Here is a 143,723-nt window from a genome sequence, read left to right as displayed (position 1 = left end):
GTTCTATGTCAATAGCTATGGGGTCTACACATGCTGGACTTTCCTGCACCATCCTGATAGCAGGTTTGCTGTTCCGTTGTTCTTCTTGATCCTCTAAATGTCTAGGAAATTCCTTTTCTTCATGGAACGAAGCTAAACTATGTCTATCAGGTGGCTTTGGAGCTCAAGAATAGTCCTTAGACTCCCAGCCAAACTATGTACTCAGTTATTTGGATTGGAAATTGTGGTTAGTATGTTACAGTGCCCGTGAACAGGGACCTATTAGGATGAGTCACAAAACAGTATGTACCAAGGGCTAATATAGGGGTCTCAACTGGCTCTGGGGAGCAAGGAAGGGGCTTTCCATTGCCCAGTGAGGCAACACATAGCTGACTTGACTGCAAGAAATGGAGTGGTAGGTGTTTTGCATAGAACAGTGTACATAATCCTAATCTCAACATCATCCCCTTTTACAGAAGAGAAAGCTGAAGTTTAGCAACATTGGATGAGTTGCCCAGGGCCATAGGTGGTAGGCTAAGAAATGGTCCCCAAAGATATTAGGTCCTAGTCCCTGGAACCATTAATATTACCTTATATGGCAACAGAATCTTTGCAGATGTGATTGAGTTAAGGATCTTGAGATGGGGAAATTATCCTGGCTTTTCAGGATGGGCCCTAAATGCAATCACATTTGTTTTTATAAGAAAGAGGCAGAGGGATATTTGACCGCTTTTCTCCACTCCCACAGTCCCTCCCTTCCCGCGCCCCCCCCTCCCCGACCCACATACACACAGGAGCAAAGAGACATTTGAAGATGCTGGACTTGAAGACTGGAAAGCTGCTAGCCACCAGAGGCTGAAAGAGGCAAGGAACAGATTCTCCCCTAGAACTTCTGGAGGCAGCATGGCCCTGCTGACACCCTGGTTTCACTCCAATGATACTGACCTCACACTTCCGGCCTCTAGACCTGTGAAAGAATACATTTGTGTTGTTTTAAGCTCCCAAGTCTCGTAATTTGTTACAGCAGACACAGGAAACCAATACACCACAGGAAGCCAGAAGCGAGCCCAGGTCTGTCTGGCCCCAATGGCTTTACTGTTTCCTCTACACCATGGAGCCGCACAGGAGAAAATGAATGCTACTTCCTATGGTCTGTGCTAATGCAGGTAGAGTGGGCATGGGGAGCCCACATAGGACATGTGTGCTTTTTGTTTTATCGTGGTCATGCAGATTGGCTTTGTAAGTTCTTCTTAGTTCAGGCTTCTGAGTAACTAAACCTAGGTAGGCCCCATGGGCCAACAGTGTCCGGAACATGAGGCGAGATGGTACGCAGGACCTACCCAGTAAGAGAAATGTGCCATAGATAAACCTCAGAGGGGATAATCACACTGATACAAAAGTCATATTGTCAAGCAGACTGATAGATTCTAAGCAGCAGAAGTTGCTAGGTTAGCTTGCCACTCTGGCATAGATTCGGCCCGCAGAAATACATCGAGTCCAAATGGATTGTGACAGTTTATTAGTTACATAGACAGCAAAAGCAAGATCAGCAATGGTGTCATCTCCCGCATCCCTTGTCCTATGGATGATGCTGAAACAAAAGAGGTCAGATGACACACAACACGAGTGATGGGCACCTGTTGATAAGGAGCCGAGACCACGCTTGCAGCTATGCTGGTTTCCGGCCTGCAGCTGCACCCTACGGGGAGCTGGGCAAGGTGGAAAGCCCCACCTCGCAGAACCAGGGAGGCAGATGAGAAAAGGTCTATGACAGCCTCCCTCAAGGTAGGGAACCCACCCAAAAGCCCACTGCCATAGAGTCGATTTCGACTCATAGTGACCCCATCAGGTTTCTGAGGCTATAGATCTACGGAAACAGACTGCCACATCTTTCTCCCACAGAGCCACCGGTGGTTTCGAATTGTTGAGCTTTTGGTTAGCGGGTGACCGCTTTAACCGCTGCACCACCAGGGCCCCTTTGAAGATAGAGAGGTAGGTGAGAAATGGCCTTGTGGCAGCTCCTTAAAGGCCCGCTGTCGGCCCACGTTCTGGGAGGATCACAGCTGTTCTATCAAGGCTTGAGTCAGCTGTGCTTAAGACAGGGTTTCAGAGTGGTTATTTCCAGTTTCAACTCCTGCTGAGAATTTGCATTTCCACCCCAGATATACTGAATCAGAATCTACAGTTTAACAAGATCCCCAGGTGATTCTTATGTGTGATAAATTTTGAGACCCACTGCTCTACTAGTGGTTCTCAGAACTGGTCCCTAACCTGCAGCATTAGTGTTACCTGGGAACTGTTAGAAATGCACATTCTGAGCAGAGGTTCCAACCAGAATGAAGCCCTGGCTTAAGACAATGCCTTGTCTCCATGGCCTAGTGGATACATGCAAGGTTGTCAGGGTGCCAGCATAGAGCAGATCCCTTACAAATATGAGTGCTTCCAGGGACCCCCTGGAAGTCTCCAGGGATGAGGTGGGTGGTATACTGCGAAGAACTTTGGGCAGGGAGGCAGGAGTCCTGAGTTCTAGATCTGGCCTTGCCAGTGACTTACTTGTGACTTGGGTGAGTCCCTCCTCCTCTCTGGGCTTCTGTGAAGAGAAGGGGTTTGCCTAAGTTACCTCCAATGGCTGGGGAGGCTGTCATAATCTTTGACTCTAGAACACCACCTGGTACATAATAGAGGCTCAAACAAGGGTTACTGAATTAACTGTAAGAGAGTGATCAGTGGAAGGATGGGGGAAATGGTATGCAGTGGGGTCTCCCCTTTGTTGGAGGTGAGATGGGAAGAGAGGCAGATCCTGGGATGGGCTGACTTGTCTAGAAGCCCAGTGGTTTTCTGGAGGCCCTTGGGAAGGATTAGAGACTTTCCTTATGGACACTATCAATTACAGAGGAGCCGAGTCTTTTCTAGGGGTTAATTTCCAAACTCAACGTGAAAGGCCCAAATCACAGAAAGTCAAAATTGCTCTTGACAGTTTTCAGAAGAAGCCATGTTGGAGACCCTCTGGTTCTCAATGAGGCCAACAAAACATTTGTCCTTCAGCCACCTCTTCCTAAGGTGACCATGAGGGAAGGCCATAGTGTCTGTATACATCATTGTAACTAACACACCCAAAAAGCTATAGAGTATCACCACCACCCTAGAAAGATTTCTATTGTCCCTTTCCAGTCAACCTCTCCCCAAGAGGCTAACACTATTCTGATTTCTGTCCTTGTAGATAAGTTCTGTAACAGTGCTGCTCAGTAGAACTTTCTGTGATGATGGAAATGTTCCATTTCTGCACTACCCAGTACATAGTCACTAGCTAAGTGCCCCTGGGTGGTGAAATGGCTAATGCACTCATCTGCTAACCAAAAGGTTGGAGGTTCAAGTCCACCAAGAGGTAGCTTGGAAGAAAGGCCTGGAGATCTACTTCAGAAAAATCAGCCACTGAAAACTATATAGAGCCCAGTTCTACTCTGATACACATGGGATGCTTCTATGAGTCAGAACAGACTTGACAGTAACTGGCTTAGCCACATGTGGCTAGTGCCACTGAGGAAACGAATTTTTAAATCTGTTTTTTTTTTTTTTACATTTTTGTGCCATTTTTATTCTTTTTAAAAAATTTTTTATTGTGCTTTAAGTGAAAGTTTACAAATCAAGTCAGTCTCTCACACAAAAACTTACATACACCTTGCTACATACTCCCAATTGCTCTCTGCCTAATGAGACAGCGTGTTCCCTCCTTCCACTCTCTTTTCGTGTCCATTTGGACAGCTTCTAACCCCCTCTACCTTCTCATCTCCCCTCCAGGCAGGAGATGCCAACATAGTCTCAAGTGTCCACCTGATCCAAGAAGCTCACTCCTCAGCAGCATCCCTCTCCATCCCATTGTCCAGTCCAATCCCTGTCTGAAGAGTTGGCTTTGGGAATGGATCCTATTCTGGGCCAACAGAAGGTCTGGGGGCCATGACCACCGGGGTCCTTCTAGTCTCAGACCATTAAGTGTGGTCTTTTTACAAGAATTTGGGGTCTGCATCCCACACTCTCCTGCTCCCTTAGGGGTGCTCTGTTGTGTTCCATGTTAGGGCAGTCATCAGTTGTAGCCAGGCACCCTCTAGTTCTTCTGGTCTCAGGCTGATGTAGTCTCTGGTTTATGTGGCCTTTTCTGTCTCTTGGGCTTGTAATTACCTTGTGTCTTTGGTATTCTTCATTCTCCTTTGGTCCGGGTGGGTTGAGACCAACTGATGCATCTTAGATGGCCGCTTGCTAATGTTTAAGACTCCGGATACTACTCTCCAAAATGGATGCAGTAATTCTGTTTAATTTTAATTAATGTAAATTTAGATAGCCGCATGTGGCCAGGGGCTACCATATAGGACGAGTGCAGCTCTAGGACTTCATAAGGAGTCCCTGAGTAGTGCAAAAGTTTAAGCACTTGACTACCAGCTGAAAGATTGGGGTTCAAACCCACCCAGCGGTGCCTTAGAAGATAGGCCTGGAGATTTGCCCATCTTGAAAATCCTATAGAGCAGTTCTATTCTGCATACATGGGGTCGCTATGAGTTGCAATTGACTCAGTGGCAACCAACAATGACAAGAACTTTATATAAATGGAATCATAAGTCTATACGGTTTTGCATCTGTTTTCTGTGGCTCAACATGTTTTTGAGATTCGTTCACATTGGTGTGTGCCTCAGTAGTTACTTCCTTTTTACTGCTGAGTAGTATTCCATTCTGTCTTTCCCTCTCTGCTTTTTGTATGAGTTGGGTCCTTGTAGATGAACTGTGCACATGGTGCAGTTCATCTACAGACCTTGGCTTCTGCCTGCCTTCTTGTTCTCTTTGACTAGAGGTGGCGTGTAGTGGTAGAGCCAGGCCTCCTCTTGCTCTGAATTCTGCACTCTGCAAGCCTTGCTATGTAGGTGTGCAGATAAGATGTCTCATTGTCCTTGGCATCTAACAGGGAACTTGGGTAGGGCACCAACATTCCCTGAATTCCCATGAGGCATCCAAGCCCCGGGCACGTTCTCTCCATTATGTTAGACTCCTCCAGCATCCCAGACCTTCTTAACCCCAGCTCCTTAGTGCGGGACTAGGGCTCACTCTCAGGGCTCCTTCTCTGTTATTCTCCAGGGACGTTCCCTCCCAAAGGCCAGGAACTAAAATAACCATGCTCAAAAAGTGTGACAGACCAAGGATGTAAAAGACCTATACAAAGAAAACTACAAAGCTCTACTACAAGAAATTCAAAAGGACATACTTAAGTGGAAAAACATACCTTGCTCATGGATAGGAAGACTTAACATAGTAAAAATGTCTATTCTACCAAAAGCCATCTATACATATAATGCACTTCCGATCCAAAATCCATTGTCATATTTTAAGGGGATAGAGAAACAAATCACCAATTTCATATGGAAGGGAAAGAAGCCCCGGATAAGCAAAGCATTAATGAAAAAGAAGAAGAAAGTGGGAGGCCTCACTCTACCTGATTTCAGAACCTATTATACAGCCACAGTAGTCAAAACAGCCTGGTACTGGTACAACAACAGGCACATAGACCAATGGAACAGAATTGAGAGCCCAGATATAGATCCATCCACGTATGAGCAGCTGATATTTGAAAAAGGCCCAGTGTCAGTTAATTGGGGAAAAGATAGTCTTTTTAACAAATGGTGCTGGCATAACTGGGTATCCATTTGCAAAAGAATGAAACAGGACCCATACCTCACACCATGCACAAAAACTAACTCCAAGTGGATCAAAGACCTCAACATAAAGACTAAAATGATAAAGATCATGGAAGAAAAAATAGGGACAACCCTAGGAGCCCTAATACAAGGCATAAACAGAATACAAACATTACCAAAAATGATGAAGAGAAACCAGATAACTGGGAGCTTCTAAAAATCAAACACCTATGCTCATCTAAAGACTTCACCAAAAGAGTAAAAAGACCACCTACAGACTACGAAAGAATATTCAGCTATGACATCTCAGACCAGCACCTGATCTCTAAAATCTACATGATTCTGTCAAAACTAAACCACAAAAAGACAAACAACCCAATCAAGAAGTGGGCAAAGGATATGAACACACATTTCACTAAAGAAGATATTCAGGCAGCTAACAGATACATGAGAAAATGCTCTCGATCATTAGCCATTAGAGAAATGCAAATTAAAACTACGATGAGATTCCATCTCACTCCAACAAGGCTGGCATTAATCCAAAAAACACAAAATAATAAATGTTGGAGAGGCTGTGGAGAGATTGGAACTCTTATACACTGCTGGTGGGAATGTAAAATGGTACAACCACTTTGGAAATCTCTCTGGCGTTATCTTAAACAGTTAGAAATTGAACTACCATACAATCCAGAAATCCCACTCCTCGGAATATACCCTAGAGATACAAGAGCCTTCACACAAACAGATATATGCACACCCATGTTTATTGCAGCTCTGTTTACAATAGCAAAAAGCTGGAAGCAACCAAGGTGTCCGTCAATGGATGAATGGGTAAATAAATTGTGGTATATTCACACAATGGAATACTACGCATCGATAAAGAACAGTGACGAATCTGTGAAACATTTCATAACATGGAGGAACCTGGAAGGCATTATGCTGAGCGAAATTAGTCAGAGGGAAAAGGACAAATATTGTATAAGACCACTATTATAAGATCTTGAGAAATAGTAAAAACTGAGAAGAACACATACTTTTGCGGTTACGAAGGGGGGAGGGAGGGAGGGAGGGAGAGGGTTTTTTATGGATTAATCAGTAGATAAGAACTGCTTTGGGTGAAGGGAAAGACAACACTCAATACATGGAAGGTCAGCTCAATTGGACTGGACCAAAAGCAAAGAAGTTTCTGGGATAAAATGAATGCTTCAAAGGTCAGCGGAGCAGGGGCGGGGGTCTGGGGAACATGGTTTGAGGGGACTTCTAAATCAATTGGCAAAATAATTCTATTATGAAAACACTCTGCATCCCACTTTGAAATGTGGCATCTGGGGTCTTAAATGCTAACAAGCGGCCATCTAAGATGCATCAATTGGTCTCAACCCACCTGGAGCAAAGGAAAATGAAGAACACCAAGGTCACACGACAACTAAGAGCCCAAGAGACAGAAAGGGCCACATGAACCAGAGACCTACATCACCCTGAGACCAGAAGAACTAGTTGGTGCCCGGCCACAATCGATGACTGCCCTGACAGGGAGCACAGCAGAGGACCCCTGAGAGAGCAGGAGATCAGTGGGATACAGACCCCAAATTCTCATAAAAAGACCAAAATTAGTGGTCTGACTGAGACTAGAGGAATCCCGGCGGCCATGGTCCCCAGACCCTCTGTCGGCACAGGACAGGAACCATCCCCGAAGACAACTCATCAGACATGAAAGGGACTGGTCAGCGGGTGGGAGAGAGATGCTGATGAAGAGTGAGCTAATTATATCAGGTGGACACTTGAGATTGTGTTGGCAACTCTTGTCTGGAGGGGGAATGGGAGGATAGAGAGAGAGGGAAGCCGGCAAAATTGTCAGGAAAGGAGAGACTGAAAGGGCTGACTCAAGAGGGGGAGAGCAAGTGGGAGTAGGGAGTGAGATGTATGTAAACTTACATGTGACAGACTGATTGGATTTGTAAACGTTCACTTGAAGCTTAATAAAAGTTATTAAAAAAAAGTGTGACAGTTTCACTTAAAGCACAATAAAAATTATTAAAAAAAAAGTGTGACAGTGAGGTGGAAGAAGGGATATTATTCAAGTTCAAGGGCTCAGGAACTAAATGGTTAAAGTCATGATGAAGGTAGGCTGAAATAGACTCACAATATCATCGCTCAAACAAAGCAAAAGTTTATTTCTTCTCACAGAACATCCCAGAACAGATGCTCCAGTGGAGGCGGGGGCGGGCAGGGGGCTCTGCTCTGCAGTGGTCATTCAGGGATTCAGGCTACCTTGGGGTCTGTCATCCTTAGCACATGACTGCCAAGGTCATTGTTGTCACTTTAACTCAAGGGAAGGGGGAGAACGCATGGAGTGACATGGGAAGTTTTACTGACCAGGTCTGGAAGTGGCACCAATCACTCCCCCCGAGAGGATTTAGTCACGTGGCCACAGCCAATTGCAAGGGAGGCTGGGAAGTGCATCCAGCAAGGAGAGGGGAGTGAATTTTGTGGCTGGTTAGTGGCCTCTGCTTTATCAGATATGTTTGAGAGCCTCCTCAAAAATAACATTACATTTGTAGGGAACTTCAAAATTCTGCAAAAGACCTTTATCTCTAAATCTCGCTTCCTGAATCAGAGTCAGAGGTGAAACAGAAAAATGAAAGCAGAGGCAGAGAGAGAGAGAGAGAGAGAGAGAGAGAGAGGGAGGGAGGGAGGGAGGGAGGGAGAGGGAGAGGGAGAGGGAGAGGGGGGAGAGAGAGAGAGAGAGAACAGGTTTCCTATAATCTCGTAATTCATCTAGATTCATCTACAGGGAGAGAATGCCTTAACCAAGAACAGAAGTGTTTGGTTTGCTAGATAGGTTTTGTGCCAGATGCTGCCATCTGCCTACCCCAAATCCTTCCCTCCTTCTTTCTCACTAACAGAACTGGATTTTGTGCAGAGCAGTGAAGCACTGGTTAAACACACACACACACACACACACACACACACACCCTTGTGCAAGCTCCCTTGCAGCTAGGAGTGGTCATGTGAACAGCTCTGGCCAATAAGATGCAAGCAGAAGTCTCCTGACTGGGCTTCTGGGAAAGTTAATGTATTCCTGCTAAAAAAGAGAATAGACTTAGCTGGCATCCTGCTCAACCTTTCACTTTTTGCCCTCTGCCCTAGAGTGCAGGAGTAACCTTGCATTCGTGAATATGAATGTCACATGCTAGGAAGTTGGAAGGTGCCTGAATCCTTGATGACTTCTGTTTTCACTGCACCAACCTTGGAGTGCCTCCCTCTAGACTTGTGTAAGAAAAATAAACCCTCTGTTTAGTTTTGCCATGTACTCAGATTTCTGTTATATACAGCCAACTGGAATTCTAACTGATGCAAGTTTCTTATTCAAAATTAAACATTGGTGCCTGGTTTATACATCAGTCTCTGCTAAGTTTGTTTATTATGAGTCTGCCCCCCACAGGTGGTTCCCTTTCAAAGCAGCAACAATTGGTTTCTGAGCTACCAAAGTTGAGCAGTCATAGATTCTTGAACATGCATTTGTTACCTTGTGTGGGGGGATCTCTCAGGGGCGCCCAGCCAAATTTCCCAGGTGACACCACCGCCTTAAACACTCATGGTGGGGCTGGTCTTGGAGGCTTCTGTCAAAAATGTAACTGCTTCAGGTAGCAAGAAGGTGGTTTATAACATCTGTTTGGATCAGCCCAAGACAAACAGAACTACTTCCTGCCCCACGCCACGCCACACACATGGCAGCCTCTCTAAGTCTCTGCATCCTCACAGGACCTGGAGATCCAAGGCTGGACTTCCCAACACCATGGTCCCAGGGGAGACCCTGCATGGGAATTTCTTCCTTCAGGTCTGCTCTGGCTGGGCTCCTCAGAGAATGGGGCAGTCCGTCTGTTCACAATTAGGGTCTGAGGCAAACGTCATGCTTGTGTTCTTGGTTCCTTCAGCTCCGCCCTGTCCTCAAGGTTTTGGCAAATGGAACTCTGGCTTCATTTGGGGAAACAAGAACCTGGCATCACGGCTGCTGGCAGAGCAAGTCCCTGGAGAAAAAGAGGCTAAGAGGAGGGCCGACCCCAAGGTCTGCGGCCGGCTCCCTCATAGGCAGTGGCATCCCACTTGGATGGGCTGGAGAGCCTTCTTTTCCAAACTGAGGGCTTTTTCCACACCAAACTTGTTCCCTCCCCAGGGCCTTTGCACTCGCTGTTGCTCCTGCCCAGAACACTCTTCCCCCAGATCTTGGCGTGGCTGGTTTCTCATCATTCAAGCCTCAATTCTGATATCATCTCCTCAGAGAGGTTTTCCTGACCACCTTGTCTAAAGTAGTGTCCCAGCCTCCCACCCCACCTAGTTACTCTTACCGTGTTTCACATTTTCTTAGCACTTATCACTCTTTGATACTTTCCTGCATATACAGTGAAACTTGTGAGAGCCGGAACTCGCTGGCACCGCCTTATTTTTCCGGCTCTCACAAGTTTTTCATCTTTGACAGGGTGCAGTCTTACCACCTTCCTATTGCTTGTTTTAGTGGAAAATATTTGAGTTTTCCTTCTCTGACAGGTTTCTGCCTTACACAGATTCTGGCTTTTGCAGATTTTACTGTATCATTGTTTATATTCAGGCTCCTCCGCCAGGATGAAACCTCTAAGGGCACCTGGCTCTTTGCTTTGTTCACCTGCTGTATCCCAAGGACAGTGCTCAGCACATAGTAGATGCTCAGTAAATACAGCTGTGTTGACATGGATTAGATTCTGCTCTTAAAACTGGCTACAGTGGGATGCTCCTTTGATTTTCCCTGTCTCGCCTGGCCACCCCAACTGGTTGTTCTTGCTTGCTGCCCACTTGGAGAGAAGAATCTGCCCTGTGTGACATGCTTTGGTCCCGGGATCTGGGACCCTGTAAGGAGGAGACAGTGTGCTCCCTCTTCAAGGTATGGAATGATGGGGAAAAGACATTCCCAGAAGCACTGGGGCAGGCAGTGCTTTGTCTCCCATGGAGCTTGTGCTGACCTTGCCCATTCGGAAGCCTCGAGCCCTTCTCAGAAGCCCACTAGCTCTTCGGCCACCACACACATGGGTCAGTCTGGAAGGGCCCTGTGGGAGCAATCAGTTCCACCCATTTTATATTCAGGGAAATTGTGGCAGGGAGAGGAAAAGGGGCCTTGCCCAAGGTCACATAGTGAGTTAGTGACAGAAGTGGGAGCAGCAACTGGTCTCTTGGGTCTGAGTCCAGAAGACTGGGCGGGATGGTGGGCAGGGACAGGGGTTTGGTGCGTTCTCATTGGCCTAGGCAGCGCATCCCATCCCCAGCCAACCCTCAGGCCCCAGGACTCACTTGGCCTCCTCCATCTTAGACTTGAGCTCCCTCCTGCACTCCTCATTGATGAGTAGAAGCAGAAGACGCTCAGGCCGACGAGAAGCAAGCTGATTAGCATGGGCGCCAGGAGCATCTGCAGTGTGAGAAGCATGGCAGGATTCGGCCTGCAGTCCCCTGGATGGTACCCAGCAAAGCTGAGGGGCACAAGTAGGCATGGCTTGGCCTGGAGCCAGGGAGGCTTTGGTCCTGGCAGACACCCCTCCCTGCCGGGGCCCTGCCCTGAGGCAACCTGGGGCCTTTGGACATGTGCAAGGGTACCTTGGGCAGCCAGGTCTGAGGCTCATATTCATGCTGTCTAGACACCCTCCACCACATTCCCAACCTCCTGAGTCTCCCATCTCACTAAATGACCCACCAGGAGTGCAGGTAGACCCCCAAAACCCAGACTTCCCCATCCTCACATGCAGCCCATCGCTAAGTTACTGTTGGCTCAACACACAGAACACATGCCCATCCCTCCCTCCTTCCACCGTCATTTCTTGGGCTGGTGCTCAGCCCTCCCACACGCCCTTCTCCACCAGCGTCCCCAGGGAGCTGTGAGAAACCCACACCAGGTCATGCCTTTCCTCTGCTTCAAACCCTCTAGTGGCCACCCACCGATCTTCGAATAAAATCCAAACTCCCCAGTGGCTTGCGAGGCCGTCTGGGACCTGGCCTCTGCCTTCTCCTGACCTCATCTTCCACCCCGTCCCCTCGCCCTGGCCTCTCCATGGCTCCTGGACTCTCTCATCTTGTTCGCTTTGCTGTGGCCTCTGCCCGCAACATTATTCCCCCAGATCCGGTACAGCTCAGTTCTTCTCATCATTTAGTCTCGGCTCAAATGTCTCCTTCCCAGCGAGGCCTTCCCTGACCACCCTGGCTAAAGGCTCCCCCGCCCCCACAACTGCCCTCGGGCCTCACTCTGAGTCATCTTAAAAACCACTGCCAGCTGCCTTTGAGTCTGTTCCGACTCAGGGCAACTCCATGTGTGTCGGAGCAGAACTGTGCCCCGCAGGGCTCTCAGTGCTGGGTTTTTCACATGTAGATCACCAGGACTTTTTTTTTGACGTGTTTCTGGGTGGACTTGAACCTCCAACCTTTTGGTTCGTAGTTGAGTGCTTAACCATTTGCACCATCCAGGGACTCCTCCTACTACTTGTTAGGTGTTGGTGAGTCGATTTTGACTCAAAGCAACCCAACGTGACGGAGGAGAACTGCCCCATAGGGGTTTCTAGGCTGTAATTTTTTTTTTTAAATAATTTTTATTGTGCTTTAAGTGAAAGTTTACAGATCAAGTCACTCTCTCACATATAAACTTATATACACCTTCCTACATACTCCCACTTACTCTCCCCCTAATGAGTCAGCCTGCTCCCTCCTTCCAGTCTCTCCTTTCATGACCGTTTTGCCAGTTTCTAACCCCCTCTATCCTCCCGTCTCCCCTCCAGACAGGAGATGCCAACATAGTCTCAAGTGTCCACCTGATACAGGTAGCTCACTCCTCATCAGCATCTCTCTCCAACCCATTGTCCAGTCCCTTCCATGTCTGATGAGTTGGCTTCGGTAATGGTTCCTATCCTGGGGCAACAGAACGTCTGGGGACCATGACCGCTGGGATTCTTCTACTCTTAGTCAGACCATTAAGTCTGGTCTTTTTATGAGAATTTGGGGTCTGCACCCCACTGTTCTCCTGTTCCCTCAGGGGTTCTCTGTTGTGCTTCCCGTCAGGGCAGTCATCGGTTGTGGCCAAGCACCATCTAGTTCTTCTGGTCTCAGGATGATGTAGTCCCTATTTCGTGTAGCCCTTTCTGTCTCTTGGGCTCATAATTACCTTGTGTCCTTGGTGTTCTTCATTCTCCTTTGATCCAGGTGGGTTGAGACTCATTAATACATCTTAGATGGCTGCTTGCTAGCGTTTAAGACCCCAGACGCCAACCTCCAAAGTGGGGTGCAGAATGTTTTTTAATAGAATTTATTTCGGCAATTGACTTAGATGTCCCCTGAAGCCATAGTCCCCAAACCCACACCCCTGCTCCGCTGACCTTCGAAGCATTCAGTTTATTCCGGAAACTTCTTTGCTTTTGGTCCAGTCCAGTTGTGCTGACCTCCCCTGTCTTGAGCGTTGTCCTTCCCTTCGCCTAAAGTAGTTCTTATCTACTAACTAATCAGTAAATACCCCTCTCCCACCCTCCTTCCCTCCCCTGCCTCATAACCACAAAAGAATGTGTTCTTCTCAGTTTAAACTATTTCTCAAGATCTTATAATAGTTGTCTTATACAATATTTGTCCTTTTGCAACTGACTAATTTCACTCAGCATAATGCCTTCCAGGTTCCTCCAGGTTATGAAATATTTCACAGATTCGTCACTGTTCTTTATCGATCCGTAGTATTCCATTGTGTGAATGTACCATAATTTATTTATCCATTCATCCGTTGATGGACACCTTGAGTGCTTCCATCTTTTTGCTATTGTAAACAGTGCTGCAATAAACATGGGTGTGCATATACCTGTTTGTGTAAAGGCTCTTAATTCTCTAGGATATATTCCAAGGAGTGGGATTTCTGGGTCGTATGGTAGTTCTATTTCTAGCTTTTTAAGGAAACGCCAGGCCTATTTCCAAAGTGGTTGTACCATTTTACATTCCCACCAGCAGTGTATAAGTATTCCAATCTCTCCACAGCCTCTCCAACATTTATTATTTTGTGTTTTTTGGGTTAATGCCAGCCTTGTTGGAGTGAGATGGAATCTCATCGTAGTTTTAATTTGCATTTCTTAATGGCTAATGATCAAAAGCATTTCCTCATGTATCTGTTAGTCGCCTGAATGTCTTCTTTAGTGAAGTGCCTGTTCATATCCCTTGCTCAATTTTTAATTGGATTGTTTTTCTTTTTGTGGTTGAGCTTTAGCAGAATCATGCAGCTTTTAGAGATCAGGCGCTGGTTGGAGGTGCCATAGCTGAAAAATTTTTTCCAGTCTGTAGGTGGTCTTTTTACTCTTTTGGTGACGTCTTTAGATGAGCATAGGTGTTTGATTTTTAGGAGCTCCCAGTTATCTGGTTTCTCTTTGTTATTTTTAGTAATGCTTTGTATTCTGCTTATGCCTTGTATTAGGGCTCCTAATGTTGTCCCTATTTTTTCTTCCATGATCTTTATCATTTTAGGCTTTATATTTAGGTCTTTGATCCATTTGGAGTTAGCTTTTGTGCATGGTGTGAAGTATGGGTCCTGTTTCATTTTTTTGCAGATGGATATCCAGTTATGCCAGCACCATTTGTTAAAAAGACTATCTTTTCCCCAATTAACTGACACTGGGCCTTTGTCAAATATCAGCTGCTCATATGTGGATGGATTTATATCTGGGTTCTCAATTCTGTTCCATTGGTCTATGTGTCTGTTGTTGTATCAGTACCAGGCTGTTTTGACTACTGTGGCTGTATAATATGTTCTAAAATCAGGTAGAGTGAGGCCTCCCACTTTCTTCTTCTTTTTCAGTAACACTTTACTTATCCGGGGCTTCTTTCCCTTCCATATGAAGTTGGTGATTTGTTTCTCCATCACATTAAAAAATGTCTTTGGAATTTGGATTGGAAGTGCATTGTATATATAGATGGCTTTTGGTAGAATAGACATTTTTAATATGTTAAGTCTTCCTATCCATGAGCAAGGTATGTTTTTCTACTTATGTAGCTCCCTTTTAGTTTCTTGCAGTAGTATCTTGTAGTTTTCTTTGTATAGGTCTTTTACATCTTTGATAAGATTTATTCCTAAGTATTTTATCTTTTGGGGGGCTACCGTGAATGGTATTGATTTGGTTATTTCCTCTTCGATGTTCTTTTTGTTGATGTAGAGGAATCCAACTGATTTTTGTATGTTTATCTTGTAACCTGAAACTCTGCCGAACTCTTCTGTTTCAGTAGTTTTCTTGAGGATTCCTTAGGGTTTTCTGTGTATAAGATCATGTCGTCTGCAAATAGACATAATTTTACTTCTTCCTTGCCTATCCGGATGCCCTTTATTTCTTTGTCTAGCTCTAGGCTGTAATCTTAATGGGAGCAGTTCACAGGGTCTTTCTCCAGTGGAGCCACTGAATGGGTTCGTATGGACAGCCTTTCAGTTAGCAGTTGAGCGCTTAACCATTTGCACCACCCAAGGACTCCTCCTAGCTCTTATCAAAAAACAAAACAAAAAACCATTGCCCTAGAGTTGATATAGACCCTATAGGACAGAGTAGAACTGCCACATAGGATACCCGAGGCTGTAAATCTTTATGGAAGCCTTGGTGTGGCTGGTGGGTTTGAACTGCCGACGTTTTGGTTAGCAGCCGAGTGCTTAACCACTGCACCACCAGGGCTCCTTCTAGCACTTACAGTTCATACTCATTTAAATTTTTTGGTTTTGGTGGTCTTCCCCAACTAGAACATGAGCTCTATGAGAGCAGGGACCTAATTTCTTGTGCTCACCGTTGTATGCCTTTCGGCTTTCACTGTGTTCAGCACACAGCAGATGCTCAATAATTTCCTGTGGGTTGAATTAGTGAATAACCCACCTGTAAAGCACCCATTACTCCCTCTAGACATGCCCATGTCAGGGAAATGCAGAACAGGCTGGGGGTGGTACTGATGTTCCCCCAGCCCCCTCCAAGCCAGTTTTCATAGGCCTGTCTGGTGAGAGTAAAGCCACTTTCCATTCTGACTTCACTGTGATGATGATGATGGGGTATGAGGTGAAGGGTATCCAGAATGGGGAGCACCACCTGTCTGGTACCCACATAACTGACAGAGGTGACATCCCACACCAAAAATTTACCAGAGGGTCCTTCAAGTTCTTAAGAGCTTGCCCCTTCTTGTTCAAATGGAAATTTACTTCTGGCCCCAGTAAACCCCTTCTCTCCCTACTCTTCCTACAGGTGTGTGCACCTGGCATGGGAGAAGGCGAAGGCTCCGCGAAACCGGACGGAAACAGGACGGAAACCGGAAGTAGATGCAAACGAACTGTAAGCCGGTGGTGGGGATCCCGAGGGACAAATCAGACTTGAAGAAGCTGTAGAAGTAGAAAAAGGCTTCCAGGTTGAGGCAGTTGGGGCTCTTGAGCCGGAAGTCATCCACACCTTCAGGCAGCGCGGACCTGCAGAGACGGGCCCCGCCCGGAAGACAGCAGCTGGAGGCTGAGACTCCGCCCCCGGGGGAAGGGGCGGGGCAGGGCCCACCTGCAAGGCCCACCTCCAGCAGTTGGCTCAGCAGGAAGGGAGGAAGAAGACAGAAAGGAGGAAGAAGCTCAGCTGGGGAGAAAAGAGCATTGCTCTCTAATGCAGCACTGCCCGATTCACTGTGTGACGGATAGCCAGGCCCTCAAGCTTTCTGAGCCCCAGTTTTCTCGTCTACAAAATGGGATGATAGACTTCCCCCATGCAGGCTGTGGGAAGATGGAGTGACCCTGTGCGGGTGAAAGCACAAAGGAAAGGTGGCGGCTTCCAGCAGATGTAATGTGAGGACCCTCATCCTACCCTGCACCAGACAGTAGAGCATTTGTAGATGAGGCAATTGAGGCCTGGAGAGGGGGAGAGACTTTCCCAAGGAGACCATGGTTTTCACCAAATCCTTGAGGCTGAGCATGTATCCACCCGCCTAGTGCCTCTGTCATGGTTTGAGTTGTGCCCTCCCGCCCCGCCCGAATATCTGTCAACTTAGCTGGGCTGTGAGTCCCAGTATTGTGTGATTGTCCACTATTTTATGTGATTTCCCTGTGTGTTGTAAATCTTATCACTATGATGAAATGAGGTGGATTAGTGGCAGTTATACTGATGAGATATACAAGATTAGGTAGTGTCTTAAGCCAATGACTTTGAGATATGAAAGGGAGAAGCAAGCAGAGAGACAGGGGGACATCCTGGCACCAAGAAAGCAGTGCTGAGAGCAGAGCATGTCCTTTGGACCTGAGGTTCCTGCACTGAAGTTCTCCCAGACCAAGGGAAGATCGATGACAAGGACCTTCCTTCAGGGCCAACAGAGAGAGAAAGACTTGCCCTGAAGGTGATGCCCTGAATTTGGACTTGTAGCCTACTAGACTGTAAGGGAATAAATTTCTTTGTTAAAGCCATCCACCTGTATTTCTGTTACAGAAGCACTAGATGACTAAGACAGCCTCCCTTACAGCTGTGGCCATGTGATGAAGTTTTGACAATGTACTACAAGCAGAAGTGATAGAAGCCACTCCTGGTCCTCAGCCTTAAGATATTTGGCTAGTGTCTTCCACCATCTCCTCCTCCTGCTGGCTGGAACTGCCACATGGCAGCCCAGCTTTGACAGTGGGAAAGACAACAGTACTCTAGCGGATGGCAGACCCACCCCGCCAGCCTGGGTCCCTAGATGATCTCATAGAATAGAGCCCATCTACTTGCCCTGAACTGTTATGTGAGAGAAAGATAATGCTCTATCTTGTTTAAACCATTTCATTTGGGGTCTATCCTCCACCCTAAATAATACAGTCACAGAGCAAGTTGGTGACAAAGGTGAAAATAGGACTCAGGCTTCCCAACTTCCAGGCTATCCTCTCACCAAGCACAAGGGGTAGTGGAATGGATGGGAAACTGGAGCAAGCGTGACAAAGCCTTCTTCAGTGGCTGCAGCTGAAATGCCTTCCCCTCTTGCCCAGAGGCTTTTTCTGTTGCCTGAGGTCTACAATGGCCTCCTTTCTGGTCTCCTTGCCTCCAGCCTCTCCTGTGCTCAGTACCACTCTCTACATCATAGAGTGGTATTTCTGATGCCAGCATGGCCTCTGGACAAACACCTTACCCAACGGACATTCCCTTCCTCCCGTCCCTACCTGGCAGAGCCTATCTCTCAGGAAAGAGGCTAAAATGCTAGTTATGTATTCTCCCAGTCTCCCTTAGAGCAATGAGTGGCCATGGAACCAGGTGTAGCCAATGGGACCTGAGGGAAAGTCTCCCACCCCAAATCCTGCAGGAATCCAAACTCTTCCTCCCCAGTGGGAGCCTCCTCTCTCTTCTCTCCTACCTGGGAGAGGAGAGATCCCACCTACCAAGATAGCAGGAAGACCACCGCTGCACTGCAGCCCACCAGGATCATTGTCAGGGCAAAGACCAGGAAATTTCTTTTTGCTTGGACAAGCATGATGAGGGCTGGAATCATGATCTGGACAACGAGGGATAGGGGAGGAAGGAGACTGATGCACTGGAAGCATCCCAAAGGGATATCTGGGCTGGGGTGCCAGTGAGGGAGAGTGAGGCACTGGGAGCCCTAAGTGGCCCCTTGGGGTGGGGTGTTGGAGGGAGGGGAACCTGATCCTTTCACTTGCTTTGACACCAGTCCTTCCTAGAAGTAGAATTGACTTGATGGCAATGGGTTTCTATTTTGGCATATCTATACTCCACCACGAGTCTGTCAGTTTGTCGTACTATAGGGGCTTGCATGTTGCTGTGATGCAGGAAGCTATGCCACCAGTATTCAGATACCAGTAGGGTCACCCATGGAGGACAGGTTTCAGCTGAGCTTCCAGACTAAGACAGACTAGGAAGAAGGACCCAGCAATCTACTTCTGAAAAGCATTAGCCAGTGAAAACCTTACGAATAGCAGTGGAACATTGTCTGATATAGTACTGGAAGATGAGCCCCCCAGGTTGGAAGGCACTCAGAAGATGACCGGGAAAGAGCTGCCTCCTCAAAGTAGAGTTGACCTTAATGATGTGGATGGAGTAAACCTTTTGGGACTTTCATTCGCTGATGTGGCATGACTCAAAATGAGAAGAAACAGGTGCAAACATCCACTAATAGTCGGAACCTGGAATGTACGAAGTATGAATCTAGGAAAATTAGAAATGGTCAAAAATGAAATGGAACGCATAAACATCAATATCCTAGGCATTAGTGGGCTGAAATGGACTGGTATTGGCCATTTTGAATCAGACAATCATATAGTCTACTATGCTGGGAATGACAACTTGAAGAGGAATGGTGTTGCATTCATCATCAAAAAGAACATTTCAAGATCTGTCCTGAAGTACAACGCTGTCAGTGATTGTATATTATCAATATGCCTACAAGGAAGACCAGTTAATACAACTATTATTCAAATATATGCACCAACCACTAGGGCCAAAGATGAAGAAATAGAAGATTTTTATCAGCTGCTGCAGTCTGAAATTGATTGAACATTCAGTCAAGATGCATTGATAATTACTGGTGATTTAATGTGAAACTTGGAAACGAAGAAGGATCAGTAGTTGGAAAATATGGCCTTGGTGATAGAAACAATGCTGGAGATCGAATGATAGAATTTTGCAGGACCAATGATTTCTTCACTGCAAATACCTTCTTTCACCAACATAAACGGCGACTATACACACGTACCTCGCCAGATGGAACACACAGAAATCAAATTGACTACATCTGTGGTAAGAGACAATGGAAAAGCTCAATATCATCAGTCAGAACAAGGCCAGGGGCTGACTGTGGAATAGACCATCAACTGCTCATATGCAAGTTCAAGCTGAAACTGAAAAAAATCAGAGCAAGTCCACGAGAGCCAAAATATGACCTTGAGTCTATCCCACCTGAATTTAGAGACCATCTGAAGAATAGATTTGATGCATTGAACACTGGTGACCGAAGACCAGATGAGTTGTGGAATGACATCAAGGACATCATACATGCAGAAAGCAAGAGGTCATTGAAAAGACAGGAAAGAAAGAAAAGACCAAGATGGATGTCAGAGGAGCCTCTGAAACTTGCTCTGGAACGTCGAGCAGCTAAAGCAAAAGGAAGAACTGATGAAGTCAAGGAACCGAACAGAAGATTTCAAAGGGCACTTTGAGAAGACAAAGTAAAGTATTATAATGACATGTGCAAAGAGCTGGAGATAGAAAATCAAAAGGGAAGAACGCGCTTGGTGTTTCTCAAGCTGAAAGAACTGAAGAAAAAATTCAAGCCTCAAGTTGCAATAGTGAAGGATTCTATGGAGAAAATATTAAATGACACAGGAAGCATCAAAAGAAGATGGAAGGAATACACAGAGTCATTATACCAAAAAGAATTAGTCGACATTCAACCATTTCAAGAGGTGGCATATGATCAGGAACCGATGGTACTGAAGGAAGAAGTCCAAGCTGCTCTGAAGGCATTAGCGAAAAACAAGGCTCCAGGAATTGATGGAATATCAGTTGAGATGTTTCAACAAACAGATGCAGTGCTGGAAGTGCTCACTCGTGTATGCCAAGAAATATGGAAGACAGCTTCCTGGCCAACTGACTGGAAGAGATCCATATTTATGCCGATTCCCAAGAAAGGTGATCCAACCGAATGTGGGAATAATAGAAAAATATCATTAATATCACACGCAAGCAAAATTTTGCTGAAGATCATTCAAAAATGGCTGCAGCAGTATATTGACAGAGAACTGCCAGAAATTCAGGCTGGTTTCAGAAGAGGACGTGGAACCAGGGATATCATTGCTGATGTCAGATGGATCCTGGCTGAAAGCAGAGACTACCAGAAGGATGTTTACCTGTGTTTCCAAAATTTGTTATGATCCACACATGCAAAGGCATTCCACTGTGTGGATCATAACAAATTATGGATAACATTGTGAAGAATGGGAATCCCAGAACACTTAATTGTGCTCATGAGGAACCTTTACATAGATCAAGAGGCAGTTGTTCGGACAGAACAAGGGGATACTGATTGGTTTAAAGTCAGGAAAAGTGTGCGCCAGGGTTGTATTCTTTCAGCATATCTATTCAATCTGTACGCTGAGCAAATAATCCGAGAAGCTGGACTATATGAAGGAGAACGGGGCATCGGGATTGGAGGAAGACTCATTAACAACCTGCGTTATGCAGGTGACACAACCTTACTTGCTTAAAGTGAAGAGGACTTGAAGCACTTACTAATGAAGATCAAAGACCACAGCCTTCAGTATGGACTGCACCTCAACATCAAGAAAACAAAAATCCTCACAACTGGACCAATGAGCAACATCATGATAAAGGGAGAGAAGATTGAAGTTGTCAAGGATTTCATTTTACTTGGATCCACAATCAACAGCCATGGAAGCAGCAGTCAAGAAACCAGAAGATGCATTGCATTGGGTAAATCTGCTGCAAAGCACCCCTTTAAAGCGTTGAAGAGCGAAGACATCACCCTGAAGACTAAGGTGCGCCTGACCGAAAAAAAAAAAAAAATTTTCAATCGCATCATATGCGTGTGAAAGCTGGGCAATGAATAAGAAAGCCCGAAGAAGAACTGATGGCTTTGAACTGTGGTGTTGGTGAAGGATATTGAATATACCATGGACTGCCAAAAGAAGGAACAGACCTGTCTTAGAAGAAGTGCAGCCAGAATGCTCCTTAGAGGCAAGGATGGCGAGATTGCGTCTTACATACTTTGGACATGTTGTCAGGAGGGACCAGTCCCTGGACAGGGACATCATGCTTGGCAGAGTACAAGGTCAGCGGAAAAGAGGAAGACCCTCAACGAGGTGGATTGACACAGTGGCTACAACAATGGGCTCAAGCGTAACAACGATTGTGGGGATGGCGCAGGACGGGGCAGTGTTTCGTTCTGTTGTGCACAGGGTCGCTATGAGTCGGAACCGACTGGACGGCACCTGACAGCAGCAACAGCAGCGTATCTATACTACTTATAACTCTATTTATCTAGGAGTCCCTGGGTGTTTGAAACAGTTAAGCGCTTGACTATTAAATAAAAAAATGGGCAGTTCAAACCCACCCAGAGGTGCCTCAGAAGAAAGTCCTGGCGATCTGCTCCTAGAAGGGCCCCGCCCTGAAAACCCCACAGAGCGCAGGTCTGCCGTGCGGCGTCCCGCGAGTCGGGAGTGCTGGGCCGGGCAGTGGCGCGCGCGTTCACCCGCTGCCCGTGTGGGTTACGGCGTTAATGTGAACGCGGTATTGCTTTCCTAACAGAGGCCCCCAGAGGAGAGGCTGGGAACGTTTTCCCTGCTATGAGAAAAGTGCGACAGTGACCTTGCTTCTCCACTGGGCTCCACAGTGGCCGTGGGACCGTGACGTTGGTCAAGGTGTTGCGGACGAGATTAGGACAGAGGGGAAGGAAACACGGCTGTCCATTAAAACCCCAGCAGACGGGACGTCTTGGGGGCTTGGAGGGCAACGAAGAGAACAGTTTCTTCTTTTAAAGAATTTTCAGTATTTCCAATTTTTACCTTATTTTATGATTTTTTTTTATGCTTAGGAGGAAAGCCATCTCAAAATAGTTGTTGGTGCTGTTTTGACATCTGACAGTTACTTGGGGCCATCTTCAGGTGGGTTGGCAGATAAAAGCTATACTAAGATACTGTTTTCCACATGTCAGATGGCAAAAACCCGAAAGGTTGATAATACCCTCCGTTGGTGAGGCTGAGGGGAGAGAGGCAGTTTCATAAATTACTGGCAGACCCATAAATTGGTGCAGTCCTAGGGTATCAAGAGGTTTAAAAGAGCTAGTCCTGGGAGAGCACTTAGGATAGTGCCTGGCCCAGGGCATGGGCTGTTTGATGGTTAAGGTTGTGTGTCAACTTATCTCAGCCATGATTCTCAGTGGTTTGGCAGTTATGAAATGATGTAATTTGGCAGTTAAATAATGATGTAATCAACTCCATTGAGCAGCCAATTAGTTGAAAGGGAGTTTCCTTGGGGGTATGGTCTGCTTCCAGTATATAAATGGATATTCCAGCAAGGCTCTTCCTCTGGATCTTGCATTCGGCTCATCATCATCTGACCTCCAATTACTGGGACTTGAGCTAGCAGCTTACCTGCTAATCTTGGGATCCGTTGCCCTCTGCAGACTGTGAACCAGCCACCTGCTATCTGAACTGCCGATCTTGGGTTCATCAGCTGCGGTAGCTACATGAGTCAGGAGAAGCCTCCGGCCTGATGCCTGACCCACGGACTTGAGTCTTGCCAGCCTCTACAACCATGTGAGCTATTTCCTTGATGTAAATCTCTCTCTCTAAATGCTTCACTGGTTTTGCTTCTCTAGAGAACTCAGCCTAAGACAGGCTGTTAGCCAGACTGTTGCGGTTGCTATTGTATTATTATCTAACAGGTGGGAGCAGTGATGCTGAACAAGCAGTTAGTTGCTCTGTTAATAGATGGTGGGGCCAGGACTTGATCCCAGTTTATCTGACTCCAAATCTAGGCTGTTTCCAGTGAAAGGGTTGAGGTTCTTGACTTTGCACATGCCCTGGGCAGGTTTAAATTTTTCTCATGAATCCTTCTCGCAGATGAGAGGGGACCATCAGGAACAAGCCCTATAACACGCCCTGGTCCTGGCCATGGAGGAGGAATGGGGAGGCTAGCCCACATGAAAGGAGCACTCACCAAGAAGCCCACAAACACAGCAGTTTCTTCCCGAACTTGACCAGGAACCACTGCTAGAGAGGGATAGGGAGGGAGGCCACATCTAGAAAGGAAAGAAGGACAGATGTGGGGTCTGGGTGTCCTGGGGAAGCAGCTCTGTCAAGACCTGGGTGTGCACCCCTGCTCTTCTGCAGACATCCTGGGTGGCCTTGGCCATGATGTCTACCAAGCCTCAGCCCCCCAGTGCACACTGGTAACTGGGGAAACCAGGCTTCCCTCCTTGTTGCAAGGTTTAGATTTCAGGCAAGTAAACCAAAAACCAAACCAAACCAAACCCGCTGCTATTGAGTTGATTTGGACTCATGGCAACCCTATAGGACAGAGTAGAACTGCCCTATAGGGTTTCCAAGGAGCAGCTGGTGGATGCGAATTCCCAACCTTTTGGTTAGCAGACGAATGCCTAACCAGCGTGCCGCCAGGGCTGCTCAAGCTTGTAAAGGACTAGGTTATTTTCTGGCTTCCACCATGCCCTTTCAGCCCATTCTTTTCATGGCAGCCAAGGGGGCCCTTTGGAAACACAAGTTGGATCATGTTGCTCCTTTGCTCGAAGCTTCAGGGGCTCCCCTTTCACTCACAGTAAAGGCCAATGTCCTTGCCATCACCCACAAGACCTGTAGTATGTCTTCCCTGCCTACTTTCACACCAGGCACATTCCCACCTCAGGGCCTTTGCATCGCCTGTTCCCGTTGTGTAGAGGCTCTTCCCCTATATACACACGACTCAGGCAATGCATATTTACCGGGTGCCCTCTGCATGCCAGGCACTGTTCTAGGCTCTGGGGATGGAGAAGATACAGTCCCTGTCTTCATTAAGTTTCTGGAGTGAGAAAGAAAATAAACACGCATATATATATAATAGGCGTATGTCAAGTAATGATGGGTCTAGGAGAAAAATAAGGAAGAGTAAAGGAAAGTGAGGGATTAAGGGTATCACTTTAGCTAGGGTGGTCAAGGAAGGCCTCTCCAAGGAGATGACTGTTGAGCAGTGACCTGAATGAAGTTGAGGAAGACTGCCCTGCAATGATCTCTTGGAAAACCATTTGTAGCAGAGGGAACAGCAGGTGCAAATGCCCTGAAGTGCTAGCTTACTGGGTTAATTCAAGGGGGAGCCAGAAGGCCATTGTGGCTGAAGAGTGGGGCCAGGGGGTGGGCAGGTAGGGTGGGAATGGATGCGTAAGTGAAGTCTTGTGGTGAGGCCTTTGGTTTTCATTCTAATGTGATGGGAACCACGGTTGGGTTTGAGCCAGAGAGAGCCAAGATTTGATTTGGTTTTTAAAATAGCTCCCCATCCCTTGGCCCTACTCTCCAGCTACACTGGCCTTCTGGCTGCCCCAGGAAGATGCATCTGCTGTTCCCTCTGCCATGAGTGGTTTCTCAACTTCTTTCAGGTGGCTACTAATAGCCATCTCTCCACCCTAGTTCTCCCCAAGCATAAGCTTCTGGGTCAGCTCTCCTGGCCAGGCTGTGGCCTCCCGGAGCACTGAGAACAGTGCTGAGCATGGTGGCAGCAGGTAGGAGTGTTAAGGAAAGAGTGCAGGATCTGGACTGGAGTCCCCATTGCCTATGTGCTACTGTGTGATGTGAGGAAGGTGGCCTTACCTCCCTGAGTGTCAGTTTCCTCATCGCTAAAATGGGAACAACAGGCACTCTCATGCATCGTTTGTGGGAATATATATTTTTTTATATCACAGTTCTTCCAACTCTCATCCTGGTCTTGTCTTGAGACCTTTGCTCATGCTGTTCTCTCTGCTCACAACATGGCTCCCTCCTGCTTTCCTCTGGGTAACTCCAACTCACCCTTCCGACTGATTTAAAACATCACCTCTTCCAGGCAGCCCTCCCCGACTGCCCAGACAAGCCCTCTGGCATCACCCTTGCCATAGCACTCTGGGAAACCCCGGTGGCATAATGGTTAAGAGCTACAGCGGCTAAGCAAAAAGTTGGCAGTTCGAATCCACCAGGCGCTCCTTGGAATCTCTATGGGGCAGTTCTACTCTGTCCTATAGGATCGCTATGAGTTGGAATCGACTCAATGGCCACGGATTTGGTTTTGGTATAGCACTTTGTGCCACCTCCCTTCCATTGCCATCAGTTCTTATATTTGGCCTGTACAGAACGTGAGTTCCATCTGAGCTTCAGTGTCCAGAGATTTTATTGAGGCTTTATTATATAGGCATGATTGATGGAACTCCATCTCTAGCCCTATCCCTCCCCACCCCCAGAGGTCAGGTTGATATCATATGGCCCAAATCCCCCACCCTAAATCACATAGTTGGTCTTTCTGATGTGATCAGCACCCCCCACCAGGAAATTATCAAGTGTAAAGGTCCCAACCTGAGTCATCTCATTAGCACAAACGATCAGGTGAGATCCTAAGGGCCTACCATAAATAACAAAGATACTGTTATTACTCAGGAAATGTCCAAGGAGCCAGGACAAAGACCAGACTTCTCTTCGGGCAAGTTCAAAATTCCTTACTACATGGATGTTCATCCACATTGTAGCATTCCTTTTTTTTTTTATTTTATTTTATTTTTATTGTACTTTAGATGAAGGTTTACAGAACAAACTAGTTTCTCATCAAACAGTACACCCATTGTTCTATGACATTGGTTAATAACCTCACATTCAACACTTTCCCTTCTCAAACTTGGGTTCCCTATTACCAGCTTTCCTGTTCCCTCCTGCCTTCCAGTCCCTGCCCACGGCTGGTGCGCCTCTTTAGTCTTGTTTTGTTCTGTGGGTCTGTTCAATCTTTGGCTGAAGGGTGAACCTCAAGAGTGACCTCATTACTGAGCTATAAGGGTGTCCGGGGGCCATACTCAGGGTTTCTCCAGTCTCTGTCAGGTCTTTCTTTTTCAGTTAGTTTGTTCTTTCTTTTTGAGTTAGAATTTTGTTCTACAGTTTTCTCCAGCTCTGTCCAGGACCCTCTATTGTGATCCCTGTCAGAACAATCAGTGGTGGTAGCTGGGCACCATCTAGTTTTACTGGGCTCAGTGTGGTGGAGGCCATGGTAGATGTGTACCATTAGTCCTTTGGACTTATCTTTCCCTTGTATCTTCAGTTTTCTTCATTCTTCCTTGCTCCTGAAGGGGTGAGACCAGTAGAGTATCCTAGATGGCCGCTCATAGGCTTTTAAGACCCCAGACGCTACTCACCAAAGTAGAACGTAGAACACATTCTTTGTAAACTATGTTATGCCAGTTGAGCTAGAGGTTCCCTGAAAGCACGGTCCCCACAGCCCTCGGCCCAGCAGTTTGGTCCCTCAGGGAGTTTGGATGTGTCTGTGGAGCCTCCGTGATCTTGCCTTGTACAAGTTGTGCTGGCTTCTCCAGTATTGTGCACTGTCTTACCTTTCACCAAAGTTACCATTTATCTATTGTCTATTAAGTGTTTTTCCATCCCCACTCCACCCCTCCTTCATAACCATCAAGGATTGTTTTTTTTTTTTGTATGTAAACCTTTTCATGAGTTTTTGCAGCAGTGGCCTCACACAATACTTGTCCTTTTGTGATTGACTTATTTCACTCAGCATAATGTCCTCCAGATTCATCCGTGTTATGAGATGCTTCACAGATTAATCATTGTTCTTTATCATTGCGTAATGCTCCATTGTGTGTATGTACTGCCGTTTGTTTATCCATTCATCTGTTGATGGACATCTAGGTTGTTTCCATCTTTTCGCTACTGTGAACAAAGCTGCAATGAACATGTGTGTCTATTTGTGTGATGACTCCTATTTCTCTAGGATATATTCCTAGGAGTGGGATTGCTGGATCATATGATATTTCTATTTCTAGCTTTCTAAGGGAGCATCATATCGTTTTCCAAAATGGTTGTGTCATTTTGTATTTTGCAGCAGTGCATAAGAGTTTCGATCTCCCGCAGCCTCTCCAACATTTGTTATTTCCTGTTTTATCGATTCCTGCCAGTAATACCAGGGTAAGATGCTATCTCTTTGTGGTTTTGGTTTGCCTTTCTCTGATGGCTAGAAATTGTGAGCATTTCCTCATGTGTCTGTTGGCCACTTGAATGTCTTCTTTGGTAAAGTGTCTGTTCATTTCCTTTGCCTGTTTTTTAATTGGAGTTTCTTTTTGTTGCAGAGGTGTTAGGTTTTCTTGTAGATTTTAGGGAGTAGATCTTTGTCTGATTTGTAATAGCCAAATATTTTTTCCCAGTCTGGAAGTTCTGTTTTTACTCTTTTGGTGAAGTTTTTTGATGAGCATCGTGTTTAATTTTTGGAAGATCCCAGTTATGTAGCTTATCCTCTGGAGCTTGTGTGTTGTTGATTGTGGTTTGTATCCTGTTAATGCTGTGTATTAGGGCCTCTAGTGTTGATCCTGTTTTTTCTTCCATGAAATTCATGGCTTTTGGCATTATATTTAGGTCTTTGATCCATTTTAAGTTAGTTTTTATATATGGTGTGAGGTATGGGTCCTGTTTCATTTTTTTGCAGATGGACATCCAGTTTTGCCAGCACCGTTTGTTAAAAAGAATGTCTTTTCCCCATTTGATGGACTTTGGGCCCTTGTCGAAGATCAGGTGACCATAGGTGGATGGATTCACACCTGGGTTCTCAATTCTGTTCCATTGGTCAATGTATCCATCATACAAGTACCAGGCTATTTTGAGTACTGTAGCTGTGTAGTAGGTTCTGAGGTCAGATGGTGGGAGTCCTCCTATTCTATTCTTCCTCTTAAATAGTGTAGCATTCCTTTTCATGGCTGAATAATAGTCTGTTTAAGGTCCCTGGGTGGCACAAACGGTTTACACTTGACTAAAGGCCTGGCTATCCGCTTGCATAAAGATTCCAGCCAAGAAAACCCTATGGAGCAGTTAGTTCTACTCTGTAATGCATGGGGTTGCCATGAGTTGGAATTGACTCCACAGCACAGTGTTCTGTGTTTTTTGTTTGTATGCATCTCCAGGGATCAGCCCCCAGAGAAGAACATCATGCTTGGTGTCATGAATTGAATTGTGTCCCTCAAAAACATCTCTCAACTTGGCTGGGCCATGATTCCCAGTATTGTGTGACTGTCTACCATTTTGTCATCTGATGTGATTTTCCTATGTGTTGTAAATCCTATGCCTATGATGTTGATGAGATGGGAATAGCAGCAGTTATGTTAATGAGGCAGGACTCATTCTACAAGATTGGGTAGTGTCTTGAGCCAAATTCTTTTGAGATATAAAAAAGAAAAGCGAGCAGAGAGATGGGGGATCTCATACCACCAAGAAACATGAGCCAGGAGAATAGCATGTCCTTTGGACCGCAGTTCCCTGTACTGAGAGGCTCCTCGACCAGGGAAGATTGATGACAAGGGTCCTCCCCCAGAGCTGACAGAGAGAGAAAGCCTTCCCCTGGAGCTGACTCCCTGAATTTGGACTTGTAGCCTACTACACTGTGAGAGAATAAATCTGTCTTTGTTAAAGCCATCCAGCTGTGGTATTGTCTGTTATAGCAGACTGAATAAGACACTTGGTAAAGTAGAGGGTTAGTGAAAAAGAAGAAGATCCTCAACAAGATGGATTGACACAGTTGCTGCAACAATGGGTTCAAGCGTAACAACAATCATGAGGATGGTACAGGACCGGGCATTGTTTTGTTCTGTTGTACATAGGGTCGCTATCAGTCGGAAGTGACTCAATGGCACCTAACAACAACAACAACACTGTTAAAAATAATCAAAACTCAAGGAAATTGAAACACAAATTTTATTCAGAGCAGTTATTCTATATGCATATATGGAGACAATTCTGACTCAAAGGAAAAAAAAAAGCAAATGGCTGGAAGCAGGCTAGTTACCATCAGGCTCATAAAGAGAAGAGGACGGAGAAGAATAGATCAACAATTGGCCAGTATTAACATGATTGACTGAAACGTGCCCTCCCCCTTTTACTGAGATCGACAGGTATCAGGTCACAAGGTGGTTTCTGGCCTGGCTGCTAAAAATTTGGTTTTGTGGATAAGAAAAAAAACCTTAAAATCAAAGTAAGATGTCTGATATTAATTTTTCTCTTTGACAGGGAAGCAAACTTGACAGTATATACCACAATTTATTTATCCATTCGTCTGTTGATGGACATTTGGGTTGGTTCTACCTCTTGGCTCTTTTGAATAACGCTGCTATAAACTCACGCACAAGTTTCTGCATGGACGTAGGTTTTCATTCTCTTGGGTATGTATCAACGAGTGGAGTTGCTGAGTTACATGGTAATTCTATGTTTAACCTTTTGAGGAACTGACAAACTTTTCCATACTGGCTGAACCATTTTACATTCCCACCAGCAATTAAAGAGGGTTCCTATTTCTCTATAGCCTTGACAACACTTGTCATTCCTTTTTTTTTTTTTTTTTAAATTAAAGTTGTCCCAGTGGGTATGAGGAGCCCTGATGGCACAGTGGTTAAGAGTTACAGGCTGCTAACCAAAAGATCTGCAGTTTGAATTCACCAGGTGCTCCTTGGAAACCTCGTGGAGCAATTCTACTTTGTCCTATAGGGTCATTGTGAGTTGGAATTGATTCGACAGCAATGGTTTTTTTTTTTTTGTTATAGGGCGATTGATCATTATTCTCATGAAGCATCAAACTCTTCAAGAATATGATGTTTTGAAACTTTAATAAATAAAATAATCAAAAAAATATGTTCTTGTTTGGGCCATTCTATCAGTGAAGGTAAAAGAGCTAAGAGGACTCAAAACCCATTCCAAAGATGAAGAAAATTGACTGTACAAGGCAATGAATCCCAGGCATCTCCAAAAGACAGTAAAGAGAAACCCAACCTAATAGGGAAGAATAACATACTCACCAGGAAAACCAATGCTATCTAAAGGAAGAAAGAAATGACCCAATAGGCATGTTTTCCTTTGAGAGCATGAATGGCAATACTCATCAATTCCTTATACAACTGGTCATGACATTCATCCAAATTCTAGTCGTTACTGACTTTAGGGTAATACTCACACTCTTTATTCTGTACAGCCAATCTTTGGTGATTTGGTAAAAAGTATATCATCTTACCTGCTACAGGTCTCAGGTATATGAACAAATAATATTTCTTTAGGATCTTGCTGTCGTCACTGATTTTCTATCTTGTTTTCTGTATTTTGGGTAAATGCTACGACCAGAATCATAAAAATGAACATAATGAAGATGAAGCCAGCATACATCAAAACCCGAAAGAGTCTAAGCTGTACACAAAGTGTTATTCAACACTTCGTGGACAAGTAATGTTTTGGGAGGCAATATGCAGAGTGGTTACGAGTATAAGATCTGAAACGTTCTCTGGTCAAATTTATGATAAAATTTGGCACATACTGGCTGTGTGGCTGTAGGCAAGTGGCTTAACCTCTTTAACCTTCATCTGTAAAATGGAGTTAAAAATAGTACCTCCCTTGTAGGGTTGATCTCAGAGGATTTAGCTTAGCATGAAGTACAGGAAAAAAAAAACAAACAAAAAAAACCCAAACCTGTTGCCGTCGAAACCTGATTCCAACTCATAGCTACTCTATAGGACAGAACGGAACTGCCCCATAGGGTTTCCAAGGCTTTACAGAAGCAGTCTGTCACATCTTTCTCCCACGGAGTGGCTGGTGGAGTCAAACGTCTGATTTTCCGGTTAGCGGCTGAGCGCTTAACCACTGTGCCACCAGGGTTCCTTGAAGTATAGAAAAAGCCCGTGGCTGTGGAGTCAATTTCAACTCATAGTGACCCTATAGGACAGAGTAGAGCTGCCCCATATTTTCCAAGGAGCAGCTGGTGGATTTGAACCGCGGACCGTTTGGTTAGCAGCCAAGCTCTTAACCACTGCACACCAGGACTCCGAGGCACGGAAAAGTACTCAAGAAACAGTGGCTCTTATTAACACAAAAGGAGTCCCTGGGAGGTGCAAATGGTTAAGCAAGAGGTTACTAACTGAAAGTTCCATGGTTTGAATTCACCCAGGGGCGCTTTAGAAGAAAGGCCTGGCGATCTACTTCTGAAAGATCACAGCCATCGAAAGCACAATGGAACATAGTTTTACTCAAACACATGGAGTCTCCATGAGTCGGAATCCACTTGACAGCAATTTTTTTTTTTTTTTTTTTAAACACAAAACTACACTGAGAATCCATTCCTCAATTACCTGTTTGGCAAACGACCTCGGCGCCCTCTGCTGGCAATCCTGTGGTGAAACAGTCCCTTGCGCTCATGGCTGATGGGAGAATTGGTTCAATCCTCCTAGCCCGCATTTCCACAACCAAGAATTTACCATATATATATATATATATATATATATATATATATATATATATATATATATATATATATATGGAAACCCTGGTGGCGTAGTGGTTAAGTGCTACGGCTGCTAACCAAAGGCTCGGCAGTTCAAATCCACCAGGCGCTCCTTGAAAACTCTACAGGGCAGTTTTACTCTGTCCTATAGGGTCGCTATGAGTCGGAATCGACTTGAGGGCACTGGGTTTGGTTTTATATATATATATACGTTTGCATATACAAGCTGACTCATTGCAGCACTGAGTGTAATAGAAAAACATTGAGGACACCCACATGTCCTTCATGACAAACAATCTTCATAATCTACAGGTAAGTGAAAAAAAATGCAGACTGTGTGGTGAGCAGGCTGCCATTCAAGAGTAAGAATCATTGCAGGTTGATTAAATAAGCTGCCAGGGATGGCAAAGTCATGGCTAATTTATGTGTCCCTAAGAAAGAAAGCCCACTGCTGATTAAACCTGTAGAATGCTTCAAATTTTATATTTATCGAGAGAGCTCATTTAGACTTAGACATGAATTTATATCCTCAATTTTAGGCATAGATAAAAAAGGAAAACATAAGTGAAATAAATTTGTTGAGCAATTCAGTGACAACTACCTCAGGACTACCTGATTATATGATGCGTTCCGATTTTAGAGGTGTTAAAATGTCAAAAGAAATGCATGTCTTAGAATGTCGTGTGCCATCAAGTCGATGACACATAGCGACACTACATGACAGAATACAACTGCCCCATAGGGTTTCCTAGGCTGTAATCTTTACAGAAGTAGATTGCCAGGTCTTTTCTCCCTTGGAGCAGCTCATGGGTTTGAACTACTGACCTTTTTGGTTAACAGCCGAGCACTTAACCACTGTACCACCAGGGCTCCTTGTGTCTTAGAATAGACATATAGTATTTGCTAGTATTTAGGCATTCTGGACAGATATCCAACAAACAAATAGAGAGGAAGGGAGAGGAGTTGGGCAAACAGGAGATGGTGTAAACCTAAAAAAACCCAAACCTGTTGCCGTTGGGTCGATTCCAACTCATAGAGATCCTATAATACAGAGTAGAACTGCCTCATAGGGTTTCCAAGGAGCAACTGGTGGATTCGAACTGCTGACCTTTTGGTTAGGAGCCAAACTCTTAGCCACTCCACCACCAGGGCTCCAGCATAGAAGAGACCCCAAAAAAACAAAACCCACTGCCGTCGAAGTCAATTCCAACTCATAGAAACACTATAGGACAGAGTAGAACTGCCCCATTGAGTTTCCGAGGAGCACCTAGTGGATTTGAACTGCTGACCTTTTGGTTAGCAACTGTAGCACTTAACCACCACACCACCAGGGTTTCCAGCAGTAGAAGGGAGATACTAAACTTTTTGAACCACAGGAATATCCATCCATCCATCCATCCATCCCCTTGCCTTCAAGTAGATTCTGACTCATGGCGACCTCATGTGTTACAGAGTAGAACTGCTTCACAGGGCTTTCCTGACTGTAATCGTTACAGAAGCAGATTGCCAAACTTTCTTCTGAAGTTTTCAAACCACTGGGTGGGTCTGAACTGACAATCTTTAGGTTAGTAGTTGAGTGCAAGCTGTTTGCACTACCCAGGGACCTTTCATGTGAATATATTAACTATTTAAAAAATTCAGTCCATTCCCGGGTGTTACGGACTCAGCTGTGTTTCCCCCAAAATGTGTGCTGGGATTTTAACCCCTGTATGTGTGAATATAATCTCATATGAGAATAGGGTTTTCTTTATTATGTTAATGAGGCCATATGAGTATGGGTGTGTCCTAAACCTAATCACTTCTGAATTATAAAAAGAGCAGATTAGACAGCAAAGCAAGCACATACAGGAGAGGACAGACACTATCTAAAGACAACAGAGGGAGATGAAGCTATACGCCCAGGACCTCCAAGGATCACCAGCTACTAGAAGCTGAAATAGACCAGAAAGCGCCCGCCCAGAGCCACCTGCTGAATTTGGACTTCCAGCCTCCTGAACTGTGAGAAAATAAATTTCTGCTCTTTAAAGCTACTCACTTGTACTGTTTCTGTTGTGGCAGCACTAGGTAACTAAGACACCGGCTCGTAGTCAACTTCATGTAAAGGTACGGTGACCCTCCTCCTTCAGAGCTGGGGCTACAGGATAGGCGAGGGGGCAGGGCCTGCTGGCTGGTGCCCTGTGGCCGGGCAGATGCTCACACTCCTCCCTTGGGTGCTCTTGTGGTCCTTCTGCCCATTGCGGAAGCTCTCCCTGTACTTCCTTGAGGGTCTCGGGCTGGCTGCTCGCATCTCCTCTCACAGTCCCCAGATCTGAGGCCTATCCTCATGCATGTCCTTCTGCCCCACCAGGCACTAATCAGAGATCAGGACTGAGAAGGTCCAGTCTGGCTGCCTCAAGAGACACTGTGCCTCTTTTGGCCCCACAGGCTCCAGGGCTGCAGGCTCCCCAGTGCAACAAGCTCTTGGCTCCAGCAACTCTTACTCGTGAGATTGTTCAGGTATGAGGTGGATGCCTGGCACTCTCATAATCCCCAAACTCTCCCCAGGTCTCCCTGAGGCCTCACTTCCTAGACTAGAGGGGAAAGAAAGCACAATTCCCGCCTCCCCTGTGGAACCAAAGCCCTACAACAACGTTCTTGAAAGAAAATGCTTTTTGAGTCTCAAGCTCGATCCTTGGTGGGAGAGAGGGGCCGTAAATCACGGAGCTGGCTTTTAACCAACCACTTCTTTTGCGAGCCCTGTGTGTGGGCCGGCAGCTCACTTTTTACTATTTGCAGGAAACCCTGGTGGTGTAGTGGTTAAGTGCTACAGCTGCCAACCAAGAGGTCAGCAGTTCAAATCCACCAGATGCTCCTCGTGTTGAATAAAGGGCCTAACGACGGCAATGGGCAGTTCTACTCTGTCCTATAGGGTTGCTATAAGTTGGAATCGATTCAATGGCAATGGGTTTGGTTTTGGTTTACTGTTTGCAAGGCACTAAAAAATGTGAATGATAAAAGCACCTGCCTTGCGGAAGTGTTGAGAGTTAATGAGGTTGTGTTGAATAAAGGGCCTAACGGTGCCTAGCACATGGTCAGGGCTCAATAAACTGCAGCTCTTCCCATTTATAAAGTTCCTACTGTGTCAGGGCCTCATAGACACGAACTTTCATCTTCACATTGTGTGAGGTAGGGACTACTATTATCCTTCTATGGATGAGGGAGCCGAGGCTCACAGGTTAGGTGTCTTGTCCAGGGTCATAGGTGGTAGAAAGTGAACCTAAGTTCAAAATCAGATCTGCCTACTCCTTGTCTTGACACGGCCCCTAGGCTGGTCCTTCAGGAAGGGAAAACCTAATCCCCTTGTCAAAGAACCAACCCTTAAGCATCCTTCACAACCCAGCTCGAGGGCGCCCTCCTCTGTGAAGGCTGCCTGATTTTCCCTGCCCCACCCCCCCATCTGTCCCAGTTGTGCCCGTCACCTGCATCCTTGGGCCTGCCTTTTTCGTAGCAGTAGAGACTGGTGGTCACGGGCTTTGGAGTCGGGCAGCCAGGGATTCAAATCCTAGTTTGGCATTTTACTTGGTATGTGACCTTAGGCAAGTCCCTTCATGTTAAACCTATGTCTTCCTCTGTAAACCATGGTACCATTGGGTTGTTGTCAGACTAAAGGAGGTAAGGCATGCCCAAGGCCTGACCCAGAGTTAATGCCCATTAGAACGATGCCCCCTTGTGGCTGAATGAGAACCTGCACTTGGAGGGAGGGAGGGACCACAGTTACCACATGGGGAGAAGATTAATTAAGCATTATTGTCTGTTATCCTTTAGGTGGGGAGGTCTAATTTCCATTCCTCAGGTCCATTCAACCAGTTGTTATTTGTTCAGGACCAACTATGTGTCAGGCATGGTGCCAGGTGCTCAGGATACAAAAGTGAAGAAAACAAAAACCCTTGCCCTAAAGGAGTTTATAATCTAGTGGAGGATAAAGGAAATAAACAGAGTGTATCATGTATCAGGAGAGAAGTGAAGAAAATACAGCAGGGCAAAGAGACCGTGGTGGGCGTGGCCAGGTCACACGGGGCTCTTCAGGCCTTAGTGAGGAGTTTGGATTGTGTTCCGGGGTCACAGGAAGCTATGAGGGCAGTAAGGGAAGGGGGTGACAGGATGTGCCTAACACTGCAACAACAGCCCCCTGCCCCTGTGTGAACAGGCTGTCAGGGAAAGTGCAGAAGCAGGGGGCCAATGAGGAGCTTGCTGCTGTGGGGGAAGGGAGAGATGAAGCTGGGCCAGGGAGAGCGCGGGGACGGATGATACTCGGCAGGACTTGGGATGTATGTGGAGCTGATGGACTGGTCATGGGTGTGACAGAAGAGGCCACTGAAGCCTAGAGAGGTGAGTCGCGCTGCCAGGGTCTTGCTCCACTGGGACCCAGGTCAGACTTCAGAGAAAAACAATGCTTTCTACTCTGCCTCCCCGGCCTGGCCTGAGGGGAGCCTGTGAACCTGGAAGGGTGGGGCAGGGTGGAACAGGCAGTCACAGCCACAGCCAAGAGATGCAGGACAAAACCCCACTCTAAAGGCCTTCTGCTTTCAGTTGGCCCTGGGAGAGAAGGCCTGAGTCAGCAGCAACCTCTGGAAATACTTGTGGTTAGGATGGAGAGGAGGGAAGCCTCCTTTCTGCACTAGCAGCCCCCCCGAATCAGCTTCAGGTCAGCTTTAGAGTTCCTGGCAGGGGAGGGCACTTTGGCAATGCCATCCAAGGCCACGGAAATGCGCCCAGCTTGTCTGACCGGCCTGCTTCCCCCCAAGGCGTCTCCTGAGGAAGTAGTTCAGTGTGCATACAACCGTGCCCACAGGGTTGGATGGCATGGTGTGGTTTTACAAGACCAAACAGAAACATCGATGTCCCACAATACTCATTTAAACAACCCTGGCTTTAATTGAGCTTGTTAGAAATGGCATCATGACAGCCAGCTTGCCTTTTCACTCAGTGATGAATCCTGGACACCTTTCCATCAGGACACGTCCCACGCACTGCAAGTCATCCTTGGCCCCGGCCCATTTAATGCCAGGAGGGTCCTTCACTAGCCAACCAATTTGGGGATGATCCCAAGTGCCCTCACACGTATCCAAAATGCCTCAATTAAGAACTGCCCTGAGCTCAGAAGTCCTAGGGCCTGTGGCTGTTGAGTGTATCTTTTTCTTGTCTCTTTTTTTAACCCTGTAAAAGCCTATCTGGGCGGATGAGTTTTTCCATCTAAACGGCTACCTCGAACGGAAACCCGGGGCAGAAACCTCCTTACTCAACCTGGAACCAGACGGGTCTGACCTCTGGCTCTGTGACTAGCAAACCCTCTGACCTTGGGCCAGACACCTAGCCAGTCTGGACTGTGGCAGCTGCACCAGCGGTGGGGCAGTGATACCAGCTGCCCTGCTCACCTCCCAGGACTGGGTGGAGATCCAATGACAGCCTTTTGTGAATGAATTGTGCTAGATGGTGCAGAAGAGGTAGGTGTTTTTACGCTATCTTCTGGTGTGTACTAATGAATGTAAGCAGAAAACCTGAGAATGGGGTGGGACCTGGTGTCTGAACACAAGACCACTGAGCAGACTTTGGAAGCAGACAGGCAGCACCTGACCTCTCTGCCTTGCCCTGGGCTTGAGGCTCTGCACTCTAAGATGGGACAGTTGTGAACAGGTGGCTACTGTTACCAAATTCCTTCAGGGCAACCCATTAGAAAGTACAGACCACCACTGTCCTCATACTGTTTTTTAACAATCAAGGAGACAATTGACAAGTTTTCCAGACCTGCACTAGGTTCCATGGTTACCTCCACCTGCGGGAGGAAACACTGCTGGAGATGCCACAGGCCTGGTGGGCCCCTGCCAGCTTGGGACCAGAGGCACCAAGCCAAGCCCCTTTCTCAGGATGGGTCTGGGTGGAGAAGTGCTAGTTCTTGGGTCATCGCTGGAGATGAAGCCAGAAAGAGAAAGTGATTGGTGACTGCTTGGAAAGAGGGACCAGGCACGTTTATGACCCAAAACCAAGAGATTCTCAGTCAGTGTCAATTATTAGTCTGAGGTGCATTCAATGAGGGGGGGGGGGCGTTAAAAAGGGTTCCATCCAGGACCCCAAGGTTCTTTCCCCCCAGTACCTACAAAGGAAGCAACCTTGCTGGGGGTGAAGGGTCTTTAAGAGATAGGACTACTACCTATGTTGTTGCAAGTTAGAACTCACGGCAGAGGACAATTGTGAAGCAGAAACTGCACCCCAAAGCCATGTGTTACGTTATACTCACCCTCCAAATCTGCTGAGCGGAAGCCTCTTTGGTAAACAGCAGCCACAGTAAAAGGCTCTGTGTGCTTGCAGCACAGGGAGGCCACCCCTTCCTCAACATCTGACCCCCCATACACCATTAGCAAATGTCTCAGTGGCATTTTGGTTCTGTTGCTTTTTCAGGCAGGGAACTGTGACTCTGAACTTGTTTGGGCGGCATAAGCTGTTTCTCACCTGCCTCCCAGGTACGTTGGAGGACTTCTGCACGTGGAGTCAATGAAGCAACAATAGAGCAGCTGAGGAACCCTAAGGTCGGGGCACAGCCCGGCTGAGGGAGGAAAAGGCTGGGGCAGGCAGTGGACAGTAGAATCTCAACCGGCCGGAGCCTGAGGAGCACAGGATGAAAGGAGCTCAGGGAAGTACTTTCACCCGAAGGCTTCAGTGTCCAGGTCTGACCACATTCCAGGGCACTCTTGCTTATGGGGACAGATTTGTTCTCACAGGGTTGAGGGACTGCAAGGCCTCTTTCCCAAAGTCCCTCCTTCCTGTAAAGGGGGAAGTCTTTTACGTAGTCGTCTTTGCGGTGGCAATGGGGCATATTGGCAGATGGGTGTTGTGTGCCACAGCAATTTTTATGCAGAGAGAATGAAAGGTAGTCTCCTCCCCTAGCCCCTGGTCCTTCCTTTCATCATTTATCTGCTTTAAGATAATATGATCTTAAAGCACCCAAGCCTACTTCAGTAAGAGAGTTTCCACATAACATGTTGGTGATAAAGTCCTTCAATTTTTTTGGTTGTTTTTATTTTTTTCTTTAAAGTCCACTGATCGTCACAAAAACCCAGAAAATGCAACTAAGGAGAAATCAAATGTCCAACTGAGACCTAAGAACCCAGAGCTACGGAGGGAGACGTGGCACTGGACTGCTGGGTGTGCACGAGGGGTGGGAGGGATGACTCCACTGGGGCCTGGCTGAGGGCTGTGGGGAGACACAGGACGGAGCGAGGCAGCTGGCAGCCGGTTATGTTAACCGCTGCACGATGACAGCGTTGAGCAGGTTGGCTTCCTTCAGGGTCTGGCTCTCATCAGCCAGCTCTTTGTTTGGGAAGGTAGTCATGAGGACAAAACTGGTGGCAGCCATGGCCGGTCGGGCGTCCACGATGAAGAGCCGGATGTCGCTGATCCTGGGGCAGAGGGGGTGAGTGGGGAGGCAGGTGAGCAGAGTCTTCTCCACTGTCCACCCCACCCACTCCCCTTGAGCCCCACCTCCCCTTTCTTCTCCACAGAGCAGCCAAAGCCATCATTTGGAAACACACTTTGGATCATGTCACTGCCCTACTTAAAACCATTCCTCGTTCTTCTCATTCCCCTTGGGGTCAATACAACATCCTGACTGTGGCCCCAAGGCCTGACTGATTTTACACCAGCCTCCTTCCCTTGTTCTCTTCCCCTCCTTTCAGTTCTCTCAGGCCAGGCTCCCCTCCCACATTTGGGTCCCTCTTTCTAGAGGCTCCTTTGCTGGATCCCCTCTCATAATCTTCATCACAATGCGGCCTTGGCTTGAAGGCCACCTCTCGGGCAGCCTCCCCTAAGTCCCTGGACTACGTCCCTGGGCCTTCCTTCCATGGTACTGATCAAGTCTGTCTCCTCCTGTAGACCATGAAATCCCACAGGGCACATCATAGGAGGCCCTCAAATTATTTGTCATGAGAGTTAATGAAGGGCAGCAACTCCTGAGCACCAGGAATCCCTCCTCCAGACATTGCTTGTGTCCTGCACCTAGGGATCATGAGAACAGAGTTACCTGGAAACTGATACCCTTTTTCCTTAGAGCACTTAAATAGAGGTTTTGATGCGATCTAAAATTTGGCATATCTAAGGGCCTGGACATCTGAGATGCAGCCTGAGACTTTTAGCAAGCAAACTCCTTTTACCCAGCGGGTGAGCACTCTGGGGAAGCTACGCACCCTGGGGTATAAGCAGGAGTTGTGCTGAAATGCTGGCTTTAAAGAGGGAGATGAAACTGAGGTCACGGTGAGACAGGCTAATCCCCTTAAACACTGAGAACCTGAAGTGTAATGAGTGTTCCTAATAAAAAGACACTGTCTGAACAAAGGCTCCATGTGCTCCAGGCTCACACCCGAGGCTGACCAACTTTACCCTACCGTGAACCCTGTCAATTCTCAACGACTGTCAGACACTTCACATGCCTCCCATGGGTTCTGGTTTAGTTGGCCCAACACTTGTGAAACGTAGATACCCCTGTTCTAGAGAAAACTAAAACCCCAACCAATTGCCGTCGATTCTGAGTCATGGTGACCCCGTATCTGTTGTGCTCCACAGTGTTTTCAAGGCTGTGACCTTTTGGAAGCAGACTGCCAGGCCTTTCTTCAAGGCCCCTTTAGGTGGGTTCAAACTGCCAACCTTTCAGTTAGTAGTTGAGTGCTTAACCATTTGTACCACTCAGGGACTCTTGTTCTAGAGAAAGAAGCTGCCAAATATATTTTACCAGCAACAGTCTCTGGCACCTCCTCCGCTAGTCTCATCTCTCTGTGCCTCAGTTTCTTCACCTTTAAAATGGGGCGGGGGGGGGATGAGAGATGACAGTTCGCCTTGTCCAGGTGCTCTGATTTAGCACAGCAGGTATTTCCAGAATTCTCAAAGACCAGATCTCGAAGAGACTTAATAGCCTGGTGGTTTTCAGAGGCCCCTTAGCAGCGGGGGATGCCAGGTGGGTGAGGTGCTAGGACTGTGCCCCGCTTCCACCAACCACAGCAGTTCTAATTTTATCTGTTCTACATTTGGGCTTTAGCATGAGATTTCCTTTGAACAAAAAGTCTGATGGCTAAAAAAAACTGGAGACCACTGCCTGAATCCAATCCCCTAGTTTTGCAGATGAGGAGACCACAGGAGGGAGGCGAGCAGTCACTGGGCACACTAATAGGAGAGTGGGGGCAGGACCAAAGGCTTCCGAACCGCAGTCCCTCCCGTCCTACTGCCTTCTCTGGGGATGGCACAGAGTACCTGCTGTATTTACCGGGAAGAACATCTCTCTGCTTCCCGTGTGTTTACAGGAGTCTTTGAGTACATTCCTAGAATAAGCTAGGCCAGACAATGCAAGGTACCTGTGACTGTGGTTAAATTTCTGCACCAGCCTCCCGCCGTCGGCGAGCCGTATCTGGATGTTAGTGGTAGGCTCTGACTCGTTGATGGAGATGGAGGAGCTGGCTTTGGCTTCGTTTTCTGCCTGCTGGGCTGGAGAGCTGGCATTCAACACTTGGGGGGCAGTGCTGAGGAGAGAGGACGATGTCAGGACCCGAAAGAAACCTGCCCCAGCAGGAAAGGAATCCCCTTCTCAGATTCTGGCACTGTGTTTGGTGCTGCTGCTACAGTGACTGAGACACACAGAACCCCTGCTTCATGGAATTTATGGGTCCAGAAGAATTCACCCCAAACCCTGAAGCATCTGACATCACTGCCAGCTCCCTCACTCCTACCTGACTGACCCCCGGTGAGTTACTGGATCTCCTCCTTTCTCCGTGTCCTCACCTGAACAAGGATGTGAAAGAAGGAAGGCAGTGTGCAGGAGAGCTTGGGCAGGGGGAGTGGGAAGGGGGCATTCCAAAGGAAAGCAGTTGAGGCAGACTTGATGCAGCTTGGCGTGAGTGACTGGGCATCTGTCAGGGAGGAGCCTGATGTCTTCCTGTGATGGAATTTTCAGGCCGGCATCCCCTAGTGCAATGTCACTTGTGCGTCTCACATACTCATGCACCAACGATCAGGAAGGGGCCAAGATTTCCAGAAGGTCATTTAAGCGTCAGGCACCACAGGGATTAATTGTATGAAGATGAACAGGACGTGGTGTATGCTACAGGGTCCTGAGCTCAGATCTTAGACCTGGATGAACGAGGGTTTGAATTCACCTGCTACATGGCTTTGGCAAGTTACTGACGCTCCGTTAGTTTCAAACAAGGGTAATAACAAGGATTTTTAACAAGGGTGAGGGCCACCCGCCTTGTTCAATTTTTGTGAGGACTAAAGGGGAGAGTTATATGAAACATTTAGGGTGGCTGAGAAATGCAAGTGCACCTAGAACCCCAAACTCTCCACGACTTGAGTGCCTTCTTCCCTGTCCTCTGAACCCCCATCTGGCAAACTCTCAGCCTCTCTCTTAGCAGATGGCCTGGCCTAGACGTCCACTGAGAAGAGAAGCCATTAGATAAGCACTCAGTCTCCCCCACAAAGCCTCTATCAGTACCTACACCTACCCCTTTTCCCTCTGATCCTAACAACCTAAAAAGGGCACCCTCAGCAAATCCAACTAAAGGTGTCTTCCCAAGTGTGCTTCACGGGACCCTGGTTCTTTCAGATGGCTCCAGGAAGATGTGGGAAATGCCTTGCATTCCGCCAGCAGCATCAAAGGCCACTAGCATATTAAATGTCTTGCAGATCCCATAGTTAAGACAAACTTACCTGACCACCAAACCCTCTTTTCATGTTACACTTGTTAACTTCCTGTAGAAAGAGTATTTCATGGAACTCAGTTTGGGAAACAATGTCCCGGAGCATATAATTCACAAAGAATAACTGAGAAGTGAACTTTTTTTCTGCGAATGTGAAAAATACGGGCTTAGAGAATTAGAGGAGGACACTGGCCACACTTCTTACTAAGAGAGCGGGTGCATCTATGTACGTGGGACTCAAATGTGGGCCATGGCAGAGGGATAAATTACACCACCACAGGTCTCAGGAGTTGCCTGGGAACAGTGGAAGGTTAAATGTTACAGCCATAAATGCTGGACTGGACAATGGGTTGGAGAAGGATGCTGGTGAGGAGTGAACTTCTTAGATCAGGTGGACACTTGAGACTATGTTGGCATCTCCTCCCTGGAGGGGAGATGAGAGGGTAGAGGGGGTTAGAAGCTGGCAAAATGGACACAAAAAGAGTGGAAGGAGGGAGTGGGCTACCTCATTAGGGGGAGAGCAATTGGGAGTATGTAGCAAGCTGAATATAAATTTTTGTGTGAGAGACTGACTTGATTTGTAAACTTTCACTTAAAGCACAATAAAAAGTTAAAAAAAAAATCCATAAATGCCTAAAATCTACTATATACCAGTTTTGTTCATTAGTTTTATGAATGTTAGGCCGGTTCTACAATTAGACCATAGGCAGCCTGTCCCTTAACTGTTTATAACAACTCCAAATGGCTATTTGCTGGCTAGAGAGGAGCTATCACATTTTTTAGTCAGTTCTCAAATGACAAAGAAGCTATTATTCCAAAGTAGACGAAATCTTCTGTTCAGCCAAGGTGACGGGTAGGAAGGGGAGGAGAAAAACAGGAATGGCACTTACACCCACTCTGTACTGGCCTGTCTAAGGGGTCTTTACTCCCCACAGCCTTAGTGCTCATCACAACCAGCCCTCGAGGTGGGGATTATCTCCCTTTTACAGAGACACATGCTGTGGAGCAGTTTTTAAAACTTACACAACGAACAGGACTTCTCCCTCCACATTCTGTGTGTTCATACCAGCCAAGACGTTACCAAGTTTACTTTCTATGGTTTACTCTAGGAAAATAGCAGTTATATTGAAAATGCTTTCTCAAATTACTCTCCTCCCGCTGGGGAATCTGATCAACTCCTCACTTATGAGCTGCAAATTATTGAACGTCCTGGCACCTTAACTTCCTTTTCTGTAAAATGGGGACACTTGCTCCACCACCTCCCAGTCTTGTAGGGTAGGTGGTTCATTAAGTGGTAGCCCTTATTATTGAGGGTCAATTGACGCTGGAGAATCAACACCTGTTTTGGAGTTGCACAGACCTGTGATCTGGTCCCAACTTGACCACTAAACTGAGTAAGCCATGAGGATGCCCCCTGGTGGAAGTCCTCCATACAAGGCAGCAAGCGATGTTTCTGGCCTCCGGCACAGAGCTGGCTGGTGCCTACGGAGGAAAGCCTGATGTACCTAACTCAGCTGAGTTGCCTCCGACACACCCACTACCTAGCCAGACCCTGTGCTGAGTGCTTCAACTCACCCTGTCCTCATGAGGTAGGGACTTGTCACGTTCGTGTGACAGATAAGGAAACTGAGGCTTGGTGGGGTTATGCAATGTGCAAGATCCTAGGGTTGATCTGAGGTGGAGCCAGGATATAATTTGAGCTGTGTGGCTCTAGGTTCTGTACTCTCAACACCTGCCACACTCTCCTGCCAGGCCCTGCAGTCAGGCAGACCTAGGCCTGGATTTCAGATCTGCCCGAAGTGGAAGCCTTACCCCAAGACTCAGTTTCCTCATCAATAAAATGGAGCTGAGTTGAGAAACAACAGTTAATGAGTTGAGAAAGTAACTAAATTTGCACTGCAGCCAGCATATCCTACAAGTGCAAACAAATGTTTGTGGTTATGCAAGGACATCGGAATGCGGCGCAGCATGGCAGGTAAGAGTTCAGACTACTGGGGACCGCTGCACTGACCTAGCGGTGGCCCAATCTCACCAAGTCTCAGAGCCCTCACTTACAGGGGGGAATCAAAACAGGATTACTGCAAGATGCTTACGAGCACGGCACCTAGCTAATAGGAAGCGCGCAAAAAGCAGGCGGCTATCACTCTTCAAGGTTCTATCACCTAAACTCTGGAGCAAATCACTTGGAAATGCTACCGTCTATGCATGGGCTGAAAGCAGGTCACCAAAAGGCACTGGCAGTCTGTGCTGTCCTTGAGGAGGATGGGGTGTGGAGAAGGAGCAGACATTTACAGGCTGCAATACCAAGCCTCATGATTCTTATTTTAAGCAAGGTGCTCAAAAGAGCATCGTTCCAAACTGCTCCGATCACTTGAAAACTAACAGCTGAGCCATTCTTTTCAAAAAGTGGCCGGTCCATCTGCAGCAGCGAAGGCATTCACCCAAGGACAAGAATGGTCAGATTAAACATGAGAAGACATCTACAAACCCATGAGTTCCTTTAGTGTCTCCCGTTAACACTGCGTAACAAGTCATGGGGAAACTCCGTCTCACTCAGATCAGGAGCCTGGTTCCTCGACTGCTTGTTTCCTCTGTAACTGGAATGAATTGGGCACTGAGGCACTTTCTTGCCACATATTACAAACCCTGAGTCTCTGCGACCTCCCTCGCAACAACGGCCATCCCAGAAAGCACAGGGGGCAGCCAACGCTCATCTCTAGCAGCAGTGATGCTCTGAGTGAACTCCTGCTGGTTTCCTACTAAAAATCAGATACACGGAGTCCTTCTCAAGCCCTTGAATTAGCTCCCACCCAAACAAATGAAAAACTTAAAATAGCAAAAAAAGTTTAATACAACTTAAAGAATTGTCTCAAAATCTTTGAACTGAGAACAATCTATTAACTAGTTTTCCTGATAATTTGGTGAGGGAGGAACACAGATGACTGATTTTTGAAGCAAACACCCCTGTCCAGCGTGATCTTAAGTTTGTTACTGAGAAAATTTTCTTAAACCTCTCACTTCTGATCATTTTGGTTGCCCACACCACAAAACAATGGAAAAGGTAGCAAAGTTTATGGGAAAAATTAACAAAGCTGTCCATGAAAGAGCAGATAAAATTCCACCTCACTTAGCTGTGTAAAACTTTTTAGTTCAGATTTCAAAAGAGCAAGAACTGAAATAAAATGGAAGTGGAACTGGCGATGTACAATTATTTCGCTGACAAACACCATACCTGGTTGTCAAGCTCTAGCTCAACTTGGGGCCCTTATCCTCCACACTAATAAGTATTTACTCCCAACCTGCTCAAACTGACTTCTTCAAAAATATTTTAATTTTTGAGATGTGAAGTCCTGCACATATAATACAGTTGGACCTTCCAACCGTAGACGCATTTCCTGTGAGTATTATGAAATTAAACCCAAACTATATAGTATTTTGATGCAAAATTGATACAACCTTTTGGGTTGACAATATCTTAAAAATATAAAGACCTTTTGAGCCAGCACTGTTACTTTTAGGCTATGTCCTAGATTAAGGGGTACACAAAGATTTAATTACAGAGATATTCACTGCAATGTCGATCATAATACTGGTGGCTGCCTAAATGTTTAGCAGTGGGAACAGGTTAAACAACAGTATATCCGTAAGACAGAAAATTACGTAAGCAGTAGAGGGAGAACTGTGGAAGATGTGTACTGATACAGAACGACAGCCATACGTGCTGATTAGGGAGGTGATGAAACAGCATATTGAAAACACGTGCGCTGGTGCGCGCATACATAATACACGTAAACAAGTCAAAAAGAATACACCCCAGATACTAACTGGATACTTCTAGATGTCAGGATTAGGGATAGTTTTTATTTTTTATTTGCATTTTCTGTTTTGTAAAAAGACGACTGTGTTTTACTTTAATTAATAAGAGAAAAGGCAATTATCTGGTACTCTACCAAGCACACCATGCTGATGGCTGTCAGGGAAGCCACAGCTGTGCCACCCTGAGAACGGCTGTTGTGGACTAACCCACACCCCCAGCAGTGTGGAGATGAAATGAGGACATCAGGGCTGACTTCACTGTTCAGGTCCTGGTAATCACAACCTACTGATCTCTAGTCTCCTGAGGTCTGGCCTTTGCTCCCAGTGAGGCATGAATGGCTGGCAAGGAGGTAGGGGATTCTAGGAAAGGGCCAGCCAGAAGCTCAAGGGGCACAGCTGCTGGTAGGCCAAGCTCTGATTCCTACATATAGTGGTGAGGTGAGCCAGGGCAGTGGCCAGCTTAAGAGCTGCCAGATCTAGATCAGAGAGGGTGTCTTGCTGTGCAGGTGTGTGGGAAGGAATGTCAACCAGAAAGCCTGGGTTCCAGTCCCGCCTCCACCACATACCAGCCATGTGCCCAAGGACAAGCCCTTTAACATCCAAGAGCCTCAGCTCTCACTCTGTAAAATAAGGATTGTACTGGTGAGGGCCACTACACTCTAAGAAGGCTGACCAAATAGCCCACAAGCATGGCTAAAGCTGAGTGGGCCCCTGAGAGAAAGCCACCTGTTTAAAGGCTGGCCAGGGGTCTGGCGGGAGAACTCTGATTATCAGAGATAACAGTGACTATTCCTATTCCCTCTGAATCTTCATTTCAGGTGACCTGAGTATGTGTGTCTGTTTCAGGCTGAAGCCATCACTTTAGGGCTCTATATGCATTAGCTCATTTATTCCTCACAATGATCTTAGAAGGTAAGACTCTTACTAGGCCCATTTTATAGCTGAGGAAACAAGCTGTACATCCAAGGTCATAGCTAAAAAGTAATGAAGCAGACATTTAAACTCAAGTTTGTTAACTCTGAAGCTCACATACACCTACTCTTCCTCCCATAAAAATAAAACTTGAAGTGCTTTGTAAATAGTAAAGAGCTATGCAGAGTGAGAGGCACACTGGGTCTGCTGGGCCCCGGCAGGAGGAGACTGACTCAGCCCCGCTCCAGCCTCTGCTACTCCTTACCTGCCCAGTTTCTGACCCTCGCCAGTGAAGGCTTTGAAGGCTCCCTTGGGCTTCACGAAGTCCTCGTCCCGATGGTCCTCCATGTCCAAGTTCACCTGCCCACCATGAGCTAACCTCCGCAGCTCTGCTGGCACCTCCCTGGAGGAGAAAAGGCATGCCTAGGGTCCACACAGAGCCGTGACAGACCGAGGGGAGAAGACACTTCTCAGTTCCAACTGTGAGCATCGCTGGGCTCCACAGGCAGCTGGCTACTTAGTGGCTACCTCTACCTTCTCTCTTGGGTGCTCAAGTCACTACAGAAGCCTACTTGGTCACATGACTCTGCCTAGGGTCCAAAGGCAGAAAAATGGACAAAAAAAGGTTTTTGGAGCAGGAGACTAAGATCTGTGAACATGCATCTCAACTGTGCCAAATCTGCTTTAAAACACTTCTCAAATAATAAATGTTCTCATCAGCCTCTTCCATTAGCTCGTCTGCCATCTCACTTGCTGATATGTGCTCTGGAAGAGAGATTTTCTGCTCACCCTCTGCGGATAGACTCCAGAAACTGGGCGTTGGATGGGTCTTGGTAGCTTCTGAGCTCGCCATTGTCCAGGCTGAATCCACTCTTCCAGAGCTTCAATACCACATGGACCTGTGACGGCAGGAGACAAGCAGTTCATAAACTGTTGGGAACCTGGCAAGCACGCCCGTGTGAACCTGCAAATTAGGAGGTTTTTACTATTTCATCCTGTTGCTACTGCTGAAACACACAGACACACACACACAAGGAATTCAATTAACTACCAGTCAAGTAAGTATTAAACTAAAACAGGAAGGTGATACGGCACAGGTTGGGCATGGGCTGTTTTAAGGAGTCCTAGGTTTGAATCCTGACTGCCACTCACTAGCTAGGTGGCTCTAAGCAGGTAATTCCATCAACACTATGGCTTCCTTATCTGTAGGGCTGCCAGTGAGCTTGACATGTAGCTTGTGCTCAGCTAAAATACCATGGCAAATCAACTCCTGGACTATTCTGCAGTAATTAAAAATGGTATTTAAAATTTCTGTTAAAATAACAACTCTCAATACATATTCACAAAAAAAGGTCCTGAAGATGATATATAAATGTATTAGCAGCTGCTGCCTCAAACCCAAACCAAACCTGTTGCTGTTGAGTCAATTCTGACTCACAGTGACCCTACAGGACAGAGCAGAACTGTCCCATAGGGCTTCTAAGGAGCGGCTGGTAGGTTCGAACTGCTGATCTTTTGGTTAGCAGCCAAGTTCTTAACCACTGTGCCACCAGGGCTCTAGCTGCTGCTTCAGGTGGATAAATTTTTATTTAAGTGACTGACTTCATTTTAGAATGAAACCCAAAATAATTAAAAACAAATACATCAGAGAAAATAATGGTCACAAGTCTACATAAAATGCATATGACATATTAAAAAAACTCCTTAGAATAATCTATATAGTGTGATTCCTTGTGGGCTGGGGAGATCCTATGCATAGGGGAAAAGTACTGGCTGATAAGAAAGGAAGCTAACTGAAAACAGTTGTTTCAGGTCTCCTCTGGCAGTCTGAAGACCAAGTTTTTTAACCATGCCTACACCACCTGAGAATCCCAGAGACACTTGTGCCTCTGCCTGAGCTCCATGGAATGCAGAGGAAACTTCATTCCTTGTCTGTCTCCTCCCTGCACCCTTTCTCACTAGCCCCCCTGCCCAGCGAGAAGAGAGCTGCCTTTGATTCTCATGGAACCCTCTATTCAGGGATCATAGCAAGGGCACTGTCTCTCCTGGCCGCCCTTGCAGAGGCTGCTAGTCCACGTGTAACAGGTGACCAGCACCTTCCGACCATGAGCTTCCCCAGGGAAGGCAGATGCATACTCACATCTTGGCCAGAATGTCGCCGCCTTTCTCCTGCCACGTATGCCGACTCTTCTTCTGGCGCTGCCCCAAGGCGGTAGCCACCCCCTGCAAAAGGCTACAAAAGACAAGTTCATAAACATTCGACGGGTTGGTCAATGGTGGTGGGGTTAGGTGACTGGAAGGAGGAGGCCAGAACTCCCGATCAAGCTTGTTAAGTACCTTATGTACTCTATGTGGGTATCAAACTCAGTGCCTGTAGGGCTAGGCAGTATCATAAATGAATTAAGTGGCCAAAGCTGGGGAGAAAACTGAGAGGGGGCCCTGCCCGGCTCTAGTTAATTGTGCCCATGTAGGAATTTGTGTGCAGGATAATACCAAAGATTTTTTATTTTTCCCAAAGAAGCCAGATATCCAGATTTTATGTTACAACAGATGGTTATTAATTCAATTTAAAAAAAGCAAAACACTGAGTAGGGTGAACTGGATGGGCCAAATGGAACACGTTTGCAGAGTCTGACCTAGACCATAGGCCACAGGTTTAAACACTTTGCCCCAAACTTGGTTTTATGTTAAGGGGTAAAAGAAACTGCACTGGTCTTTGATATAAAAGACCAAGTAAGCAAGTGAAAAACAAAAAATCAAAACCAGTCACTACTGGGATGAAGAAGGCCTCCTTCCCACCTCCGCAACCCAAGTCCGGGAGGCAGAGCCAATAAGCCCCTGTGCTCACTCTCGGTTTACTGGTCTCTCCAGGGCTCTTGGTCATTCGCTCCACAGCTACGGCTCCATGCTCCTTGGCACCTTTAAAGAGATCATCCACCAGCTCGTTGGGACTTTTCTTCCTGGGAGGTCCAACAATCTGCTGTCCACTTCTCTCTGAGCCCCCGGCATAAAACCTGGGCAGAAAATACACCTCTAACACCAGACGCACGTGGAAAACACGAACAGAGCAGGCACCAGGCTCTGGGCTAGGTGCCGGGCACACTGAGGCAAAGGGCACGGTGCCCATCTATGGGTGCTTACTGTCTAGTTGGGGACACATGTAAGGAGGCAGGCAGGTTTAATGCAGCGTGAGCAGCACCAGAAATCAGTGAGGGGTGCACCAGGAGCACTATGCTGGGGAGGGTAGTCAAGCGATCCTAGAAGAGGTGTCTTCTGGGCTGAGTTGTGAGGAGGAGTTTATCAGGTGAACAAATCAGGGGGGAGGGCATTCCAGCATGCATGACAGCATGTCAGCTCAGGAAAGCCAAAGCTGTGATTTATCCATCAGGTGGCCGGAAACTACAGTGACAGTCAGAAGCAGCTACACTGGTAGCTCTGGGTTAATGGCGTCAGCGGGGTGGTTAGTAGAAGCAGCTAGGTTCCAGTCCTGGCTCTGCCATGTGTGACCCTGGGCATGCCAGTGAACTGCTCTGTACCTCACTTTCCTTGTCTTTGAAATGAGAGGGAAGGACCACATGCCCTACCTACCTGCTCCTTAAGTCAGGGCCGTGAGGTTCAAATCAGCGGATGTATGCAAAAGAACAAGCACAGAGTAATGCACACATGTAAAGTGGTGTGATACGGCACCTCAGGCTCACCCAAGCCGCGCCTCACCCTGCCATTCTTGTGACAGACACTGGGAGCACGGAAGAGAGGAGAAGGTTGGGGATGACCCAAACTCAAGTCCCAAGACACCGACACTGGACTTTGTAATGGCCAAGCATGGCTTAAGATTAAGTCAGCACTTTTCTACCTGGATCTGAAAATCAGTTGTCACAGAGCCTGGCCAACTGCCCCCTTATCATTCTCACTGACAGCTAAGTCAATACCACATCCCTGAGTGGGGAGAGTTGAGGACCTGTAAAATTTAGCCTCGGCCCTCTATTTCTTGGCATTCCCCAGGGGGTGCAAGGCAAAGCCACAGACCTCGGTGAGGACAACAGCATCAGTGTCATTTCAGATCTGCAATGCTGAGGGGCTACGAAAGTAGTGCGGATATGGAGCGAAGGAAGGTTATCACGTTGCGGATGGGCTTGGGCGGCAGGAGGAGGTCATTTAGGACCTGGGCATCACATATGTGATGCTGTTGCCTCTCATTCAAGGAGTGTAAAAAGCCCTAAAATTAACATTTATTCCTGAACCTTCAGTGTATCTAAAAAAGGAAGGCTCTGAGGCAGCATGAAGGTCACAATACGGATGAAAACAGAATAGAATGCATGTAATTCCTCAGCCCACTTCCCAAAGAGTAACCGTGATGAGGTAATTGCATTTCCATAATGGTTACTATACGATGTTCCTTAGGAATGTTCAACAGACCAAGGCAGATCCCGTGGAGAACCAACACCCATAAGATCAGACCACAGCCAGTTCATTCTAGGCAGACGAAGTTCTGCTCAACGGACTATACGGGCTTTATTAAGGGATCTCAAAGCCTTGGCTTAAGAACTAAGAGCCTTGTGATCAAGTGCCTTAAAAATATTCATATCCTTAACCTGGATTTCCATTTCTAGAAACTATTCTAAGAAAATCACCTGAAATGGGGTCAAAGATTAATACACAAAGATGTTCACAGCACTGACATTTACTGCAGTAAAAACACAAAACAATCTAAATATTGGACATTCCATATAATGGATTATTATTATAACCACTGAGAATGCTTATGAAAAATTTTAATAACACGAGGAAGTGCTTAAGATGTAACATTAAATCCACAAAAGCAAGAGGCAAAATTATCTGTCACCGTGTAAAATATAATATAAAACAAAGTATATTTATACACAAAACAAAGACTGAAAGGAAATAGGCCAAAATATTAACTGTACATTATTCTGTATTCTCCACAATGGTCAAGAATTACTTTCATTAAAAAAAAAAAAAAAATTAGGTTAGAAAAAAATCTGTGTGTTGTGTGTGTACTGGGGGAATATACATAATAAGCCTTCTACTGTTATTTACATGGATATAGTGCTTTTTCAACTAAAAGGAAAGAGCAGGAAAGAAATACATCAAAATATTCTTGATACTTGGTTACCTCTGGATTATGATTTTTTTTCCTTCTTTATGATTTCCTTCCTTCTTCCTAGTTTTCTCAATAAACACATATCATTTTAATAATTAAAAATGAAATAAAAAACCTGAGAGTGTCACAAAAGAAAAAAAAATAGTAACAGGGAGCAGGAATCATGTCTAAGCTACCAGCTGCTCCTGGTTCACGCAGACTAGCCCCGACAGTAAGGGCAGGCATCGACTGAGCACAATCACCAGGTTCTGTTCTAGGTGATTTATACATTATCATGAGCTTTCGCACGGACTGTGCCCCCGTCAGAGACTCACCTCTGGCCCTCCTCCTCCTCCTCTTCATCATCTTGGTCATGAATGAGGTCTCTGAAGGATGTTACCCTACTATCACTGGAGACACAGAAAGGAGCGAAATCATCTCAGAAAGGGTTAAAGACTGATACCCGCCCGGCCCACGGCAGCTGCTGGAGTTGAGGGTGGAATGGGAGATTTTTTGGGTGGAGCAGCCAAAGGATACACATGGAAGGTTAGCCCCCCTAAGTTTATATGCAAAATAACGTGGCTTTTTTTTCAAGGTCACACAAAACTGAGAAGGAATTAGAAAATGCTACTGTGAGATAAAATGGAATCTAATTCAGGCCCTCCTGGGGGGCGGGTATGGTGGGGTCTGTACTAGTTTAACAACCTACTACTGGGTAATGGCTTTGGTCATTTATTTTTAAATGAGTGAATGTATTTCAGGCCCTGAACAGGATGGTAGGTATATAAAGATGATCAGACACAGCTCTTATCCCTGAGATGCTTATAGGTAAGTGGCACAGGTGGGCCAGGAGGCCATGCATTAAATGCTATGCAACATGGGCTATGACCGAGGGAAGCATGCAGGGCTGTGCAAAGCACAGAGCTTCTTGTTCTGATTGGGTGTGGGGATGGGGAGGCATCAAGAAAGGCTTCCCAGAAGAACGCAGTATCTGGACTGAGTGGACAGTCACTCAGGGAAACGAAGGGTGGTAGGGCTGGTGGGAGAGGGGACCGGTAAGGCATTATGGGAAAGCCGCATACGGTAACACATTAGAGGAAGGTCAAGCAGTCAAGAAGGAGGAATGAAATGAATAGGAGACAAGGGTCCTATCTGCTTCTGCTGTAGGTTAGTCAAGAAAAAGTATGAAAAAAAAAAATGTGTGGGGTGGTGTGAGTAGGGTAACTCTCTTCTTCTGACATTGTTTAGATTGCCACTTTTTTCCTAGTTTAGACCTGGCCTCAAGAAACAATCTTGGGAAACAGGACCAATGGAAACAGGGAACCTGGGGTGGAGAAGGGGAGAGTGTTGATACATCATGGGGTTGGCAACCAATGTCACAAAACAGTTTGTATATTAATTGTTTAATGAGAAACTAATTTGCTCTGTGAACTTTCACCTAAAGCACAATTAAGAAAAAAAAAATCTCAGCTCTTCAAGGACGAGGAGACAAGTTTTACAGCAATAAAAAACATTTCTCTCTATTTCTTAGGGAGAAAAGTAGCTCTCCTATAATACAGGAAGAGACGGGTAATACAGGGTTAGTAGGGCTACATGGAAGAGGAGTTGTTTACTAGGAAGAAAGCTCCAACTCAGTCTTGAAGAAACATTTATTTCAAGGAAACAATCAGTAGGACAGATGAGGCTCTGAGGTCCCATCAACTAAAAACAAGAGGACAAAGAGTGGTCAATGCAGCAAATACATTCCCTGCACGAGCGAGCTGAGAGCAACCTCCTGGGTATTCCTTGATGCTCCATATGACACGGTTCAAGTGGATACAAGTGACAAGCTACATATCAGTGCCCTGTGAGGCTTATTCCACTCCTTAATCTTCAACAGCTTATTCCACTCAAATCTCTTCAACAGCTTTGAAGGTAGGTAGGGTGCCCACCATGGAGTCCCTGAGTGATGCAAATGGTTAAACACTTGACTAGTAGCTGAAAGGTTGGCAGTTTGAATCCACTCGGAGGTGCCTCAGAAGACAGGCCTGGTGATCTGCTTCTGAAAGGTCACAGCCTTGACAACCCTTTGGAGCAGTTCTACTCTGCACACATAGGTTCGCCATGAGTTGGAATAGACTTGACTGCAATTAAAAACAACAGAGTACTCACCATCTCACCAGTCTCTTCAAATGACTTTAGCTTAGGCTGAGCACCTATGGAAAACCACCTTTTATCTCCCTGTCATAAAGCGTCTTCAAATACAAACTGCACACCTGCTTGAGCAGACCACCTGCTCTGGGTATGGGTTTGTTTCTTTCCCTGTAAGTTGACACATCCAGGTTCTGACAGTATCTAACAGAGACTTTGGTGTCCATTACTTGGCTCAAATCTCAATTTTGCCTCCAACTTTGGGATCTTGGGCATGTTACTTATGCCTTCATTTTCGCACGTGTGAACTGAGATAACCCCAACGCCTGCCTCATGGCTTTACGTGAGCTGTGAGTGCACTAACGCACGTGAAACCCCTGGCAGTGTGTGGCACATTTGAGTACTACTTTTGAGCAGTGGTTCTCCACGTGTGGTCCTTGGACCAGGAGCATCAGCATTATCTGGGAACCTGTAAGAAAGGCAAATTCTCAGGCCCTACGTCACTACTCCTGAATCAGAACTCTGGGAATGGGGCCCGGCACTCTGTGCTTTAAGGAACCCTCCAGGTAATTCTGATACACCCTCAAGTGTGACAACCACTGCTCTGGAGTAACAAATGCTTAGTTTTTTACACCCTGCATGTCTTGGGGGCATTACAAATTCCCAAATACTTCGTTCTACGGTCTCCACAGATTAACAAAATGTCTGAGAGATTTCAATTTTTCGGCATCAAAACTGTATGTCCCAGGCTATCCCGGATACCTGAAGTAGCACAAAAGTCCTCTGTCAGACTGTATTTTCAGCTTTTAATTTGGTCATTTTAGCTCTATGACAGTGCCTTTCTGCGATAAAAGAAAGGCTGTCCGCATTGTCCAATACGAAAGTCACTAGTCATGTGTGGCTACTGAGCATTTGAAATGTGGCTAGTTTAAATAAATAACTCAATGTTTGTTTCATTTAATCTTAACTAATTTATATAGCCACATGAGGCTCACAGCTACCATGCTGGATAGTGTAGCTCTAAAAAACCAGACAATGGTGGTCCCTAAAATTCTAAGGAAGTACAGCTTTTGTTGGATGAAAAGGAAAGAAAAGGAAGAAACTAGCAACTATTTCTTGCTTGAACCTGTGGTTAGGTCCAGGGGCGGAGGGTGCTGGGCAGGGAGGCAGCACATGGCAGTAGATGCAGCTTTGGATTTAGACAAACTTGGACTTGAACATGCCATAATGGCACCTGTGAGTTACTCAACCTTTCTAAGGCTGAGCATCTTGTGAAATGGTGAGCACCCTACCCACTTCCAAAGCTGGTGAGAGGTTTAAAGAGGAGATACAGGTGAGAATATTTGGCAAAGCTGGGCGGATGGTGGATGCTCCTGAAATATTAATCCTTTCCTTCCAGGAATTTACAGCCTACTTAGGGGGGAAAAAAAAATACAGTAACAGGAAAAGTGCTGAAGACAACACGGGAGAGATGTCTCCCTGTGGTACAAGAATATGGGTCAAAGAAGTGAATGAATGAGAGTTGTGACTACAGTTCTGACAAACAAGACTGTGATGTGATGCCCCATCAGGGGTTGGGGATCACAGGCTCTGTGGAGGAGAGGGGGATGGAGCCGGACCTGGAAGATACAAAGGGATTTGGACAGACAGAAAGGAAGAAAGCAGACATGTCTTGTCAGGTGAGAAGCTCAAATAAGCAAGAGAACCAAAAATAAGGCAGAATTGGGATATTAAAGACAACGGTTTGGTTGGAACAAAGGATTAAGAAACAGGGAAAAGGGGTAAGATTAGGAAGCTTGGCTCAGGGCAAGCTCTGGAGGCCCTGAATGTTTGCAAGGAGAGCCAGACACTAGAAGCAGAAGCAGGCTTGCATTTAAACCCTTCATTTACTAGCTGTGTGATCTTGGGAAGATGCCCAGCCTCAGTGTCCTCATCTGTAAAATGGGCTAACGATAGTACCCACCTCACAGGGTTGTTGGGAGGACCAAAGTATGTGAAGGTTTAACTCAGTGCCTGACACCTAATAAACCCCAAAACCAAACCCAGTGCCATCGAGTCAATTCTGACTCATAGCGACCCTATAGGACAGAGGAGAACTGCCCCACAAAGTTTCCAAGAACCGCCTGGCAGGTTCCAACTGCCGACCCTTTGGTTAGCAGCCGTAGCACTTAACCACTACGCCACTAGGGTTTCCGACACCTAATAAGTGCTCAATAAATGACAGCTGTCATTACCGAGGAGTTCAGACTGTCTCCTATAGCAACAGTTAACCTTTTTCTGTCCCAGAGGTGTTTAAGAATATGATAAAATCTATGGATTCTCTGCCAGGAAAGATACATGCAGACAAATACACAAACTTTTGCCTCAATTTCATGTAATTTACATACCTTCTCAAGTCCATTCCACAGGCTCCCCTGTAGAGGTTCAGAGGCTCTATATTAAGAACCCATTTTACGGTCAAAGGAGGAACTCACTGGTTGAGTGCTGCTATGTGGCACCAGTGATGACACAAAAGGGTACTTAAGATGAAGATGAGTGGAATGGAGCGAGCCCAGCAGCAGGACGAAGCTTGCAACAGCCTGGTCAGAGTGGGGCAGGCCCCACACAGAAGTCCTCTGAAGTGCTAGGGCAAGTTTGGCTTCTCCTGAGAATGAGTCAGCTTTTTCCTCCTGGATGAGGACAACGATGTAACAAACTGTGTTCTCCCTTCCCTTTCTTAATGTTAGACTCTGCTATTTCCTTACTTCTTTTACTTTTATATGTCTATTTTTTAATATGTTTACTTTTGTGGACTGAGGCAGACAACACACAAGAAAAGAACGAGGAAGGTGAGAATGGAAGCTAAGAATAATAAAACGACAGTAACAGCAGCTAACATTTATTGTGTTCTAAGTACTGGGCAGTGTTTTGTTCTGTTGTGCACAGGGTCACTGTGAGTCGGAACCGACTCAAGGGCACCTAACAACAACAACAAAGTACCTTGCAAGTATTAACTCATCTAATCTCCTATGTGGTAAGCACTACTATCACTCCCATTTGACAGGGGAGAGAAACTGTGGGACTGAGATGTTAAGCAACCTGCCCAAGGTCACAAAGCTCGTAGGTGGCAGAGTTGGGATCTGAACCTAGGCAGTTAGGCAGGATCCTGGGCCCCTGCCCTAATAAATCTCTACCGCCACAAGGCTTTGGGACTACTGGAGGAGAGGAGTCTAACTACATGATGTACGTTAGAGATCGTGTTTCAACTCTCTCCCATTCGTTTTGTCTGACATGCCGACACCCCGACAGTAACCTGGGGCTGTAAGACTCACATCCTGGGAAATCAGCCACCTCTACCAGCAGCTGCAGGAAGAGCCAAGGCCCCGACAACCATGTCCCAGGCAGTACATCTGACATACCATCACTGACACCTCACAGGTTAGTATCTGCAAATAACTGGAAGATTACTTGCCTATTACCTCTTTTCTCTGGAGATGGGAGGTAGAGGAAGAAGTTAAAGGAAGCAAAGAAATCTGGGGTTAGTGTTCCTTTTTCAAAGGAGGAAACACAGCCTTAAAATTCCGATGACCCCAGAGAGAAATAATTTACCACTTCACTGGCAAATAAATACGATACTTGTATTCTAGGGTTGAGTTCAAAATAAATTTTTCTGGCTACAACATATACCAGAGGGTAGGAGCAAATCGGGCTCAAGCAGAAAGGGAAGCCTAATTCAGACATATTTACAGGACAGACCCTGCCTGCCTCCTGGAAGACCAGTGCTGTCCCACTCTGCAAATCACCCCAGCATTGATCTGCTGTGGAAAGCAGGAAGCCAGGGGAACAGGGCAGGGGATACCAAATGGCATCACAGAGGTTAGCACTGCTTTACCTAACAAGGTTTCCCTAATCAGCATGGGAAGGGGGGTGGTTATGCAGGCTTATTTTCTGTAAGACTTCTTTGGGCTTCCAGGAGGGTAATGGGTATCCTAAAAATATCAGAAGAGCCCTTCAAGACCCAATTATTTTCTCCTTTTTTTGTTGAGACTATGTGTTTTCACCAATGAAGGCATGTTGACTAAAGGACCAATTCAGGGTTTTTGCTATGAGTTATGAACTCTGACACCCATTATCTGGCACTGCACGTGTCCCAGTGGCCCTGGACGACATAAATTCTATCGATATGAGACAATGATAAAATTGTTTTATTTCTTGAAAATTTGCAAAACATGAGGTACAATGTGAAGGTACCTGGCAATGACTGCACATAAGTTAAAACTGGGCTATCCCCTTTTCCAAAGAACACCAGAGGCACAAAAAGGTGGGTAGGATACCATACGTCCCACAGAGTCATCTGGCCTAAACTTTGACTTCTATAGCACCCCTGAAAGGAAGTCCTTTGGTGTCTAATTAAAAAACTTCCAAGGATGGACGTGTTGTTCCTCATAATTCATAAATAAAGGTTCCTCAAAATTCTTAGAAGTAGGTTCTGTAGTTTTCCCCGGGATCGAATCATTAACCATACTCAGGTAAGTCATACACATCTCCATAAGAAACGAATGAACCTTATAGGGAATTACTACCCTCCACTCATTCTTTTTCTTTTATTGTGCTTTAAGTGAAAGTTTACAAATGAAGTCAGTTTCTCACACGAAAACTTATACACGCATTGTTATGTGACCCTAGCTGCTCTGTCTACAATGTGACAACACACTCCTCTCCACCCTGTATCTCCTGTGTCCATTCAATCAGCTCCTGTCCCCTTCTGCCTTCTCATATCTCCTCTGGACAGGAGCCGCCCACATAGTCTCATGTGTCTACTTGAGCAAAGAAGCACACTCCTCACCGGTATCATTTTATGTCTTATCGCCCAGTTTAATCTTTGTCTGAAGAGTTGGCTTCAGGAATGGTTTTAGTTTTAGGCTAACAGGGTCCGGGGGCCATGTCTTCTGGGGTCCTTCCAGTCTCAGTCAGACAATGAAGTCTGGTCTTTTTACTAGAATTTGAGTTATGCACCCAATTTTTCTTCCGCTCCATCAGGGACTCTCTATTGTGTTCCCTGTCAGGGTGGTCACTGTCCACCACTCACTCTTAACTTTCTCACTCAAATCCAAAGGTCCACACCCTCCAGGCCTGACCCCTCCATCAAGTCAGAAAATAGCTCCTTGTCACTGCTGCAAGTGTACTCATGTAGCAGTAACTGAAGTTGGCCCTTACCTGGGAGCTGTGCCTCTGGACACTGAACTGGGGGTTGCCTGCGAAATGGTCACAATGTCTTCGTCCCCTCCGTCCTCATAAAAGCTTGCCAGGGCAATCTGAAACAGACAGGTAGACCCTTAAACAGGTCTTTACCTAACACACACCTCCTTTGAGCACAAAGGAAAAAATACACAAAGACACAGCCCACATTTACAAAGTGGTCACAGAAAATCAGACCAAGAAGTAACAGCCCAATTATTACCAGTCTTCATACCACCTAAAACAAACTCCACCCACTTAGGGGAAAAGAAAGCAAGGGAGGGTTGGGATGGAAGACTCTCCTCATTCTTGTTTTACTAGGCAATGTGATCCAGTTAAAGAAGGGTACATTTATTGAGTATTTACTTATGTGCCGGGTTATTCTGAGCACTCTACACACGTACAAATTCATTTAATCCTCACAGAACGCTACATGATTAATACTATTACCATCTCATTTTACAACTGATACAGAAGCACTGAGAAGTTAAGTAAACTGCCCAAAGTTACAGCTGGTAAGGACTGGGGCCAGGATTCGATCCTAGACAGTCTGCTTAGCGCCCTCCTTGCTCTTACTTCTTGTTACTGCCAGGAGTCAGGAACTGTGTATCAGTCCAGGGCTACTTTTACTTTCTCTCTGAGATCCAGTTTCTTAATCTGAAATAGAGACCCGTGACCTACCAGCCCTGCATACTGGATGAGAGGATCCACTAAGACTTATGCACAGTCATGTTTTAGCTCTGTACGTACAGAAGGAATATGGGAGTCCTTTGGTCATCTGTGGTTGTACGTCTCTCTCACTGACTCATTCAACAGGCACTCACTAATCAAGTACTTTGCACAAAGAAGTAAGAGCACTGAGGTCTACAGAGATGAAAGCCGTGGCTTTGTCAAGGTCCTCAGTCTGCTGAGAGACAGTGTGCTGTTGTGGGACATAACCAACCTGCTGGGAGAAGTGTGCCTTTGCAGGATTTAATGAGCCTGATAGGAGACAGTGTGCTGAAGAGGTACCTGCACTGAGTTGGGACTCTGGGGGCCTAGATTCAAGTTCTGGCCATGCCAGGCAAGTCATGTCACATGCATGAGCCTCAGTTTCCCCATCTATAAAGTGAGGAGAATGGACTTGACAACCTGCCAGCTATAATATGATGTGATTCTAGGTCTTTCAGGCAGAAGCCACATTTTGTAATTCTGCCCAGGACGGGGTGTCACACTTAAAGTGTGTGTCTGTACAGGATGTGATGCTTTACCCGACTCTTAAATTTGTGAGACAATGTAGAATGGTGGAGTCTGAAGACCTCATTCAAATCCTGGCCCCACTATTTACTGGCTGTATAACCCTGGGCACATCTCTTGTCTTCTGAGCTTTCGATTCCTCATCTATAAGATGGGCTAATCTCCTTTACTTCAAAGTGTTGTTAGGACGAAATCAATCATTATATGTAAAGTGCCTGGCATATGATATTAAGAGCTTGGGTTCTGGAACTAAGTTCTAATCCTACCTCTTCCACTTGGTAGCTAGAGAGGCCTTGAGCAAGTTACTTAACCTCCCTAAGACTCAGCTGGAAAATGTGAAGTTTAAATGACATAATCCATGTAAATGCCTGGCACATAGTAAGCACTCAATATTAATCATCGTCATGATGGTGTACCTAAGACGTAGGCTGGCCAAGAACATTTATGCAATTCCTTCAACAATTAACTACCGGGTGCCTGTTACGTGCTAGGCATTGTTCTAGGAACCGAGAATTCAGCAGTGTACAAAAAGCCCTACCTTCTGGAACTTATCTTAGGTCTTCTTAATCGACAAACAAGTGTCATATTTAATGAGTTTTTAGTACGGGCCAGTGAACTAGCCGGTAACAACATAAGACACCCATTTTACAGATAGTTTAACTGAGGTGAAAAGGATCCAATTATCCGCCACCATCCCAGGGGCAGTTACTCCCAGCAATTAGGTAGAAGGGGGCGTGGACCGGCTTCCAGGCCCGGCTTCTCCCGCCACCGACGACCCAGCTACAGAAATGAAAACGATCGACCACCGCGTCCCGAGCCCTGCTCCACCCGGGAGACGGTCCTGAGGGCTGGGCCGGCTTCCAGCCCAGACGCGGCGCGCCACCAAGCGCCCCTTCTCCACGCGGGCCGCGCGGCACAGCCCAAAGCCTCGCTAACCCCACGAGCCGGCGAGGCAGAGGGGGAAACTGAGGCCCGGCACAGCAGGTCGGGCGCGGGCCCGGGTCCCCGCACGTCTAGACCAAGCCGGCGAGGCAAGCAGTCCCGGGACCCTGAGGCCGGGGTCGGGCCGCGGCCAGAACTCGGGCCGCAGCCGGGCGGGGATGACTATGCGCTTCGACCACTGAGGGACTGCCGCGCCCAGGGTCAGCGCCCCGGAGCCCCAGGTCGGCCCGACCCGGCCCGCCTCGCGGCGCTACCTGCAGATCCCAGCCGGCTGACTCGAGATAGAAGCGGGCCCTGTCCTCCTCGGCGCCCGTCACCGCCACGAACTCCCTCAGCGCGTCCTGTCGCTCCGCCGCCATCTTTGCCCGGTGCGCCGCCCAAACCGCTCCGGCCGCCGCTGCGCAGCGCCAGCCCCGCCGCCGCGTTCCGCCCGGCAGCCGGCCCGGCCCAGCCGCTCAGAGACCCCTCCAAGCGCCGCCCAGCGCGGTGCGCTATGCAAAGTACTCCGTGCGGGAAACCCTGCCGTTCTGCGCCCTCTGTCGGCCGCGGCGCGGACCCGCAGCCTAGCGGCGGGGGTAGGAGTGGACGCGGAGAGAGGTGGGCGGGCTGTCCATGTCCCTCTGGGAGGAAGGTCCCCTAAAGGCAGTGGTGTCACTAGGGTTGGTGTTACCCACCCTCCCCATGGGCCTCCTCCCATACTAGGTCATACAGAATCCCCGCATCATAATAATAATAAAAAAGATAAATTAGCAATATTAAAAAGAAAGTTTAATTCAATTGGATATGTTCTATCAAATGTAAATTGTAATGTGTCGCTATTTTTTAAACCATAATTCAAATTTAAAACCTGAAAATTTAATTAAAATCAGATATATATATTTGTAAGATGGTGATGTTCTTAAAGAAAGTTAAGAGACTAAAATTTTAAAAAGACTGAATTAAAGAGGCTAAAATTAAAAAAAACAGTTTATAAAGAAAACGTTCTACATTCTACTTTGGTGAGTAGCGTCTGGGGTCTTAAAAGCCTGTGAGCAGCCATCTAGGATACTCCACTGGCCTCACCCCTTCAGGAGCAAGAGAGAATGAAGAAAACTGAAGATATAAGGGAAAGATTAGTGGAGAGGACTAATGGACCGCAAATACCATGGCCTTTACCAGGCTGAGTTCAGTACGGCTGGATGGTGTCCAGCTACCACCACTGACTGCTCTGACAGGGATCACAATAGAGGGTCCCGAAGAGAGCTGGAGAAAAATATAGAACAAAATTCTAACTCACAAAAAAAGACCAGACTTACTGGCCTGACAGAGACTGGAGAAACCCTGAGAGTATGGCCCCTGGACATGAAGTCACTCCTGAGGTTCACCCTTCAACCAAAGATTAGACAGGCCCATAAAACAAAATGAGACTAAAGGGGCACACCAGCCCAGGGGCAAGGACTAGAAGGCAGGAGGGGACAGGAAAACTGGTAATGGGGAGCTCAAGGTTGAGAAGGGAGAGTGTTGACATGTTGTGGGGTTGTTAACGAATGTCGTAAAACAATATGTGTACTAACCGTTTAAAGAGAAATTAGTTTGTTCTGTAAACCATCTAAAGTACAATAATAACAAAAAAAGCTGAATTTAAGATTTAAGTTATATTTCTAAACATGTATCAAGAAACATAGCATTTCCCCCACTTCATGTTTTAAGTTGTCAATTCATGTAGTTATCAGAGTTATATAATCAGTTATTATACATGTAAGTTTATTGTCAATTTTAATCATAGAATAATACGTGGTAAATATAGTTGTAAATTGCTTAAATGTAATATTTCTTAGATTATATGAATACTAAGGAAAAAATTGTTTCTTAAAACCTTTCTGCATTGAATTACAACATTGTTAGTTACCTTATTATTTATTTTTTTTATGAGTAACTGAGTGGAAGTCTGTTTTGATTTTTCCCCTTTTCTTTTAATTACTACTTCATTCTCAAAAAAGTTACTGATATAGGTTCATAAATACTACTTAACCACAATATTGTTGTTGTTAGGTGCCGTCAGTCCGTTCTGACTCATAGCGACCCTATGTAGAAGAGCACTAAACACTGCCCAGTACTGTGCCATCCTCAGAATTGTTATGCTTGAGCCCATTGTTGCAACCATTGTGTCAATCCATCTCCTTGAGGGTCTTCCTCTTTTTTGCTGACCTTCTATTTTACCAAGCATAATATCCTTCTCCAGGTCTGATCCCTCCTGCAAAGTATGTGAGATGATGTCTTGCCATTCTTACTTCCCAGGAACATTCTGGCTGTACTTTTTCCAAGACAGATTTGTTGGTTCTTCTGGCAGCCCATGGTATATTTAATATTCTTCACCAATACGGTAATTCAAAGGCATCAACTCTTCTTCAGTCTTCCTTATTTGCTGTCTAGCTTTCTCATGCATATGAGGCAATTGAAAATACTATGGTTTGGGTCAGGTGCACCTTAGTCCTCAAAATGACATATTTGCTTTTCAACACATTAAAGAGGTCTTTTGCAGCAGATTTGCGCAATGCAATATGTCATTTGATTTTTTGACTGCTGCTTCTGTGAGCGTTGATTGCGGATCCAAATAAGATGAAATCCTTGACAACTTCAATCTTTTCTCCGTTTATCATGAAGTTATTTATTGGTCCAGTTGTGAGGATTTTTGTTTTCTTTATGTTGAGGTGTAATCCATACTGAAGGCTGTAGTCTTTGATCTTCATCAGTTAAGTGCTTCAAGTCCTCGTCACTTTCAGCAAGCAAGGTTGTGTCATCTGCATATTGCAGGTTGTTAATGAGTCTTCCTCCAATCCTGGTGCACTGTTCTCTCCTTCATATAGTCCAGCCCCTCAGATTATCTGCTTGGCATATAGATTGAGCAGTTATGGCGAGAGGATACAACCCTGACGCACACCTTTCCTGACTTTAAACCACGCAGTATCACCTTGTTCTGTTTGAACGACTGCCTCTTGGTCTACGTACAAGTTCCTCATGAGCATGATTAAGTGTTCTGGAATTCCTATTCTTCACAATGTTATCCATAATTTGTTATGATCCACACAGTGGGGTGCCTTTGCGTAGTCAATGAAACACATGTAAACATCTTTCTCGTGTTCTCTGCTTTCAGCCAAGATCCACCTGACATCAGCAATGATATTCCTCGTTCCATGTCGCCTTCTGAATCCGGCATAAATTTCTGGCATTTCCTTGTCGATGTACTGCTGCAACCACTTTTGAATGATTTTCAACATAATTTTACTTGCCTGTGATATTAAGGATATTATTCAATAATTTCCACATTTGTTGGGCCACCTTTCTTTGGAATGGGCACAAGTATGGATCTCTTCCAGTCTGTTGGCCAGGTGTCTGTCCTTCGAATTCCTTGCATAGATGGATGTGCACCTTTAGCGCTCCATCTGTTTGTTGAAACATCTCAGTTGGTATTCCATCAATTCCTGGAGCTTTGTTTTTTGCCAGTGCCTTCAGTGCAGCTTGGACCTCTTCCTTCAGTACCATTGGTTCCTAATCATGGGCTACCTCCTGAAATGGTTCAGCATCAACCAATTCTATTTCGTACAGTGACTCTGTATATTCCTTTCATCTTCTTTTGATGCTTCCTGCTTCGTTCAATCTCTTCCCTATAAAAAAAAAAATCAGTATTGCTACTCTAGGCTTGAATTTTTTCTTCAGGTCTTTCAGCTTGAGAAATGCCCATCGTGTTCTCTGCTTTTGGTTTTCTAACTCTAGGTCTTTGCACATTTCATTGTGATACTTTACTTTGTCTTCTTGAATCACTCTGTGAAATCTATCCAGCTCTTTTACTTCATCATTTCTTCCATTCGCTTTAGCTATTCTATGTTCAAGAGCAACTTTCAGAGTCTCTTCTGACATCCATTTTGGTCTTTCTTTCCTGTCTTTTTATTGGCATCTTACTTTCTTCATGTATCATGTCCTTGATGTTATTCCACAACTCTCAGGTCTTCAGTCATCAGTGTTCAATGTGTCAAATCTATTCCTGTGATGGTTTCTAAATTCAGGTGGGATATAGTCAAGATTGTATTTTGGCTCTTGTGGAGTTGCTCCAATTTTCTTCAGCTTCAACTTGAACTTGCATATGAGCAATTGATGGTCTGTTCCACAGTCGACCCTGGCTGTGTTCTGACCGATGATATTGAGCTTTTCCATTGTCTCTTTTCACAGATGTAGTTGATTTGATTCCTGTGTATTCCATCTGCAAAGATCCACGGGTATAGTTGGCCATTTATGTTGTTGAAAAAAGGTATTTGCAATGAAGAAGTCTTTGGTCTTGCAAAATTCTATAATGTAATCTGTGGCATTTCTATTACGAAGGCCATATTTTCCAACTACCAATCCTTTTTCTTTGTTTCCAACTTTCACATTCCAGTCACCAGCCATTAATTATGAGTGCATCTTGATTGCATGTTTGATCAATTTCAGACTGCAGAAGTTGGTAGAAATCTTGCAATTTCTTCATCTTTGGCCTTAATGGTTGGTGTGTAAATTTGAATAACAGTCGTATTAACTGGTCTTCCTTGTAGGTGCATGGATATTATCCTATCACTGACAGAATTGTACTTCAGGATAGATCTTGAAATATTCTTTTTGACAACGAATGTGACACCATTCCTCTTTGACTTGTCATTCCTGGCATAGCAGACCATATGATTGTCTGATTCAAAATGGCCAATCAATACCAGTCCATTTCATCTCACTAATGCCTAGGATAGGAGCCCTGATGGCACAGTGGTTAAGAGCTCAGCTGCTAATCAAAAGGTTGGCAGTTGAAATCTACCGGCTATTCTTTGGAAACCCTATAGGGTAGTTCTACTCTGTCCTATAGGGTCGCTATGAGTCAATTGACAGCAATGGATTTTTTTTCTTTTTAATGCCTAAGATATTGATCTTTATGCTCTCCAGTTCATTTTTGACAACTTCCAATTTTCCTAGGTTCATACTTTGTACATTCCATGTTCTGATTATTAACGGATGTTTGCAGCTGTTTCTTCTGATTTTGAGTCGTGCCACATCAGCAAATGAAGATCCTGAAAGTGTGACTCCATCCACATCATTAAGGTTGACTCTACTTTGAAGAGGCCACTCTTTCCCACCTAAGGGTTCATTTTCCAGCACTATAATGGGCTCAAGCATGACAACAATCATGAGGATGGTGCAGGTCCAGGCAGTGTTTTGTTCTGTTGTACATAATGTTGCTATGAGTTAGAACCGATTTGACAGCACCTAACAACAACAACATATTAGACAATGTTCTGCTGCTGTTCGTAAGGTTTTCACTGGCCAGTTTTTTCAGAAGTAGACTGCCAGGTCCTTCTTTCTAGTCTCTTAGTCTGGAAGCTCCACTGAAACCTGTCCACCAAAGGTGACCCTGCTGGTATTTGAAATACCAGTGGCAAAGCTTCCAGTGTCATAGCAACACGCAAGCCACGACAGTACAACGAACTGACAGATGTGTGGTGGCTTAACTACAATAAAAAAAAACCCTAGCTAGAACACCAGAAAATGTAACAAAATCAGCGACTATAAAGACACAGGCAGCAGTGAAAACAACAGTGCTGCTTGTGGCGCATGCAGATGAAACCATGTGGTTTGAAGTGTCGTTGTAATTTGGTAATAATGACAGCTCTTACCGGAGGGTATTATTAGAAGGTTCAAAAAGGAAATTAGCATAAAGTTTTAGCCTTGTAGTTATATTGATACCTGTAAGCTTAATACCAAGCTTGGCTGATGAAAAACGTTTTTGTTGTTATAACTAACTACAAGGATACTTTTATAAAAAAAATAAATTTCTGCTGAAACACCGCACAAAAATTTTATAGACAGTCATTTTGATGTTACCCCCTCTGACAGTGTCACCTGTTGGGGTCTGTACCTCTGCACCCCCCTAGTGACGTCACTGCCTAAAGGAGTCAGATTCAGAATTATTCTTTGACTCATTACCTTATTTCATTCATTTGTTCATTCATTCTTTACTTGTTCAAATATTAACTGAGTGTTACCAAGGGCCCGGTAACCAAGGGTTGGGGATGTGATAGTGCAAAAAACGAAGTCCTTGCCTTCATGTGGCACGCATTCTAGGAGAAAAAAACAACAAAAAACCCAACAGACCTTTAACAACATATCACTCATTTCTTCAGAACCCTTCTGTCTTTGTCATCTAATGCTGCTATAACAGAAATATCACAAGTGGATGGGTTTAACAAGGAGAAGTTTATTCTCTCACAATCTAGTAGGCTAGAAGTCTGGATTCAGGGTGCCAGCTCCAGAGAAAGGCTTTCTGCCTCTGTTGGCTCTGGAGGAAGGTCCTTATCATCAATCTTCCCTTGGTCTGGGAGCTTCTCTGCATAGGAACCCCAGGTCCAAAGGACGTGCCCTGCTCCTGGCATTGCTTTCTTGGTGGTATGAGGTCCCCCTGTGTCTCTGCTCACTTCTCTCTTTTATATCTCAAAAAAGTTTGACTTAAGACACAATCCAATCTTGTAGATTGAGTCTACATAACTGCCACTAATCCCATCGCATTAACATCGTAAAACCCAGTACCCAGTGCCTTTGAGTCGATTCCGACTCATAGCCACTTTATAGGACAGGGTAGAACTGCCCCACAGAGTTTCCAAGGAGCACCTGGTGGATTTGAACATAGAGATAGGATTTACAACACATAGGAAAATCACATCAGATGACAAAATGCTGGATGATCACACAATACTGATAATCATGACCTAGCCAAGTTGACAGATATTTTGGGGGGACACATTTCAATCCATGACACCTTCCATGGTTCCCCATCTTGCTTTCTGTGAAAGTCAAAGTCCTACAGCCTGCCAGGGCCATGGATTTGCGCCAATCCCCTCGTCTTGTCTCCTAGGGACCCCACTAACTTCCTCAGCTCCCGCCACACTGGCCTCCCATTGTTGTTCTTGGAAGGTGCCAGGCATGTATTTGCCTCCAATGTAAATGCCTTTGCGTTTGCTACTCCCTCTGCCTGGAACACCTTTCCCTCCAGGACTGGCAAGACACTCCCTCACTTCTTTAGACCTCTTCCTGAAGGGCACTGTCTCAGACACAATACTGTCCTCCAGGTCCTAGAGTCCTTTGCCCTAGCGCTTCCTGTCGCCCTATCTAGAATTCTCTTCCCTTTGCTCCTGCTCCTCCTTTGGGTATCAGTTTAGGTGTCCCATCCTTAAGGAGTCCTTCCTGGGTCCCAGGCTCAGCCAGGAAGCCCCTGCACATGCCCTGTGACACCATGTTAAATGTTCACCTCCCAGACCTAGCCGGAATCCCTGGGACTATCATATGTCCAGCACAATATGGTCTCCTTGTTAGGAGCACCAGCTGTGGACTCAAACAGCCTGGGTGTTGAAGCCCAGACCTTACCGCTTGTATGGTCTTGGGTAGATTATCCCTGTAAGCCTCAATTTCCTGATCTGTAAAACGGGGCTCCTAACAGTAACTACCTGAGGGAGGTACAAACCAAACCCATTGCCATCGAGTTGATTCTAACTCATAGTAGCTCTATAGGACAGAGTAGAACTTTCCCCATAGGATTCCCAAGGAGTGGCTGGTGGATTCGAACAGCTGATCTTTTGATTAGCAGCCAATCTCCTAATCACTGTGCCATCCGGAGGAGACATGGGGATTCAATTTAAAGTGCAGAGAACAGTGCCTCGCACTTGTAAGCCCTCGGCAAATGTTAGCTGTTATTTTATATCCTATGACCAACCTAGTCACTGGTATTAAATAGCCACTTAACGATTATTGGTTGAATGAATGAAGGAGAGAACGAATGAAACATGGAACCCATTTGTTTTCCAGATGAGAAGTACAGAGGCCAGCGTCTGAGAGTAAGAATACAGGAGAGGTACCTGGAGCCATGAGGGCTGTTGGGCTGGATAGGATGAGACTCAATTTCAAGTTTCCCATAAAATGAATGCCTTTGTGGTGAGGAGAGATGGCCTGAGACCCACAAATGCTTAGTCCCATTGTGAAGTGGCCACAAAACAGCTGTCTTCAGGGTTTGTCGTGGTGTTGGCCTGGATCTCCCTGGATATCTGGTGACCAGGTAGGCCTCTCACCCTCTCAGGGCCTCAGGGCTTATGTTTGAGCAAGGGTAGGGGCAGCAACCCTGTGTCCTCAGCATTCTCAGATCGACACTCTTTTTTATAACAAGAGTTTGTATTAACCCCTTTACTACCTTAAGTGGAATTCAGAGATAATAAAAATCAACATCATGCCTTAACCAGAGAAATAAAGGCAAAATAATTTGGAATACTACCACTTGTTTGTCAGTTTGTCAGGCTATGGTGGCTTGCATGTCATTATGAAGATGGAAGCTACGCCACTGGTATTTTAAATACCAGCTAAGTCACCCGTGGTGGACGGATTTCAGCAGAACTTCTAGAACATGATAGACTAGGCAGAAAGGTCTGGCAATCTACTTCTGAAAATCAGCTAATGAAAACCCTATGGATTACAACAGAAGTCTGTCCAATATAGTGCTGGAAAATAAGCCCCCTAGATTGGACCAAAAAAACCCCAAACCCACCACCGTCAAGTCGGAAGTCACTCAAAATACACAGTGGCTGAGACGATGGACTTGAGCATACCAATGATGATGAAGATAGCACAGGACGAGGAAATGTTTCATTCTGTTGTACATGGGTGTGATAGATCGAATTATGTCTCCCCAAAAATGTGTGTATCAACTTGGTTAGGCTGTGTAGTTGTCCTCCACTTTGTGATTATAATTTTATGTTGAGATGATTAGGGTAGAACTGTAACACCGCCCTTACTCAGGTCACCTCTCTCATCCAAAGTACAGGGAGTTTCCCTGGGTTGTGGCCTACACCAACTTTTATCTCTCAAGAGATAAAAGGAAAGGGAAGCAAGCAGAGAGTTGGGGACCTCATACCACCAAGAAAGCAGCGCCAGGAGTGGAGGGCGTCCTTTGGACACAGGGTCCCTGCGCCTGAGAAGCTCCTTGACCAGTGGAAGATTGAGGACAAGGACCTTCCTCCAGAACCGACAGAGAAAAAAACCTTCCCCTGGAGCCGACACCCTGAATTTGAACTTGTAACCTACTAGACTGTGAGAAAATAAATTTCTCTTTGTTAAAGCCACCCACTTGTGGTATTTCTGTTATAGCAGCACTAGATGACTAAGATAACAGGGTTGCCATGAGTTGGAGCCAACTCAGCGCAACAATTACAATTTGGAATAAAAAAATATATATATTTCAATCCTCAGGCATAAGGACAATACAAGAGAAAATGAAGCAGTTAGATGCTTGCGTTTCTGTAGTGAACTGTTTGATGGGTGACAAAAATTTTGTGTGTTGCTATGGGGGTGACATAATTTTTCAAAACAAAACAAAAAAAACCTCTTAATGGAGTTTTGAATAACACAAAGTACAATCTTCCTACCATTGACACAATAGTTGCGTTCCGGGAAATTCAGTGTGTATTTAAACCATGCAAAAATACTTGAAGTTTACACGCCAAAGGAATGGGTTCTAGTCGCTTTTTGCCTGCACTGGGGCCTGGCAGGACACCTGACAGACAGGTGGGGGGTGGGGCTGCACTCTAGACCACCTTTTGTGGTGAGAGACTCTCCTCCCCATTGCAACCATCAGTAGAACTGATTCCTACTCTCTTCCTCGCTGTGACTAAGGTAGAAGTATGTGTGGTACTGGAATGGGGTTAGGGGTGAATGTGGGGCTGGGGTGGGTCAAGAGATGGTAGTAGCAGGGCTTCAAGGTAGGGGTGAGGCTGGAAGTAGTCGTGGTGGGGGACTTGGAGATGGAGCTAGGGATGCTCCCCCCCAACTTTCCAGAAGGTTCAGGAGGCCAGAGACTCATTCATGCTTGGCTGTCAGCAAGGTCTTTCACCCAGTAAACTGTTGATGACCTACCTGCCCGACATCTGTGGGTGTTTGGCTCCTCAAGCTCCAGCTGTTGGATGATATTGAAGTCCCAAAACTCAGATGTCACCCCTTCTTTACTTTTGTGCCACTGGGGAAAGCCCTTTCTGAGGGCAGGGATCCCTGGCCCCTGGGGCATCCTTCACCTGTAATACTAACTGTTGCTGGTGCCGTAAAGTTGATTTCTGCTCATAGAGACTCTACATGATGGAGTAGAATAGCCCTATAGGGTTTCCTAGGCTGAAATCTTCCAATCCATGAGCATGGTATGTTTTTCCACTTATGGAGATCTTTTTTAGTTTCTCTCAGTAGTGTTTTATAGTTTTCCTTGTATAAATCCTTTACATTCCTGGTATCTTAGTCATCTAGTCCTGCTGTAACAGAAATACCACAAGTGGATAGCTTTAACAAAGAAAAATTTATTTTCTCACAATCTAGTAGGCTAGAAGTCCATTTCAGGGCATCAGCTCCAGGGGAAGGCTTTTTCTCTCTATTGGCTCTGGAGGAAAGTCCCTCTCGTCCAGCTTCCCCTGGACTAGATGCTTCTCAGCACAGGAACCCCATATCCAAAGGAAGCGCTCTGCTCCCAGTGCTTCTTTCTTGATGGTATGAGGTCCCCCTCTCTGTTTGCTTCCCTTTCCTTTTATCTCTTGTAAGATAAAAGGTGGTGCAGGCCACACTCCAGGGAGACTCCCTTTACATTAGATCAGGGATGTGACCTTGGTAAGGGTGTTACAATTCCACTCTAATCCTCTTTAACATAAAATTACAATCACAAAATGGAGAACAATCATACAATACTGGGAATCATGGTCAAACCAAGGTGACACATATTTTTGAGGGACACAATTCGATCCATGATACCTGGTTAGGTTTATTCCAGGGTATTTTATTCATTTGGGGGCTATTGTAAATGGTATTCTTTTCTTGATTTTCTTATCAGAATCCTCCTTGTTAGTGTAAGGGAACCCAACTGATTTTTGCGTGTTGATCTTGTACACTGCCATTTTGCTGAATCCTTCTATTAGTTCCAGTAACTTTCTTGTGGAGTCTCTGGGATTTTCTATGTATTGGATCATGTCGTCTGCAAATAAGGATAGCTTTGCTTCTTCCTTTCGAATTTGAATTCCCTTTCTTGTCTTATTGCTCTAGCTGGGACTTCCAGTACAATATTGAAAAGAGTGGTAATAAAGGGCATCCTTGTCTCATTTCCATTCTTAGGGGGAATGCTCTCAATCTTTCTCCATTTAAGAATAATGTTGGCTGTTGGTTTTGCATATATGCCCTTAATTATGCCTAGGAATTTCCCTTCTATTCCTATTTTACTGAGAGTTTTTATCCAGAATAGATGCTGAATTTTGTCAAGTGATTTTTCTGTGTCAATTGAGATGATTATGTGATTCTTTTCCTTTGTTTTATTTATGTGGTGGGATTAGGTTGATTGATTTTCTAATGTTGAACCATCCTTGCATCCTTGGTTATGTATCCCACTTGATCATGATGTATTATTTTTTTTGATATGTCGTTGAATTCTGTTGCCTAGAATTTTGTTGAGAATTTTTGCGTCTATATTCACAAAGGATATTGATCCGTAATTTTCTTTTTTAGTAGTGTCTTTGCTTGGCTTTGGTATCAGGGTTATGCTGACTTCATAGAATGAATTAGGGAGTATTCCTTCCTTTAATATGTTCTAAAATAGTTTGAATAGAATACTCTTCTCTGAATATCAAAAACCAAACCCATCACCGTTGAGTTGATTCCAACTCATAGCAACCCAATAGGGCAAAATAGAACTGTCCCATAAAGGTCTCAAGGAGCGGCTGGTGAATTCAAACTGCTGACCTTTTGATTAGCTCTTAACCACTGTGCCACCAGGAATCCATCTTTTCTGAAATATTTGATAGAATTCTCCAGTGAAACCATCTGGGTCGGGGTTTTTTGGGGGGGGGGGAGTTTTTTTTTTTTTTTGACCTAGGCTGAAATCTTTATGGAAGCATATGGCCAGGTCTGTTTTCCTATGGAGCAGCTGTGAGTTTGAACCACCGACCTTTTGGTTAGCAGCCGAGCATTTAACCGCAGCACCGGTAATATAATATCCAAAACTCCCAAACCAGCTGCTATATATAGAGTTCTTACTCATGGTGGCCCCATGTGTGTCAGAGTAGAACTGTGCTCTACAGGGTATTTAATGGCTGATTTTTTTAGACATAGGTATTGCCAGGCCTTTCTTTTGAGGTGTAGCTGGGTAGGTTCGAAATTCCAACCTTTTGGTTAGTAGCTGAGGGCTTAACAGTTTATACCACTCGGGACTCCAATGTTTATCGAGCACTTACTATGCCCTGGAAACCCTGGTGGCATAGTGGTTAAAAGCTACAGCTACTAACCAAAAGGTTGGCAGTTGAAATCCCCCAAGAGCTCCTTGGAAACCCTATGGGGGCAGTTCTCCTCTGTCCTACAGGGTCGCTATGAGTTGGAATCGACTCGGCAGCAGTGGGTTTGGTTTTACTATGCCCCAGACCCTTTCGAGATACATTAATTCATTTCATCTGCTTGATAACCCTATGAAGTGAGTTCTATGATCAGCATCCCCACTTTATAGATAGGAGAATGTCGACTCCGTAGTAAGTTTTCACCCAAGCAGTCTGGTCCCTGAGTGTGTTCCTAACCACTATACCTCCCAGCCTCTCTTTGGCCTGCGGGACTGTGCTTGCCAATTCCTACCTCCTGTTTCAGGAGGTGGCTTTTCATAGTCTGAGTGGAGGAGTTTGGGGGCAGTGATTTGATCCACCCCTAGCTCCATCTCCAGGTCCCACCACCTCTACTACTTCCAGCCTCACCCCTACCTCAAAACCCCACCACCCACCACCTTCTAAATCACCCCAACCAGATGCTCACCCCTGTGATGGTTAAGGTTGTGTGTCAACTTGGCTGGGCCATGTTTCTCAGTGGTCTGGCAGCTATGATGTTGTTTGGTAGTTATGTAATGATGTAGTCATCTCCTTGATGAGATCTGATATAAATGTAATCTCCTCCATGTTGAGATTTGCTATGAGCAGCCAATTAGTTGAAAGGAAGTTTCCTTGGGGGTGGGTCTGCATCCAATATATATGGGCTTTCTGGCAAAGCCTGCAGGCTTTTACTCTGCACTGGATCCTGCATTTGGCTCATCATCCTCTGAACGCCAGTTCTCGGAACTTAAGCCAGCAGCCTGTCATCTTACCTGTCGCTCTTGGGTTCGTCAGCCTCCGCAGCCCATGAGCCAGCAACCTGTTGTCTGACCTGCTGATCTTGGGTTCGTCAGCCCCTGCAGCTATGTGAGTGAGAAGAAGCTTCCAGTCTGACACCTGACCCACAGGGCTGGGATTTCTAGGCTCTACAACTGCATGAGCCATTTCCTTGATATAAATCTCTCTCTCTCCCTATTTATATATACACTGCACTGATTTTGCTTCTTTAGAGAACCCAGCCTAAGACAACCCTTAACTTCATCTCAGCACCACAAGCACCCCTACTCTCCAAGGCCCTTCTCTGCTCATTCTTATCCCAAGCTGCTTGGTGGAGGAATTTACTGATTCCCTAACTGATGTTCAAAACCCCCAGAGGCTCCTACACATGGAAGCAGCTAGTACCTCTCACCCCATCTCTACTACCACCACCTCAGCAAAGTTGGGACTATTTCTACTTCTTTTTACAACTTCCCCAAACCAATTAATGATAATAATAATAATAAAATAACAATACTGCCCTCCTATGCATGGAAAGATGCTTAACCTCACTAGTCAGCAACGAGACCAAATCAAAACCACGACGACATGCCCTTCTACCTCATCCAGCTGGCCAACATTTTACAAGTCTGACCATATCAAGCACTGTGGAGAATGTGAGGCAACAAGAGTTGCCTCGTGCCTGGTGGGAGTGTATGTTAGTGTGACGGCATTGGAACACAATTTGGCAAACCTAGTTGAGTTGCAGAGGCCCCTATAGAGTGGACTCTGTGCCTCCTTGTCCTCAGGCTCTGGGGCCTTGGAATATTTGAGTTGAGGTACCCTCTATGGAGGAGCTGGCATGGAGGCTGGTCCTGGGCAGGCTTGACAAGGCTCCTTGTGGGTGGAAGAGGATGGGACAAGGACCGTGGGAGGGAAGCCCTCAATCGCTTTTTGAAAAGGGGCTACAATGGTGACATGTCAGGTCCCTGCCCTGAGAGAGCTCAAATTCTAGTGGGGACAACTAATACTCACCAAGGAAATAAATACACAGACACCCACCACACACTCACACACACTCCCCTACACACACTCATACACACACACTCTGATACCCTCCCACATTCTCACACACACTCACAACTGCCGCACCCCACACACTCACACACACACTCACACATGCACACACAATTTTTCGGGCAGGAGCAAGTGCTATGAAGAAAACTCGAGCTGCATAAGGTAAGCGGGCGTGATGGGGGAGTATTAGTGGATGCAGTGATGGAGCGAGGCCTCCCAAAGGCAATAGCCGGGCAGAGACTCGAATGAATTAAGGAGTTTGGTGTGGTCAAGGCTCAGGAGGGTCCTGGAGTGGAGTCAGGGTAAGGTGGATGATGAGGTCAGAGAGGGGGCAGAGACCAGGGCCTGCAGGATGGGACATTTGCCAGGCAGAGCGCGAAACCACCTCTAGTCACTGTGGAGGCCCAGTTCCATGCTTCCCTGCTGTATGAGCTTCTTGTGGCTGTTGTAACAAATCACCATAAAGTGGGTGTTTTAAAACAAATTTATTCTCCCACAGTTCTGGAGGTTGGAAGTCCAAAATCAGCTTTACTGGGCTGAAATCAAAGTGTCGGCAGGGGCTTGCTTCCTCCAGAGGTTCTAGCAGAGAATCTGTTCCTTGCCTCTTCCAGCTTCTGGTGGCTGCCAGCATTCCTTGACTTGTGGCTACATCACTCCAGTGTCTGCCTCCGTGGTCACGTTACCACATGTCAAATCTACCTCTGTGTCTCTCTCTCATAAAGACGCTTGGGACTACATTTAGAGGACACCAGGGTAGTCCAGGATATTTCCCCATCTCAAAACCCTTCATCACATCTGCAACGTCCTTTCTTGCCGTATAAGGTAACGTTCACAGGTTCCAGGGTGCAGGACAAGGATATCTTTAGGGAGCCTACCACACCTGCGTCTTAGGCTAAATTAATGTCCCATTTGGCTTTGGTGTTTTCCAGTTGTTTTTTTGTTGCTTATAACCAAAGACATCCAGATGAATCCCCAAATATTCGGTGCTCATAAATGCTTGCAGGGAAAGAGAGAAGGGAAGTAACACTCATTGAGCATCCACAGTGTACGCAGCACATAGTAGGCCCTCAGGAAGCATTGAATTGAGTTGGTTTTATGCAATGCAGAAAAGTCTGCATTCTTACCCTTGATGTCCAAGGAGGTGAAATGACTTAGGTAAAGGCTCGCGGTGAGGGAGTAGGGCCTTAAAGATTAAAAGACAGGAGTCTGACCCCAGGGCCTGGACGTGTTCCCCTACTCCAGGGCTTCTCAGCCTCGGCACCACTGACACTTCATCGCTACTCGCTGCCGTCGAGTCGTTCCGACTCACCGAGACCCCACATGTGTCAGAGTAGAACTGTACTCCATAGGGTTTTCAATGGCCTATTTTTCAGAAGTAGATCACCAGGCCTTTCTTCCAAGGCACCTCTGGGTGCACTCGAACCTCCAACCTTTTGGTTAGCAGTCAAGCACATTACAGCCAGGTACCACCCAGGGATTCCACTGACACTTTGGATCAGGTAATTCTTTTCTGTGTGGGGCTGTACTGTGTACGGTAGGATGTTTAAGCAGCATACTTGGCCTCTATCCACTAGATGGCAGTAGTACCCCCAAGTTGCCACGTCCAGAAATGTCTCCAAAAACCAAAAAAACCCAAACCTGTTGCTGTCAAGTGAATTCCGACTCATAGCGACCTGATAGACCAGAGTAGACCTGCCCCATCAGGGTTTCCAAGGAGCACCTGGTGGATTCGAACTGTCGATCTTTTGGTTAGCAGCCAAACTCTTAACTACTATGCCACCAGGGTTTCCAAACATTGCCATGTGTCCTGTGGGGGTAAAATGGACTCAAACCTCCAACTTTCTGGTTAGTAGCTGGGTTAGCAGCTGAGCAAGTTAACCGTTTGGAGGGGCTGCCTTCTGGCCTAAGCAGCTGTTATTTAAGGTCCTTGTTATAGTTGCCAAGCCTGCTTTCTAACTATTACAGGCACCCCAGCCAGCTGGAGTGAGGAAAGAAGATGGGCAGGGGGAGGGGGAAGAAGGATGTCAGTGAAGGATCACAGGTGGTCTGCTGTTCGAGCTCAGAGATGCTCAGAGAAACTTTTGGGAAGAGGACTCTGAGGTGGGTCTTGAAGGATGAGAAAGATTTGGAGAGTTGAGGAAAAGGGGGGATACTCCCCAAAGGGCTGTGACAGGAGCCAGGGCATTGAGAAGAGACCTAAGCAAAGCCCTGAAGGACAAGGAGCACTTGAACAGGCTGAGAGGAGAGAGGATGGCACACTAGAAGGGAGCCCAGTGCAAAGGGGGAATTTCACCAGGAGAATTGAAACCAGGCACAGGGATCCAAGAGTTTATCATGAGACCTTGTGGGCATCTGGCGACTAGAACTGGAGGGAGAGAAATGGTTGGGGAGCCCTGGCCTCTCTCCAGCTCAGAGAACCCCTTCCAGGGCTGATCCTTCATCCCTGACCCTTACTCCCATACAGAGATGTGCACAGCTCTGCTGATTCTGGGATCTTGAAGCCTTCTTGCCAAGTTCTTCTCCGGTGGACAGCCAGGGCCAGCAGGAGTGCAGCCAAGGTCACTGCCTTCAGCCCCAAGACTGCAAGTAAGAATGTAGACAAGAGGCCTGGGGGACATAGGGGAGAGCTCAGGTGGGACCCTTGTGAGTGACCCACAGCCCACACCTTGGAGCCCCCTGTTGGTACCCCCATGGGTGGGGTCTGCCCCAGATGTTGCATAACTCCTAGGACCACATCCTTTCTAGACTGGGGAAGGAGATCGAAGACTCCTGAGCCAGAAGGGGCCTTGATCAGTATCCCACCTGTACCTGCAGCCATCTTGACAGCATCTCTGACTGCTGATAATAACAAAAGCAGCTTTAATTTATTGGCTTCTCAGCTACTCTGTAGCTGTACAGACCATGAGTGAATCACTTCCCAATTATGTAATTTAATCCTCATATCAACCCTGTAAAGTAGAATAATGGTCTCATTTTTATAGGTGACTACATAGGCCCAGAATGGGAAGTGATTTGCTCAGGGCCATATGAGTCAAAGAAGAAAGGATGGGACCCAGGCAATCTGGCTCCCAGGAGTGATGGGAACAGGGCTGAGCATCAGGGAGGTAACCTGGCTGCTTCTGTCCCTGAGGGTTAACACTGTTGTACCAGGCACTGTTCTAGGCACTTGGGATGAGTGATCTCATTGGACCCTTATGCAATGCCATGAGGGCAGCTTTCTGATTCCAGTGCCTCCCAGTTCATAGAATACAACACCAGAGACTCAAGGAGCCCACCATTATATAGCAAAGAAAGCTGCAATCCAGGCCTGGCTGCCAAGCCCTGTTCTTCAGCATTGTTCTTCAAATCCTCGCAGTATATCCCTACCCTCTGAATGGTGGAGTTTCACTACCTCTAAAGCAAGACTGTCCACTGAACAACTGGACAACTCTGCCTGTTAGAAAAATTTTTCTTTAGTTGAGGAGCTTTAACGTGGCTCCCTGGGTCCCTGGTTCTGTGGTTGAGATGGAGTTCTGGGAAGTTTTTGGCAGCATATGGCCTTTGAAAGTCTGGGACTGCTCCCTTCCCAAGCTCAATCCATCTGTGGCCACCTGTGAGGGGCTGAAAAACTCCACTGGAGGTAGGTACACTCACCTGTCAAAGATGTCCAGTCTGAAGAACCATAGATGAATTCTCCCTCTTGGAGAGAGGTGGGTTTTGCTGCAAAGGGGAACAGACATTCTCACATTTCCCCCTTTATTTTCTCTCCTGCTACTTCCTGATTCTCTATCCTAGGATCTGGGGCATGTAGGTGAGTCTGCTCATTTCTACCTGGGTAAGGGCCAGACGACAAACCTCGTGACTTTGAAGGACTACTCAGACTTTCTACTTGAACATCTCTAAAGAAAGACTTAGACTCTCTACTTGAACATCTCTAGGATAGGGAAAAGGTCTCATTCATTTCATTGTCCTCGGCACTTAGCACAGTGCTGGACACTGAACAGGCATTCAATAGATGTTTGTTGAATCATTGGTGATCTATACAAAGTGCAGTGGAAGCCCAGAATCAGGAGAGACTAACTCTGCCTGGGAGGAAGAGAAGGTTTCATAGAGAGGAGCCATTTATTCTGGGCCTTGAAGAATGGGTAGGAGTTTTCTAGAGGAAAAGAAAAGGCATTCCAGGGAGAGGGAATAGCTTATGCAAAGGCACTGAGGCTGAGAAGAGCTGGTTTGTTTGGGACAAGGTGAAAATTACCTTGTGAGTCCCCCCTCTTGACATGTCCCCAGGACACTGTGTTTCCTATCTCACCTCTCACTGTCAGCCTGGTGCCCTGTCCAGACAGGTATTGTCTGTTAAGTTTCCTCTGAAACTTTACACAATAGTAGGTGCCTGCATCCTCAATGGAAATGCCTTCTAGGAGAATGCTGAAGTCATTGTCAGAGGCCCGGACTGCTGTCACGTTGGGGTGAGAAATGCCTTCGAAGTTGTAAATAGCCTCCCGGCTCAGACCAGTCCCCCGGAACCACCTGATGGGTCCTGGAGGACCATTTCCAAGCACCGTACAGTTCAGGATGACAGTGTCTCCAGTGGTCACAGACACTGACTCCTGAGGCTGGATGATCCAGAGGTCTGGCTCCGGGTCCTCAGCTCCTGAAGCCAAAGAGACGGTCCTTGTTAGATATCCTTGCTTCCTTCATTATTCACTCATTTCCCTCACTCATAGTCTCTCCTCCTTCCCCTTCTCCTGACTCCTTCCTGGATTCCCTCATTACTCACAAGCTGACTCAATCAGTAAAGAATTTCTGATTTACTATATGTGCCAATGATGTTCTGTTATTGTTAGTTGCTGTCAAGTTGAATCTGACTCATGATGATCCCATGTGTGCAGAATAGAACTGCTCCATAGGGTTTTCAAGGCTGTGACCTTTCGGAAGCAGATCTGCAGGCCTGTCTTCCAAGGCGCCTTTGGGTAGGTTTGAACCACCAAGCAGCATTCAACCATTTGTGCCACCTGGGGACTCCTACATGCCAATGTTAGATCTGGGAAAATGAAGCGCAGTAAGACAGACGAATGTCCTGCCTGAAGAAGTCCTTAGTCTGTTGGTGATAATAGTCAAGAAAATCTCCCTGAGGGTGGAAACCCAGAGAAGACAGCTATCAGAACTTGGAAAGAGCCTTCCAAAATGCTTGTGTCAAGTTGAGATGAACTCCGCACATCCAGACACTCTCCACGTCAACAGTTTGCAGGGCGATTTCCCAAGCATCCTTTCTTTTATTCAATTACCTCAGTGAGCTTTCAAGTGGGAATGATGTTTCCCTATTTTCCAAATTCAGCTCTTAAAGTGTGTAGAGCTGAAGCCATTGATTTGAGGGCTCACTGGCACAGCCATTGAAACCCTTATGGAGCAGTTCTACTCTGAAACAATGGGATCACCATGAGTCAGAATTGACTTGATAGCAACTGGTTTTTTTTTTTTTTTTGGTATTGAATAACAGACCCAGGATTTTATTATCTAGGCCACTATGAGTGGAATTCTAGATACCATAACTTGAGGAGTACAGTTTGACTGGATTATCAGTCCTATTCTACACTCCACTCTGGTAGTATGGTACATCCACACCCTTACTTACCATGGACTCATTCTGGGCAGAGTGCACTTCTTTGACGCTTGATTTTGAGCTTATCCACGGGACTTGATCTAGCCAATGGGATGTTAGCAGACATGCAATGAGTTGTTAGTTGCCATCAAGTGGATTCTGACTCACTGGTGACCCCATGTGTTACAGAATAGAACTGCTATATGGGGTTTTCATGGCTGATCAACTGGAAGGTGACTGGTTTGGTTCTGTTTTTTTTTTTAATCTTGAGGGAAGGAGATTGCCAGGCCTTTACTTCCACAGTATTGCTGAGTGGGTTTGAACCACCAACCTTTAGGTTAGCACCTGATTGCAAACCATGTGTGCCACCTAGGGACTGAAACTGAAATATGCTTGTGCAGTTGGGCTTGTTCTCTTGTGCTTTTTCTATCTCCATGAGAAAAACATACCCAGGATACCTGCTTCCTTTCTAGCCTTGGCCCTGGAATGAGGCATGTGGAACAGAGAGGCCCCAAGTAACCCATAAATATGTGAGTGAGATAAAAAATACTTACTGTTGCATGCCATTGAGATTCCTTGTTATGCAGCATTATTGGGGCTAAGGGAGATGGGTCCAGGAAGATGGAGCAGAATGTTATGATTGTGGGCCTGATACTCACCCTTCACAAGCACTGAGGTGCCCTCATTGAGCGTCTCTTCCAAGTGCTGACTCAAGCCATCAAATCTCACACAGTGATAGGTTCCAGCATCCTCCCTGGTGACTTTGTGGATTCGGATGGAATAATCCCAATTAAGTGATTCTAGAGTCCGCTGGGTCATGGGCATCACTCCAGGGAAGAAGCCATGTTTGAAGTTATAAATTTCCTGCTGGTCCTGATTTCTCACTCTGATCCATCGTATCATGTCATCAACCGAAGAGCCGACCACTGTACACCTCAGTAGGAGCGCCTCACCTTCTGCCACACGCATGGGGCCCTCAGGCTGTAGCACCTGCCACTCATTCCCACTCCTCTGCTCAGAGGGTCCTGAAACAGAGGTAGAAAGGCCTCTCACTGGGCAGGAAGGACTTGGAGCCCTAAGAGGCAAGCTTGAAACAAAAGAGTCATTACCTAGCCAGGGAGAATTGCTTAGGACACTAGAGGGGAGTTGTTGGAGAGGGAAAGAAAAGAGAAGATGAGGTGACTGGTTGGAGAGTGAGAACAAACCAAGTTAGAATTCTATACCCAGTGAAAATATCTTTCCAAAGTGAAAGGAAATAAAGACTTCTTAAGACACATACAATCTAAAACCCATTCTATAATAAATGTTAAAGGAAGTCCTGTAGACAGAAAGTGACACAAGATGGAAATATAGGTTTACAGAGAAGAATGAAGAGTGCTGTAAATGATATGTACATAAGTAAATATATAATCTTTTTTGACAGGCATTTTAATGGTACACTAAAAATATCTATTTAATGCAAAACAAGTTAGTAATAAAGGAAATGAGGAACAAAAAGACATAAAACATGTAGGAAACAAATAAAATATTTAATAAATTTAATGAAAGACTAGTACATTGGAAACTACAAAACATTGTTGAAATAAATTAAAGAACACCTAAATAAATGGGAAGACAACCTGTGTTCATGGATTAGAGACTGTCTTAGTCACCTAGTGCTGCTGTAACACAAATATCACAAGTGGGTGGCATTAAAGAACAGAAATTTATTTTCTCAGAATTAGTTCTGGAGACTAAAAGTCCAATTAGGGTCTCCGCCATGCTGATACTTTCCTTGTTAGTAGCCCCGAGTGTTCCTTGGTTCCTTAGCTCATAGATAATTTTCACATGATGTGTGTCTTCACCTATATGTTTGTCTCTGTGTCTACTCTGGTCTTTTTATAACTCAGAAGTGATTAGGTTTAGGATCCACCCTAAACTGGTATGGCCCCATTTAACATAACAAAACAGGATCACATCCACAGGTACCAACCAAAAAAACCAAACCAAGCCCGCTGCAGTCAATTTGATTCTGACTCATAGTGACCCTATAAGGCAGAGTAGAACTGCCTCATAAAGTTTCCAAGGAGCACCTAGTGGATTCGAACTGCCAACCTTTTGGTTAGCAGCAGTAACTCTTAACTACTACGCCACCAGGGTTTCCTCCATAGGTACAAGGGCCAGGAATTCAACACATATTTTGGGGGGACACAATTCAATTTATAACAGAGATTTAGTATTGTTAAGATGGCACTACACTCTAAATTAAACTACTCATTCAAGGAAATTCTTATCAAAATCCCAATGTCTTTTTCCTGCTAAAATTGAAAAGCTTATCCTAATATGCATAAAGAAATTCAAGAGACTCCGGGTAGCCAAACAATCTTGAAAAAGAGGAACAAATTTAGAGGACACACACTTACCAAGTTCAAAATTTACTATAAAGCTACAATAATCAAGATAATGTGGCACTGGCATCAGGATAGACATATAGATTAATAAATAGAATTGAGAGTCCAGAAATAAACACATACATCTAAGGTCAACTGATTTTCAAGAAGACTGGCAAGATCATTGAGTGGGGAAAGAACAGAAGTCTTTTCAACAAATGGTGCTGGGACAACTAGATACTCAAATGCAAAATAATAAATTTGAATATCTACCTCACACCATGCACAAAAATGTAACCCAAAATGAATCAAAGGCCTAAATGAAAGAGCTAAAACTATAAAATTATTAGAAGAAAATAGGGTAAATATTCATGACCTTGGACTTGGCGATGGTTTCTTAATTTTAACCAGAAAGCACAAGCAATCAAAGAAAAATAGATTGGAATTCATGAAAATTAAAAACTTTCATCCATCAAAGGATATCACCAAGAATGTGAAAAGACAACCTACAGAATGGGAGAAATATTTGCAAATCGTATATCTGATAATGGTCTAGTATCTAGAATGGATAAAGAACTCTTACTAATTCAACAACAAAAAGATAAATAATAATTAAAAAATGGGCAAAGGACTTGAATAGACATTTCTCTGAAGCAGATACACAAATGGCCAAAAGCACATGAAACAATGTTCAACATCATTTGTCATTAAGGAAATGCAAATCAAAACCACAATGAGATAGCACTTGACATCCATTAATAGTTTTAATAAAAACAAAAACAAAACCCAGAAAATAGAAAATGTTGGCAAAGATATGGGGAAATGGGAATCCTTGTTAGTTGCTGGTGGAAACTTAGTATGATGCAGCCGATATGGAAAACAGCTTGGCAGTTCCACAAAGGTTAAATACAGAGCTATCATATTTCTAATAGGCAAAAGGTAGAAATGACTCAAATGTCCATGAATGTAATGCTGTAAAATGTGGTGTATTCGTACAATGAAATAATATTCTGCAATAAAAAGGAATGGTTGATACATGCTACAACTTGGATAAACCTGAAAACATCATGGTAAATGAAAGAAGTCAGACACAAAAGATCACACATTTTATGATTTCCTTTATATGATCTATTCAGAATAGGCAAATTTATAGAGACAGAAAGCATCTTAGTGGTTACCAGAGGATAGGAAGAGGTGGGAAGAGGAGTGATTACCTAATGGGTACAGGTGTTTTTCCGGGATGATGAACAAGTTTTGAAATAGAGAAAGGTGGTGGTTCACAGCATTTTGAATATGCTAAAAGCCACTGAATTATACACATTAAAATGATTAATTGTATCTTGTGTCAATTTCACCTGCATAAAACAAACCAAACAAAAAGATGAATCAGTTAACCATATTACCACAACAGCAAAAAGAAAAAGAAAAAAAGTCTCAGTAGTCGACGAAAAAGCATATGACAAAATCCAACATCCCATTACTAATAAAAACTCTCAATTAACTAGACATGGAAAGGGATTCTCTTAATATGATAACATCTGTAAAAATCTTAGCTAACATCTTAGTTACATCTTAATGGTAAAAGACAGAATTGTCAGGAACTAGAAGAGTGTTCTTATTACTTCTATTCCACATTGCAGTGGAGGCTCTAACCAGTACAGTAAAATGATAAAAGGAAGTTAAAGACAACCAGATTGGAAAGGAAGAAGTAAAACTGCCTTTATCTGCAGATGACATAGTCATTTATGTACAGAATGCACTGGAATCTATTTTAAAAGGTAATATAACTAATAATGGAAACCCTGGTGGCATAGTGGTTATGTGCTACAACTGTTAACCAAAAGGTCAGCAGTTCAAATCCACCATGCACTCCTTGGAAATTCTATGAGGCAGTTCTACTCTGTCCTATAGGGTTGCTATGAGTTGCAACCGACTGAAAGGCAATGGGTTTGGTTTTTTGGGTTTTATAACTAATAACGGAAACCCTGGTGGTGTAGTGGTTAAGTGCTACAGCTGCTAACCAAAAGGTTGGCAGTTGGAATCCACCAGGTGCTCCTTGGAAACTCTATGGGGCAGTTTTACTTTATAGGGTCACTATGAGTTGGAATTGACTCAATGGCAATGGGTTTGTTTTGGAAACTCTGGAGGTGTAGTTAAGAGTTATGGCTACTAACCAAAAGGCCAGCAGTTCCTTGGAAACTCTGTGGGGCGTTCTACTCTGTCCTATATGGCTGTTAACAAGTTAGAATCAACTTAATGGCAGTGGGTTTGGGTTTTTTGTTTTTTTTTTACCCTGTAACTAATAAATGAGTTGAGCAAGGTTGCAGGATGCAAGATCCATCATACAAAAATTATTTGTATTCCTATACACTAGTAACGAATGATTGGAAATTGAAATTAAATTACCATTAATAATATAATAAAAAACACAAAAGGATAAATTTGGCAAAAAATGTGAAGAACTGAAAATGCCTAAAACATTGCTAAGAGAAATTTTAAAAAGAAATTTAGAATAAGTTGGAGCGATATACACTGTTCATGTGTGGAAAGATTCAATATTGATAAGATGTCAATTATCCTCAAATTGAAATATCAATTAAATATAATCTCTATTCAAATCCCAGCAGGCTTTGTTGTTGTAAAAAGCAACCATCTTATTAAAATTTCTAGAGTAGCCAAACCTAGAATAACCAAAGCAATTTGAAAGAGAAGAACAAATTTGGAGAACACTACCTGGTTTCAAGATTCATTGTAAAGCTACAGTAATCCAGAAGGTGTGGTATTGGCATGAAGATAGACAAACGTATCAGTAGAACAGACTTGAAAGTTTATTTCACTGATATATTGCCTGGGTAACAAAAACGGTTTACGTTCAACTACTAACCTAAATGTTGGTGGTTTAACCTGCGCTGCGGAAGAAAGGCCTGCTAATCTACTCACATAAATATTACAGCCAAAAAGACCCTAGGGAGGAGTTCTACTCCATAACACATGGGGTCGCTGTGAGTCGGAATTGACTCAAAGACCCGAGGTTGGGCTTTTCTAGTACATATGCGGACAACTGATTTTCGAGAAAGGCACAAAGGCAATTCAATGGAGAGAGAAGTCTTCAACAACGGTGCTGGGACACTTAGAAATCCATATGCAAATAAATGAACTTTGATTCATACCTTGAACAAAATTTTAAAAATTAACTCAAAATGGGTAATAGACCTAAATGTAAAACTATAGAACTTGTAGATAAAAAATGTAGGAAAAAATATAACTTGATTAGGCAAAGATTTCTTATATTTATTTTTGCTGTTAGGTGCTGTCAAATTGGTTCCCACTCATAGTGACTCTGTGTACAACAGAACAAAACACTGCCTGGTCCTGCGCCATCCTCACAATTGTTAAGCTTGAGCCCATTGTTGCAGCCATTGTGTCAATCCATTTCGTTGAGCGTCTTCCTCTTTTTTGCTGACCCCCTACTTTACCAAGCATGATGTCCTTCTCCAGGGACTGGTACTCCTGATAACATGTCCAAAGTACTTGAGACAAAGTCTTGCCATCCTTGCTTCTAAGGAGCATTCTGGCTATACTTCTTCCAAGACAGATTTGTTCATTCTTCTGGCATTTTGTGGTATATTCAATATTCTTCACCACCACCATAATTCAAAGGCATGGATTTGTCTTTGGTCTTCCTTATTCATTGTCCAGCTTTCACATGCATATTAGGCAATTGAAAACGCCATGGCTTGGGTCAGCCGCACCTTAGTCCTTAAAGTGACATCTTTGGTGTTTAACACTTTAAAGAGATCTTTTGCAGCCGATTTGCCCAATGCAATGCGTTGATTTCTTGACTGCTGCTTCCATGGGCATTGACTGTGGATCCAAGTAAAATGAAATCCTTTACGACTTCAATTTTTTCTCCATTTATCATGGTGTTGCTTATTGGTCCAATTGTGAAGATTTTTGTTTTCTTTATGTTGAGGCGTAATCCCTATTGAAGGCTGTGGTCTTTGATCTTCATCAGTAAAGTGCTTCAAGCCCTCTTCATTTTCAGCAAGCAAGGCTGTGTCATCTGGATAATGCATGTTGTCAATGAGTCTTCCTCCGATCCTGATGCCTCATTCTTCATATAGTCCAGTTTCTCAGATTATTTGCTCATTATACAGATTGAATAAGTATGGTGAAAATATATAACCCTGATGCACACATTTCCTGATTTTAAACCATGTAGTATCCTCTTGTTCTGTCTGAACAACTGCCTCTTTATGTATGTCCAAGTTCCTCATGAGCACAATTAAGTGTTCTGGAATTCCCACTCTTTGAAATGTTATCCGTAACTTGTTATGATCCACACAATCGAATGCCTTTGCATAGTCAATAAAACTCAGGTAAACGTCTTTCCGGTATGCTCTGCTTTAAACCAAGATCTATTTGACATCAGCAATCCAAGTCCTTTTCTGAATCTGGCTTGAATTTCTGGCACTTCCCCGTCCATGAACTGTTGCAGCCACTTTTGAATTATCTTCAGCAAAATTTTACTTGTATGTGATATTAATGACATTATTTGATAATTTCCTCATTCTGTTGGATTACCTTTCTTTTGAATGGGTACAAATATGAATCTCTTCCGGTTGGTTGACTAGACAACTTCTTCCAAATTTCTTGACACAAATGAGTAAGCCCTGCCAGTGCTGCATCTGTTTGTTGAAACATCTCAATTAATATTCCTCAATTCCTAGAGCCTTGTTTTTCACGATTGCCTTCAGTGCAGCTTGGAATTCTTCCTTCAGTACCATCAGTTCTTGATCATATGCTACCCCCGAAATGGTTGAGAGTTGACCAATTCTTTTTGGTACAGTGGCTCTGTGTATTCCTTCCATCCTTTTAATGCTTCCTGCGTTGTTTAGTATTTTTTCCCATAGAATCCTTCAGTATTGCAACTAGAGGCTTGAATTTTTCTTCAGTTCTTTCATTTGAGAAATGCTGAGCCCGTTCTCCTCTTTTGGTTTTCTATATCCAGGTCTTTGCACAAGTCATTATAATACTTTACATTGTTTTCTCCAGCTGCCCTTTGAAATCTTCTGTTCAGCTCTTTTACTTCATCATTTCTTCCTTTCGCTTTAGCTAATCTATGTTCAAGAGCAAATTTCAGAGCCTCTACTGACATACATTTTGGTCTTTTCTTTCTTTCCTGTCTTTTTAATGACCTCTTCTTTTCTTCACGTATGATGTCCTTGATTTCATTCCACAACTTGTCTGGTCTTCGGTCACTAGTGTCAAATCTGTTCTTGAGATGGTCTCTAAATTCTGCTCGGATATACTCAAGGCTGTGCTTTGGCTCTTTTGGACTTGTTCTAATTTTCTTCAACTTCAACTTGAACTTCCATATGAGCAATTGATGGTCTTTTCCACAGTCGGCCCCTGGCCTTGTTTTGAGTGATGAAATTGAGCTTTTTCATCGTCTCTTTCCACAGATGCAGTTGATTTGATTTCTGTGTATTCCAACTGGTGAGGTCCACATGTATGGACACTGTTTATGTTGCTGAAAAAAGGTATTTGCAAAGAAGTCACTGCTCTTGCAAAATTCTATTGTGTGATCTCTGGCGTCATTTCTATTATCAAGGCCATGTTTTCCAACTATCAATCCTTTTTCTTTGTTTCCAACTTTCATATTCCAAACGCTAATAATTATCAATGCATGTTGATTGCATGTTTGATCAATTTCAGACTGCAGAAGATGGTAAAAATCTTCAATTTCTTCATTTTTGGCCATAGTGGTTGGTGAGTAAATTTGAATAGCAGTCTCATTTACTGGTCTTCCTTGTAAGCATGTGGATATTATCCTATCATTGACAGAATTGTATTTCAGGATAGATCTTGAAATATTCTTTTTGATGATGAGCCCAATGCCATTCCTCTTCAACTTGTTATTCCTGGCATAGTAGGCCATATGATTGTCTGATTCAAAATGGTCAATACCAGTCCATTTCAACTCACTGATGCCTACTAGGATATTGATATTTATGAGTTCTGTTTCATTTTTGATGACTTCCAGTTTTCCTAGATTCGTACTTCATACATTCCATACTCTTATTATTAATGGATGTTTGCAGCTGTTTCTTCTCACTTGAGTAGTGCCACATCAGCAATTGAAGGTCCTGAAAGCTTGACTCCATCCACATCATTAAGGTCGACTCTACTTTGAGGAGGCACCTCTTCCTCAGCCTTCTTCTTTTTTTTTTTAAATAATTTTTATTGTGCTTTAAGTGAAAGTTTACAAATCAAGTCAGTCTGTCACATATAAGCTTATATACACCTTACTACATACTCCCACTTACTCTCCCCCTAAAGAGTCAGCCCGCTTCCTTCTTTCAGTCTCTCCTTTCATGACCGTTTTGTCAGTTTCTAACCCTCTCTACCATCCCATCTCCCCTCCAGACAGAAGATGCCAATACAGTCTCAAGTGTCCACCTGATACAAGTAGCTCACTCTTCATCAGCATCTCTCTCCAACTCATTGTCCAGTCCCTTCCATGTCTGATGAGTAGTCTTCGGGAATGGTTCCTGTCCTGGGCCAACAGAAGGTTTGGGGACCATGACCGCTGAGATTCTTCTAGTCTCAGTCAGACCATTAAGTCTGGTCTTTTTATGAGAATTTGGGCTCTGCATCCCACTGTTCTCCTGCTCCCTCAGGAGTTCTCTGCTGTGCTTCCTGTCAGGGCAGTCATCGGTTGTGGACGGGCATCATCTAGTTCTTCTGGTCTCAGGATGATATAAGTCTCTAGTTCACGTGGCCCTTTCTGTCTCGGGCTCATAGTTATTGTGTGACCTTGGTGTTCTTCATTCTCCTTTGATCCAGGTGGGTTGAGACCAATTGATGCGTCCTAGATGGCCGCTTGTTAGCATTTAAGACCCCAGATGCCACACTTCAAAGTGGGATGCAGAATGTTTTCATAATAGAGTTTATTATGCCAATTGACTTAGAAGTCCCCTTAAGCCATAGTCCCCAAACCCCCGCCCTTGCTCCGCTGACCTTCGAGGCATTCAGTTTATCCTGGAAACTTCTTTGCTTTTGGTCCAGTCCAGTTGAGCTGACCTTCCCTGTATTGAGTATTGTCTTTCCCTTCACCTAAAGTAGTTCTTATCTACTAACTAATCAGTAAATAACCCTCTCCCACCCTCCCTCCCTGCCCGCTCTCGTAACCGCAAAAGAATGTGTTGTTCTCAGTTTGTACTCTTTCTCAAGAGCTTATAATAGTGGTCTTATACAGTATTTGTCCTTTTGCAACTGACTAATTTCACTCAGCATAATGCCTTCCAGGTTCCTCCATGTTATGAAATGTTTCACAGGTTCGTCACTGTTCTTTATCGATGCGTAGTATTCCATTGTGTGAACGTACCATAATTTATTCAACCATTCATCTATTGATGGACACCTTGGTTGCTTCCAGCTTTTTCCTATTGTAAACAGAGCTGCAATAAACATGGGCGTGCATATATCTGTTCGTGTAATGGCTCCTATTTCTTCACGGTATATTCCGAGGAGTGGGATTTCTGCGTTATATGGTAGTTCTATTTCTAACTTTTTAAGAAAACGCCAGATAGATTTCCAAAGTGGTTGTACCATTTTACATTCTCACCAGCAGTGTATACGAGTTCCAATCTCTCCGCAGCCTCTCCAACATTTATTATTTTGTGTTTTTTGGATTAATGCCAGCCTTGTTGGAGTGAGATGGAATCTCATCGTAGTTTTAATTTGCATTTCTCTAATGGCTAATGATCGAGAGCATTTTCTCATGTGTCTGTTAGCTGCCTGAATATCTTCTTTAGTGAAGTGTGTGTTCATATCCTTTGCCCACTTTTTGATAGGGTTGTTTGTCTTTTTTGGTTGAGTTTTAACAGAATCATATAGATTTTAGAGATCAGGCGCTGGTCAGAGATGTCATGGCTGAAAAATTTTTTCCCAATCTGTAGCTGGTCTTTTTATTCTTTTGGTGAAGTCTTTAGATGAGCATAGGTATTTGATTTTTAGGAGCTCCCAGTTATCTAGTTTCTCTTCTGCATTTTTAGTAATGTTTTGCATTCTGTTTATGCCTTGTATTAGGGCTCCTAACGTTGTCCCTATTTTTTCTTCCTTGATCTTTATCGTTTTAGTCTTTATGTTTAGGTCTTTGATCCACTTGGAGTTAGTTTTTGTGCATGGTGTGAGGTATGGGTCCTGTTTCTTTTTTTTGCAAATGGATATCCAGTTATGCCAGCACCATTTGTTAAAAAGACTATCTTTTCCCCAATTAACTGACACTGGGCCTTTGTCAAATATCAGCTGCTCATATGTGGATGGATTTATATCTGGGTTCTCAATTCTGTTCCATTGGCCTATGTGCCTGTTGTTGTACCAATACCAGGCGGTTTTGACTACTGTGGCTGTATAATATGTCCTAAAATCAGGTAGAGAGAGACCTCCCACTTTCTTCTTCTTTTTCAGTAATTCTTTACTTATCCGGGGCTTCTTTCCCTTCCATATGAAGTTGGTGATTTGTTTCTCCATCACTTAAAAAATGTCATTGGAATTTGGATCGGAAGTGCATTGTATATATAGATGGCTTTTGGTAGAATAGACATTTTTACTATGTTAAGTCCTCCTATCCATGAGCAAGGTATGTTTTTCCACTTATGTAGGTCCCTTTTAGTTTCTTGCACTAGTACTTTGTAGTTTTCTTTGTATAGGTCTTTCACATCTTTGGTAAGATTTATTCCTAAGTATTTTATCTTCTTGGGGGCTACTGTGAATGGCATTGTTTTGGTGATTTCCTCTTCAATGTTCTTTTTGTTGATGTAGAGGAATCCAAGTGATTTTTGTATGTTTATCTTGTAACCTGAGACTCTGCCAAATTCTTCTATTAGTTTCAGTAGTTTTCTGGAGGATTCGTTAGGGTTTTCTGTGTATAAGATCCTGTCATCTGAAATAGAGATTATTTTACTTCTTCCTTGCCAATCCGGATGCCCTTTATTTCTTTGTCTAGCGTAATTGCTCTGGCTAGGACCTCTAGCACAATGTTGAATAAGAGCAGTGATAAAGGGCATCCTTGTCTGGTTCCCGTTCTCAAGGGAAATGCTTTCAGGCTCTCTCCATGTAGAATGATGTTGGCTGTTGGCTTTGTATAGATGCCTTTTATTATGTTGAGGAATTTCCCTTCAATTCCTATTTTGCTGAGAGTTTTTATCATAAAAGGGTGTTGGATTTTGTCAAATGCCTTTTCTGCATCAATTGATAAGATCATGTGGTTTTTGTCTTTTGTTTTATTTATGTGGTGGATTACATTAATGGTTTTTCTAGTATTAAACCAGCCTTGCATACCTGGTATAAATCCCACTTGGTCGTGGTGGATTATTTTTTTGATATGTTGTTGAATTCTATTGGCTAGAATTTTGTTGAGGATTTTTGCATCTATGTTCATGAGGGATATAGGTCTATAATTTTCTTTTTTTGTGTGTGTTTTTTTTTTTTTTACCTGGTTTTGGTATCAGGGATATGGTGGCTTCATAGAATGAGTTAGGTGGTATTCCATCATTTTCTATGCTTTGAAATAGCTTTAGTAGCAGTGGTGTTAACTCTTCTCTGAAAGTTAGGTAGAACTCTGCAGTGAAGCCGTCCAGGCCAGGGCTTTATTTTTTTTTGGGAGCAAGCCAGCACAGTACGACAAACTGACAGGCATGTAAAAAGATTACTTATATATGACACCTAAGTCATGATTCTTAAAAGAATAAATTGGATTTCATAAAAATTACAAAGATCTACTGTTAAAAAGACACTGGTAAGAGAATGAAAATACAAGCCAGAGAATAGAAGAAAGCATTTATCTGATAAAAGACTTGTATCCGAAATATATATTAAAGAACTCTCAAAACTCATCAATTAGGAAAGCAGTTTAAAAATGGGCAAAATGTTTGAATGTATACTGCACCAAAGTAGATGCACGTGAAAATATGTTCAACATCATTATTCATTCAGTAGGAAAGTGAAAATTAAAACCACTATGAGATATCACTATGTAACTGTCAGAATGGATAAAATTTAAAAGTCTGACCGTACCAACTCTTGGAGAGGATATGGAGGAACTGTATCCCTCATACACTGCTGGTGGAAATGTAAAGTAGTTCAGCCTCTTTGGAAAGCAGCTTGGCAGTGTCTTTGAAGTTAAATATACATCTACCACATGATCTAATACTTTCCCAATAGAAATTTGTGAAAATGTAAAAACAACCAGAAATCTAAACCATGATAAAGTTTTATTGAGGATTTATTACAGCTGAAGCTGGGAAACACTTGGCAAGATACCAAGTGTGACGAAGTCTGAAAGGGGAAAGGGATCTTTATACAAGAGGGCTGGGGGTTACACATGAGTATATGAGGGCTCCCCTATGTGTCTGTCAGTTTTTCGTACTGTGGGGCTTGTGTGTTACTGTGATGCTGGAAGCTATGCCACCGGTATTCAGATACCAGCAGGGTCACCCATGGAGGACAGGTTTCAGCTGAGCTTCCAGACTAAGACAGATTAGGAAGAAGGACCCAGCAGTCTACTTCTGAAAGGCATTAGCCATTGAAAACCTTATGAATAGCAGCGGAACATTGTCTGATATGTGCTGGAAGATGAGCTCCCTGGGTTGGAAGGCACTCAAAAGATGACTGGGGAAGAGCTGCCTCCTCAAAGTAGAGTCAACCTTAATGACATGGATGGAGTAAAGCTTTCGGGACCTTCAGTTGCTGATGTGGCACGACTCAAAATGAGAAGAAACAGCTGCAAATAGCCACTGATAGTCGGAACCTGGAATGTATGAAGTATGAATCTAGGAAAACTAGAAATTGTAAAAAATGAAATGGAATGCATAAACATCGATATCCTAGTCATTAATGAGCTGAAATGGACTGGTATTGGCCATTTTGAATTGGACACTCATGTAGTCTACTGTGCTGGGAATGACAACTTGAAGAGGAATGGTGTTGCATTCATCACCAAAAAGAACATTTCAAGATCTATCCTGAAGTACAATGCTGTCAGTGATAGGATAATACCCATACACCTACAAGGAAGACCAGTTAATACCACTATTATTCAAATTTACACACCAACTACTAAGGCCAAAGATGAAGAAATAGAAGATTTTTATCAGCTTCTGCAGTCTGAAATTGATCAAACATGTAATCAGGATGCATTGATAATTACTGGCAATTGGAATGTGAAAATTGTAAACAAAAAAGGATCAGTAGTTGGAAAATACGGCTTTGGGGATAGAAACAATGCTGGAGATCGAATGATAGAATTTTGCAAGACCAACGACTTCTTCATTGCAAATACCTTCTTTCACCAACATAAACGGCAACTATACATATGGACCTTGCCAGATGGAACACACAGAAATCAAATTGACCACAACTGTGGAAAGAGACGACGGAAAAGCTCAATATCATCAGTCAGAACAAGGCCAGGGGCCGACTGTGGAACAGACCATCAATTACTCATAGGCAAGTTCAAGCTGAAACTGAAGAAATCAGAGCAAGCCCACGAAAGCCAGAATATGACCTTGATTATATCCCGCCTGAATTTAGAGACCATCTGAAGAACAGAGTTGATGCATTGAACACTAGTGACTGAAGACCAGACGAGTTGTGGAATGACATCGAGGGCATCATAAATGAAGAAAGCAAGAGGTCACTGAAAAGACAGGAAAGAAAGAAAAGAACAAGATGGATGTCAGAAGAGACTCTGAAACTTGCCCTCAAACTTGGAACAGCTAAAGCAAAAGGAAGAATTGAAGAAGTAAAAGAACTGAACAGAAGATTTCAAAGGGTGGCTCGAGAAGACAAAGTATTATAATGACATATGCAAACAGCTGGAGATGGAAAACCAAAACAGAAGAACACACTTGGCGTTTCTCAAGCTGAAAGAACTGAAGAAAAAATTCAAGCCTCGAGTTGCAATAGTGAAGGATTCTATGGGGAAAATACTAAATGATGCAGGAAGCATCAAGAGAAGATGGAAGGAATACACAGAATCATTATACCAGAAAGAATTAGTCAATGTTCAACCATTTCAAGAGGTGGCATATGATCAGAAGCTGGTGGTACTGAAGGAAGAAGTCCAAGCGGCTCTGAAGGCATTGGCGAAAAACAAGACTCCAGGAATTGATGGAATATCAATTGAGATGTTCCAACAAATGGATGCAGCACTGGAGGTGCTCACTTGTCTATGCCAAGAAATATGGAAGACAGCTTCCTGGCCAACTGACTGGAAGAGATCCATATTTATGCCTATTCCCAAGAAAGGTGATCCAACCAAATGTGGAAATCATAGAACAATATCATTACTATCACACGCAAGCAAAATTTTGCTGAAGATCATTCAAAAATGGCTGCAGCAGTACATCAACAGGGAACTGCCAGAAATTCAGGCCGGTTTCAGAAGAGGACGTGGAACCACGGATATCATTACTGATGTCAGATGCCTCCTGGGTGAAAGCAGAGAATACCAGAAGGATGTTTGCCTGTGTTTTATTGACTATGCAAAGGCATTTGACTGTATGGATCATAACAAATTATGGATAACATTGTGAAGAATGGGAATTCCAGAACACTTAACTGTGCTCATGAGGAACCTTTACATAGATCAAGAGGCAGTTGTCCGAACAGAACAAGGGGATACTGATTGGTTTAAAGTCAGGAAAGGTGTGCTTCAGGGTTATATTCTTTCACCATACCTATTCAATCTGTATGCTGAGCAAATAATCCAAGAAGCTGGACTATATGACGAAGAATGGGGCATCAGGATTGGAGGAAGACTCATTCACAACGTGCGTTATGCAGATGACAAAACCTTGTTTGCTGAAAGTGAAGAGGGCTTGAAGCACTTACTAGTGAAGATCAAAGACCACAGCCTTCAGTATAGATTGCACCTCAACATAAAGAAAACAAAAATCCTCACAAGTGGACCAATGAGCAACATCAGGATAAACGGAGAAAAAATTGAAGTTGTCAAGGATTTCATTTTACCTGGATCCACAATCAACAACCATGGAAGCAGCAGTCAAGGAATCAAAAGATGCCTTGCATTGGGTAAATCTGCTGCAAAGGACTTCTTTAACGCTTTGCAGAGCAAAGATGTCACCTTGAAGGCTAAGGTGCACCTGACCCAAGCCATGGTATTTTCAATTGCATCATATGCATGTGAAAGCTGGACAACGAATAAGGAAGGCCAAAGAAGAATTGACACCTTTGAATTGTGGTGTTGGAGAAGAATATTGAATACACCATGGACTGCCAAAAGAACGAATAAATCTGTCTTAGAAGAAGTACAGCCAGAAAGCTCCTTAGAGGCAAGGATGGTGAGACTGCGTGTTACATACTTTGGACATGTTGTCAGGAGGGATCAGTCCCTGGAGAACGACATCATGCTTGGCAGATTACTGGGCCAGCGGAAAAGAGGAAGACCCTCAACGAGGTGGATTGATACAGTGGCTGCAACGATGAGCTCAAGCATAACAACGATTGTAAGGATGGCTCCGGACCAGGCAGTGTTTTGTTCTGTTGTGCATAGAGTCACTATGAGTTGGAACTGACTCGAGGGCACTTAACTACAACAACATGGAAGGGCTGGGGTAACATGAGTCTCAAGTAAACTTTTGACAATGTCAGTTAATCATAGGTTTCCTGGAGGCAAACTGTGTTAGTTAGCAGTTTTCTGAAAACAATCTTACAGAAACATTTTTTGGGGGAACATTCTTGTCCTTCCCTTCCCACAACATTCTTATCACTTATTTAACCATGAACTGTAACTTTGTTATACATTAGTTATGAGTATTCTTTCTGAGAATACAACATTTTTTTCACAGTCTTAAGTAAGCTTGACCACATATTCACTCATATTCTGAAAGCAGAAGAAAAAAAGTGATATAGAGCAACTGGAAGTTTCATTCCAGACCTGTGTCAGTCACCTAGTTATGCCAAGTACCTCAGTTTTCAGGTGCTCTTTCACATTCCCCCCATTCGGATCATGAATCTCCACAGAGATTCCTTGATGACAATTGTAAGAGTGATTTTTTTTCTGCATGGGCTTACTCTATGGGTGCTTTTCTTCTGTATATATTATAACATAGATAATCTGCTTCACCATGCCACAGCTCACTCTGCTTCTGCGACCTTCTAGTTGGGGCATGTGCAGAGCAAGGCAACATTTGGAGGAAAAAGTTGGCATTTCCAAAAGACTACCTCAAGATGTGAAGCTAGGGTTCCCTACAAACTTGATTTCTTCAAGACACATAATTTTATGTTCTTCTGAGGAAACAAGAGCTTGCTTAGAAATGCTAGAGAAACAATTCATACAGCATTTGATTAGTCTAAAGATAATTATTATAATAACCAAGATAATCAATTCAGTTTGTAATAATGAATACAACCAAGAGCCAATATCATTAGGTAACCAACTTAAAACTATGAAGAATAGAAGGTGTTGAATGAAGCTACGTAGCCTTTTGGAGAATTTTTCTGATTTCTTTTTCTATTTCTCCTGTAGTATTTACATAGTCATAATAAGAAGTATGGAACCCTGGCAGTGCAGTGGTTAAGCTTTAGGCTGCTAACCAAAAGGTCGACAGTTTAAATTCACCAGCTGCTCCTTGGAAACCCTACGGGGCAGTTCTACTCCGTCTTATAGGGTTGCTCTGAGTCAGAATCAACTGAATGACAATGGGTTTGGTTTTAATAAGAAGTATTAGCAATGACATAGATTCTTCTTTATTAAGTATATAATAAAACTAAGAGCACAAGGATTGTTACAAATACTAAATAAAATCCATAAAATTCAGCAATATACATGAGATCTTTTTCAGTGATTTTGGGATCAGCTGTCTACTTCAGATGTAGTCTGCTTCTGGCTACTGGTGTGTTTGAATAAAGTTTTTAATTCCCCAGAAGGCTGACTTGTCCAAAAAGATGTTTTGGCATTCTTAAGTTGAAATAAATGACTCCAAGGTAGAATTCTTTCTACGTAAGTCTGATATAGTTCATTTTTGTTGAAATATTTTGGTTAAGCATTGTGATGGTTAAGATTGTGTGTCAGCTTGGCTGGGCCATGATTCTCAGTGTTTTGGCAGTTGTATAATGTTGTGATCACTTTCCTGTTGAAATTAGGTATTTGATCACTCTCTTGATGGAGTCTGCTGAGTGGTACTGGCCTGGGGTGGGGCCTGTGGTGGCTCACAGCCCCCTCAGCCTTCATCTCTCCACCTTCTTCTGCCTACTTCTTCCTGCTTGCCTTGCGATGGCTGTTGGCTTGTTCTGCATCCAGCAGCTGTCTCTTGTCTGACCTCTCGTTCTTGGGGCTTGAGCTGGCAGCTTACCTGTACATCTTGGGATTTGCCAATCTTCACAGTCTGTGAGCAATAGTCCTGCTCCCCGACCTGGCTATGCTGGGTTCACCAGCCCCTGCAGCTAAGTGACTTAGGAGAAATATTGCGGTCTTGCCTGCCAACCTTGGAGATTCCTCAACCGTCACAACCTGTGAGTGGGAGCCCTGCCCTCTGATCTGCTCATCTTGGATTCACTAACTTCATTGGCTCCATGAATTGGGAAAGGACTCTATCCTGATCCAAGGACTTGGGACGTTCCAACCCCTACAATTGCGTGAACTGTTTCCTTGATATAAATCTCTATATATTTATATGCATTACTGGTTTTGCTTCTCTAGAGAACCTAGCCTAAGACAAGCATTTTCAATGAATAGGTTAGATAGAACTTACCTGCAAATGACAAACTTAAAAATGGCTATACTTGTTGCCATCAAGTCAATTCTGACTTACGGCGACCCTATAGGATGAGTAGGACTGCCCCATAGAGTTTCTAACAAGCAGCTGGTGGATATGAACCGCCAACCTTTTGGTTAGCAGCTGTAGCTCTTAACTTAAAATAATAATAATTCTTAAAAGTGGAAGACTTGATGGAAATGAACTACATAGCTAATGCAAAGCCAAATAAAGTCAATTAAAAAAAAACTTAAGATGAAAATATTTTAAACATAATAATTAACTTAATTTTCATAGAGCTTTAGATATACCAAAAGCAAACCCATTGCCGTCAAGTTGATTCTAACCCATAGCAACTCTATAGGACAGAGTAGAACTGCCCCATAGGGTTTCCAAGGAGTGGCTGGTGGATTCCAACTGCTGACCTTTTGAATAGCAGCAGAGCTGTTAGCTACTGGGCCACCAGGGCTCCGCTAATAATCTTGAGACATAATACTAGTCAGGATATACCAAGAATATATTAAGATTTTCTAATATCAGAGGAACACCACTGGCATATAAATTTTAACTGAAAGAAAACTTGGCAGTTCTCCTGATTTGACAATATGTTTCAAGTAACTCATAACGTATTAAATAAACTTTTTAAGTGTTTTTCTCTTTATAACATAAAAACAAATCTTTTGTGGCTTTCCTACAACGTTTCAAAATTGTCAGGAGTTGATCATATATCACTGAGGAACAATACTTGAGTTATTTAAAGAAAGATCTTAAAGGTAAAAAATTTTAAAGCCATGCATCTTGGTTTTTGTTTCAGGAATTTATTCTGTTGAATTCTTGCTTTTAGGACAGATTGCACAAAGAATAAAATTAATTATTCAATCCAGTAATTGAGGAAAATTTTGTTATCTTAACAGCAAGAAACCCAATTCTTTGTTTTATATGCTATTTGACGTTAAAGTTTTAAAAAATTCTCATGAATTAACCCATCAAACTTTTACCCACAGCAAACAAGAACTTCGACTACATCAAACAAATTCCTCTTTAACAAGTCTTTCAATCTTCTTCTCTTTGTTGTATATTTCCCACAGCACAATGCTTCAAAAAATGAACATATTCACTAATAGACCCAAACACATGTACAGATATACCTTCTCTCTGTAGCATCAGTTTAGTCTTACTTCTTTAGCATAAAATTTCCCACAACTTCCTACCTCGCTTTCCTCTGACCTTCTATAACTTTTGTCATGGATTGAATTATGTCCCCCCAAAAGTGTGTGTATCAACTTGGCTGGGCCATGATTCCCAGTATTATGTGATTTTCCTGTATGTTGTAGATCTTGCCTCTATAATGTTAATGAGAGAGGATGGGCCGCAGTTGTGTTAGTGAGGCAAGACTCAATCTACAAGATTGGATTGTGTCTTGAGGCAATCTCTTGAAATATAAAAGAAGTGAGTAGAAAGACGGGGGGCCTCATTCACCAAGAAAATAGCACCAGAAGCAGAGCAGGTCCTTTGGACCCAAGGTCCCTGTGCCTGGGAAGCTCCTTGACCAGGGGAAGATTGAGGACAAGGACCTTCCTCCAGAGCCGACGGAGAGAGAAAGCCTTCCCCTGGAGCTGATGCCTAGAATTTTGGCTTTTAACCCTCTTTACTGTGAGGAAATGAATTCCTCTTTGTTAAAGCCATCTATTTTTAGTATTTCTGTTATAGGAGCACAAGATAACTAAGACAACTTTCTATATGCATTCAAATTCTATTTCTATGCTTTTTCTCTTTCTTATCTTGGAACAGCCAGTCTCTGTCCATGAGATCTTAGAAATTGCTGTTAAGTTGATATATTACAGTACACAAAAACTTTTGTCAGAATGAATTCACTTTTATTAATTCCTGGGAATATTCTGCTAAAATCTGTTGCCGTTGAGTTGATTCCAACTCATAGCGACCCTATAGGACAGAGTAGAACTGCCCCATAGAGTTTCCAAGGAGCACCTGGAGGATTTGAACTGCCAACCTGTTGGTTAGCAGCCGTAGCATTTAACCACTACGCCACCAGGGTTTCCTCAATTTATATAAGTGCTTATTAATCATGAATCAGAGTAAGTTCTTTGAAGAAATATTATAATACAATTTAATAATACTATCAGGAGGTAGGAAATTATTATATTTTCTTTTATTTTTATTGTGCTTTAAGTGAAAGTTTACAAATCAAGTCAGTCTCTCATATAAAAATTTTATACACTTTGCTATGTACTCCTATTTGCTCTCCCCCTAATGAGACAGCACACTCCTTCTCTCCACCCTGTATTCCCCGTGTCCATTCAGCCAGCTTCTGTCCCCCTCTGCCTGCTAATCTCCCCTCCAGACAGGAGCTGCCCACATAGTCTCACTTGTCCACTTGAGCCAAGAAGCTCATTCCTCACCAGTATCATTTCCTATCTCATAGTCCAGTCCAATCCCTGTCTGAAGAGTTGGCTTTGGGAATGATTCCAATCTTGGGCTAACAGAAGGTCTGGGGACTAGGACCTCCAGGATCCCTCTAGTCTCAGTCAGACCATTAAGCCTGGTCTTTTTACAATAATTTGAGGTCTGCATCCCACTGCTCTCCTGCTCCATCAGGAATTCTCTGTTGTGTTCCCTGTTAGGGCAGTCATTGGTTGTAGCCGGGCACCATCTAGTTCTTCTGGTCTCCAGCTGATGTAGTCTCTGATTTATGTGGCCGCTTCTGTCTCTTGGGCTTGTAATTACCATGTGTCTTTGGTGTTCTTCATTTTCCTTTGCTCCCGGTGGGTTGAGACCAACTGATGTGTCTTAGATGGCCACTTGCTAGCATTTAAGACCTCAGATGGCACTCACCAACGTGGGATGCAGAATGTTTTCTTAATAGATTTTATTATGCCAATTGACCTAGTTGTCCCCTGAAACCATGGTCCCCAGACCCCTGCCCCTGCTACTCTGGCCTTGGAAGTGTTGGGTTGTATTCAGGAAACTTCTTTGCTTTTGGTTTAGTCCAGTTGTGCTGATCTCTCATGTACTGTGTGTTGCCTTTCCCTTCACCTAAAATAGTTCTTATCTAATTAGTGAGTACCCCTCTCCCTCCCTTGCTCCCTACCCTAGTAACCATCAGAGAATATTTTCTTCTTTGTTTGAACTATTTCTTGAGTTCTTATAATTGTGGCCTCATACACTATTTGTCCTTTTGCAACTAACTTCACTCAGCGTAATGCCGTCCAGATTCCTTCATGTTATAGTTCACGGATTCATCATTGTTCTTTATCGATGTGCAGTACTCCATTGTGTGAATATACCATAATTTATTTATCCATTCATCAGTTGATGGGCACCTTGGTTGCTTCCATCTTTTTGCTGTTGTAAACAGTGCTGCAATGAACATGGGTGTGGCTATATCTATATGTGTAAAGGTTCTTATTTCTCTAGGATATATTCCAAGGAGTGGGATTGCTGGATCATATGGTAGTTCTATTTCTAGTTTTTTAAGGAAGTGCCAGATCGATTACTGAAGTGGTTGTACCATTTTACATCCCCACCAGCAGTGTATAAGTGTTCCAGTCTGTCCACAACCTCTCCAACACTTACTATTTTGTGTTTTTTGGATTAATGCCAGCCTTGTTGGAGTGAGATGGTATCACACTGTAGTTTTGATTGACCTTGCAACTTTTACTTTGTTTAGTTAATTTAGCCAAACTATCCACTGATTTTTTTATCCACTGATTTTCCCAACTATCTCTGATGAAGGCCAAACACGCAAGAACTTGCATGTTAAGGGATCAAAATGTTTGTTCATGTAACGGGCAGGAGTCCTGGAAGGTGGTTCTGAGTTGCCCTCAGAATTGGCATTGTCCGTGGTTCTAAAAGATAGTTGACAAATAGTTAAAATTTACTTGCAAGAACAAAGGAACCTCAAATTTGCCATTGATTTAACTAACTGTCATTAAGGAGCTCAAACAAAAATCCAAATACTAACAATACCCAGGCCCATAGTTCTTGGCCATGTAGCAAGTAGAGTTCCACTAGGAAATTCAGTGACTTTCTTGGATTTAGCATACCCCATAATGAGACAGTTGCAACAAAAAAACTTTTACTTGCAAAAACCAAAACAAATCTGCAATAAAACTCTAAAAACTTTGACCCAAGAAAGCAGAGCTCAAATTTCGAGAGGTTATTTACCTTAAAGCGACTCCCGAAGCCCATAGAGACGGAGACCAGAGCCTGGATCCTTGGCACCTCGGGGGTCGCAAAAGATAATGCACCTTCGAATTTCTGCTTCTGACACAAAAAATGTCATAGTGTAAAATAACCATAACTCTGTAAGGAGAGAAATAATAGAGTTTTATTGAGGATTTGTTACAGCTGAAGTTGGGAAATGCTTTTATACTAAGTGTGCCAAAGTCTGAAAGGGGAGACGGATCTTTATATAGGAGGGCTGGGGATTACACATGAGTATAGGAGGGCTGGGGGTAACGAGTCACAAGTAAACTTCTCACAAAGTCAGGTTTTCTGGTGGCAAACTGTGTAAGCAATTTTCTGAAAACAATCTTACACAAACATCTTTTCAGTGAACATTCTTATCATTCACTTCCTGGAATATTCTTTAAAAAATAAACTATAACTTTATCACACATTAGTTACGAGTATTTTTTCTGAGAAAAGAACATTTTTTATCACAGTCTTAAATAAGCATGACTATTTACTTATGCACTCAAAGGTGGGGTGCACATATTCTGAAAGCAGAAGGAAAAAGGGATATAGGGCAAAAGGAAGTTTGGTTCCAGACCTGTGTCAGTCACCTAGTTATGCCAGATGCCTCAGTTTTAAGGTACGCATTCTCAAATGAAACCACATATTCACACAAAGACTTGTACGTGAATGTTTGTAGCAGCTTTATTTGTAATGGCCCCAAACTGGAAACAATCCAAACGTCTGTCAACAGGTGAACGGTTAAACAAACTGTGGCTTATCCGTACAATGGAATACCACTCAGCAAAAAGATATACAAGCCACTGATAAATGCAACGACATGACTGAATCTCAAAATAATGATACGGAATGAGAGAAACTAGGCAAAAAGGGTACATACTGTATGATTTTAAATTCTAGTTAAAATTCCAGAGAATGCAAACTAGTGTATAGCGACAGAAAGCAGATCTGTAGTTGCCGGGGACAAAGAAGGGTAGAGGGAAAGAATCACAAAGATACTTTTGTGGGTGTTGGATATGTTCATTATTTTGATTTTGGTGATGGTTTCATAAGTGTATGTTGTTTTTGTCAGGTGCCATCGAATCGGTTCCAACTCATAGTGACCCTATTTATAACAGAACAAAACACTGCCCAGTCCTGCATTATTCTCACAGTCATAGCTATACTTGAGCCCCTTGTGCAGCCACTGTGTCAATCCATCTCTTTGAGGGTCTTCCTCTTTGTCGCTGATCCTCTACCTTACCAAGCATGATGTCCTTCTCCAGGAAGTGGTCCCTCCTCATAACATGTCCTAAGTAGGTGACACGAAGTCTTGCTATCCTGTCTTCTCAGGAGGATTCTGGTTGTACTTCTTCTTAGACAGATTTGTTCATTCTTCTGGCAGTCCATGATATACTCAATATTCTTCACTAACACCATAATTCAAAGACATCAATTCTTCTTCGATCTTCCTTATTCATTGTCCAGCTTTCACATGCATATGAGACAATTCAAAATACCATGGCCTGAGTCAGCAGTGCCTTAGTCCTCAAAGTGACATCTTTCTTTTTAACACTTTGAAGAGGCCTTTTATAGCAGATTTGCCCAACACAATGTGTCATTTGATTTCTTGACTGCTGCTTCCATGGGCATTGATTGTGGATCCAAGTAAAACGAAATCCTTGACAACTTCAATCTTTTTTCTTTTACATATGTAAAAACTTAGCAAATTGTACACTTTATATATGTGTAGCTAAGGGAGGCACTAGTGGTTCAGTGGTTTTAAGGCAGGCACTAGTGGTTCAGTGGTAGAATTCTCGCCTTCCATGCAGGAGACCCACTTTGATTCTCAGTCAGTTCACAGTTACCACCTGTCTGTCAGTGGAGACTAGCGTGTTGCTATGATGCCGAAGAGGTTTCAGTGGAGCTTCTAGACTAAAATGGACTAGAAAAAAGCCTGGCAATCTACTTCTAAAAGTCAGCCAGTGTAAACCCTATGGATTGCAATGGTCCAATCCCCAACTCATCATCGTGATGGTGAAGGACTGGATAGTGTTTCCTTCTGTTGTGCATGGGGTTGCCACGAGTCAGGGACCACACTGATGGCAGCTAATAACAACGAATTGTATGTTACTCAAACCTTGATGAAGTTGTTAAAAAGTGTGAAAACATGGAACCTGTGTGTATGTGTGTGGTGTTCAGGGTGGGAGAGGGGAAATTAATGGAGAAGAGGTAGTGAGAAGTGATGAAGACTCAGAAAGTCTCATGACTTTTATCCCAGCTGGGATAAAGCTGGAGTCTGGAATTAGGTCTGTGCCCAACACTTCTCCCCTGCCTCTCTTTCTTGATTTTTCTTCCATGTTGTCACTTGAGTTTTAGGAAATGTCCTGTGAGCTTTGCCTCTGCTTTTACACCCCCAAGGAAACTCCCCTTACAACTGATTAGCTGGTCACTTCAGATCACGTCATGTAGGTGATTATATTATATTACTTTTGGGAGATCACAAAATGAAGGATATTACATCAGATCACAAAATGAAGGATAATTACATAATACTGAGAATCATGGCCTAGCCAAGTTGACACATAGCATTAATCATCACATTCCTTAAATCTCTATAATCTCTAATTAAAGGCAATTATAAACCCATACTTGCACCTAACATGACACAACTAACATGTGTACAACCAAAAATACAATAGTCCTACTTATATCTTATATTTTTTAAGTAATGGAGTGAGGGAGGGAAGAAAACAAAAATATTTACATACACATAAAACACATACACGTATAGTAAAACAAGAAAGAAATACAACAATTATAGTCCTTGTTTCTGCAACTGGTCATGTGGTCGTAACGGGTATTTAGAACTACCTTCTTCCACCACCCATTGTGTATTCCCTTTACCATCAGCCGTACCTCAGCTAGTCATGGTTCTTTGCCTGATAGAGTGAGCCGAACCTTCATTCCTGAAGCGTCTGGGTCATTAGTAGTCTTGTTGAAACTGAGTTGCTGTAGTTTTCCGTTGACTTTAATCACAGGGCATGGTAGTACTATAAGATGCCTTAAAAGATCTCCTATATTCCAGACAACTCTTCTTTACCTCCATTATGTAATAATAATCTGATTTCCCTTTGGTAATCAGGATAAATCACACCTGCCAATTTGGTAACTCCCTTCTTTACCTGTTGATCAGAGGCATGAGTAGCCTAAAGCACCTGTGTGGCATTCTTAACTTCCATTTGAACAGAATCAGTGTGTGTTTCCAGGTGGGAGCATTCCTCCCTTTGGAATGAAGACCTCTAGACCCACAGAGCATAAGGTTGTGGGGACATGAAGCAAAAATCTTGCAAGTGGTCAGTAGGGGTAATAGTAAGTAGTGCCACTCCTGTTTCCACCTCTTGATTCCTGGATCAGTGAATTCTGGCTATGGGAGAAACTGCATCATATATTGGACACTGGTTTAGAGCATATACAGCCTGCTGGAGAACATTGTCCCAATTCTGCTAAGTATTGCCACGTAGCTGGAGCCATAATTGTGTCTTCAGGAAGCCATTCCATCATTCTATCAAGCAAGCTGCTTCAGGATGATGGGGAACATGGTAGGACCAGCCACACTTTATTTACTGAGAAATGAGTCCCTTGATCCAAGGCAATGCTGTGTGGGATATCACAATAGTGGATAAGGCAGTCTGTGAGTCTGTGGATGGTAGTTTTGGCAGAAGCACTGCATGCAGGGAAGGCAAATCTGTATCCAGAGTAAGTGTCCGTCCCAGTAAGAATGAAATGTTGCCCTTTCCATGATGGAAGGTGTCCATGCAATCCACTTGCCACCAGGTTGCTGGCTGATTGCCTGGAGGAATGGTGCCATATTGAGGACTCAGTGTTGGTCTCTGCTACTGGCAAATTGGGCGCTCAGCAGTGACTGTAGCCAAGTTGGCTTTGGTGAGTGGAAGTCCATGTTGGTGAGCCCATACACAACCTCCATCCCTGCCACCATGAGCACTTTGTTCATGAGCCCATTGGGCTATGACAGGCGTGGCTGTGGAAAGAGGACAACTGGTTTTCACAGAATGCATCATCCTATCCACTTAATTATTAAAACCCTCCTCTGCCGAGGTCACCCTTTGGTGAGCATTCACATGAGACACTTCTTTGACCTATTCAGAGAGGTATATCCACATACTTCTTCCCCATACCTCCTTGTTTTCAATTTTACATTCACGTTCCTTCCAAGACCTTGACCATCCAGCCACACCATTGGCCACAGTCCATGAATCAGTATACAATCACACATCCAACCATATCTCCATTTCTCTTTCCAAGAAAAGTGAATAACAAGGTGCATTGGCTGAAGTTTTTCCCATTAGGAGGATTTCTCTTCACCACTGTCCTTCAGAGAGGTCCTAGAAAGGGGCTACAATGCTGTTTCTGTTCACTTTCGAGAAAGTGCCTACATATTGTGCAGAACCATCTGTAAACCAGGCATGAGTTTTCTCTTTCTCAGATAGCTGATCATAAAGAACTCCACGTGAGGCCATAGATGCAGACTGGGAGAGGGAAGGTAATGTGACAGGAGTGGAGATCAGGGGCATTTCAGCCACTTTGTCATGCAACTTACTCGTGCTTTCAGATCCTGCTTGAGCCCAATCTCGTATACACCACTTTCATTTAATGAAGGAGTACATGTCCGACTTTATGACTCTGTGGGTCAGACAACACCCAGTTCATGATAGCCAGCTCAGGCTGCATGGCGACTTGGTGGCCCAAGCTTAGGCATTCAGTCTCTACTAAGTCCCAGTAACAAGACAAAAGCTGTTTCTCAAAAGGAGAGTAGTTATCTGTAGAGGATGGCAGGGCTTTGCTCCAAAAACCTAAGGGTCTATTCTGTGATTCACCAATAGGGGTCTGCCAAAGACTCCAAACAGCATCTCTATCTGCCACTGACACCTCAAACACCATTGCATCAGCTGGATCATATGACTCAAGTGGCAGGGCAGCTTGCATAGCAGCCTGAACCTGTTGTAGAGACTTCTCTTGTTCTGGGCCCCACTCAAAACTAGCAGCTTTTCTAGCACTTGATAAACAGGATGGAGTAGCAGGGATATATTGCCTCCAAAATCCAAAGAGGCCTACCAAGCATTGTATCTCCTTTTTAGTTGTAGGAGAGGCCAGATGGAATAACTTATCCTTCACTTTAGAAGGAAAAAAAAAAAAATTTTTTTTTTTTTTTAGAAGGAATATCTCAACATGCCCCACATCACTGGACCCTTAAAAATTTTGCTGAGGTTGAAGGAGCCTGAATTTTTGTCAGGTTAACTTCCCATCCTGTAGCATGCAGATCTCTTAGCAATAAGCCTACAGCCATTGAAACTTCTTCCTTACTACGCCCAATCTGCACAATGTTTTCAATGCAGTCGACCAGTGTGATATCTCGTGGAAGGGAAAAGTGGTCAAGGTCCCTGCAGACTAAATTATGCATAGGGCTGGAGAGTTATATACCTCTGTGGTAAGACAGTGAAGGTGTATTGCTAGCCTTGGCAGCTGAAGGCAAACTGCTTCTGGTTATCCTTCAAAACTGGAATGGAGAAAAAGGCATTGGCCAAATCAATAGCTGCATACCAGGTACCAGGAGATGTATTAATTTGATCAAGCAGTGAAACCACATCTGGAACAGCAGCTGCAACTGAAGTCACCACCTGGTTAAGTCCATGATAATCCACTGCCATTCTCCCAGATCCATCTGCTTTTTGTGTAGGCCAAATAAATGAGTTGAATGAGCATGTGGAGGGAATTATTACCTCTGCATCCTTCTAGTCCTTGATGGTGGCAGTAACCTCTGCAATCCCTCCAGGAATACAGTATTGCTTTTGGTTTACTATTTTCCTAGGAAGAGGCAGTTCTAACGGCTTTCACTTGGCTTTTCCCACCCTAATAACACTTACTGCCCACGTCAGGGATCCAACGTGGGGGTTCTGTCAGTTGATGGGTATGTCTATTCAAATTATTTATTCTGAAACTGGGGAAATCACTACACGATGGGTTCAGGAACCCACTGGACCCTCTGAGGGATGGATTTGAGCTAAGACCTCATTAATAATCTGACTTCCCTATGACCTCACTCTGGTGGGCCACAAGGGATATTTTGGGTCTCCTGGAATTAGTGTCAGCGTACAACCAATATCCAGTAATCCCTGAAAAGTCTGATTATTTTCCTTTACCCAGTGAACAATCACTCTCAAAAAAGATTGTTAATCCCTTTGGGGAAGGCTGGGAGTAAGATCAACAGTATAATTTTTGGCAGTGTAGTGGGGTCCTTCCTCAAGGGGACCAGGCCCCCCCTTCATTCAAGGGGTTGTGGTCTGTAAACTGGCTCAAGTGTGGGAATTCATTGAGGGGCTGTGACTCTGTTCTGGCGATTCAAATTATACTGCTGTTAAGTTGACCTAGAATTCTTCTGCTTGTGCAGATAAAATAAATACTTAGCAGATTTCCCACCTATTTCACGTCCAGGGATTCAATGACTAAGCAGCCAACTGTGCATGTCCATATGAGTCAGCCTATTCTGATTACTGCTTTGACTCTGCTGACTGTTTTGGGAATCATGCCTACCTTGTCTTTGTTGCTTAAGTTCCTTTACTTGGTCCCTTTCACCACAGAGTCCAATCTGCCCCATTGTATTTCGGTGTCTTAATTCAGTTACAGCAGTTCCCACTGTCAAATCTGGCTTACATGAAATAGCAATCACAGCAGTCTTCAATGATACTGGGGCTCTCTTCACAAATTTGTTCCTAACGTTTGTGGTAAAAGGTGTGTCCTTGGGCACTCCTTGTGTGGATGTGTGGGTCTAACCTGATATACCCACTCTAAGATCCTAATTTCCCTAAACCTTTCAATACCTTCTTCTGCAGTATACCAAGGCAATTCTGGTACTTTAACTCAATTTAGTGTGCACCACCACATAATTCATGCTTCGGCAGCACAGCCAAATAAACTATTTGATCCTTTTCTAACCTCTGGAGCTGAAATACTGAATAAAGAATCAATAGTGGGTCCATATCAATAAACTCAGAAGGATCCGACTTTATGTTCCTTGTATCATTATCCCACACCCTTACTAGCCATTCCCACACATATTCCCCAGGATTCTGTTTGTACATATTATAAAAGTCAAGCAGTTCTTTTGGAGTGTAGTGTACCTCCTCTTGGGTCACACTTTGTACTTCAACTTCTGGGGCTCACTAGGTCTTAAGCCTAGTTATAAGTCTAGAAGCAAAAAATAAGTGGTGCAGGTTGGTCCTGGGAACATTCAGCAAGGTCTCCTAAGGCATCTACCTCAGCCAATGCCCCAGGTGATGTCACAGGCAATGCCCCAGGTGCTGCCCCCGGTGATATCTGAGACAAAGACTCTTTAGTCACAGCTGGGTTAATCTCATCAGATGGGGGTGGAAAGCATAGTGGTTTTCCAGGGAGGGTGGCTTATCACACAAAGACAGAGAGACCTCTTCAGATGAGAGTAAGAGGGCTGGCTCTTTTGACAAGAGTTATTCGATGCAATTTAGGGGCTCAGTGTTCCCAGCTTCCTGATTATCTGCCATATGTCCCTGTCATGGATTGAATTGTGTCCCCCCAAAATATGTATCAATTTGTCTGCGCCATGATTCCCAGTATTCTGTGGTTGTCCTCCATTTTGTGATTGTAATTTTATGTTAAAAAGGATTAGGGTTGGATTGTAAAACCACCCTCACTCAGGTCACCTCCCTGATCCAAGGTAAAGGGAGTTTCCCTGGCGTGTGGCCTGTACCACCTTTTATCTCTCAAGACATAAAAGGAAAGAGAAGCAAGCAGAGACTTGGGGACCTCATACCACCAAGAAAGGAACACCAGGAGCAGAGTGTGTCCTTTGGACATGGGGTCCCTGTGCCTGAGAAGCTCCTTGACCAGAGGAAGATTCAGGACAAGGACCTTTCTCCAGAGCTGACAGAGAGAGAAAGTCTTCCCCTGGAGGTGATACCCTGGATTAGGACTTTAGCCTAGTAGACTGTGATAGGATAGATTTCTCTTTGTTAAAGCCATCCACGTATGGTATTTCTGTTGTAGTAGCACTAGATAACTAAGACAATTACTTACAGGAGATCACAAAATGGAGGCTAATTACATAATACTGAGAATCATGGCCAAGTTGAAACATAACAGTAACCATCATACACACAGTGGGTGCTTAAAAGTATACGTGGAATAAACGAAAAAACGAGTTGCCATTGAGTTGACTTCAATGTATGGAAACTCTATGTGTCTCAGAGCAGAACTGTGCTCCACAGGATTTTCAATGGCTGATTTTTTGGAAGTAGGTCAATAGGCCTTTCTTACGAGGCACCTCTGGGTGGACTCGAACTTTTAATCTTTCAGTTAGCAGCAAAGCATGTAATCTTTTGTGCCATCCAGGGACACCTATTTGTGGAAAAAGTGACTAGGAATTACGATTCACATTTTATAATCAAGAAAAGTTAAGTGGTGCCCTAAGTCAGTGGAGCAACTGCATACCTGTGTCCCCCCAAGGCCTTTCCTGGGGTAGACCACCCTGGGGGTCTGGGATGTGATGAACAAAATCTAGACCTCAGTAGGGCCTGGAGCTGAGGCCCAGATGGGCAGGAAAAGGAATGAGCCTACTGAGAGTCAACCATCTTCCTGGTTGATCCAACAGTGGATTCAGCATTTTCCAGAGGCTGAGCTGAACCTAGGAACCCCAAGGCTCAGGAGCTAAATCAGCCTGACTTCAAATTAAAACAAACATGATAACTATAGTAACCAACATTTGTTAAATCTTTACCTTGGGTCATATACTTTACATGTCTTATCTCATTGAATACCCCTAACAAAGTCACAAAGTAGGGCCTATTATCAGCCCCATTTTACAGAGGGGAAAAACTGAGACCCAGAGAGATGTTAGTTAAACCAGTCAGTGGTAAGACTTGCACCCAGCTTTGTCTCATGGGTGTGCAACCTGTATAGTTACATAGGGTCCTGTGCTTACAGGGTCCTGTGCTTGGTTTAATGCTCTGTTATTGCTGTCTTGAATTTTTTGAGAATTTTTGAACAAGAAACTCCACGTTTTCATTTTGCACTGGGCCCTTCAAATTATATAGCCAGTCCTAGGCTGAGCCAGGAGTCCCTGTTTGGTGGAAATAGTTAACACACTTGGCTGCTAACTCACAAGTTGGAGGTTCAAGTCCACCCAGAGGTGCCTTGGAAGAAAGGCCTGGTTATCTACTTCCAAAAAAACAGCCACTGAAAACCCTTTGGAGCACGGTTCTACTCTGACACACATGGGATCACCATGAGTTGGAGTCGACTAGATAGCAACTGAGGGAGGTAGTGGTGGGCTCAGCCTTAGGAATTTTATATTTAATACAACATCCTTACGGGAACGGTCCTCTTAGCAACCCTGTTTTGGAGAAGAGGAGACTGAAGCTGACAGAGCTGTGGCCTGTCACGTGGGCACACAAGTTCCAAGTCAGAGCTCAGTTGGCTGGGAGTCCAGAGCCTGGGCGCTTAACCACTCTGCTATGCTACCTTCCAAGAAAGTGCTGCTTCTTCAGAAACAAGTCTACCCTCTGCTGGAGTCGGGAAAGTTCCCAACTTTGCCCCCACTCCACCTTGGTGGGCTCCAGCTCTTTCTGGCGTGCCCAAACACCTGGCACCCTATCGGGGACCAGCCAGGGGTGGATCCCCTTTTGTCCCAGCCCCCACTCACCTGAGAAGACAAGGAACAGTGCCAGCAACAGGTGGAAGGAAGTCAAGTGGACCAGGTAGGGAGAGGTGGGCATTGCGAGGGCACACGGTACTGCTGTTCTGCTGTCTGGTGGGTGCTGGAGTCCACGGTGGAGCATGTGAACAAGGCTGTTTCTTGTTCTCTTGGCCACAGCTACTTGGGGAAGTGTTTTCACCACAGCAGGAGAAGGCTCTGGCGCAAGAGGAAGGAGCTGGGTGGAGGGATTTCCGGCTTCTGTGTCATGAATGTGGTTCTTGTAATCATGGTCAAAGCCATAATGACCCCTTGCCACAAGCCTTGTCCTAGGCACCTAGCAGGGGGCGAGGGCACAGCTGCAAGGGTATGCATTCTGGAGTTAGGCCAACTTTGCATCAAACCTTGCGGCTGCAACTTCATGGCTGTGTGGCCTTGTAAAAATCATCTTGCCATCTCTGAGCCTTTGTTTCCTTGTCTGCAAAATGGGCTAAGTAACAGTCCCAACCTCAGAAAGGTGTTTTGAGGATGATATGAGTGGGAGGGCTCAAAAAAAGAAAAAAAGCCAAACCCATTGCCATTAAGTTGATTCTAACTCATAGGGACCCCATGTATTACTGAGCTTCCTAGGGTTTTTCTTGTCTGTAACCTTTATGGGAGCAGATCACGAGGTCTTTCTTCTGTGGTGCCATTGGACGTGTCCAAATCACCAACCTTTAGGTTAGTAGTGGAGTGTAAACTGTGCCACCCAGGGACCTTGTGAGGGCTCAGCACAATGTAAAGGCTAAACCTATTAGCCATCATTATTCATAATGCGTAGGAAAAAGAGGAGGTGGCCTTTGCTTAAGAAGAAGGACTTCTTCCCATGACTGCCCCAGGGAGGCATTTTTTTTTTTTTTTAATTTTTACTGTGCCTTAAGTGAAAGTTTGCAAATTGAGTCAGTCTCTCATACAAAAATTTATATACATCTTGCTATATACTCCTAGTTTCTCTCCACCCTTCCTTTTCGTGTTCATTCGGTCAACTTCTGACTCCCTCTGCCCTCTTATCTCCCCTCCAGACAGGAGCTGCCCATATAGTCTCATGTGTCTACTTGATCCAAGAAGCTCACTCTTCACCAGTATCATTTTCTATCCCATAGTCCAGTCCAATCCCTGCCTAAAGCGTTGGCTTTGGGAGTGGTTCCAGTCTTGGGCTAACAGAAGGTCTGGGGACCATGACCTCCGGGATCCTTCTAGTATCTGTCAGCCCATTAAGTCTGGTCTTTTTACTAGAATTTGAGGTCTGCATCCCACTGCTCTCCTGCTCCCTCAGGGGTTCTCTGTTGTGTTCCCTTGTCAGGGCAGTCATCGGTTATAGCCAGGCACCATCCAGTTCTTCTGGTCTCAGGTTGATGTAGTCTCTGGTTTATATGGCCCTTTCTGTTTCTTGGGCTCATAATTACCTTGTGTCTTTGGTGTTCTTCATTTTCCTTTGCTCCAGGTGGGATGAGACCAATTGATGCATCTTAGATGGCTGCTTGCTAGCATTTAAAACCGCAGACGCCACTCTCCAAAGTGGAATGCAGAATGTTTTCTTAACAGATTTTACTACGCCGATTGACTTAGCTGTCCCCTGAAACCATGGTCCCCAAACCCCTGCCCCTGCTTCTTGGGCCTTCAAAGCATTCAGTTTATTCAGGAAACTTCTTTACTTTTGCTTTAGTCCAGTTATGCTGACCTCTCCTATTTTGCGTGTTGTCTTTCCCTTCACCTAAAATAGTTATCTATTATCTAATTAGTGAAAACCCCTCTCCCTCCTCTCCCTCCCTCCCTCCCCACTCTCGTAAGCATCAAAGAATATTTTTTTCTCTGTTTAAATTTTTTTTCGAGTTCTTATAATAGTGGCCTCGTACAATATCTGTCCTTTTGCAGCTAATTTCCCTCAGGATAATGCCTTCCAGATTCCTCCATGTTATGAAATGTTTCACAGATTCATCATTGTGTGAATATACCATAATTTATTTATCCATTCATCAGTTGATGGGCACCTTGGTTGCTTCTCTCTTTTTGCTATTGTAAAGAGTGCTGTGATGAACATGAATGTGCATTTATCTGTTCCCATAAAGGCTCTTATTTCTCTAGAATATATTCCAAGGAGTGGGATTGCTGGATTGTATGGTAGTTCTATTTCTAGTTTTTCAAGGAAGTGCTGAATCGATTTCCAAGGTGGTTGTACCATTTGACATTCCCACCAGCAGTGTCTAAATGTTCCAGTCTCTCTACAACCTCCCCAACATTTATTATTTTGTGTTTTTTGGATTAATGCCAGCCTCGTTGGAGTGAGGTAGAATTTCGTTGTTGTTTTGATTTGTATTTCTCTAATAGCTAATGATCCTAAGCATTTCCTCAGGCATCTGTTAGCTACCGGAACGTCTTCTTTAGTGAAGTGCCTGTTCGTATCCTTTGCCTATTTTTTAATTGGGTTATTTGTCTTTTTGCAGTTGAGTTTTTCCAGTATCATGCAGATTTTAGAGATCAGGCGCTGATCGGAAATGTCATAGCTAAAAACTTTTTCCCAGTCTGTAGGTAATCTTTTTACTCTTTTGGTGAAGTCTTTGGATGAGCATAGGTGTTTGATTTTTAGGAGCTCCCAGTTATCTAGTTTCTCTTCTGCATTGTTAGCAATGTTTTGTATACTGTTTATGCCTTGCATTAGGGCTCCTAACATTGTCCCTATTTTTTCTTCCATGATCTTTATCATTTTATATTTTATATTTAGGTCTTTGATCCCTTTTGAGTTATTTTTTGTGCATGGTGCGAGGTATGGGTCCTGTTTCATTTTTTTGCAGATGGATATCCAGTTATGCCAGCACCATTTGTTAAACAGACTGTTTTTTCGCCATTTAACAGACTTTGGGCCTTTGTCAAATATCAGCTGCTCATATGTGGATGGATTTATGTCTGGATTCTCAATTCTGTTCCATTGGTCTATGTATCTGTTGTTGTACCAGTACCAGGCTGTTTTGACAACTGTGGTGGTATAATAGGTTTTCAAATCAGGTAGAGTGAGGCCTCCCACTTTGTTTTTCTTTCTCGGTAATGCTTTACTTATCTGGGCCTTTTCCTCTTCCATGTGAAGTTGGTGATCTGTTTCTCCATCTCATTAAAGAATGTCGTTGGAATTTGGATCAGAATTGCATTGTATCTATAGATTGCTTTTGGTAGAACAGGCATTTTTACAATGTTAAGTCTTCTCATCCATGACCAAGGTATGTTTTCCACTTATGTAGGTTTCTTTTGGTTTCTTGCAGTAATGTCTTTTACTCTTCTTTGTATAGGTCTTTTACGTCTCCGGTAAGATTTCTTCCTAAGTATTTTATCTTCTTGGGGGCTATTGTGAATGGTATTGATTTGGTGATTTCCTCTTCAATGTCCTTTTTATCGGTGTAGAAGAATCCAACTGATTTTTTATGTTTATCTTGTATCCTGATACTCTGCTGAAATCTATTAGTTTCAGTATTTTTCTTGAGGATTCTTTAGGGTTTTCTTTGTATAAGATCATGTCATCTGGAAACAGAGATACCTTTACTTCTTCTTTGCCAATTTCGGCATCCTTTATTTCTTTATCTAGCCTAATAGCTCTGGCTAGGACTTTGAGCGCAATGTTGAGTAAGAATGGTGATAAATGGCATCCTTGTCTGGTGCCCAATCTTAAGGGGAATGCTTTCAGACTCTCTCCATTTAGGATGATGTTGGCTATTGGCTTTGTATAAATGCCCTTTATTACGTTGAGGAATTTTCCTTCTATTCCTATTTTGCTGAGTTTTTTTAATCATGAATGGGTGTTGAACTTTGTCAAATGCCTTTTCTGCATCAACTGATAAAATCATCTGATTCTTGTCTTTTGTTTTATTTATACGATGGATTACGTTAATTGTTTTTTTAATGTTGAACCATCCCTGGATACCTGGTATGAATTCCACTTGGTCATGGAGAGTTATTTTTTTTTGATATGTTGTTGAATTCTGTTGGCTAGAATTTTGTTGAAGGTTTTTGCATCTAAATTCATGAGGGATATAGGTCTGTAATTTTCCTTTTTTTGTGGTTTCTTTTCCTGGTTTTGGTATCAGGGATACACTGGCTTCATCGAATGAGTTTGGGAGTGTTTCGTCCTTTTCTATGCTCTGAAATACCCTTAGTAGTAGTGGTGTTAACTCTTCTTTGAAAGTTTGTTAGAACTGCAGTGTTGGAAGTTTTTTGGTTATCTTTTCAATCTTTTCTTTTGTTATGGGTTTATTTAGCTGTTCTACGTCTGTTTGTGTTAGTTTAGGTAGGTAATGTGTTTCTAGAAATTCATCCTTTTCTTCTAGGTTTTCATATTTGTTGCAGTACAATTTTTCATAGTAATCTGATATGATTCTTTAAATTTCGGTTGAGTCTGTTGCAATATTGCCCATCTCATTTCTTGTTCGGGTTATTTACTTCCTCTCTTGTTTTTCTTTTGTCAGTTTGGCCAATGGTTTATCAATTTTGTTAATTTTTTCAAAGAACCAGCTTTTGGTCTTGTTAACTCTTTCAATTGCTTTTCTGTTCTCTATTTCATCTAATTCTGCTCTAATTTTTATTATTTGGTTTCTTCTGGTGCCTGAGGGTTTCTTTTGTTGCTCTCTTTCTATTTGTTCAAGTTGTAGGGATGATTCTGTGGTTTTGACCCTTTCTTCTTTTTGTATGTGTGCATTTATTGATATAAATTGACCTCTGAGCACTGCTTTTGCTGTGTCCCAAAGGTTCTGATAGAAAGTGTTTTCATTCTCATTGGATTCTATGAATTTCTTTATTTCATCCTTCATATCTTCTATAACCTAGTCATTTTTGAGCAGGGTATTGTTCAGTTTCCAGTAGTTTGATTTCTTTTCCCTGCTTTTTCTGTTACTGATTTCTACTTTTCTGGCCTTATGGTCAGAGAAGATGCTTTGTAATGTTTTGATGTGTCGAATTCTGCTAAGGCTTGCTTTATGACCTAACATGTGGTCTTTCCTAGAAAATGTTCCATGTGCATTGGAAGAGGAAGTATACTTGGCTGCTGTTGGGTGGAGTGTTCCGTAAATGTCTATGAGGTCAAGTTGGTTGATGGTGGCGTTTAGATCTTCTGCGTCTTCATTGAGCTTTTTTCTGGATGTTCTGTCCTTCACCAAAACTGGTGTGTTGAAGTCTCCTACTATAATTGTGGAGCTATCTCACTTTTCAATGCTGTTAGAGTTTGTTTTATGTATCTTTTAGCCCTGTCATTGGGTGCATAAATATTTAATATGGTTATATCCTCCTGGTATATTGTCCCTTTAATCATTATGTAGTGTCTTTCCTTATCCTTTGTGGTGGATTTAACTTTAAAGCCTGTTTTGTCAGGAATTAATATTGCCACTCCTGCTCTTTGTTGATTGTTGTTTGCTTGATATATATTTTTTCTAACCTTTGAGTTTTAGTTTGTGTCTCTAAGTCTAAGGTGTGTCTCTTATAGACAGCATATAGATGGAGAGTGTTCTTTTTATCCATTCTGCCACTCTCTGTGTCTTTATTGATGCATGCATTCCATTTATGTTTAGCATAATTATGGATAGGTGTGAGTTTAGGGCTGTCATTTTGATGTCTTTTTTGGTGTGTTGTTGACAATTTCTTTTTCCCACTTAATTTTTTGTGCTGAGCAGTTTATCTTTATATATTGACTTTTCCTCTTATTTGTTTTTGTTGACTTTGTTTCTGTTGAGTCTATTTTTTTCTTGTATTTTATTTTGATAAGTTAGATTGTTAGTCTCTTTTGTGGTTATCTTAATATTTACTCCTATTTTTCTAAGTTTAAACCTAAATTTTATTTCTTTATATCACCTTGTCTTCCTCTCCATATGAAAGATCTATGACTACATTTCTTAGTCCCTCTTTATTGTTTTCATGTTGTCTTCTTTTACATAGTGACATTGCCATTTCCCTGTTTTGAGCATTTTTTAAATCTTGATTTATTTTTTGATTTCCCTGTCTAGGTTGACATCTGATTGCTCTGTCCAGTGTTCTGGTCTTGGGTTGCATCTGATATAATTGATTTTCTAGCCAGAGAATTCCTTTTAGTATTTCTTATAGTTTTGGTTTGTTTTTTTACAAATTCCCTAAACTTCTGTTTATCTGGAAATGTCCTAATTTTGCCTTCATATTGGAGAGACTGTTTTGCTGGATATATGATTTTTGGCTGGCAATTTTTTTCCTTCAATGCTTTATATAAGTCACCCCATTACCTTCTTGCCTGCACGGTTTCTGCTGAGTAGTCCGAGCTTATTCTTATTGACTCTTCTTTGTAGGTGACTTTTTGTTTACCCTAGCTGCTCTTAAAATTTTCTCTTTATCTTTGGTTTTGGCAAACTTGATTATAATATGTCTTGGTGAATTTCTTTTAAGATCTACCTTATGTGGAGTTCAATAAGCATCTTGGATAGATATCTTCACATCTTTCATGATCTCGGGGAAGTTTTCTGCCAATAAATCTTCAACAATTCTCTCTGTATTTTCTATTATCCCTCCCTGTTCTGGTACTCCAATCACTCATAGATTATTTCTCTTGATAGAGTCCCACATGATTCTTAAGTTTTCTTCATTTAAAAACTTTTTTTTTTATCTGATTTTTCTTCAAATATGTTGGTGCCAAGTGCTTTATCTTCATTCTCACCAATTCTGCCTTCCACTTGCTCAATTCTGCTCCTCTGGCTTTCTATTGAGTTGTCTAATTCTGTAATTTATTGTTAATCTTCTGAATTTCTGATTGCTGTCTTTCTATGGATTCTTGCAGCTTATTAAATTTTTCATTATGGTCTTGAATAACCTTTCTAATTTTTTCAACTGCTTTATCTGTGTATTCCTTGGCTTGTTCTGTGTATTGCCTGATCTCATTCCTGATGTTTTGAAGAGTTCTGTATATTAATCTTTTGTATTTTGCATCCAATAATTCCAGGAATGCACCTTCATCCAGAAGATCCCTTGATTCTCTGTTTTGAGAGCTTGTTCAAGTGATCATGGTCTGCTTCTTTATGTGATTTGATATTGACTTTTTCTCCGAGCCATCAATAAGTTATTGTATTAGTTTATTTTATGTTTGCTTACTGTATCCTAGCTTCTTGCTTTGTTTTGTTTTGATATGCCCAAATAGGTTGCTTCAGTGAGCTAGCTTGATTATTTTCACCTTTGAAGCTGTAATGTCCTGTCGTCAGATGACTAGAGCTGTTATCACGTATATCAGCCTAGGAGTCCATTCATTTTTCTTGTATGGATTCAGCTCAGGTGTCCAGGTAGTTGATCATCAAGTATGTGGTAGAAGCCCTGTCCTACAGTCTTAGGAGGCAGAGGTGACTGGTGTAGGTACCAGTATCTGGTTGCAGCAGGGGCTCATGCTCTGAACAAGACAGGGGGCTGACAACCATCCCCTGAGTGTCTGTGAGGAAAGCAGATTGTTCCCTTGAGTGCACAGGTGGGTGGGTTCTACAGATGGACCATGAGCACCCAATGCTTTTGGTTGTGAGGACTGGGAGGTACCAGTTATTCTCGGACTTCTGTCACAGGTGGCTGGGTGACCTGAGTGGAGCCACTAGTCCTTAGGCCCCTGATGTGGGTAGGTGAGGACTCTGTTTAATAGGCAGTGGTGTCAAACATCAAACACCCACCTCTCTACTGCACAGCTGAAACAGTTGCAGTCTGCCAACAAGGGCCTATTCTCCTGAAATAGGCTCACACAGGTCCATGCAGGGGGGAAAGATATTCAAAGTCACGGGCCATTTATGCCTGGGCAGGAGCCGCTTCTGTCCTGAGCTCTCCAGGTTAGTGGAGCTAGCAGATTATCTTTTCCCCTAATTGTGAGTTTATTCCCTTTCCAAGGCCAGCAGAATGGCTCAGAGTGCTCAGCAGGACCTATCTCAGGCCCAGGGAAATCGACAGCCACTGAAGCCGGCTTGGGGGCTGGTGGCATGGTAAAATGTACATAAGTACTTAGCTTTTGCTGAGTGCGCTATTCTTCTCTGGTTCCGGAGGTGTGAGTAGGCTGTGCGGGTGGCTGTTTCTTCCTGAGGAAACTGCAGACTAACGCTACCACCGTCGCTCCCAGGACTGGTGCCTGGGGGTTCCTGGCAATTCAGGTCTGGCAACTCCTCTCCGCTCCTGAACTGTCTCTCCCTCCCCCTGCTGCTCAGTCCATTTTCTAACTTTGCCTTCGATGTTTAGGCTCTTAGCTTGTCATAAATATAATTGTTTCACTTTTTTTTTCAGGTATTTGTTGTAAGAGGGTTCACCAAAAGTGTCTGACTACTCTGCTATCTTCACCCTGCCTCCTGGAAGCTTCCTTTTGGCAGTGCAGGGAAAGCACAGCCTTTATCCCTAAGTGTATAATTATGGGCAACCTTCTAAACCTCTGTTTCCTGGGATCCAAATCTAGCACACTCAGATTGCCCAAAAACTTCTGTTTGTAGCATCTTAATTTTCTACAACTTGTCTAAACTCCCACGGGAGCCCCATCATGGTGGCTACCAGGAAGAAAAAAACCAAAACCAAATCTGTTGCCGTAGAGTCAACTCTAACTCATTGTGGCCCTATAGGGTGAGTAGAACTGCCCCGTAGGTTTCCAAAGAGTGGCCGGTGGATTCAAACTGCCAACCTTTTGGTTAGCAGCTGAACTCTTAACCGCTGTGCCACCAAGGTTTCCCTATCTGGAAGGGAAGCTTAAATTTGCAATTAGAGCTATTGTAGGCCTTTCCAGGTTCAGACCTTTCTGGGTTCAATCTTGGCTCTACCCGTATCTGGCTGTGTGATCGTAGGACAATTAGGTAAGACTTTGTGCCTCAGTTTCCTGATCTGTAAAACAGGAATAAAACTATGGTTGCATGTAAGGTGTGTGGGTAAGCACTCCGTAAACCACCCTCATTCACTTTTAGATTAACTCAGTCTTTTCTGAAAAATAGCTCAGGCTTTCAGTGTTTGCCTTCCTCCTTTTAATTCCAGATGGTTCTTGGGTACAAAGAAAACTGAAGTTGCCTCCTGGGGCAGGATGAGAGGCTTTGGATCTGGGTGCTGTCTCCTGGGTCCTTGGGGGTCTGAAGGAGGTTGGTCTGGTCCCTGAGAATTTTGCAGAGTCTGATGAGGTGTGACTGCTCATGTCTGGCCCTTTGGGGCTATTATGGATTGAATCCTCCCCTCCCCAAGATATGTGCTGGAATCCTAGCACCTATACCTGAGGGATTTTCCTTGTTATGTTAATTAGATCATACCCAAGTGAAAACCAAAAACCAAACCCATTGCCATGGAGTCCATTCTGATTCATAGCAACCTTATAGGACAGAGTAGAATTGCCCCATAGGGTTTCGAAGGAGTGGCTGGTGGATTTCAACTGCTAACCTTTTGGTTAGCAGTCATAGCTCTTAACCACTGCGCCACCAGGGCTCCACGACTGAGTGAGGTGCGTTCTAAATCTAATCACTTCTGAGTTATGAAAAGAGCAAATTAGTCAGTGATACACAGGTACGCACAGGGGAAGGCAGATGCCACGTGAGGATCCTATACAAGCCAAGAAACCAAGGAATGCCCAGGGCTGCTGATGAGGAAGGAGTTGACATGGCTTAGACCCTGATTGGGACTTTTAACTTTCAGAACTGTGAGAGAATAAATTTCTGTTTTTTGAATCCATCCACCTGTAGTATTTCTGTTACAGCAGTACTAGGAAAGTAAGATAGGGCTTTGCCATGGAACCACTGCTAACTCCCGTGGCTCTCTGTACCTGCCCTCCTGTTCGGGAGACCCATGTATTGGAGCCTCTTTGAACTGACTACAGGCCGAAACAATTCCATCCATCAGGCCCCCAGCACTTCCACTTCATCCCCACAGGGGTAATTCTGAATCACTTGCTCATCTATGTGGATTCCTTTGTCAGTTACTTTTTTCTTCTCAAATTTTACTTAGAAATACTTTTATTTATTTTGGTAGGTAAGGCATTGTATCAGTTAGCTATTGCTGCATAACAAGCCACCTTAAAACTTAATGGCTTAGAACAATAACCATTTATTTAATTCATGGTTATGTGGCTCTGCTGGGTGGCTCATCTGATCTCAGTGATGCTTGGCTGGATTGCTCATGTGCATGAAGTCAGCTGCAGGTTGGCCTAGTGACTCAGCTACTGTAGGTTTGGCAGACTGTCGCCTGGGGTTCCTCAGCTGTCCTCCACATGGTCTCTCATCTTCCAAGAGGCGAGCCCAGGCTTGTTCACATGGGAGTGGCAGAGTTTTGAGAGAGAGTGTTAGCTGTAAGGCACTATGTCACTTCTGCCACATTCTGTTGGCCAAAGTAAATCATGAGGCCAGGCCAGGCTCAAGAGATGGGAAGATAGATGTCACCACTTGGTGGGAGGAGCTTCAAAGTCATATAGTAAAGGGTCGGGATACAGGGAGGGAGTAAAACATTGTGGACATTTTGATAATTTGTCTCTCACAGGCATCCTCAGGATTCAATGTTTGCAGGATTCAAAGCCTCCTTTATAGGGGTCCTAGACACATTATTACCCCCCATCTTAGTTATCTAGTGCTGCTGTGGCAGAAATACCACAAGTGGGTGGCTTTAAAAGATAGAAATTTATTTTCTCACAGTTTAAGAGACTAGAAGTCTGAATTACAGTGCTGACTCCAGGGAAAGGTGCTCTTTGTCTGCTCTGGAGGAAAATCCTGGCCTCAGCTCCTCAAGCATTCTTCTCAGGATTGCTTGTTGATCTGCACATGGCGTCTGTCTTTCCTCCATCTGTGCTTGTTTGTCTCTGTGCCTAATCTGCTCTTTTTATATTTTAAAAGTGCTTAGGTTTAAGACACACCCTACACTGATATGGTCTCATTAACAGAACAAGGAAAACCCCATTCCCAGCTGGGATTACATCCACAGGCATAGGATTTAGGATTCCAGCATATCTTTTGCCCAGACACAGTTCAATCCATAACACCCCCCTTAGAGTTAACTATACTTACCAGTTTCTAGTGCCACTTTCTGGAGATGTTCTTACCTTAACTATTTCTCATCTACTACTCGGAAGCCAAGTTGGACATGTTCCCTCTGTGCGGTCTGTGGCATCCTGGGTACTCTGGAAAGCAGGTCATGGTCCCTTCTGCTTTGGGAATCCCTAAATATCCCTGGGGTTTCTATCATATTCCATGGTCACCCCACTCCAAGGTTTTGACCCCATCCTACTGCCAGGCCCTTAGCATCTCAACTCCTGCCCTTCTCTTCCTCTTTTTTTCCTGCCCTCTATCAGTTCACAAGGAGAGGTTTTCCCCTTCTTCCATCTGGTAGGGACTTTCTGACACCACAGCGCTCTTCTCTAACAGATGGTCTTTGTTCTAGCTGGGATTCCTCAGGCTCCTTCCTCAAGGCAGTAAGTCTCATGGTATAGCCTTAGTAAGGGAAACAGCTGCGTGAGGAGGAACTGGATTACTGTGAGGAGGAGACACACAAAGAAAGACTTAAAAATGTTATATTTGTCACACTCATCTGTAAAATGGATTAAATGAAACAGTGAGGTATATGGCTCATAGTAATTGCTCAGTACCCTGGAGTGATGATATTTCTCCTGGTCTGGGTATTTGGATGTCACATGAATGGTGGTGCCTGTTACTAGCTTGAGGACTTAGTCTAAGTTGTCCTCAACAGGTCACCTGAGATAAATGTAGAGATCAATGCTGACTACAAAAATACCAACATTGCCATTTTTTAATTGTTATTTATTTGCTTGCAGATGAGGTTGAATGCTTTCCCTACATTTGTTTACTTGTGTTTTCCATTATATGTTAAGCAATGAACTAGCTGTTGTTTTAACAAAGTTCCATTTTTTATAGGGTGGGGGGACTGGGCTTGCCTGGGACATGAGCTATTTCCTTGAAAAAATGAGGAATCTTCAAGTTCAAGCCGGGACTTTACAGGCTGCTTTGTTTTATCTCTAGTTTCAAGGTATGGGGCATCTGGGACATTCTCCATCTCCTTCTTGTGGTAGTCTGATGTCTGTGTAGTAGATAGATTGGAGGTGTCCAGAGTAAGAGGAAGTTATTGGAGCAATCTACGTGAACACGTGAGGGTCTGTAATCACGCATTTGGAGAAAAGGGAAAGAATCAATGGCACTTGGAGACTTCAACGCAGGGCAGGGACTAGGGGGAGGCAAGCAAGGCACTTAGGGTATAAAATTTAAGGAGGCCAAGTTGTGGAGGTATCCACACTGCCCTTGTTTGACCCTAGAACGGGTGCCTCCTTAAATTTTGTGGCATATGCTCCTTGCTTGCCTCACTGTAGTACTGGTCCTACTTCGAGGGATAGATGAGGTTGAAGGAGGCCAAAACATCCCCAGAGCTCTCAGCATTGGAATCTGGGAACGGGATGTTGAAGCTGAAGCTATTGTGAGTGGAAATGCTGAAGAGGAGAGTCCTGCCCAGGGGTAATGGAAGTTGGGCTTAGCCCCTCCATCTTTGTTTCAGTGACTAGAAATGTTCGAGAACCACAATAAAACAAAAACAATTGGAGGCCTATCTTCCCCTGGCATACCTACCATTTTCCAGAGAGTCTCCAGAACTTTTTCTGGACCACACAGTCTGGCCCAGATCTTTACCAGGGCTATTTCGAGGCTCATAAATAATCTTAGCTCTACCCAGAGCCGTATTTCAGATCTGGAAAAGTGCATATCACACCTCCTCATCACGCAGAGACACAGAGTAGGCTTTACTATAAGACAGTGGGCCTTACAGTTAGGTAGGATCTTATAGTAAAGTAGGAAGCAGTAGCATGAAGATAGGACAAGGTATCCCCATTCGTCTCTAGAATCCTAGCAGCTGCTCCTTGGAAAGCACTGAGCAGAGTTGGGTTTGAATCTGGGGAATGGAGCCCATCTCATAAGATGGGTATGAGGATGAAATGAGATACTGCATGTGAAGTGTCAGCCCCAAGGTGGCACCAAGTAACTATGTTTTCCTTCCTTAGGTGGAATTATAGAATGTCACAACAGGAAGAGAATTTGGGGTTCTCCATTTATTTTACTTCATTTTTCCTTTGAACCTTAAGTTTACAGAATTGTACCTTTCATAATTCTTGCTTCTTGACACTCTCATCATTGATCAATGTATGGTCCTCTTTTAATAATCTACTTACCTACCTTCCTACCTACTTAAAAAAAAAAAAATAAAAATTACTTATCCATTTGTCCACCTGTCTTAATTTCTTGGTTCTGCTGTAACAGAAATACCACAAGTGGGTGGCTTCAACAAACAGAAATTTGATTTCTCACAGTTTAGGAGGCTAGAAGTCCAAATTCAGAGTGCCGGCTCTAGGGAAAACCTCTCTCTGTCTGCTCTGGAGGAAAATTCGTTTCAGTTTCTCTAGTGTTTTTCTCAGCATTCCTTCGGGGCATGTATCTTCCCCTCTGTTCGTGCTTTGTGTCTAATCTGCTCTTTTTATATTTCAAAAGTCATTAGGTTTTAAGATACATCTTACACTGATATAGGCTTATTAACATAACAAAGAAAACCTTATTCCCAAATGGAATATATAGAGTATGTGAATGTTATAGGGGTTAGGATTTATAACACATATTTTTCGGGGATACAATTCAATTCATAACATCATCTATCCATCCGTCCATCCATCCATCCATCCATCCATCCATCCATCCATCCATCCATCCATCCATCCATCCATCCATCCATCCATCCGTCATCTACCTACCTACATACTTATCTATCAATCTTACATTGTTAATATGTCTATTTATTGCTTGTTTATGATAATATAAACATCCATGAAACCACCACCCAACATGGAAGTAAGAACCTTGACAATAACTCCCGTATGCTTACATGTACCCATTCTTCCCATCCCTGTGCCTCTTTCCATCCAAGGTGACTAGAATCCTGAATCTTGGGATTCTTTTCTAAAAATATGATTTTATCATATTTATATGTATTCCTAAAAACTATATAATGTTAGCTACTTTAGCTTTATAAAAAGAATATATGCTATATGATTTTTTTTTGTGTTTTACTCCCCCTCAATATTTTTATAGCTAAGATTTATCCAGATTATTGTGTGTAGCTGCTGTATAACATTCCATTGTGTGACTACACCACAATTATTTACCCATCAACCTATATGTGGGCATTTGTACTGTTTTTAAGTTTTGCTGATTTCAAACAATACTACTATGTATTTTTTTTTTTTTTTGTCCATATCTTCTAGTATATATGTGCAAGAGCTTCTTTGGGGTGTAACTGAAGCATGGCAATACCAGGTTATAGGATATGCGAATACTCAACTCAAAAAAATTTTCCAAACTGTTTCCAAAGCAGCTGCGCCAATTCATGTGCCCACCAGAAAGAATGAGCCAGTTGCTCCTTTATTTTTGCTATTTGAACAGGGACAAAATGGTATCTCAGTGTGGTCTTGACTTGGCTTTCTCAAATTCCTAATGAGGTTGGACTTCTCTTTATGCGTATTTCCCATAGTGTTTCCTTTAGCTCCATTTTAATGATGGGCAGTGTGGTTTCATTGCAGAGCGTGGATGCTCACACTGTGCTTTCCTTGAGGAGCCGGGAAGGGGCTGTTAGACCTGCAAGCATGCGTTTCCCTCTGGATTGGGGCTTGTCTTGCCTCTGCTGAATTTCTTAGTTAAAGTCATGGACCTCATGCCACGAATTTCCTCAGAAGCTTAGTACCTGGGTAGGCTGTGAGAGCCCACCTCTCACTACTGACCTTCCTGGTCCAGGCTTTCACTTTCTCTGGGGGCTGCAGGACGTGGGAATTGGGAGAAAGGGAGGGACAGCTAGGGCCGAACAGGTCTCAGAAGGCAGCCGAGGCAGAAGAAGCTGGGGTAACAGCTACAGGTGTCACAGCAGTGCCCCGTCCTAGGTGAGTCTTTCTGAATAAGGCAGGAGGAGACAGACAGTCTCGTGTCACAGGGGAGGGCCTGGGCAGTGCCTGTCACCCACAGAAGGAACAGGGAGCTGAGGTGAGGCCCCTGCTCTTCTTAGATCTCTCCTCAGAGGATTTCTCTCCACACCGAACCCCCTCATTCTCTACCTCCTGAAGTGCTTTCCTGCCCAGACTAAAGGAGCCTGCATCTTTGTGCATCCTCAGGCTAGGGCCATGAGCAGTAGAGAGGAAGGCTGAAGGGATGGGGTGCAACGTTCAGGGACCTTCTGGACTCAAACTTGGTAAGTAGAGGGGAAATGGGAGGGCCCATGGCTTTTTCCTCACAGTGTCCCTGCTGGCCAGGAATTCCACCCCTGGGAGCCCAATCCCTACTGGGGTTCTGGCTTACCTGGAAGGGAGGGTCCTCCTGACTATATAGAGGGTTGAAAGTACAGTCAGGGAAAACAACTTCCAGCAAAGAAGGAGGACCATCCCATAGAGGGAGCTGGACGCTCTGGGGCCTGGTGAGGGAAGGATTGGAAAACATAGGGTGAGCCCAGCCCCCGGCTTCCATCACATAACCCCAGGCTGGATCAGCCCCACAGCAACTCAGGTACCACGGCTGCACCTTGGTTTTGGAGGAAGTCACCTTACCTCCCTGAGCCCCGGTTTCCTTATCTTTAAAATGGGAATTATAACACCTACTTTAGAAAGTTATTTGAATCAAACAAGAGCACGCAGACGAAGTACCTAATAAGTGCTCAGTAGCTGTTGAATCTGAATGGTGAGTGGGACTTGGGGAAAGATGTTTCTTATTAGCTTATTACAATGAGCATATTGCAGGATCCAACTGTGTGATACTAGCATTGCTCAATACTATTTGGCATCTAAGGCATAACACTCTGAATAGGTTGCTGTCATTGTTGTCCCTTTTCATAGATGAGGAAACTGAGTTTCAGAAAGATGAAGTGACTTTCCCAAGACCATACAGCAAGCACAGCAGAGCCAGCATTTGAACCCACCTGTCAGAGCCTTTAATAGCTTGGTTGTTCCGTCCCTACTCACCCAGACTCGCTTGCTCTTTCTCTCTAAGCTCGCTCAGCTTCATGCTGGCCTGGATTGGTGGCTGGGCATTGTGCCGCACCTGGCAGGTGAACAGCCTCTTGTCTTCCCACTCTGAGGTGTTGACCAGGAGATGGCTGTCTTGACTGAATGTGCCATCTGGGTTTGTGGTGGGGGCAAGGGCTTCACAGGTCTCGAAGCCATGGTTCCTTTCCAGCCAGGTGATGTGTGCACCTTCTGGGTAGAACCTTTGCACGTGACAGATGAGGATGGCTGCCTGCAGACTTGGGATGGGGTGTGCTGATGCACTCACTGTGGGCATAACTGAGACAACAGCCATTTCTATCTTATTTCTTTTTTTGTGAAAATTATGCTCAAAGACAGGGACAGATTACTCAATAATCAAGGTATGTACAGGCTTACTGGTGCTTACTTATTAATCTGTAGTGCACAATTTTACATGTTTTTGTGGTGAAACCCATGTGAATTGTGCACTACAGATTAGTAAGTACACACAATGAAGCCCATGCGTTCCTTGCTTCAGTAAGACCATGCACACCTTGCTTACTGGTTAACCCGCCCCTGCTGGGAGAGCATCCATCCTTTCCCATTCTCAGGACATAACAGTGAGCAAGACAGAGCTGGGCCTGGCCTCATGGAATCCCATTCTGGTGGGGAGGACAGAGGTAAACAAGCAGTCACATGGCCACCACAAGGGTTCTGAGAGCCCACAGCTAGGGCACCTGACCTGGTCTTCGGGTAGAGCAGGTTAGGTAACGGTTTTGAAGGAAGTGACCTTTGAATGGAAATGCGAAGGATGGATAGGAACAAGCTGTATATGGTAGATTGTATTTTCCACAGCAAGCTGCACATACTCTTCTGGAAACTTGCCATTCTCTATCAGAGGCAGAGTCTATTTCTCTTCCTCTGGAACCCGGGTGGGACTTTGTAATTGCCTCGATAAATAGAATGTAGCGGATGTGACACTGTGTAACTTATGAGACTGGGTCATAAAATCTGATAAGGTTTCCACCAGCTCTGCCTCTCTTGGGGACGCTCACTGTTGGAACACAGTCACCAAGCTGTGAGGAAACCCAAACTAGCCTACATGCAAGACTAAGGAACTGAGGCCCCAGGCCAACAGCCAGCTGCAGCAATGGCCAGGCGGGTTCACGAATTCTCCTGTAGATGATCCAGTCTTTGAGGTCCCAGACATCATGAAGCAGAGACAAGCTGCCCCTGCTCTGCCCTGTCTGAATTCTTGATGCATAGGATCTATGAGCCTAATAAATGGTTGTTTCATACCTCTAAGTTTGGGGATAATTTGTCACACAGACCTAGTAACTGGGGCGTAACCAGAAAAGATAACTGGCAAATGTGTTTGGGGGAGAGCAGGAGAAAGGGGGCGCTGGGAGAGGCTTGGTGTTGGGAAGAACATCTCAGGCAGAGGGAAGGACATGGGCAGAGGCCCTGAGGAGGAGCTTGCTGCTGTTGTGTGCTGTCGAGTAGATTCCAACCTTACAGGACAGAGTAGAACCGCCCCATAGGGTTTCCTAGGCTGAAATCTTTATGGGAGCAGATCACCAGGTCTTTTCTCCTGCAGAGTGGCTGGTGGGTTCTAAGTGCTGACATTTAGGTTAGCAGTTGAGCACTTAACCATTGTGCTACCAGGGCTCCTTGAGAAGAATCCTAGCACATTGTAAGCACAGGAAGAAGACCAAAGTGAGGGGGAGCATGGGCAAGATGAAGCAGAACTTGAAGCTAGTCTTCAAAATATGCTACGCTTATGCCTAGAGGCACAGAAAGACTCCTAAGTAGTACAGACATTGATAGTTTTTTTAAAAAAAAAATGAGTGTTTTGTTTGTTTACAGCATGTGCTCTATGGTAAATTTAATGTTTCTTTCTCAAAATAATTGTTCCCATTATTATATTTTAGAACAAAACGGGTTCTGATTATTTCATTTTGGATTTTAAAAATTGTGGTGAAATATATGTAACACAAAATGTGCCACTTTAGCCATTTTTAAGTGCACAATTCCAGGCACTGATAGTTTTAACACAGTTAACTTCTAGATCCTCAAACCTCAGAGGACTCTTTCCTACAGTTGATCCGGCTGGGAGTGAACATCAAGGCCATTTCCCTCTCTGCCTCCTGTTTCTCAATTTTCCTCCTACTTCACTAAGGAAAATCCATCCCGAATGTAACTGTGGTGCACCGCCCTTGGTCTTTATGCCAACTCAAAGTCCTGCTGGCCAGGAAGCCAACTTAATCAAAGCATCATAAACTCTTCTACCCACCTCACTGAGCTGCATTTCCAACATTTGAATGGTCCTTTTAATAACTATTTATCCAAATTTATCATACATTTAGATTGTTTGGAAACCCCAGTGGCTTAGTGGTTAAGAACTATGGCTGCTAACCAAAAGGTTGGCAGTTTGAATCCACCAGGCGCTCCTTGGAAACTCTATGGGGCAGTTCTGCTCTCTCTTATAGGGCCACTATGAGTCAGAATTGACTCAACAGCAACGGGTTTTAGATTGTTTTGATCGATTGTGTAATTCAATCCAAAATAAATTTTTTTTTTTTTTTAACACTTAGGGCCAGGGCGGATGGACATCGGGAGCAGCGAGGGCAATACCCCTGGCCTTTCCTTCCATATTTCTGTAAAGTTTGGGTCAACCCAACAGCTTGGCCTGTGCTGTGGGGAGAACAGATAATGGACTTGGACCTTATGAGGTCAGAGTAAGAAAGGTGGGGAAACAGCTTTGCCTGCATTGCTCCCTCCCCTGATGCCAGGGTGGGCTTAAGAAGCATCTTCAAAGGTTTTGATTGGCAGTCTAGCACTGGCAGTTTGTGCAACAGTGTTAGGAGCCCACGTGGGGAATCCGTGTGGGAGAATTCCCCTCACTTTGCTCGGTGGTCTCTGCCTCTCCCCCGGCTCTTTCTTTTCCATGCACCCCTCTTCTCACTAAGCCTCAGCCACACCAGCTGCTTTCTGCTCAGCAAACATGTTGGGCTCTCCATGACCCCCTTCCAGTCACAGGGCCTTTGCACACCCTGTTTTCTCTGCCTGGAATGCTCTCTACTCTTTGCTTGGCTGACTCCTTTACATCTTACATGCCTTGGCTCAAACATCACTTCTTCAAAAAGGCCTTTCCTGAGTAAACTAGATTTCTTTTGTTTTCATTTATTTCACACTTTGCTCATTCCCTGGGAGTTCATGGGTGGTATAAATGGTTAATGAACTCACCTGCTAACTGAAAGTTTGTAGGTTTGAGTCCACTCAGAGATGCCTCAGAAGAAAGGCCTGGTGATCTACTTGCAAAAAATCAGCCATGGAAAACCCTAAGAAGCACCGTTCTACTCTGACACACACGGGGTCACCATGAGTCGGAATCGACACAACGGCAACTTTTTTGTTGTTGTTTTTCCCTGTAGAGCAAATATTACAATTCGTAATCACATAGTTGTTTGTTTGTATTCTTGGCTGATGTCTGTTTCCCCCACATAACTGTGAATTCAGCAGGGCAGAACCAGGTCTGCTGTGTTTTCCAGGATCCCCAGACACCTAGAACACTGTTGCCACATAGCTCTTGTTGAATGAATGAATGAACCTGCGCCCCCCACCCCCTCAAATGTACTAGAGGGAAGGAAGCTCTGAAAGGACAGAACCTGATCATTGCATCACATGGGAAGAAGATGACCATTAAAACAGGGATCCTCATACTAACTCCAGGGTCTTTGGTGAAGCACGAACGGGAGGACGCAGGTGAAGTGCTGCAAACAGGGAACCTGTATGGTTTCAAGGGATGGCCCTGGTGGTGGGAGTGGGGAGGAGCCCTTACCTTGGAGGAACTGCGACATGGTCACATGCCCACTGAGCAGGCCCTGCAATTCGCTGTGAGCCACTTGGCAGGTGACCTGGGAGTGGAGTGAGGAGATGGTGAGGGTCACTTGGGCGGTGCTGATGACAGTGTAGGAGGAGGCGTCTCCAGGTGGGAGGACTAGGGTCTGAAGGGCTGGAATCTCCATGCCATTTTCAAGCCATTTCAGCCTGATGTTTCTGGGAAAGAAGCCAGTTGACGTGCAGGTGAGATTTACTACCTGGCCAGGGCTGGTCCTCTTGGAGGGGCCAGAGACCTTTGGAGGGGAGGGCTTAGCTTTGGCCAAGGCAAGTGTGGAGAAAGAGGAGAGGAGAGAAGATGAGAAGAAAAAATAGCAAGTTAACCTCTAACCACCTTCGTGGTTAACCCTGCTTGGCTTCCGCCTCAAATCCCTCATCTCCATTTTTCTCCTCTTCATAATTTTATTTCCAGCTCACACTCTGAAACCAGACCTTGGTGATTTTGCTAAAATGCAAATCTGACCATGTCATTTCCCTGTTCTCTCTGTCTGTGTGTCTTTCCTCCCTCCTCTTCTCTGTCTTTTCCCTCTCTTCCTCCCTCAGGCCCTCCTTCCTTCCTTTTAAAGTCAAAGTCCATTGTTTAAAAAAATCAAAAGTGCTCTGTAAGGCCTATCATGAAAAACAGCAGCTTCTGGCTTCCTTCCCCTGTAAAAATTATAGAACAACCACTTTTAACTATTTTACCTGTTCCTTTGGACAGTTCCCTTCATGTTTCTAGATTAATATGCTCATACTTATTTCTTGATATTTCGGTTTTATATATTATGGATAAATCTACTACTATGGAAGAGGATGACTTAGCTCTCTTACGTCTCCCTCCACCTGCCACACACACAACTTCCTCTCCTCACATCTTTGTATCAAAGACACGTTGCTTACTCCATGTTTTGGTAAACCACAAAAAGTGCATGAAAGGGAGTTCTTGGTGGCTTTGTAAACTTGGCAGTTTGACTATTGTTGTTACGTGCTGTCGAGTCAGTTTCGACTCATAGCGACCCTATGCACAACAGAACGAAACACTGCCCGGTCCTGAGCCATCCTTACCATCGTTGTTATGCTTGAGCTCGTTGTTGCAGCCACTGTGTCAATCCACCTCGTTGAGGGTCTTCCTCTTTTCTGCTGACCCTGTACTCTGCCAAGCATGGTGTCGTTCTCCAGGGACTGATCCCTCCTGACAACATGTCCAAAGTATGTAAGACGCAGTCTCGCCATCCTTGCTTCTAAGGAGCACTCGGGTTGTACTTCTTCTAAGACAGATTTGTTTGTTCTTTTGGCACCTCAGAAGAAAAGTCTGTAGATTTACTTCTGAAAAATCAGTCATTGAAAACCCTATGGAGAACAGTTGGCAACAGCTTTTTTTTTTCTTTATAGAAATCAATATATTATGGGCTGCCAAAGAATGAACAAACCAGTCTTAGAAGAAATAAACCAAAAAGTTCCTTAGAAGTGAGAATGGCAAGAGTTCAACTCACTTTGGACATGTCATAGGAAAGACCAATTGCTAGAAAAGGAAGTCATGTTTGGTAGAGAAGTGGTCCAAAGAAAACAAGGGGAACACTGAATGAGATGATTTGACGCAATAGCTGCAACAGTGGACGCAAACACACCAACAATTGTGAGGGTAGTCCAGGACTGGGCAGCGTTTTGGTCTGTTGTACACAAGGTTGCCACGCGTCGGAGCTGACTCAACAGCAAACAACAACAATCTAGGACAAAATTCGAGAAATATAGGGATTATATATCCATATAAAACTATGATCCTTATGAGTTTCTTCCACAATAATTCTATCATTGTTGTTTTTGGGATTCCATAGTACCACACATTTAAGATTATGTTTTTAAGTCTAATTGGTTGTAATATCTTGAATACTAACAATATACACTAACATAAGAATTGTTAGGTAACAGTCACTCTTCTACGTTTTTTGCAGTTATAAACTCATTTACATTTATAGGTCCTCACAACAATCCTACCAAGTGGGTGCTATTCTTATCTCCCTCTTCCATGTGAGGAAACTGAGGCACAGAGAAGTTAAACTCAACTAAGGTCACACAGCTTCTAAATGGCAGAGCTAGAATTTGAACCTAGGCCATCTGGCTTCAGAGTCTATCCTTTTATCCATTATGCTTTCCTGCCTATTTTGTGGTCCTTTAGAAGCTGTAAGATTCTAGAGAGTTAGGATTCTATCACATATGGCCCTGGGATTCTATTTCACTCCACTCCTTCACCATAACTTATCCCCATCCCTATCTTCTACCCTCAGTCTGGGCATAAGGGCCAAAAGGGGAGCCTTGGGTTGAGGCTGTAGGGAACCTGGACTCACCATTCACAGTCACCAGGGTGCCTGGACCAGACTTAAACTCCACGTCCTGAGGGCTCCCTTTCCTGAACTTCACACAGTAGTAGATGCCAGAATCCTCAGTTGACATGTCCATGATGCGGATGGAATAGTCCATGTTGCCTCTTATTGTCTGGTCTGTAACACTTGTTACTCGGGGGAAGAGGCGTACGCGGTCTAGGCCTCCTTTGAAACTGTAGACTAACTGCCGATCTGGCCCGTTCCCCTTGAACCACTGGACGGGCCCCACGGGTTGCGGAGAGGAGACGACGCAGGGCAGAGTGACTGCCTCTCCAGCTGTGACTGACACCGATGTCTCACGCTGAGTCACCTGCAGCTCCTGCTCACCTGCCGCTCCTGGTAAGAAACACAGGTCAGCTCCCAAGTCCCCTGCCTGGCCCAGCTGGGGCTTAGGTTGGAGCACAAATGCCTGCATCCAGATTGAAGCTGAAGTGCCAGTAACCCTTTCTGTTGACGTCATGTATTGACTTCTAAGAAGGGCAAATTGCTAGTTTGGGTGCTAAAAGGAACGCAGAGATAGGACAGACAGAGAGCCCTTGCAGAGGCCATGAATGAGGAAGTCAAGAGGGAAGAAATAAATTTATGAAAAGATATTTAGCGACCCAGTAAAGCAGTGAAATGCCAGGAGCAAAATGCTAAAGTTCATGAGCAAATAGCTGGGAAAGTTAAACAAAACAAAACAGAACAAAAAAATGCTGGGTTTAGCATGTGAAATGTTAAGCCACACTTTAAGCCTGCAATAATAGAGCCAGTAGGTACTAAGGCAAGCCGAGAGGTCAATGAAACAGAAGAGGGAGCCTAGATTGGATGGAAGGAAATACGCCGATTTACTGTGTGATAAAGGTGGCATTTTATGTCCATGGAAGAAAGCTATCTGGAAGACAAACAAAATTCTTAAAAACATGACCGCCTCTGGGGAGGGGAATGGAAATAGGGACTTTTATTGTTTACGTGTACATTTCTTTTCGAATTTTTTTTTGACGACAAGTCTGTAATGTAATGAAAATAAAACATTTCTCTCTTCTGTAAAGTTAAGAACGTAACTGTGAGACTATTACCTTGCTGAAAATGAAAAAGATCGCCAATTCTCAGTGTTGCAAGGGTGTGACTAAACGGCCACTTCCACATACTGCTGGGGGGACCACAAAGGTCCATGCAACCCTTCCAGAGGGTGATACAGCATTACAGCCATGTCCTTACGACATAAGCCTATGTTCTAACAGGTCACTGGAAAGACCTTAACTAAATCTGTTTTGGTCACAAGTGTTCAAGATGTCACCATGTCCCTTGCTGCTGTTTATGTGCTATATTTGTTGAGATATATGTATTACCACATTTCATTGGGAAATTCTGTATTTCAAAAGCCTTCAAAATGCACTCAGGCCCTTTGACCTAAAAATTTCTCTTCTAAAATCACAAATTTTATTTTGTATAATTTTCCTACAATTAAAAAAGAAAACACGGTAATGCGGAAGTATATATTGGGAACGTACACGTTGATGATGACATTGTTGTTGCTGGTAGTTGCCATACAGTTGATTCCGACTCATGGCAGCCCCATGTGTGCAGAGTAGAACTGCTCCATAGGGTCTTCATGGCTGTGACCTTTCAGAAGTAGATTGCCAGGCCTGTCTTCTGAGGCACCTTTGGGTGGTTTTGAACCACCAAACTTTCAGGTAGTAGTGGGGTGCTTACCTATTTGCACCACTGAGGGACTTCGCATAGACATATATATATCAGTATGGAAAAAGGTCCCCAACCTATTGTTAAATGAAAGAGCACATAACAAACTACCATATTTAGTATAATTGTATTTTTATTAAAAATTCAATATACATGGCGACGGCAAAGTGAAGAGATTAAAGCAAGGACTTGTGAAATCTCTTGGACCTGGTTTTGAATGCCTCCTCTACTGCTTACTTGCTGTTTGACTTACAGAAAATTACTTAACCTCTCTGAGCCTCCGTTTCCTCATATATACAATATATACAATGTGAAAAATAAGACTTCTCTCGCAGGTTCGGTGTGAGATTGGAACAAGAAAACCTTTCAGAAACACTCATGCTTGTGCCTGGTCATAGAAAGACTCTGCAAGAGGGGCCTCCCTCTCTCGACCTCGGGTCCAGTGGAAGAGGTCCCTGCACTGGGCATCAGGCTGACTGGGCTCAAGGCCTGGTTCCAGTATTGACCATTCAAAGCCACACCCTTCCTTCTCCATCCTGTTACCTTTTTGTAAAGGTGATGGATCATTCCCATTTCCCATGTTGCTGTGAGTTTTAAATGAAGACTCAGGCTTGTCCAGGACACAGAGAAAGTGCTCTGTAAGGGCCACTATCAGCAGAACCACTTTATGTATCTGCACTTACTAAGCCCTGGAGGGATGAAACAGCCAAAGCTTACACAGGGGCTGCTGGGCACCATGCATTATTCTCAACACTTGGCTACATTTACTAACTTGTTTAATTTTTACCACAGCCCTATTAGAGAGGCATTATTTTTTCTCCCCACCTTACAGACAAGTAACTTGCCCAAAGTCTAACAGCCGATAAGTGATGGAGCTTGGAATTGAACCCTGGTAGGTTGGTTTCGAGAAATATCTGTGCTTTTAATCACTTTACTAGATGGCCTCTCAGCTGAGATATTAGCACTGCTGGGAGGAGGAGGGGTGCTCTCCTGTCTGCTTCAGAGTCTGTGCCCAGCTCTGGGGAGAAGGGAGTGGATGGGTGGGAGAAATGCCCACATCCAGAATGTAACCCTAGGTTGCTGGATTCTGGGTGACTTCATACTGTACAAAGCACTATTTACCAGTTTTTTCTCCTAGTTGTGTTTTATATATACTTATATATAAAGCACAAAACTATTATAAAATACATATTTTAATATATACATTTATAATATATATATAATGTACACGCACACACACACACATCCCCAGGCGGTGCAAGCAGTTAAGCCAGTAAGCTGCTAACTGAAAGAATGCAGGTTTGTGTCCATCCAGAGGGGCCTTGGAAGAGAGTCCTGGTGATCTACTTCTGAAAAATGAGCCACTGAAAACCCTGTGGTGCACAGTTCTACTCTCACACACATGGGGTCACATTGGGTCAGAGTCAAGTATATGGCAACTGGAAAAAAATATACACATACACATAGGACCCCTGGTAAGTGCAACGGTTAAGTGCTCCGCTGCTAACCAAAAGGTTGATGGTTCAAACACACTCAGTGGCTCCATGGGAGAAAAACCTGGATAATCTGCTCCTGTAAGGATTACAGCCAAGAAAACCCTATAGGGCAGGTCTACCCTGTCACACAGGGTCGCTGTAAGGTGAAAATCAACTTGACAGCACCCAAAAACAACATATACGTATATACACACACGCACATACATTTACATATATATATATTTATAAACCAAATCAAACCCAGTGCCGTCGAGTCGATTCCGACTCATGGTGACCCTGTAGGACAGAGTAGAACTGCCCCATATAGTTTCCAAGGAATGCCTGGTGGATTCGAACTGCTGACCTTTCGACTAGCAGCCGTTGCACTTAATGACTACGCCACCAGGGTACACATACACACACACACACATACATACGTGTATATACACACAGGCACACACACATACATATGTGTACACACACACACACACACATGCATGTGTATGTATACATGGAAGCCTGCCTCCCGGGTTCTATGGTCTTCAGCAGGAACAAGGAGTCGGATGCTGCACCCCCAATTCCTGCTTCAGGATGGTGCCAGATCCTGCGGCTTACGCTCCAGGGGGTCATGGAGCCTTCCCAATGTGTTAGGAGTGTGGGAGGTGAAAAAAACAAACAACAAAAAAAACACTTGCTGTCACATAGTTCTGACTCACGGCGACCCCATGTATGTCAGAGTAGAGCTGTGCTCCATAGGGCTTTCCATGACTGTGATCTTTCAGAAGTAGATAGACAGGACTTTCATCTGAGGTGCTTTTCTGGTGGATTTGAACAACTAACCTTTCTTTCAGTTAGTAGCTGAGTACCACCCAGTGACTCCGTGGGATGCGAAGAAGGACTGGATGAAGGACTGGAACTCCCGTCGTGTAAACCCTGCCTGGACGCGAGTAGGAGAGCAAAAGACCCCTTCAAGAAGGAAAACCTCCCTGCGGCAGAAGTAAGACTTCTGGGGATATTTCTTCGGGAATTCCTTGTTGTAAACAACTATTTGAGGAAATGTCCTAAAGAGGAAGAGGCAGAGGAGAAAGAGGTCTGAGGACTGCAAGGTAAGTTAAGAAGGAGGGGGACAGGAGGCTAGGTGATGTGGAACAGAGACCCATCTGCCCCACTGCCAAGGGTAGAGGGGCACAACTGTCAAGCTCAGGCTCAGGTGAACATCCCTGCAAGGTGGTGCCTGAGGGCGGCCACATTTACCTGCGAGTCCCAGCAGCAAAGACAGCATCAGGGAAGGCCGAGGCAGGCAGGGCTGGGAGGCAGAGACAGGCATTGTAGTTGTCCCTGGAGCTTGCTCTGTGCCAGTGTTGCTCTGGGGAGGCCCTGGACTCTGCTCTGCAGGGAGAGATGCAGCCTTTTCTCCTGCGGTGTCAGAGGAAGTAATGGGAGGAAATGTCTATAGGATTAGGGCAGTTTCTGCTTCTAGATTGTGAAATAGAAGACAGACACCATCTTTAGTGCCCAGGCTCTGTCCCCTGGCCCTACATGCCATCTCAGGGACTCTTGTGCCCGTCCTCATCCAGGAGCCCTGGGGACATGGGCTGGGTAAAGGCTTCTGCCCCAGAACCTTGCAGTGGTGGAAGGTGTGTTCAACCTCCTGTACCTGCACAACATCTGGGATCAGATAAGCTGCACAGCTGGAGTCAGGGGGACAGCTCCTTAGGGCCAGCACTGTGTTTTGGTGGAGGCCCCAGGGGATGGGGGCCCTGTTTTCCCCTCTCCAGTGGTATCAGTGGTTACAATGAGCCTCAGTCATGCTACTGAAGGCCCCTGGATTTGCAACCAGTCCCCGCCCACAGTGCAGGGAGCTCCTCCTTTCTTCTTGCAGGGGAAGTAGCTGTAACTGAGCAAGGAGTTAGACCCTGGGAGGAGCTTGTGGTTTCCGTTTTAGAGGATGGAGGAAGCCTGTGGCGGAAGAGGGGAGAAGGGGACTAAGGGTGATCAGCCTACAGGGAGAGCAACACACCTAGAAACACATCTAGGAGCAGGGGTGCCTCTCCTGTCTGCCCCCCAGCCTGGGGTCAGCTGTGGGGAGAGCGGATGGCAGGAGCCATGCCAACACCAAGAATGTGCCTCCTCTTCCCACTTCTGAACAGCAATGTCCAGCTCACACTATGGTGTCCAGAGCCTCTGAACCCTGAGCTCTTCACTTCTGTGGGCCCATCGCCAGGCACTGCTGTCTGTGACTTGCTTTCTTCTCTGTTTCAGGTCCCTGCCTCCTTCCTAGAGGCTGACTGTACATTTGTGATGAGAAGCGACAAAACTAGTGGGGAAATCCAAGACATGACAAGTTTTCCTTGTCCCTTGAGATCTAACTATTCTAGCTTTTTTTTTCTTCTGGGAGAGGTTCCATGCAGGGGTCTTGACAAGGATTTAACAATAGCGTTCCCTGTGACATCCATCATCCAACCTGAACCCCTCTTTTGAAGGATGACAGATTGTGTTTTCCAGAGATGACCACAAAGATACTCCTGTCCCACTTGCTCTCGACACTCCTTCCATGTGGAGTGGGTGTCTGTTCCCTTCTCCTGAACCTGGGCAGGCTGCGACTACAGTCGAAGTGATGCTCTGTGATGTCTTAGGCTAGACCATACAAATTCTCTGTATTTCCACCTTGCTCTTTTGGGATGCTCATTTTTGGAATCTAGCCACAACACTACAAGGAGGCCCGAACTTGTACACACAGAGACTACATAGCAAAGACACATATAGGAGTTCTAGCCCACAGGTCAGCTAAGATGCCAGCCCATAGCCAGATTCCATCACTATATAATTAGAGAAGCTTCCAGGGGATTCTAGCCCACAGCAGCCAAATCACTCCTAGCTGAATCTTCCCAGCTGAGGTCCCAGACAACATGCAGCAGAGATAAGCCACTCTTGCTGTGCCCTATTGGAATCCCTGACTCACACTATCAGTGGTCATAGTAAAATGGTGGGCTCTGGTCCCTCTACAGATTCAGAAAACAAACTTAAGCTTGAAAATTGGTCTTTGGATAACAGGGAGAAAAGTAGAACCCATGAGAACTTAGACATGAGGGTTGGATTCAGGTCCCCTAGATCTTCCTTCCTTGGGAGGTGGGATGAGCCCCAGTCCCACTGGGAAGCTCCAGGCCTTGTCCTGAGACCTCATGCGGTGGTGTGGAGGGGAGGGTGGGAGGCAGGCAGTCAGCAAGGGGAGGCTTATAAAGCTTGCTATACTGTATTTCTCCTTCTCTCAAGTAAGGTCCTAGAAGGCAGAGAAGCAGCAGAGTCTGAAGTTCCCACAGTGCAGGGAAGGGAGTTGCTGTGGAGAAGCACGTCCATCCGTGTATTCACTCAACTGATGCTTGTTTTCTGAGTACCTGCATTTGTGCTCTGCCTGGAAGGGAGACAGAGTCCCCTCCTGGTTCTCAATGCATTCTACTGAACTTTGGGCATCTTTTGCAAATCCTTGACCAAGCTCCATTTTCCCCATTACTACACCTGAGATGGAGCTTCTTAAAGGACGTCAGGAGATTGGTAGGGAAGTAAATCCCTGGTGGTGCAAATGTCCCGCAGGCAGCTACCAACAAAGCCACCCAGTGGTGCCATGGTTCCATGAAGATTACAACCAAGAAAGCCCTACAGAGCAGTTCTCCTTTGTAACACATGAAGTCACTGTGAGTCGGAATTGACTCAAGGTCAACTTTTTTTTTTTTTTTTTTGTGGGGAAGTAGGCATATGTGTGCTTCTCTGACCTCCAGATGAAACTTGGCACCATGTGACCTTGTAGTCCCTTCTTGAACTGACCCCTTCTCCTAACTTTTGACTGTCCCCATACCAGGCTGTGACCACCACCTCGTCTACCTCTTGAGGCCAGAGCTTCCTCTCAACTTGAGCTCAAGCCCTCCATATCTTGCAGAATGGAGAGTTGAGAACTTTATCATCAGCAGCACCTTGTGGCCTGGGAGGAGGGCCACGAAGAGAAGGGTGACCAAGAAAAGCCACCAGAGGGCACATGGAAGTCCATCCTACAGGGCCTTCCCTTCCCCACTTGAGGTTACAAGGGTCCATCAGTGACAGCTGTTGCCACTGCTCTGGGCCCTGCCCTGGCACAATAACCTGAGGCAGGAGCCCAGATAAACACCTGCATCTCACACAGCTGGCAGGAAGCAATTAAAGTCATTCAAGTAATCACGGATCCCTGCGTTGGTAGGAGTCTCAAGCGTGATCTAGTCCCCCCACCACCCAGTATCTGAAATGCAATTTGTGGATAAAGGAGACCTGAAGAGGATGTGCAGCAAATCATAAATAAGGTTCTCCCTCTGGTGGGTTGGATTGGATGGTCTTGATTCCTAATAGATACGTAGTTTCTAATAGATTTTTACACAATTTTTTTTTATTAACTTTTATTGAGCTTCAAGTGAACGTTTACAAGTCAGTCTGTCACATATAAGTTTATATACATCTTACTCCTTACTCCCACTTGCTCTCCCCCTAATGAGCCAGCCCTTCCAGTCTCTCCTTTCGTGACAATTTTGCCAGCTTCCAACTCTCTCTATCCTCCCATCCCCCCTCCAGACAGGAGATGCCAACACAGTCTCAAGTTTTACACAATTTTGTATTGTTTGGTGTGCCTGTGCATGACAGAGAAAA

The 143,723-nt window shown here is 44.3% G+C and overlaps 3 protein-coding genes and 1 long non-coding RNA gene across 8 annotated transcripts; 1 reads left to right on the top strand and 3 right to left on the bottom strand.

The window, feature by feature from the left end:
* Positions 1-38,682: 38,682 nt before the first annotated feature.
* NSFL1C (NSFL1 cofactor) lies at positions 38,683-62,118 on the bottom strand. Its single transcript, XM_003411623.4, has 9 exons — positions 61,987-62,118; positions 59,534-59,631; positions 52,543-52,617; positions 49,955-50,120; positions 49,247-49,339; positions 47,896-48,005; positions 47,372-47,509; positions 41,041-41,205; positions 38,683-39,099 (listed from the first exon to the last, which is right to left on the bottom strand). Exons 1-9 carry the CDS (start codon positions 62,089-62,091, stop codon positions 38,937-38,939), a joined length of 1,113 nt encoding a protein of 370 aa, XP_003411671.1. The 5' UTR covers positions 62,092-62,118; the 3' UTR covers positions 38,683-38,936.
* Positions 62,119-75,836: 13,718 nt separating this feature from the next.
* SIRPB2 (signal regulatory protein beta 2) lies at positions 75,837-113,785 on the bottom strand. The gene is made up of 5 exons (XM_023550108.2): positions 113,650-113,785; positions 82,207-82,572; positions 80,258-80,599; positions 79,603-79,668; positions 75,837-78,576 (listed from the first exon to the last, which is right to left on the bottom strand). Exons 1-5 carry the CDS (start codon positions 113,783-113,785, stop codon positions 78,407-78,409), a joined length of 1,080 nt encoding a protein of 359 aa, XP_023405876.1. The 3' UTR covers positions 75,837-78,406.
* Positions 93,384-143,082, bottom strand: LOC100675194 (signal-regulatory protein beta-1-like). Of its 4 annotated transcripts, XM_064275897.1 has the most exons (9): positions 140,310-143,081; positions 135,862-136,233; positions 133,479-133,793; positions 129,635-129,955; positions 128,979-129,090; positions 128,411-128,576; positions 113,650-125,115; positions 103,887-104,024; positions 93,384-103,567 (listed from the first exon to the last, which is right to left on the bottom strand). In XM_064275897.1, the coding sequence occupies exons 1-6, from the start codon at positions 140,380-140,382 to the stop codon at positions 128,498-128,500; spliced, it is 1,272 nt and encodes a 423-aa protein (XP_064131967.1). In that variant the 5' UTR covers positions 140,383-143,081; the 3' UTR covers positions 93,384-103,567; positions 103,887-104,024; positions 113,650-125,115; positions 128,411-128,497. The 4 variants fall into 4 exon arrangements, with proteins under 4 accessions (XP_064131967.1, XP_064131969.1, XP_064131968.1 ...); XM_064275899.1 differs by lacking the exon at positions 128,411-128,576 and having other exon boundaries at positions 140,310-143,082; XM_064275898.1 differs by lacking the exon at positions 103,887-104,024.
* LOC111751122 (uncharacterized) lies at positions 128,555-135,818 on the top strand. 2 transcript variants are annotated; one of them, XR_002786185.2, is made up of 3 exons: positions 128,555-128,871; positions 133,189-133,402; positions 134,909-135,818. It is a non-coding gene; the product is annotated as an uncharacterized LOC111751122 (long non-coding RNA). The 2 variants fall into 2 exon arrangements; XR_010319234.1 differs by having other exon boundaries at positions 130,176-133,402.
* Positions 143,083-143,723: the final 641 nt, after the last annotated feature.

This window comes from Loxodonta africana, chromosome 24 (genome assembly GCF_030014295.1).
Source record: "Loxodonta africana isolate mLoxAfr1 chromosome 24, mLoxAfr1.hap2, whole genome shotgun sequence".
NCBI classification, from domain to species: domain Eukaryota; kingdom Metazoa; phylum Chordata; class Mammalia; order Proboscidea; family Elephantidae; genus Loxodonta; species Loxodonta africana.
This window is presented reverse-complemented; position numbering and strand designations above follow the sequence as displayed.

What these genes read in the sequence shown, in the direction of transcription:
- NSFL1C (XM_003411623.4), bottom strand. Translation starts at nt 62,091, where the DNA reads ATGGCGGCGGAGCGACAGGACGCGCTGAGGGAGTTCGTGGCGGTGACG. An exon ending in CAGCCGGCTGGGATCTGCAG is followed by an intron (nt 59,632 to 61,986) that starts GTAGCGCCGCGA and finishes TGTCTGTTTCAG; the next exon opens with ATTGCCCTGGCAAGCTTTTA. An exon ending in AAATTTAACCACAGTCACAG is followed by an intron (nt 39,100 to 41,040) that starts GTACCTTGCATT and finishes CCTCTGCCCCAG; the next exon opens with GATCAGCGACATCCGGCTCT.
- LOC100675194 (XM_064275897.1), bottom strand. Translation starts at nt 140,382, where the DNA reads ATGCCTGTCTCTGCCTCCCAGCCCTGCCTGCCTCGGCCTTCCCTGATG. An exon ending in TTTGCTGCTGGGACTCGCAG is followed by an intron (nt 136,234 to 140,309) that starts GTAAATGTGGCC and finishes GTTTCTTACCAG; the next exon opens with GAGCGGCAGGTGAGCAGGAG. An exon ending in GAAAGAGCAAGCGAGTCTGG is followed by an intron (nt 129,091 to 129,634) that starts GTGAGTAGGGAC and finishes TTCCCTCACCAG; the next exon opens with GCCCCAGAGCGTCCAGCTCC.
- SIRPB2 (XM_023550108.2), bottom strand. Translation starts at nt 113,785, where the DNA reads ATGCTCCACCGTGGACTCCAGCACCCACCAGACAGCAGAACAGCAGTA. An exon ending in ACTGTTCCTTGTCTTCTCAG is followed by an intron (nt 82,573 to 113,649) that starts GTGAGTGGGGGC and finishes CCTCTGTTTCAG; the next exon opens with GACCCTCTGAGCAGAGGAGT. An exon ending in CACCAGGCTGACAGTGAGAG is followed by an intron (nt 79,669 to 80,257) that starts GTGAGATAGGAA and finishes TCCCCTTTGCAG; the next exon opens with CAAAACCCACCTCTCTCCAA.